Here is a 144,179-nt window from a genome sequence, read left to right as displayed (position 1 = left end):
GCTCAACCTCAGACCTTGAAGTCAAGGGTCAGTGACCAGGACCTCTGATTCTTCAGTGAGTCCTGCCAAAGCTGCCCAAAGCTATTGTTAGAACTCACAGACCTGTTAAACTTGCTGTTCTGGGAGGCAAGGTGTGAGAAGGTGAAGTTTACTGAGCAGAAATCTAACGAAGGTGTAGTGTAGGAACAGGATGTGGATTAGAGCCTTAAAGTAAGACTAATTGTTAATTACAATCTATACTGGCAGCCTTATTTCCATGGGAAACCTATGGTAGAAATGTGAGGGGTATTGATGGGGCTTCCTAAGAGGAGAAAAGACGAACTTGGCGTGGAGTTCGTGAGAGCTCCTGGGACTGAAGTTCTGGGAAGTTGAAAAAGTTTTCAGGAAGGGATATGTACATTTCCAGGCTAAGAGAGGAGCCCTCCCCTAGGTTTCTTTTGTGTGTGTGAGGAGGAGAAGGGTTTGGCTCACGTGTATTCTTGAGCTTTGTTGATCCCCAGCTGCAGACAGAGAACCAGGATCAGGGCGGCAGGGCTGGCCCGGAACAGGAGCTGGAAAGAGCGCATGCTGGAAGCAACAGATGTGACGTCCTCGAGAAGTAGGGTCCTGGGTGCCCAGCACACTCTTTATATGCAGATCAAGGAAGTAGGAGAGCTGCCAGGCAGATCCATGTGGTCAATTACCCAACTGCCCTTCCCACTCATGATCTTTCCTTGTTGAACTAAAGTTTGTTTTTCTATGGAAAAAGTCAACACTCAGCTAGAGTGCTGGAGTCTGGGAGAAGAGTTAGATTATCCCTCCTCATTTCCTCAGTGTCAAAGTTTTTCAGACTGGGCAGGCCCTCAAAAGATACAACAGCTCTTTCTTGGCTTACAGAAATGGTTTCTTTCCCCTCATCATCATTATATGCCTGACAGTCCTGCTGTATGTAGCCTTAGCTTCTCTCACTGCTCCCCTAGTCTCCGGAGGCAGAGACCCCAGTTGTGGTATCAGATTTCAGATCACAGCTCTAGGACACATTTGCGTTATCCAATTATAGTAAATTCAAGAGAAGATATGGGGGGCCCGGACCCATGCCAAGTGGTTAAGTTCACGTGCTCCGCTTCGGCCGTCTGGGGTTTCGCAGGTTAGGATCCTGGGCGTGAACATGGCACCGCTCATCAGACACTGCTGAGGAGGTGTCCCACCTGCCACAACTAGAAGGACCTACAAACTAGAATATGCAACTATATACTGGGGGGCTTTGGGGAGAAGAATAAGAGAAAAAAAAGAAGATTGGCAACAGATGTTAGCTCAGGTGCCAATCTCTAGGAAAAAAACAAAAAAGAGGAGATGTTGTTCAAAAAATTTCTTAGGGAGCTAAGGTGATCAGGGCTTCCCCTAGGGGCCACCACCAATCATGCGAGGGGGCAACTAGAGATGGGCTGTTCTGGATGATGGAGAAGTGAGGCCATAGTACTAGATGACATGAAAATGTTTGTGATTGTTGAGTCCTCCTTAACTTCAGTGGCAAGGGTAATGTCCTACAGGTGTCAAAGATCCCCAGCTACTCCACAGTTCCCAGTGTGGGGCAATATTTTAACTCTAGACAATTTCTGTAAATAGCTGGCACTCTCAAATCAGACTTCTTGGCACCAAAGAGTCTGCTTATTTCACTATTGACATGGCCACTTTCTTACACTTGTCTTACAGCACAAGCACATAGGGAGACCCACAATGGGAAGGATTCCCCCCATTAGAACAGAACCCAAACCATGTCTAGGAGATTACTCTGGTTCTGCAATTTCTCTCCTTGGGATGAAAGGAAGACTCACTCTTGCAGACATTGTGATATTTCTCTTTACTCAACTAAATGTATTCCTTAACCTATGATGTATGACATTGTGGAATTTGTTCCTATCCTTCGCATGACAGATGGCAGCCCAGGAAGATCTCATCTGGCATGAAAGTGAAAATCCGGGTTTTGGGAGTTACCTATGTATGTTGCTATAGGCAGGATTCAGAATTAAAGTCTAAATATGTGCTTCTGATTTCTGAATGTATTTTTCTAAATTGCTTTGCTGCTTATTGTACTCCTGTACTTACCTCCTCTTTCCTTTGAACTTGACATTCATATCACTCCTCACTTATAACTTCAGCTGTTATTGTGATCACATGTTTTCTTCTCTGTTTCCATTCTGTGTACTTAAGAACAATGCTTTCATTCCGTCTCACCCTGGTCACAGTAGCCCTCCTTCATAAACATTCTCCCATGTTGTAATTTTCTTTATACCTGCTCTTTCTCTTACTTATTTGCATAATTTTCATTAGAGGGACATGCTACCTGAGATTAATGAAGAAGTAAGGCAAAAGAATCTAGGACGTGTCCACGTGGGAAAAATCCAGGAAGAGCTCTTAGCTGGGGTTTAACTCCCTTTGAAGGCATAGCCCCATCCTTGAGGAGTACCTCCAGCATACTGCCCAAAAGGCAGTGCTCCAAAAGGGGCAGAAGAAAATAGGTTGAGAAAATCTATTGAAGGTAAAGACGCTGTTCTCTCATAGGTCTTCAGGAAACTGCAGTACTCAGAACCTTCAGTGTACGTGACACATTTTAAGTACTATGCTGGTCACGGCTAGTGCAGTGGTTGATTTTATGTGTCAGCTTCGCTAGGCCATGGTACCTGGTTTTTGGTTAAACACTGGTCTAGATGTCACTATGAAGGTATTTTCAAAAATGAGCTTAACATTTAAACCAATAGATGTTGAGTAAAGATTACTCTACATAATGTAGGTGGGCCTCATCCAAAGCCTTAGAGGAAAGAACTGAGGATCCCCAGGAAGAGAAAATTGACTTGAGACCGCCTTCACACTCAAGCTGCAACATCAACTCTCCCCTGGGTCTTCAGATTTTGAACTTGCCAGCCTCCACAATTACGTTAGTGAATTCCTTAAAATAAATCTCTCTCTTTATATATATGTATGTATGTAGATCCTATTGCTTCTGTTTCTCTTTTGAGAACCCTAATACAGCTGGTGTTTAGGAAGGGACAATAAATGTTGAAAGAGTTGGAATTCATATTGGTTGAAAGCACATTTGAAACCTTGGGGTAAACCAGATTCTAAACCCCTAAAATAGCATGAATTTCAGTTGGGAAGGGCAGATGGGGAGTGAAGAAGATATACTTCCTAGGTATGCTGTGATGAGTTCTGAATGACATTTTTGTTGGACTTCAGGATGTTTCTGTGTGACTTCAATAGGCAGTGAAATTCTGGGATACAAGACAGATTATTGCCTATTGAGCATAATTTTGAGAGGCACTACATGATGATATTTACCTATATATTAGTTTAAAAATCATTATTTTTTAAATGATTATCATATATTCTCAAGAATATAAGGAAAACTCATGGCCATGGAATAATAGAATATGGTGAGGATGCCTTAAGGGCCAGTAGGAATGACCATAATTTATCTTTTACTCTATCATATATGTTGGATTATAGGAATCCTGGGTTTTTTAGCCTGATTTCAATGTTTGTAGATGTTGGTTAAATAATTCTGACTTAAATAGCAATGATTCTAGAAAGTGATGTAGTTTTAGGGCCAATAATCTAGTAAATCACTGCAACATAGTTTCTTCAAGTGCTCCCCAAACTGCGTAGAAGAGCTGGAGGGAGATGAACAATGTCAAGCAAACCTTGCAGCAGTGTGTTTTCTTGTATATTTTCACTGAATTTAGCTTAAAATCAGGAACTAGGCAAATCCACCAGGGACAAATCCACGTGTTCCAAATCTGTTTCATAGTTGGCACAGAGACTCAGTCTTCATGGAGCTGACTATATCTGAAAAAATTAATATTTAAGAGGTAAGATAGAATCTAAGTAGCTGCCACACTTTCGTAGATACTATGTAGGAACGTTATCAGTATGTCATTTATGACAAAAGTGAGGATAATGCCACCTTCTTCGCAGTGTTATTGTTCAGAAAACCAATCTAGCAGTTGGCTCATAGGGGGAAAAAGTGAAACCCAAATGTCACATCTTTTAAGTTATGAACAAATCTAGTAGGTTTAAGAAACCAAATAGAGGTTAATAAAATCAGATTGTAAACAACTCAGGAGACTCATAGATGAGAATGTGCACAGGTGCGGGGGAAGGGATTAAGGATAAAATAGGAGCTTGCCACAGGCTATATTTGCAAAGAGCAAGGTGATCTTGGCCTGACAGGGTTCATGAAAGAGGAATATAAAGAATGACCAGAAAGGGGGTTTATAGAAGCTAACACAAATTGAGCACATGTACGTGCATGACACTGTACTAAAGATTTTACATCTGATAACTCAATCTTCAAAACAACCCTATGAAGTAGGTTGCCCAACTTTCTCTCATTTTACAATTGGGGAAATGGGGGCACATAGCACATAAACATATTGAGCCCCGGTCACATAGCCAGTAACTGGTGGAGACAACTTTGGATCCAGGTTTTGTGGAATCTGAAAGTTTTGTTTTACAATTTTGGGAACAGCTTTCAGAAGTAGAATACAAACACTTTCAAATTTGGAATACAGCTACAGGACCTTGGAAGAGGCTGTAAATGAGCAGCCCTGAGGCTTCATGTCAACTTTATGGTGAATACATATTTAGGTGAGCCAGAATTTGAACCAGACATTCTGGTTCTAGAACCTGAGCTTTTAACTCCTCCAGTGCCTACTGGTGAGGACAAGGCTCCAGTGAGGCATGCCCAAACACTGACGGAGAGTCCTAAAGTGGGTAAATACAAGGCCCACTATAAGCATACATTTTATCTTCTATGATTGACCCTTCTAGAGTGTTTTCTCATAAAGTTGATGTGAACAATCTCAACATTCATCCTTTCTTCTATATATTCATTTCTCCACCCTTCATCCACCCAATCCCTTCGGATAATCCATTCTACAAATATTGATTGAGTGTCTACCATGACAGAGAGGTGATGGGTATACAGAGATGAATAAGACAGAGTATAGGGGGGAGGCAGTCAAAGTAAGAAATTTAATAGGCCATGATCAGCCCTGTATCAGAGTTTCTATTTACTGAGGACTACTTAGTACTTTGCAGGTTAAGCTAAATGGAGCTGGCAGCCTTTGGACCTGTTTCTGTTCATCCATACATTCTAAAAAACATCCAAATAAACATACCTAAAAATGATAAAATACAAATTTGATTCAAAAGTTTTGAATGGTGTCATAGATCTTTAGTTATTCTTTTAGGGGAGAGGGAGAAGTTTTACACATTATATTCCACAGACACCTTTCTTAGTGTCTTCCTTGATCCAAATGTTCGTCTCTTAGTGGTAACTGCTGGAAATGCCCCCTTTTCTGTCTCATCAATGTAGTATGCCCACCACCACAGTGTTTCCCCAAGTCTTATCACTTTTTATACACTGAGTCCTTTTGACATATGACCCACTCTCCCACTGTGAAACATCTCAGAAGTAGAGCTCAGCTCTTTTTGCCTGATTTTCTCATGAGAATCACATACCCCAGAATTATTGTGTGGAGCTTCTTCAAATACCAAAAACAACAATAAAGAAGAAATGCTTATAGAGTGCTTACAATGTCAGACTGTATTCTAAGTGCTTAACATATTATTCACTTATTCCTTAAAATGATCCTATAACTTAAGTATTGTCCCCATTTTACAGATGGAGAATTTGAGGCCTAGAGAGAGAAAGTACTTGCTTAAGATTGCAAAGTTAGTAACTGGCAGAGTTGGGGTTCAAAACCAAATAGTCTGATACCAGAGTCTAAGCCTTTAAGCACATTCACTATCTCTTCACGTAACTTTTTACATTTGAGGAAAGGAAGCTCACAGACTTTTAATAACTTGTTCAAATCATACAGCCAACAAATAGCAAAAGTGATATTCAAATCCAGATAGAAGTGAACCTCAGGTTGGCACTCATAATGACTACTTTATATTGCCTCCTAATTAATAAAATGGTGGTCTAGTGGTTAAGATTTGGTGCTCTCACCGCCATGAGAGCACAGGTTCGTTTCCTGGTCAGGGAATCACACCACCCGTCTGTCTGTTTGTTGTCATACTGTGGCAGCTGCACTTTGCTCTGATGCTGAAAGCCATGCCACCAGTATTTCAAATACCAGCAGAGTCACGCATGGTGGACAGTTTTCAGCAGAGCTTCCAGACTAAGACAGACTGGGAAGAAGGACCTGGCCACCTACTTCCAAAAAATTGGCCATGAAAACCCTAGGAATACCAACAGAGCATTGTCCGATACAGCGCTGGAGGGTGAGAAGATGGCACAAAAAGATCCAGCCAGGGTTCTGCTCTGCTGTACACAGGGTCACTAGGAGTCAGAATTGACTTCACAGCACTAACAACAACAATTAATAAAAGCATGAGTGCTTCAGGATTTGCACAAAAGGCATTTAACTCATAGTGAGTATGTTATCAATTACGAAGAGGAAGTTGCCTCCAAGTTGAGTTCAGAAGTATTTCATTACGAATCAAACCCAGCCTGAGATAAGCATGAGTGTGTGTGTGTGTGTGTGTATGTGCGTGTGTGCATTAGCAACAAGAATGCTAGCTGCCTTAATAGCTTAATCCTAAAATCTTAGTGGCTTAACACAATAGAAGTTTATTTGTAGCTCACATAAAATCTATTGGAGATGACAGAGGGCAGGAGTACGACCCTGCTATTAGAAGCTCTGTCATCTTTAATGTCATTTCTAAGGTCATCCTGGCTTTTTTTTTAAATGTTCTTTTTTTTTGAGGAAGACTAGCCCTGAGCAAACATCCATGCCCATCTTCCTCTACTTTCTATGTGGGACACCTGCTGCAGCATAGCTTGACAAGCAGTGCATAGGTCCACACCTGGGATGTGAACTGACAAACCCCGGACCACTGAAGTGGAACATGGAAACTTACCCGCTTCACCACCAGGCCAGCCCCGCATCCTGGATTTAATATCCAGCTGGTAAAAGGTGACAGAGAGAACGGAGGGTTATGGAGAGTCTTTTAATGGGCCAGATTTGGAAGTGGCTTATATCATTCATCCTGCATTCCCATGGTGACAGCTTAGTCATATGGTCATGTCAAACTGCAAAGGAGACTGGGAAATGTAGACTAGCTGTGTGCCTAGGAGGGAAAAAAATGGTTTTGGTGAAATTGCTTTGTGTATTGTATGTGTATCTTCTTTATTAGTAGATAATACAAAAATGTTTTCCAAAGGTGTTGTACCAATTTGCACACCAGCAAGGTGTAAGAATTCCCATTTCACTACAACCTCAACAATGTTTGGGATTGTCAGTCCTTTTAATCTTGGCTATCCTGATGGATGTGTAGGGGAGCTCATTGTGGTTTTACTTTGAATTTTGGTGATTATCATATGTTTTCTAAATATCTTATATTCCCTTTTGTGAAGTGGCAGTTCGAGGCTCTTGCCCATTTTTCAATTGGGTTACTTGTCTTTTTTTTTATTGAATGTAGGATTTCTGTATATATTGCCTTTCACTCTTTTAATCATATCTTTTTATGAACACAAGTTCTTAATTTTAATATTTACCTGTCTCAATATTTTCCTTTATGGTTAATGTTTTGTCTACTCCAAGTTCATGAAAATACTCATTTTTATTATCTTCTAGAAGGTTATTTTTGTTTCTTTAGACATTTAGATCTACTATCCATGTGTATATGACTTTCATATTTGATGTGAGAAGGGATCAAGATTAATTTTTTCCCATATGGATATTCAGGTATATGTTCCATAATGTATTTGTCAGAATTTGTCATAGGGTTAGGTTGGCCTCATAAATTGAGTTGGAAAGTGTTCTTCTAGTTTCTGGAATAATTGTATATAATTGTTATTTCTTCCTGAAATATTTTGTAGAAGTGGTTGGTGAAGCTAATGGGGCTTGGTGTTCTTTTAGCGGGAGGATTTTCAAATATGGTTTCAATATCTTTAATAATTAATTATTGGATTATCCAGCCTATGTCTTTTTCACTTTTTAAAGCTGTATGTTCTTAAGCTGTACCAACAAAAAGAAATTCGTCTATGTGATCTAATTTTTCATATTTTTTGGCATAAAGTTGTACATGATATTCTGATTATATTGTTAATGTCAGTACGATCTGTAATTATATCTCCCACTTGTGCATTTTTTTGTCCTTTTTTATTAGTCTCACCCAGTATTAATCCATTTTATCAGTCTTAAGAAAATACTCCTGACACTGTATATTCTTTTTTTTTTTAGTTTGTGCTTTTATCTTTCTCATTTATTTCTTACTACTTTATATTTAATTTGCTATTATTTTCTAACTTCTTGGGATGGATGCTTAATTGATTTTTGTCTTTTTCTTTTGTAATATATCTATATTTAAAGCTATCAATTTATTTCGAAGCATAGCTTTAGCTGCATCCTATAAGTTGATATGTTGAATTTTAATCATCATTTAGTTTAAAATATTTCCTAATTTCCATTGTAATTTTTTTAGATCTATGTCTTATTTAGAAGTATGCCTTGTTTTCCAAACATAGGATTTTCCTAACAGCTTTATTGAAGTATAGTTGATATACAGAAAACTACACATACTTAATGTATGCAATTTGATGAGCTTGGATATTTGCATATGCCTGTGAAACCATCACCACAATCAAGGTACTAAGTATAGGATTTTATTATTGATTTTAGTTTATTTATATTGAGCTTGGAGGATATAGTATGTGTGGTAGACAGAATAATGGCACTGTCAATTGTCCATGTCCTAATCCTTGGAACCTGTATGTTACCTTATATAGCAAAAAAGACTCTCTAGATATCATTAAGGGTCTTGAGAGGAGAAAATTATTATGGGTGACCTGAGTGGGCCTATCATAATCACAAAAGTTCTTATAAGGGAAAGTGGGAGGCAGGAGAATTAGCGTAAAAGCAGGAGCTATGATGACAGAAGTAGAGGTCAGAGTGATACAAGGAAGGGACCACAAGCCAAGTGATGCAGGTGACTTCTAGAATCTGGAAAAGGAAATAGGCTCTCCCCTAGAACCTCCAGAAGGAACACAGCCCTTCTGGCTCCTTGATTTAGGACTTATGAGCTCTAAAACTATAAGAAAATAAATTTGTGTTGCTTTAATCCACTAAATTTATGGTAATTTGTTACAGCACCAATGGAAACTAATATATGCTGCATAATTTCCATCATTTTATCCATATTGAAATGTAGTTTTTTTTCAGTTTCTATGAAGTTATGTGTGTGCTTGAAAAGAATGTGTATTTTTGACTATCATGTTTTAGATATTATCTAAACTGTATCTATAAATATCTAATAGATCAAGTTTTAAAAAATTGTCATCAAATAGTCTATATTTTACTAAATTTATATTAATTTTTTTCTGTAAATTATTGAGAGTGGTGTGTTGAAATCTGTTTACGATCAAAGCTTTGTAATTTCTCTTATTCTGTAAAAGTTTGCTTTATGTTTTTTGAGCCTGTATTATTAGGTGCAAATAAATTTAAGATTGTTTTATTTTCTATTGAACTGAACTTTTCAATAAAAACTTTGTCTCTTTACTCTAGTATTTCTTTTGGCCATAAAGTCTATTCCGTCTAATAATAGTATAGTGACATTAGCTATATTTTGTTACTTATTATCTGGCAAATCCTCTTGCATGTTTTTGTTTGCAGTATTTTCATACTCTTAAGTTTGAAATGTGCTTTTAATAAACAGCATATAATTGAGTTTTGGAATTTTTATACAGTCTGAAAATACTAACCTTTTAATCTAGGCATTTACTCCATTTATACTTGGCTTAATAATCAATATATTTGGGGTTTAATTACTATAAAACTGTATAATTTATATTTTTCTTGTCTCCTCTATGTTCCTTTTTCTATTCTTTTTGCCTTCTTTAGAATCAATACACTTTTTATTATTAAATTTCTCTTCTATATTAGCTTTTATGTTATATGGTCTATTACTTTTTCTTGGGGTTATGCTAGAAATTTTAATATGTGTATGTCACATGACAGTTAATATTAATTACATCAACTCTCTGAATAATACAAAGTCTTAGGTCATTTTGAGTCCTTTATCCTTACTTCCAACTTTGTATTCCATTATTGCTGTGTATTTCAATTCTCTCTCTATATTTTTAAATGAAATTTTTCTGTATATATTTTTATTGAGTTATAACATACATAAAATGCCAAGATTTTAAGTAGAGCTCAGCAAATTTTTACAAAGAAATATCCCTCTGAAACCACCACTAAAATTAAGATATAGATTATTTCTCTTATACCAGAAACCTCCTTTGTGCCCACTTCATGTCAATATACTCAATGTTAAACTAAAACTCCTTATTTTTATCATCAAAGGTTGTTTTTTTTCATTTTCCTGAGCTTCATATAAGTAGAATCATTACATACACACACACACACACACACACTTTTTGGCTTTGGTTTATTTCTGTCAAAACAATTTATGCAGGATTTATGTAGATTGTTGCACTGAGTAGTAATTAAATCATTTCCATTGTTGTTTAATATTATATTATCTAAATGTACCATTATTTATTTTTCCATTCTACTGTTGATGAACATTTGGAATTTTTTTTTCCATTTGTGCTATTTTGAAGAAAACTGTTATTTTCTTTCCATCCAGGCTTTTAGTACAAATATCCATTCATTGATTTTGGATATATAGTCATGAGCCACATAACGACATTTTGGTCAACAAAGGACTGCATATACAACAGTGGCCCCATGAGATTAATACCATACAGCCTAGGTGTGTAGTAGGCTATACTGTCTAGGTTTGTGTAAGTATTCTGTGATGTCTGCACAATGTCAAAATTGCCTAACAACATTTCTCAGGAGGTATCCCTGTCATTAAGTGATGCATGCCTGTATACATGTCTGCTATAATGTGACATATGTGTTCTTAAAAATCACTGCCCTGTGCACAATGTCACAACAAAACCCACAAGCCTTATGAGAAAAATGGGAGTAAGGGCACAACACTTAACAACATTCTCAGTGATACGTAAAATAAAGAGAGGAATCAATTAAAAAAATATAGTATAATATCACACATGTCAGATGGTTAAGAAATACATAAACATTGCAATAAATATGACACTTTACCTTGAAAAAGACATGATGTTAGCTTGTGGAAGTGGGTATGAGAAGGATGGCAGCCTGTGAGTTATTCTGAAATAGTGGGAGAAGCGTTATCTGAAATCAGACAAAGTTGTGACACCATGGGTAGGTGTGACTCATTCTTTGCTTTTGTTTTGGCTCCTGATCTTTCGCAACCCTTAAATCCTTAGGCATGCTTCTTTTTCCTTTAGATTGTAGGTCCTTCAAGGCTTATGACGGATGCCTGTTTCATCAAAACTGCAATTTTTGATCCGATGTGTAGCCTTCTTCGATTAACTTTAGTCTCACTGCTGAAAATTCTTTTGTGGCTTTCTCATCCGCAGTTGTGCTTCCATCTGAGAGCTGAAGGCTTTGGAAATTGTAGTGATGTTTGAAATCACTAAAGTAGCCACTAAAAGCACTAAAAGGAGCCACTTCTGCAAGATTTGGTGATTTCTGTTTAAAGTCTTCACACATAATAGTACTGTCTTTTTTGTTTGGGTTGCTTGGCATTTTGAACCAGGTCACTTGCATGGGTTTGGGATGTTGAGTGTGTGTTTATTTACACAGAAACATTTTAAAATAGAAAAGGATAATAAAATACAACTTTGTAGGATAACACACTCAGTGAATTAAGGTTGCTGGCAGATGTTTAAGGCATGTGAGTGTGTCTTGTGTATTCCTACATGAACTGGTTCAGCTTGGTACAGTCTCTATTTTTATCTTGTGTTTCTTGCTGGTGAAACTGTCCACAAGGAAACATGAAATTCTCATGATGCTCAAATTGTTCCCCAATAAATCAATCAAACTGAAACAAATTCAAGTTTTCAAAACAAGTGTTAAAGCCGAATTGACTGCATCTGGGAATGGAATTGCCTGGCCATGAAATATCCAGTATTCATTGGTATCTAGTTGTTCAGCTTTAACTATTGCCAAAAATATTTTCCAGTATTGATCCCGCCAACAATGTGTATGAAGTCCAGTTCCTCCACATACTCACCAGCACTCTGTTTGGTCAGTTTTTTTTTTCTTAGCTATTCTGGAATATGTGCAGTTCAATTTCATTGTATTTTTTATTTGTATATACCCAGGGACTAATGATAATGAGGGCATTATCATAAGCTTATTATCCATTTGTATACATCCAATTGTGAAATGCCTATATAAGTCTTTTCCACGTTGTTGCATATCCTTATTCATTTGGGAGTAGGCAAAGTAGCAAAGTAGTCAAGAACACAAGTATAAAATCAGTTTAAAGCCTAGCTCTGCCTCTAACTGGTAGTGTGATTCTGTACTAATTTCTTTGCCTGTCATATTAAAGTACTCAAAAATGGTACTTATTACTATTTTTAGTGGAAGCACATGGTTTCATCATATAGCTTTACCATAATTTTCACAAAGAAAGTATATTGGGGGAATTTATCTCAAGTTTGAAACCAGAATAGTTATAATGGCAAGAAGTCTTTTGGAGTCTGTCTCAGATCTGAGTGTTTGGTCAAATATTTAACAGTGTTTGGTGTTACAGGAGCCCAACTGGGGAGGAGTCTGTAGGCCTGAATAGTGCAGAGATGTCTCTAGGTAACAAATTGGAAGTATTTACTTATTTGTCAGTAGAAATTTGTGCTTCGGTGAATATTTTACTAGAATTTGCAAGATTTTTTCTTGTAGGTTTCCTAGAAGACAATAGGCCATCATTCTCAATGCAACCTGACCCACATGGAATAATACATTCCACACAGCTGTCGACTAAGTCCAGGCACTGTTTTGCTTCAAGGATGTATATTTTCCTGAGTGTGACATTGATATTTCAGGACATTCCATGTCTGGCACTGTGGGAGAAAAGGGTACTGTCCTATTCCACAGATTAAGGATGTCTCCTGTGCCTTCTTCAATTGTTAGGAAGCAATTTAAACTGCCAAATGTTGCATTTCAGTTTGGTGTGATTTTAAGTCCTCCTGAACTGTTCTTGGACTAATGATCCATTCAGATGATGTTCCTATTGGGTTAGTGATGCAAGAGTCAGAAGGATTTAACATAAGCCCAGATGCTACTACTTGCCAGAGATGCCATATTCTTTGGCTGGCTAACATTTTCCTCTCTTTGGGCCATTATGCTCACATATATCATTTTGCAATCTTCAAATTCCTCTTGAATTATTTTTTTTTATCATCACCAAGAGATATGGTACTTCAAAGTTGATGTTATTATAGATGTTCTTATATAGCCATGTATTTAATCAACCAGTCAGCAGAGATTTTAGTGCTTGAGGTTGAGAAAATTGTATTCCTCACATTGAGTTATACAAATGTACCTAGTTCATGGAAGAATGAAAGCTTCAGAGCTACATTCTTGATGTGGCTGGGAACCTCGAGAGTACCCAAGTGAGTGAGACTGGAGCAGAAGGTTGAAGTATAAATAGGACATGAAGGTGGGTGGAGGTCAAATTAGAAGGACTCAGGGTTCAGGGAGCAAGAAGTCTGAATGGCTCAGGTCCAAAAGAACCCAAGTTTGGCAGACTATATTTGTAGCTCAAAGTAGAAGCTGAATACTATGGCCCATAGGCCAGTGTTGGGCAGACTGTATCCAAACCTCTAGTATACCTTTAAAAATAAAACAGATTACTGGACTCCAAGCCCATAGGTTTTGATCAAATAATGTCAGGTTTAGTATTTTTGTAAAGCCTTCTAGGAGATTCTGATGTGCCATCAATGATATAGAGAACCTAATATACATAGATTAGGGTCTAGGGCTATATTCTTAGGGAGCAGCAGTTTGAGTGAAACCTGAAAGCTAAAAAGATAGCCAGGAAGATGGACATTTCACAACATGGTCTAAAATAAGCCTAAAGATATTATGACCCTGAACTGAGATTCAATCCATTCTCCCCTGATGAAGATTTTTAAAGTTTTTAGTTGTGAATTTTAGCTAAAGCTCTAATACGTGTGGAGCTTAGGAATTTAGTAGAGCTTGGGTTCTAAAATCCCCATGTAAACAAGAACTGTTTGAGCAGTTAAAAAACGAAAAGCCAATGGAGTGCATCTTAGAAATTGTTGCTAGTGCCGTTGAATTGAATCCCACTTTGAATCAAAATCTCTGGGTATGCAGGACTCTTGCATTTTAAAATTTAGATGATTTTACTTATATTTAAGATAAGTATGTTGCTTGTTAAGGAAGTAGTTTGACATGATTCTTGCACGATTTGGATGACGTTGGAGGAAGCCATGTGGAAGCAAGACAGAGCGATGTAGAATTTTTACGTGCTTTTCCCACTATCGCACGTATAGACCCCACCCTCAGGCAACTAGCTTGGATGTTAGAAACAGGTTGTGCATGTGCCATATATTGAATCTATGTTCCAAACAAAAAGAACTTCTGTAATGTCCTGAACATTCCCTGGGACTTACTACATCTGAGATGTGTTGCCTACCCTTGGATTATTTACCCCATGCCCATTTCCACCTATGGGACTCCGATGCTCAAATTCCATCTTCTCCAAAGGGTCTTCTCTGCTTATCTTAGCCAGAGTGACCCCTTTTTCTTCTGGGGTCTCATTGTACTTGAAATTCATTGCAAAATTATAAATGCTCACTGTAGAAAAAATGTAAACAAACAGAAGAAAATAAAAATTAATCATAATTTTACCACTCTATATTAATTGTTGTTGTTATTCCAGTACAGGTGCTTTCAACTGTTTCTGTTTCTCTCCCTCATTCTTCATTGACCAAAATATAATTATAAATTTATAATTCTAAGATATATATGTATATATAAATACAAATGAGAGAGAATTATTTTTTTCTGTGAGAAACACCATTTTTTAATTTCTCTAAATCAGATACATCAGGAACGGCCATATCCACTAGATTTGGAAATTCTCCATTTCAGTCATAAACTTAGATTCCTATTATGTAGGCCCCACCCTTACACTAGGCTCCTTCTTTGGGCTTGCATACCCACCCTATGCACTGATCTTCCAAATCTCTGAAAGATAAATTAAGGGACTCAGACTCTGAACACAAAGGCATGTCAGGATGGAAAAGAAATGATATCTCTCACTTATTCCTACAGCAGCAACAGTAACAACAACAATAAAAACCCACAAACCAATATCTCAGTGAGTTGTCCTGGCGTGTGTGTGCTCATGCACACACATACACACATGATTTAATAAGCACATTCATACTACGTATCTTGTTTTTAATATCATTATTTACTGCATGATAGCTTATAAATATTTGCTCCTACAATTAAATTTCTTCTACATATTTTAAAGCCTACATGACATTACATTGTATAAAAACACAAATGATTTATTTAACCAATTCTTTATTTAAACAGTTAGTTGTTTTCAACTCTAACTCTTTCAAAAAATACTGCAATAAGATCCTCACTCGAACATGAGTACCAAGAGGGTGGATTTATATATATACACTTTTTTTTCTGCTACTATATTCTCAGTGTCTAGAACAGTGCTTGGGATGAAGTCTCGATAAATAGTAGGTGAAGGAAGGAATAAGTAAATTCCTGGAATTGGAATTACTAGGTAAAAAGTTCCAGTTCCAAACTGTTTGTTCCAAAATGACACCTCCTCTAGCATTGTGTTGCATTGTCAGTTTCCCCACGTTCCTACCAACATCAAGAGTTTTAACTCAAACAACAAATGACATCTTTCTTCCCCTTACCTTATATGATGTTGCTCTTATGCCATGAATTGTGTTCTGACTTTTAGTATTTGCATGATTGTAGTAACTATGTCTCCTTTGCAGATTTTCCCCGCTGTCTCCTTAACCTCTAAATGTTGGATGACCCTCACGCACTAAGATCTTCTATCATAATGGATTCTAGATGGTAATGATTCCAAATTTTATCCTCAGCCCTGACCTTCCCTCTGAATTCCAGACTTGTTCATTTTAATAGCTTATATAACAGCTTCGCTGGATGTCATAAGGCATCACAGATTTAGCACATTCAAAACTCTTGATTCAGGAATCAAAACTCTTCTTTCCCCACATTCCCAAACAGCCCCTCTCACAGTATTCCACACATTTCAGTAAATGGCATCTCCAAGAACCTAGATGCTCAGGTCAAAACTTTAGAGTCATCATTGATGACATTCTCTCTTGCAACTCACATCCAACCTGCCATGTAGTCTCTACTTTAAATATTGTACTTTAAATCATGTAGTCTCTACTTTGTAAGTATCTAGAATTCTATCATGTTTGCCTTCTCCAGTGCCTCCCCCATAGTCAAACCCAAAGTACCTGTCACCTGTACTACCACAACATTTCCTAACTGCTCCCTTTGCTTCCAATTTTGCTCTAATATATTCTATTCTATGGAGAGGAGCCAGAGTGTCATACTTTAAAAAAAAAAAAATCATATTTTGTACTCCCCTCTCCAAGACCAAAACAAAACAACACCCTTCCTGATGGCTTTCCATTATATGTAGGATAAATTTCAATGCCCCTCCCCTCTCATGGCCTAGAAAGTCCTAGGAGGTGTGGTCACTACAAAATTTTCTCATTTCAGCTCTTATCATTGTTCCTCTTCTTCATTCGACTTCATTTGCCTAGGCCTTCTTGCTCCTCTTTAAACACACTAAAGCAAATTCCTGCCTCAGGGCCTTTGCACTTGTAGTTTCCTCTGCTTGACAGCCTCTACCTTAGGTATATGAATAGCTGGCTCACTCTGTTCAAATATTTCCTTTTCAGGGAGTTCTTCTATCATAACCTTGTTTAAATGATCGCTTCCGGACTCTTCAATTCTTTTCCTTGCTTTATTTTTCTCTGTAACACTTGTTACCTAGCATTTTGCTATGTATTTCTGTACGATGTGTTTGTCCCTCCAATAGAACGTAAGTCTTAGGGGGCAAGGAATTTCTCTCTTTTTCCTGCTTTATGTAGAAGGCATAGAACAGTAATTATCAAATTGTAGGCAATCAATAAATATTTGTTTAATGAATAAATAAGCGAATAAACTCTTTCCAGAATTTAAATTTCTTGAGAACTTGGGAATAATTTTCTCAGTTTGGGAGAAAGAATGGGTAAATCTTGAAAATTCAATGTAACCCAGCAGCTTTTTGGCATTTCCCGGTGGTGTCTGCTCAGAACCCCATACACCCTGCAACTTAGGTCCCTCTGGGCCTACTGTTCCCCCGGATTCATGCTTGGGGGTCAGCAGCCCCCTTCCCCTCAGCCCAAAATAGCTGAGATCCAGTGAGGCATGAGAGGTATCCCTGACTGACTGCTGAGATGATGACATACCACCTTTACGTCTTGAGTTAACTATATGAGTCTTAGCTGAAAAGTTTCCTGAGAGGGCTTTGAAGGGTGGTGTGTATGTGTGTGTGTGCATGTGTGCACATTTTGTGTGAGGATGTAGGGGGACATGGCATTTCAGATGATGGAGCATTGTTTGGCATTTGGGGACCTGACACTTAGGAGGGTAACTCACAGACCTCCCAATAGGCAATCTTCTTTAGCATTTATTCACACTACAGGAGGAGGACAGTGAGAAGACATTGAGGCCTAGGAGAGATGGTCAAATGCAAACATGGAAGAACCAGGAAAGCCTTAATTTTCCTACCTTCCCAGCCAGCCCAGAGAAGGGAACCTCCCATCAATCTTGTTCAAGAGACTGGCTCTCCACCTGTGGTAGCTTTATTTATTTCATGCCCACCTCTCTTCCTCAGGCTTCCCTCCTAGAAGAGACTTTTTCCAGCTTTCGTAGGTCAGCAAACTTGGTTAACTCTCTAGGAACCTGTGAAGCAGGTTGTTTCGTATAACGTCTCTTATTTGTTTCCCCTTTGCCCAACAGCAAAGAAGCCAGAGAACCAAATGGAGAAACATGGTTTTCTAGTTCTAGATTCCTCTTTTTTTGGGAGACCTGAGAATTCCTTCCATTTCATAGATTTATGCTGTAAGCTTACATTTCTAAAGAATTTCTTTAAACTTTCACTTCCAGAAGGGTGCTGGCTCTCTACTATGGGAGTCTTTCCCTGGGGACCTTCATGGTTCATGATGAGTTCCTTACGTATGGAGCAAAGTCAGACGTAAGGATTGAGAGACAGCTGGGAGTGGCTGGAGGATCAAGCAACTTTGGCTCATTTCCATCAAGGGAACTGAGTCCCTGGGATTGGGGAGGGGATCATTTCTGACTTAATTATCCAAACCCAGCAGAGAGAGGATTTTGGAGTGGATATCTCAGAGGTAGAGATAGCTTCATGATCCTCCGGAATTAGAAAGAACAAGCTCCAGCCCCCTTTTTACAATGGGATGGAAACCACCTATTACTTTTGAGCTGGAAGTCTGGAGAGATGGAGAAGTTGAGTGTGTCTGGCCTTGGAATCAGAGCTACAGCACCCAGTTAAAATATAACTACTGAGGAAAGATGGGGAAGAAGAGAGGACTTCTACTCCTGGGGAAGATTCTAAGCCAGAGGGTCATCTGAAGACACACACACACACACAGTTACACATAGTCATCTACATACAGTCACACACACAGTCCACAGTCACACACAGAGTCATAACACATGGTCACACATATAGTCACACACCCACACACTCAGTTACACACCTAGCCACACACGCAGTCATACACAGAGTCACACATGCAGTCACACACAGAGTCACACATAGCCACATACATATAGTCACACATGCACAGGTTGTCAGGCCACTCTGTGGGGGAAGAAGGGAAGTTCCCTTTCTTATATATTGGCATGAGCTTGGTATTTTCATATGAAAATATGCTTGACATTTTCATGAGGTTATGTTGCTATCTCACAAAACCCTCTATGAGATGCATATTATTAAACCAATGTTATAAGTTAATTTACCCAAGATGACACAGGTAGTAGTAGCCAGACTAAATTAAAGTCTAGGTCTCTCTAATTGCAAAAGCCATCCTCTTCTCATTATACCATGCTGCCTCTTTCAATTTAAAATTACAGTTTAATCTTTGTGGCCAGTCTCTGCTCCCAGAATTCAGGATTAATATCTAACCTGGCAGCTCCGCTAAGGACAGGAAGATGAGCAAGCATTGCCCTGTGGGGTTTCTAAAAGGGTAGGAGGAAGAGGTGGTTTGTGAGTCCCTTCAGGCCAGTTGGCAGGGGTTCCCAACACACCCTCTTAACATTTCAGGATGCCCTTTTAGACATATTCTGCTTCTACAGGAGAAGCCAAAAGGTTCTACACAATGGCACATGTCATGAATATATCCCAGGACAGGAGACAGGCTGTTCTTCCTGATTTTATAGAGCAAATAATTTCCTTGTGTCAGAGGTCAATTTAATCTTCCTGTTTCCACCAGCTTGTCACTTCAACCACTTCAATTAGATGAAACAATTGCTGTTGCCTAATTTCCATTTGCCAGCCTGGCACTGCCCTGATCCAAGCGCCTGCCCTCTCCCTCCAAACCTCTCGTCTGTCTTGTGATATCTGCAGTGATTGGACCCAGACACTTTCCCTGGTTAGGTCTTTGGGGCTCTGGTTCTACTGGTGAATGGTTGCTGATAAAATCCCCCAGTGAACCAGGAGCTTCATCCACATGGGTTGTACACACAGAGAGCTTACCCACACCTTCCCTATAAATATCTGCTTCCCAGTCCCAGACACATTTTGAGAGAATTTAGAGAAATGTTCGACAACTATGGCATTTCTGCCTGCTTTCTTCATTCCACCCCTTTGGGGGTGACCACCTCACCCTGGTTTGCCCAGAACTGTTTTAGTTTTAACACTAAAAGTCTTGTGTCTTGGGAAATCCCTCAGTCCTGGGAAAACCAGAGCACACGTTGCTCCCCTTCTGTTTCTGGCTCACCATGTCCTTCAGCATTTCCAGGGTTTCTGGGTTGGCTGGGAATGAGGTGGTACCTTGGAAGTATTAAAATAATCCACTCCATAATTGCTGTCTTCCTTTGGGATACAGTACTTCAAATCTTCATTAGAATCTTTGCTATCATGGACTTTCAGCTCAAGATGGCAAAACTGGTCCATTTGTTTCCTTTCCTTCTCTCTGTGAAACAAATGAATAGAGCAAGAAACAAACAACAAAACATACCACAGCAAAAAGCGAGGGATCACTTTATTATAAGGCCTCTCTCTTCTTTTCTGTCTCTTTTTTTCAACCCCAGAAACAAAGACTTTTAAAAATTATTTATGGATATTATCTCTTCTCCATTTATACTTTCCCCTGCTTCAAATATCACTTTGGTGCTAGGCTATCTCAATGTCCCGCCCTGACTGCGTTTTGAACTCCTGACTCTCATTCCAATTGTCTGTCACTCACTTCCATCTGGATGTGCCATTAACACTTTAACTCAGTGTCCCCAAAACATATTCTACTCAAATGATCTCTTCCTCCTCTTGCTGGCATGTTTCTCCAGTTTGAGACTGGTGGCTCTGAGAGCCTGTGACTAGGGGACGATAATACTTCCAACGATCATTTGAATTTCACAGAATGTCAGTTGGTGGAAGGAAGTAGATAAGAATGTATTAGTGCATTTTAATGTAAAACCAGTGAAAGAATAACTAAACAACAACAACAAAGAGGTATGAAATCTAAAGCCTCTTTTCTGAGTACGAAATCTAGAGCCTCTTCTTCATATGGAGCAAGATAGATAGAAAGATGGGTCAATCAGCCATCAACTCTCTTGGAGGCCTTCCTCCACTCGATCTCCACCTTCTCTTCTTTCCTTTCCTTCCGTTAATTCACATACTTAAAACTTTTTACTACAATTACCAGAATAGCTTTTAACTGCTGTCTCTATATTCTATTTCTTCCAATTCAAATAATCTTAAAAAACGACTGCTAAATTAATCTTTATAAAGGGATGCTCTGATTGGGTCACTTCATTGCTCAGAAATCTACATAACTGTCTTTTCTATTGAGATAAGTAAAAATTTCTCAATCTGGCACTCAGGACCTTCTACCTTGTCACCAACTTGCATTTAAAGGTTCACCCGCTGCACTCCTGGATAGCCCCTATACTGCCCAGCCACAATGGGCTTTTCATTGGTTCCTAAAGAGGCCCTGCTAACAGAGCTTTGCTCATCCTTCCAACTCTCCACAATGCCTCTTCATAGTTCACATTTCCCCCTGCATGTCACCTGCATTCCTCTGAGGTGTGTTTCACATAATCTTTTCTGTCTGAAATATGTTCTAATCCTTCTAAATTGATGTTATAATACACATTTTAAGCACTCAGTATTTTGAGTCTACCTTTCTTATGGAACCTACTTCACTTTACCCTGAGTTATAGTTATCTGTCTATTGTGTTCATGTTCTAATGACACATAAATCTCTTGGAGGCCTAACCTCTGCAGCACCTAGAGGTATGCAATAAGAAGTTGATCTGTTGAGTATGGAAAGACGGGTAGCATTGAGAAAGGTGGAGAAAACAGAAAGGACCTAGAGGGTAAGATGCTTAAAGATGTGACCAAAGGTTGTGGGGACAGACAAAAGGATAGCTTACCTGAATATGGTGAGAAGACCAATGCTAGAGAAAAGAATTTCAGAAAGAAAATATGGGGAGATGAATGTTAAAAAAGTAAATTGGAGCCAGACTGTAAAAGTGGATTTAGGCTCTCACCAGTCATGTAGAGTACAACAATTTACCATGCTGTGTTGCTGGACAACTCATTTAAATTCTATGACAGTTTTCTCTTTGAAATTTGCCAAAACTGGGTTTCTCAAGCCAATATATTAAGTGAGGAATAGACTTATTCTACTGTGGACCATTTTTTTCTGTTCTATCACTTGCAGGAACAGTATATAGTTATCTGCCCTTTCTTTGACCTTGATTCCGTGGTCAGGAACTACTGATTGGCTAAGTTGCCCAAACTTAGTACTGATGGCTAAGTTACTGATGCTTATAAACACCTGCACCTCAGTAGCAGGTCAGAGTCAAGCACAATTAGAACAGTTTTCTGAAAGGAAGACAATTAAAAATATATTTTTAAAGCAAAGTAAAACATACACATGTTTAAAAAAATCAAATAGTACTGAAAGGCCTGTACTGAAAAACAATAGGCCACCACCCTTTTCTCTCTCCTATACCCAGTCCTTTTTCACAGAGAAAAAGCACTTTTAACTTCTCCAGTAATTATTTCCACACCTCTTAACAATAAACTTATCCTGCTATTGACTGATTTATCAATTTCAGATATTTTCTATTCACTTTCTTTTATGATAGATGTGGATTTAACTCTTTGAGACCCCACTTATCTCTCTTATCCTCCCCCAAAGTATTATTATTTTAATTAAATTAGTGACCAGTGACTATATCATTATTATTATGAAAATTTCATTCACTGTAGGGTTAAGTATGATTTTCTTCTTTTTATGGTTTAGATTTTGTATTTTACAAAATAAATATAAAAGCAATGTTTTCCCATTTGCATGCACTTCCATATACCTATTTTAAATTCCTTTCACATATCTTTACATGTCAGGTATCATATCATATCGTCCATGGAAATGTTTTTTTCTGGAGAACTCGGTCCTGGAGTCCTACATCTTCCTGATTTATTCTGAACTGGCTACTCTATCCAAATAGTGAATGTTAGGTTAATTGGGGTGATTAACTGTAAGAACAATTTTCAAGACTAATGAATAGAAGGCAAAGCAGCTGATGATGTTAATATGATTAAGTAAAAGAAGGTGAATATTCCTAATGAAAAGTAATCCAAACTAACTTATCAGAATATGAGCTCAGAACTTCATGTTATACTTGGAATTCCTTGAGGTCAAGGTCTGTGCTATATTCTCCTTTCTATCTCCAGTTTCTGGCATAGAATAGAGCTCAGCATTCTTTGTGGAATAGATGAATATGATTAGGTGATCTGAGAAAACAAAGGGAGCTCTAACATTGAAAGTTTTACAACCTGAGTCATGGAAGACAAAAATCTTTACACTCATCGGGCCACTGTGAAGACTCGTGCTGAGTTCTGAGCCTGGGTTCTCTCTCCCTCCAGCCTGGACCTCAGGATAAACTATAGGTGAGCAGTTGTAGAAGGTGGAAAACAAGAGACAGAGAGAGGGTCCTAACTGCAGGTAGCCCATCTGGAACTACACGACTTACCCAGGCTCTGGGGAAAAAGAAAGGTTATTTCAGGGTGTTGTTCAGTGCAATTCCTGAAATTATCCTAGGTGTGGCCTGGCTGTAGCCTCCAGGCATAGGCATGTGACCGATGTCCTGTCAGGTGAACTTGATCTCTGGGAGACCTTGGAGAGGGGTGCAAGGACAGGGCAGAACAGCATGCCTGTCATCACCGCAGCAACTGCCAATTCTTGGAAGCAGAGAGATGAATGAGATGACCTCTGGTAAGTAGGGTGATATGAGAAGAAGGGTGAAAGGAAGAGGTGTCCTGAATTAGGATTCTCAGCCCTCCATAGTGGCCAATGTTTCTATAGTAGCAGGGATGAGAACTTGAGAAAAGAAGTTCTCATCTTTGAAATGTCTGAACCCTGCTTTCTGCCTTCACTGTGTGGGTTCACCTTCAGCTTCTATGCCAGGAGGGGAGCTCCCTCTCTTCCACTAGGTAGACACAAGAGCAGTAGGACTGACCAGCTCATCTCCTAAAAGAAGAACATTTGCTTCTCCAGAGACAAAGGCACCACATCCCTGAACGTATAAGGCAATATGACCTGGATGTATTAAAAATAGATAGCTTTAGTTGCTCACCATATTCCCTTCTGACACGAATTTATGTGAGTATTGCTAACGAGTCACAGGGCAGGGGCGAGGAATGATGTTCAAGTCTGTGTGCATGTGACCTTACCTGTTAGCTGAGTGCCGTTGACCACAGTTTGATGTGCCTGTGCATGTGTCTGTGTATTGGTATTTCTAATATAAGTCAGCATCTTTACGCACGTGGGTGTGTGAGTTTTAACATATGAGTGATGTACATATACATCCCCAGAACGGTGTGTCCTCTGCTTTGCCTCATTTCCATATGATGTCTCTGGAAGTCCAAGCCCAGGATAAATATCCGGCTCCTGGCCTGTGCCAAGAAAACTTGGGCTAAATCACTTATGACATTGGGCTAATTCCACAGTGTTGTTTTTGGATTATTCAGGAAACACAAATCTTTGGGATGGAAAATTAACCCCATGACTTCTTGTTATGGAATAGCCTAGGCAGGGCTAAGTCACCCACTAGCTATGGAAGAAGGAACTGTTTCTCTACACTCCTGAGAGGGGCGCTCCAGAAACATATCCCTCCTAGTATTTTTCCAACCAGGCAGATGATCCAGACTACCTGTTTTTCTAATCTTATGACCATATTAGGGCCTGGGACAGGGTGAGATAAGAAGATGCCCCTCACTGAGCATTGATGGAACTGACTCTGAGTCAAAGAGGGAGAAATACACATGGAAGTGAGGTGGAAGGGAGGAAGGATGTTGTCTGTCAAGGTCAGCTACACCAGGATCACTGCATAAGCCATATAGTTAATGTCAGCACTGGTTAAGAATCCAGGAATTCCAGTGAGAATTTCGCCTATCATACGCCATCCTACTTTTTCCATTAGGTCATTTCCTATTGTATAATCTGGAGTGTCTGTGTTTCTGAAGGGAGGGATATAGTTAAAAGGAAATAAGCTTCTTCCTTCCTTCAAGGCAATACCGTCTGTTTTTGGCAATATATGCCTAAGGTATGGAGGATCAGCTGAGTGTTAGAGAGGATCTGGGTATGTGGCTGATGCTGTTGACCAAAGCCAGAAGGACTGCATTCGTCACTGGCTCAGGAAGCCGGTCATCTCTTCTTCCGCAATGTACTAAGAGCAAGTCTCCAGCAAACTTGATGTGAGTGCACAATAAAATCTACTGGGAGCCTCACCTCAGACCGATTAATTATATGAGAGCTTCTGAGGATCGTGCCTGGGAATCAGTATTTTTAAATACATCTTAGAAGTGGTTGTAATATGCAGCCAGGGTTGCAAAACACGGAAATTATGGAACCTCTCAGTCTGGAGACATGAATCCAGAATATTCAACCAGGCACCTAGTTATTGAACAAAGAATAGAAGGGGAGACTATGTCTCCCTTGTCCATATGAGATACTGGGTTTACTGCTCACCATGTGACATGTTTATGATGGTCAATGGTCATGTCTGAAAATTCATTTGGGCCAATTGATTTTCTCTCTCAGGAATTTGAAAGGAGATACAAACGCAATGGTGGATGCCTGACCTGAAAGTTCAAGTTAAGTTGGGTCATGGTGGTCATTATGGATCTATGGTCTCACAGATTTATCAGGTAGGAGAGACTCAGAGGAAGTTGGTCAAGAGAGGAAAGAAGATGAAAGAGCAGCTGGAAAAGCAAAAGAGTGACATGGGGGACACAGAAAGAGGAAGATGGCCAGGCCTGAGAGATGCCTCTATTCCTCACCTTGCTGAGGTCTTTTCCTAGACTGCATTGCAACCAGAAGAACCCTAACTAGAACTCTGATTTAGAACCCTAAGTGAGAAAGATGCTGTTTTCTCTCATGTCTTCAAGCCTGGCATATACCTGTCTCCCTGTCTCAAATGCACTTTCTTTTCCTCTCTGCTGCTCAAACATTTTACACCTTTTTAAAGAACAGTTTGAACATCATTCCTACTTGGCTCCCCCAGAGCAAGCTACAACCCACTCTTTGCTCACTCTTTACTCACACGGGATTTTTCTCATATATTTATCTGTTCCTTTCCACTTTAAATTGTAATTTTTTGTTTACTTGTTTCCTGTACTTGATTTTGAGCTCCTCGAGGATAAAGTTTATGTCTGATTTATATTTTTCACCAGTATCTAAGGTAGTTCTTGGCTTACAGCAGTTGCTGAATTGAAACCTGTTAATTGAATACGTTCTTGAAGATCAAATGGGCCTCAGTTTGTTGAACTTGCTGTCTTCCCACACGCTGAGAAAAGGGTTGATAAATATAAAATCTTTCCATGATTGGATCTGAAGCTTGCAAGTTATTTCCCCCAGTAATTTCTTGTCTAAAATGTCTACTAAAAATCTCTAGCAGAAAATTCTCCTCTTCTACCTTTAAACATAATGCTTTCATAGAAAATTTTAAAAAGAACTAAGATGTAAAAAATAAGATTTATTAAACTGAACATGTTTTGTTATTTAATGGCAATTTACCTTTACAAATTAATTATCCAAACAATTAAAATGAGCCACTTAGCATAACTGTCCCAAACATGGGATTTTGAAATGCATATTTAACTGCTACTGTACTGACACAGCTATTTTCATGTCCCATGACTTGAATGGCATCAGCAGTTGTGTAAATACACGACACTGGAGTCAAAACTATATTTTGCATAGCTCCCTGAGCCGATACTGTGATACCTGTCACTATATCTAGAACACCATGGGCATCATATAAACTGCATCTTATAGAGTAATTTTTTGGCTGCAACCCTTGAGTTATGACTGGATGCCTTCAATAGGGAGTAATAGACCCTGTGCCATAATCCATGTCTTGTCAGAGAGCCAGTAATGAGCCAAATGTGAAACAACTGAATTGAAAGAGTTTTCTTTAATTAAATTTGTTTTTCCTCTTGACATAGTATATCCTTTATCCCCGCTCCTCACTCCCATTCTCCTCACCTTCTCTACCAGCCAGCAGTCACTCTAATCTGGTCAGCGTCTATTTTCTTGGAAAACACACTGACATTTTGTGGGCAGGTGCTCTTATTTTATTTATACTTTTAAAAATTTTATTTTAAGAGAATAGCAGATTCGCATGACTTTGTAAGAAACAATAAAGAAAGATCTCATGGACCCTTAACGCAGTTTCTGCCAAGGGTAACATCTTGCAAAACTGTGGTACAATACCGCAACCAGGATATTGACATTGAAAGTTAAGATACAGAGCATTTCCATCACCTCCAGGATCCCTCATGTTGTTTTGGATAGTCGTATCTACTTCTGTCATGCCTCTGCTCCTTCCTTAACCCCTAATCTGTTTTCCATTTCTATAATTTTATCATTTCAAGAATGTTATATAAATGGAATCATATGACATGTAACCTTTTGTGGTTGGCTTTTTTTTTGTTTTTTCACTCAGCTTAATTATCTGGAGATTCATCCCGGTTGTTGTGTGTATTGATTGTTCATTCCTTTTTTAATTGCTGGACTATCTTCCACAGTATTGATGTACCACAGTTTGTCTAACCAGTCACTGCTGAAAGACATCTGGTTTCCACTTTCTAGCTATTCTAAGTTCAACCACTATAAACATTTGTGTGCAGTCTTTTGTTGTACGTAAGTCTTCATCTCTCTAGGTTAAATACCTAGGAGTGAAATTGCTGAGTCATATAGCAGTTGCATGTTTAGTGTTTAAAGAAACTGCTAAACTATTTTCTAGAGTGCCTATACCATTTTACCTTCTCGTCAGCAATGTACGAGTGCACCAGTTTCTCCACATCCTCACCTGCATTTGGTGTTGTCACAATTTTTATTTTAGATGTTCTGATAGGTAACTCTGATAGGTGATATCCCATTGTGATTCCATTTTCCCGATACCTAACGATGTTAAACATCTTTTCACGTGCTCTTTTTCTTCCCATCTGTGTATCCTCTTTGATTAAATGCCTTTTCATGTCTTTTGACCATTTTTCTAATTGGATTGTTTATATTTTTAATGTTTGGTTTTGAGACTTCTTATATATTCTATATAATAGCCTTTTTTGGGTTATGTACCTTGCAAATATATTTTCCTAGTAGCCTGACTTTGACTTTTCATCCTCTTAAAAGAGTCTTTTGCAGAGTAAAAATTTTAAATTTTGATGAAATCCAATTTATCATTTTTTCATTTTATAGATTTTGCTTTTAGTGCAAAGTTTGACTCTTTTTGCCTAGCCCTAGCCCCTGAAGATTTTCTCCTATGCTTTTTTTTCCTATAGATTTTATAGTCTTATGTCTTACATTTAAGTCTATGAAACATTTTGAGTGATTTTTGTATAAGGTATGGGACTTTGGTCAAGATTCCTTTCTTTTTGGTCTGTGAATGTTCAATTGCTCCACCACCATTTGCTGAAAAAATTATTATTCTTTCATTAAATTTCTTCTGCATCTTTGTGAAAAAACCTGTTAGGCATATTTGTGTGGATCTATTTCTGGGTTCTCTGTTCTGTTCCATTGATCTATGTGTCTACCTCAATGTCAATACCACACAGTCCTGATTACTCTAGCTACATAATAAGTCTTGGAATTGGGTAGACCGATTCCTCCCATTTTTTCATTTCCAAAATTGTTTGAGCTATTCTAATTCCTTTGCTTTTCTATAAAAACTTTAGAATGATCCTATAGATATCTACAAAAAGTCATGCTGGAAATTTGATAGGACTTGTGTTAAACCTGTATATCAATTTGGGGAGAATTGACATCTTTGCTGTGTTGATATTTCCTGTCCATGAACATGTTATATCTTTTTATTTGTTTAAATATTTTTTATTCTTTTCATCAGTGTTGTGTAGTTTTCAGCACACAAGTCTTATACATATTTCGTTTATTTACACTTATGTATTTAATTTTTTAAGAAATCGTACATGGTATTGGATTTTTAATTTCAGTATCTGTGTACTCACTGATAGCATATAAAAATATAATTAACTTTTGTATGTTTATCTTGTGTGCTGCAATCTTGTTAAACTCCCTTACTAGTTCTAGGTGGGTTTTTGGGGTAGATTTCTTAGGATTTATACATAGACTATCATGCCATCTGCAAGGAAGGACATTTTTATTGATTCTTTTCTGATATAAATGCCTCTTATTGCCTTTTTGTATTGGGCAGAACTTCTAGTGCTATGTTTAGTAAGAGTGATGAGAATAGACATATTTGCCTTGTTCCCAACCTTAGGAGGAAAGAATTCCATCTCTAACCATTAAATATAATATTAACTGTAGATTTTTTTGAAGTTTCTCTTTATCAAGTTGAGGTAGTTTCCCTCCATTTCTATTTTGCAGCGAGTATTTATTATAAATGAGAGTTGAATTTGTCAAGTGCTTTCTCTACACTGATATGATCATGTGGCTTTTCTTCTTTAGTTTGTTAATGTGGTGGGTTACACTGATTGACTTTCGAATACTGAATCAGCCTAGTATCACTGGAATAATCCCCATTTGGTCATGGTGATGATTATTTTTAGATATTGCTGAATTCTGTTTGGTAAGATTTTGTTAAATATTTTTGAGGATATATTCATGAGGGATATTGCTTTGTAGTTTTCTTTTTTCATTGTCTTTACTTGGTTTTGTTATTAGGATAATATTAACTTCATGGAATGATCAAGACATATCTCTGGTACATCTATTTTCTGAAAGAGGTTGTGTAGATTTAGTGTTAATTCTTTTCTAAGTATTTGGTAGAATTATCCAGTTAAACCATCTGGGCCTGAAGATTTCTTTTTGGAGAGTTTTAAAATTGTGACTTAAATTTCTTTAATAGTAATTGAATATTCAAATTACCTTTTTCATGTTGAGTGAGTTGTGCTGGTTTGTGCTTTTTGAGAAAGTGTTCTATTTTGTATAAGTTGTCAAATTTATGTGTGTAAAGGTGTTCTTAATATTTTCTTTTTATCTTTGTGATATCTTCAGTGTCTAAGTGATATCTCCTGTTTCATTCCTAATGTTAGTAGTTTTTATATTCTTTCTTTTTTGTCCACATTGTTAGAAATTTACCAATTTTATAGATGTTTTCAAAGAACCAGATCTTTGTTTCATTGATTTTCTCTATTGTTTTTTGTTTTCAATTTTATTTGTTTATGTTCTTGGTTTATTATTTTCTTCCTTCTTTTGCTTTTGGCTTATTTTACTTTTCTTTTTCTAGGTTCCTGAGATGGCAGCTTAGATTGTTGATTTGAGACTTTTCTTCTTTTCTGATATATGCATTTTAGTGCTATAAATTTCCCTCTCAGCACTGCTCTAGCTGTGTCTCACAGCTCTGTTCATCTTTTCTTCTCCATTTTCTTTATTGTCCTACCTTTCTAGTTTGCTATTTCTTTCCTCTATCACCTCCATTCTGCTGATGAGCTCATCAGATGAGCCTTTTATTTTGGTTGCTTAATTTTTTTATTTCTAAATAACTGTTTGTTAAATAAATATTACTTAAATAAAAAATTTCAGTGGGAAAACATAATATCTCTAACTACTACTAAATTGTTTAAGCAATATTAGTAATTAAAAGTAATAAATAGAAATAAATAGTATTTTATTTAGAAATAAAATAAAATTTAATTTTATTTCTAAAATACTATATTTCTAAAATGTCCATTTGGTTCTTCTACAGTGTTTTCCAGGTCGAGTTTTTTTGTCAGGAAGCTAGTACCAGTTCTTGTTCTTCTTTGTAGAAAGAAGAAGTTAAATCTAGTTTGTTAATAGAACAGCATGCTGTAACATGGATTTGTTTCTTTCAACATCTCTGGGAGATTTTGAAAAAATAAGATTATATTTAGAGATACAATTGCAATACCATAACTATCAGCAAAGGACACTTCTGATAGCTGTCCTCGAGTAATCATGCTGAAGAAGTAACACAGAGCTGTCTTCTCAAAAGGATATAGGAGCTTTCAGAGAAGGTAAAGTTGTAAAGTATATTAGATATATGCGCTAGGTGATGCTACAGTAACAAACATAATAAAAATATGAGTGGATTAACACACCAAAAATTTCTCACAATGCAGAGTCTACTGCAAGTCCAGGGCAGTTATCTCCTACCTAGATATGGCTTAACATTCTAGGTGCCTTTCTTGTGCATATCCATACAATTACATGTTTTCTTAGTTAGTGTGGTAGGGGAGTAGAACATAGAGTCTCTTAAATGCTACCACTAAGATTGATTCATGACATTTCTATCCATATGTGACTGATCAGAGGAATTCACATGACCATGCCCAAATTCAAGGGTGTGGGAAGAGTATGTATGTGTGTATGTGAGAGAGAGTGAATCGTACTATACATTATGCACTTTGATAGGCAATTGTATAGATATTACAGTGCATATTACTTTTAATTTACACAACATCCTTGTGAGGTGTTTATTATCTCCAATTTTACTGAGAAGAGAATGGGAGATCAAAGAGGTTGCATAAATTGTAAAGATAGGATTTGAACCCATCCAAAGTTTTCTGACTTCAAAACTGACACTTTCTTTTCAACACATATAGTGATAAACACCCTATAAATGCTCAATCCAACATCCTCTCTATTAATTCTGACTTGTTTGAGCATCTGCAATAGTCTAGGGCATGAAAAAAAATCGTGTTAGATGGAGGCAATAGAGTATAGTAGAAGAATTCAGTTTAAAAACTTTTAGTCAGCTCCTTCTATGTACTAGGCACAAGAAAAGCTCATAGTCTAAAAGAGATATTAGCTGATAGATATCACTTAGTAAGTAATATGGTAGAAATTTACAATGGAGTTGAGAAGATCAAGTCATACCAAAGTGTTGAATGGATTATCCACACAGACATAGAAGTTACCTGGAAGGATGGCATAACTTGGAGTGAAAAAGATAATTCTCAGCCAGATGCCAAAGTCCTCAGTGAGTGAGGGGGACTGTTTGGGAGATCAGTAGGTTACAGGGAAGGTTATGAGGAAGTTGAAGAGAAATTTAGTCTATAATCTGTAATAGCTGTGCCAGAGTTTCAACTCCACTTCACTATGCAACATCTTCCAAGTTGCTTTCTTAGTACAACCTTAAATGATTCTTGCTCTAGCTAGGTAAAATGGCAAAGGATTACAGAATAAATTATCAAAGAGTGAGCAATAATAAAGAGGCAGTCCAAATTTTACAAAATAAAAAAGTTTGTTAAAACAAATAAAAAGTGTGTTTGTGTATGTGTGTGCGTTTTAAGTTATACCAGACTTCACTAGAGAAGAATGAGGTGAAGTTTACAAAAATGTCTTAGGGCTACGTAAACCTAAAACTGAACTGAAAACCTATTCTGTTTTTTGATACAACACTTGTAATTAAACAAAAATGAAGAACAATAAATTTAGCCCAGAAAAATAGGGTTCTATATTGAAAGCTGATGCTTTGGAAAAAGTAGATTAATAAATAGAGAATGAGGACAGAGAGGGGAAATTTCCTGATTCTCTGAAAGGATCTTCTGCATATGTCTAATGGGCTATGGGATAATTCCTCAGATTCTTTGTCATTTCCAATTTGATTCAAAAGCTATGAGTTTCCAAATGGTAACTGTCATTTTCTTTGGGCAGATGCATAATAGGTGATTTTTATTTCTACCTTTTGGTAATCAGAAAAAGCCCAAATTATTTCTATAAGAAATTGTTTTTCTTTTTCCTTGTTAGGCTCATTAACTACCACCAGTCTAATAAATCTTGGTCCTGGCTTGGATGGTTTTAGACCAATAGAAAGGCAGTAGAGAGAAGGAGTGTTATTGGAGTCAGAAGTTGGGTCAAATGAACACCCAGATGTGAATGTGAGAAAGAATGTCTAAGGTCTGTAAGAGGTGAGAGAGGGTAGAGAGGTGGGAGGGAATGATTTGTGGTAGCTCCTCTGTAGAGGGAGAAAATAGGTGGCTGGAAAGATGTTTATCAGATAATTTTTATTTTAGCTCCTGCCCAAGGAGAGATGGATGTGTTAGGGAGGGGTAGGGATAAACAGGCTCATGATGTTTATAAGACATTTGTAAATTTGGTTGACAATCACAGTCTTCTTATCTTATGACTCATATTTTTATTATCTGAACTGAAATTTCTTGAACCAAAGCTACTATTGCCTTATGTCATTGAACTTTCCATTTGTATCTAAGTGCATTTCCTGAATAATGCTCAATTATTTGCTAGGAAGCTATAGTCAGACATACATAATTTTGCTGTACTATGTGTTTAGCATCATTTTGGGAAAGCATAACCCCTCCACAGTGAGCTCACTGTTAGGATGTGTAATCTATGGTGATAATGATGCTAAAGTCCTTTAGAAATAGTACCGTGGGCTGAAAACTAAATGCTGAGTGAGGAGCTGCTGAGACCTGCCTCTTCAGGAGGTTCTGCGGGTTGCTTGGGATGAGGAAAATTCTTAGTGAGCACTTTATTCTCATTACAGGGTAATTAAATTTCCTGGATATCTAAGAACAACAGTCTACTAGCTCCTTTATTAATTCTCACCCATTTATAATTTCCTGCTGATTTCATTTTCTTCTTTCATCCCAACATCCATAACATCTTAAAATGGGTTTGAGGCTGGTGTAATCTAAGTCTCTAAGTGCTAAATGGAAGATCAAAATGAAATGACATGGTCACTTAGGATTTTTATGACAATGGAAAGAAACTGTGATTTTTTTACTTTTAAAGATTTTATTTTTCCTTTTTCTCCTCAAAGCCCCCCCTGTACATAGTTGTGTATTTTTAGTTGTGGGTTCATTCTAGTTGTGGTATGTGGGACACCACCTCATCATGGCTTGATGAGCAGTGCCATGTCTGCCCCCAGGATCCAAACTGGCCAAACCCTGGGCCGCCAAAGTGGAGCACGCAAACCCAACCACTCAGCCATGGGGCCGGCCACAACTGGCAAGTTTTTTATGTGTAGGATGTGAGGTGAGGGAGAATGCTGTGATGCAGCATTTCTAGGAGGAGGAAATGACTAAGCAGCAGTTCCAAGGTGAGAGAACCTGTCGTGATAAAGAGGGGAAACTGATTTGCTTGATTAGGGGCAGAGATTTTATTGGTCTGTGGAATGCGAGCACGGATGAGGGATGTTGTTGGATCAGGCGGTGGTAAGGAGACAGTTCTAACAGAGCTTCTGCCAGAGTGAGCCTTTTGAATTTGATTTTAGGATTAATAAGGCACCCAAATCAGTTTTGATGCTGCTGCTATGTACTTGAAGTTACCTAGAGGACTATGGAGGAAGGACATCTGATGTCTCCTCCTTGGGCTCAAACTACCCATTCTGAGAAAAAGATCCAGGGCCCCAGGGAGAAAATGGAATCGTGTGTTGTGTGTGTGTGTGTGTGTGTGTGTGTGTATGTGTGCATGCACTGATGGAAGAGTGCTCACTGGGGGGGATTATTATTTCAGAAAAGGAAGAAATATGCAAAGGATGTTCCATCTCAGATGAGATAATTGCTTCCACATAATTCTTTGGGATGGAAGTCCACTAGAACGTAGTATAGTTAGCCCTATGAAGGGCAGAACACAGAAACTGTACCCACTCATGGCCTCATCTCCACCAGCCCCCAATTGTCCAGAATTGCTGAGATAATTCTCAACCATGACATTGACCCACCTATCATGTATTCCCCTCCAAGGAGGCCAGGGATTGACCAAACCATCCCTAAGCAGCCCCAAACCCAAGATACTCTCCCAGGCAGATTTTTCACCCCCTTGGCTTTGGGACATTTTTCTATTGCCTACACAGTAGGAAGGGGGAAGACATCAGAAGCATGATTTTCTTTTTCTATAGCAATGTCCTGCAATTCCCATCTTTCGCCGTTTCTCTTTTATATGGTTTATCCAACCATGCACCAAGCCATAGGAAGTGTGAAAAGCTCAGAATCTGCTTACAGTCAAAACAGCCTAAGGAAAATGTAGGCAGAGTTTACATCAGTTGAGATAAATTACAGCTACCTCATCTTTACTCAGCAGAACCTGGAAGCAGTAGCCAGTCACTGGTGTACTCCGTGATTTCAGTCTCCCATCAGCGTGATTTGGTGTCCTACTTTTTTCTGCTTAGGACATCTCTATTGCTTTAACTCTCTTTTTCTAGCCTTCTTCTAAATCTGTGAGAAAAATGTTTTTTCTGCCAGAGCTGCAAATCCATCTGTGAACTCTGCCCTTGGACTTTTCCTCAGACTTTTGAGCAGCATCTCTTCAGATTCTGGGCACTCAGAACAGCACTTATGTTCTCTTTGCCAAGCATCCTACCTTGGTCAGCACACACCAGAATCTCTGGTGGGTTTTCTCCCTTTCTTCTCCCATCCTGTCTTCTGTGTTTTTCTTGCAGGAGGATTATCACAGCACCTCTACTTCACTCAGCTATTCTAGTGTTCTTGGTGATTACTTTCTAAATCCAGTTTCTTTAAACAGTCCTCACCCCTCTGACTTCTCCCCCTCAGTCTGTATACCACCATTCCTTCAGTCTCGGATGGGTCACTCATAGCTTCTGGACACACATAACATATGTTACAAAACTGCTTACAAATGATTTGGGGGTTCAAAGCCACCCTCTATTTTTGTTGCACTTTTATTGTTTGAACTTTAAAGTGATGATGGTTGTGCCCATCACTGTATTTAACATGAACTTAACCTAGTATTTGCATTTACAGCAGGAAAAACTTATTTTTCCTATAAATTGGGAAAAAGGATAAGAAGTCTAGAAAAAGAGAGTGGCAAATATCTCACAGAAGCATGACTGTTATATTTCCTTTAAATTCTGCCTTCAGATCTTTTCTTCCAAAGCTTAGAGACATGTTCATGAAACTCCATCCTGGGATCAATCTTTGAGACAGAGGTACTGTGCCTTTTTTTCTCCCAAAATTTTTATGTAAATTCATTATGCAAATAGAAATTCACCCAGTGTGGGATGTTTGCCTCACAGGTATATGGGGAACAAACTCTGTAAACCAGATCTTTGAATGGGAAGATCTATTCCATATCAGATGATGGAGAGTTAAAAAAACAAAAAGATGATTAAGAGATCAAGATAAGAGAAACCAAATGGAAAGTGGGAGAGGTTTGAATAGAGGATGGAGAATGAAGAAGAAAAGTCATGGAGAATGGGAAGCCTGGTAGGGAATTCTAATTATCGACAGTCGATGTCAAAGTATGTTCTAATGAAATGCACTTGTTGTTGTAACACAACAAGTTCACTGTTACAGGCAACTCAAAACCATCTCATTGCCTGTGCATAGGATGTGATATCTAAGTGTAACCATACTGTATCTTCTGGATATGTACACAATCTAACAATGGGAAAGGAGGAGTTTCCTCTTTCATTCCTCCAGGAAGATCCAAGGAATCCTGGAATAAGGGAGGAAATATATCAACAGGGATGTAATTGAGGAAAGTTGGAGAAAGAGAAAATGGAGAAAGAGAATTAAGTAGCATGATGGAAAATACGCTCTGTTTTTGTGATATAATGGAGTTGGACATCCCTACATGACCTCTCAGTGGTTATCCCCAATTCTTGGTGTAGGGCTGAGCGTAGTCTATAATCCTTGTTGGGAGGGTCACAAGCACAGAGCGGCTTTTCTGTGGACATGTCTCAGGTCTTGCCTTCACTCTATACCACAGGTCATCTTTCCGTTATTGCCTTAGCCCTCATGTCTACACATTCCCTTTCAAAAAATGTTATTAAACTCCCCTTTTGTTGCATGAGATTCAGAGAAATGTATTCCTGTCTCTCCTTAGTTATGCTCTGATTTCTAACACTTGGGAAGTTAAGGAATAATTGGGGAATTCCTTTCAAAAGCTGCAACCCTGGGCATCTGTTTCTTCTCCTTGGGCCTTACCTGCGTAGCGGTTAGTCCAAATAATAAAAGTTAACAAACTGCTTCAATGACAGAGGAGTTTAGTTGAATACGAGGAGATCTAGGGACAAAGAATAAGCTCAGCTTAGTCCTTGAATCCAATGAGACTTGCCTCAGAATTCAGTGGTTAAGACTTTTGTGGTTCCAGCCACTCTGCTCTCCCATCTTCCCAAGACAGACAGCCTCCCTTCATTCAGGTCTCTGCTGAATCACTTTCTTCCTGACAACCCACATTACTCTCCATCCCTTAGTTGGCTTTATTTTCACTCTATTTCTTCTTACTATCTGAAATTCTATTATACATTTGATTATTTGCTTGATACCTGTGACCCTCACTAGATTGCTGGCTCTATGCAGGCAGGAATTTGTGTTTTTCACTGACTTGTGTCTGATACCTAAAATAGTACCTGGTTCATGGTCCAGCTCGACAATTCTTTGTTAATTGAAAGAATGCACCTGGCTACCCTTTATAATGATTTTATGAGACTCTTTTTCTGTTTACTATGCTCTAGTTTTAACCTTTGATTTCAGATAAAAATATTTTAAAATTGTATACATAGTATGAAATGAATAAAACTCATAGTTGGGCCTTTTCTTTCCTTTCAGCACACCTTTAATGTGATGTCTTCTTCCTTTTCTACCTCTTTTGATGGATTTTCCTAAAAAAGACCTCTCTACTCTCAAATTATTTCTAGCTTATCTAGTCCTTGTTAGATAATGCAGTTCAGAATTTTAAAAATTGTATTTAATTTTGTCCCTTTTCTCTTATATTTGAAGTTGCAACCAGCCAGCTTAAGTTCAGTGGACTTTGGATTGAGTCTAAAGATGCTCCACTCTTAATACACCTAATGAACCAACTTTGTTTTATTTGATTACATTTATGAGGCATACTGTTTTCTTTATTACAGGAATCATAAATTTTAAGTTTTCCATTTTCACTTTGTAATATTTTCCATTAAAATGCTTAAATAATTATAGAGACAAAACTGATCTGTTAGGTGGCAGGGGATGCTATGTTGGATACTTGAAATGTCCATAGACAAGCAGATATATGCATTTGCCATGTGAAAGGTGAATTAGGTATGTCAGTGTAGAGTATGTAAGGTCAGGTGCTACAAATACCTAAAGTACACAGATCAAAGATCATCTGTACAGGAGTGACATCAGCATCATAGTGGAGTGAGTTTTTCCCTCTCTCTCTCCCCTCTAAATTACAACTAAACAGACATCCATTAATCAACAGAGGATTCCCCCTACAGCACAACAGGATGCATGAGAGATCCATGCAGGTATACATGTGAAGGTGGGTGGACTGCATCTCTGGGAAGCAGTGAAACTAGAGGAGTGGCCCCCTTCCTCTCCCTGGTGGATCCTCCCATTGCAACCAGTGCGACAGTGAGTCGGGGTGGTGGCAGCCCAGCCACCAAGCAAATACTTGCAGAGTGGCAGTAGCCAAGTCCACAGGAGCACCCACCCTGTCTTGGCAGCCTCACCCACAAGAATACTCCCTGCTGAGTAGTTGTGGCTCAGACCACATGAAGGCACCCTGCCCATTTTAGCTGTGGTCTGGCCTGCTTGAATGCAGAATGACAAACAAGCACAACTACAAACAGATTGGGGGCAGTGGGAGAACAAACAGCCCCTGTCCACCTCCCCCACCAGTGACAGCTGGAACTTGCAATGAGAAGCAACAGGAACCACAGCAGAACTGGTGACCCAGCCTGCAGTGTTGGTAACCATGACGTGAGCTCCACCAGCAGTGGGGAATATATATCCCTAAGTGCCCAGGCCCAGACCAGTGAAAGTGACACCAGTGGACCCAGCATCCCTGGCAGGGGTGCAGCCTACACCCAAGACAACCTGGGAAGAGCAGCACATGGGGTGCATGGGACAGCAGTGTCTGCATTTGCAGACAGCCAGTGGAGCACCACAAGACCCAGGTGGCCAGAACCAAAGTAACCAAATCTATACTAAGAAAAAAATCTGTAATAAGAAAAAGTGATTACTACCAAAAATATGCTGACAGAGCACCAATTCATCAAACACCCTGAAGAATTACAGTAACACTGCAGAACAGAAGATAAATGACAACTCTCCAGAAACCAAACCTGAAGTCACAGAATACTACAGTCTAACTGATAGAGAATTCAAAAAAGCTATCATAAAGAAACTCAATGAGTTATAAGAAAACTCAGAAAGACAGTACAATGAGCTCAGGAATGAAATGAGTGAGCAGAAGAAATACTACCCCAATGAGATTGAAGCTCTACCAAAATACCAAAGAGAAATTTCGGATAAGAAAAACACAATTAAGGAGATAAATGATAATGTAGAAAGCATAAAAATTAGAGTAAACCTTATGGAGGAGAGAATCAGTCACCTAAAAGATAGAAACTTACAAATGATTCAGGTGGAAGAGGAGAGAAAACTAAGTTTCAAAAAAAAACGAAGAAATTTTTCAAGAAATATCCAATTCAATTGTGAAAAGTAATGAAGGTTATAGGTATCTCAGAGGGAGAAGAGATGGAGAAAGGAGCAGAGAGCTTGTTCAAAGAAATGATAGCTAAGAACTTACCAAACCTGGGGAAAAAACTGGACATACAAGTACATAAAACTAATAGAACTCTTAATTACATCCATGAAAAAAGACCTTCACCAAGGTTTATAATATGAAAACTATTAAAAGTCAATGACAAAGAAAAAATATTAAGGGCAGTAAGAGAGAAGAAAATAACCTACAATGGAACCCCCATCAGGATTTCAGGGGATTTCTCAGCAGAAACATTACAGGCTAGGAGAGAATGGAGTGATATATCAAATGATATATAAAAATACTGAAAGAAAAAACTATCAGCCAAGAATATTGCATCCCAGTGAAATTATCCTTCAGATATTACAGAGAAGTAAAAACTTTCCTAGACAAATGAGCTTAAAGAGTTCATCACCACTAGATGTGCCTTACAAGAAATGATGAAGAGAGCCCTCTTACCTAAAACAAAAAGGGAAAGGTTTACAAAGCTTTGAGCAAGCAGATACAAAGACAGACAAAATCAGAAAATATCAGCTCTATGTCACAATAGGTTAGCAAAATAAAAAATAAAGGGAAAGAAAGCATCAATAATAAGTATAACTACTTCAGTTTGGTCACAAACTCACAATACATAAGTGAATAATTTGTAACACATGAAAACATAGCAGGGGACAAGGAAAAGGGTGGAATATGCACAGGCTAATGGAGATAAGAGGCTGTCAGAAAAACGGCTTTCTCATCTATGAGATCTTGTATACAAACCTCTTGGTAATCACAAGACAAAAAATCTGAGCAGAGTCACAAATCATAAATAATAGAAAACTGAGAAAGCCAACACAGAAAACCACCAAACTGAAATGGCAGATAGAAATACAAGGAAAAAGAAACAATAGAAATATAGAACAACCAGAAAGCAAAAGATAAAAACTGCAGTATTAAACCCTTATATGTCAAGAATCACTCTAAATGTAAATGAATTGAATTCACCAGTCAAAAGACACAGAGTGGCTGGATGGATAAAAAAAACAAGACCCAACAATATGCTGCCTCCAGGAAACACATCTCAGCTCTAAAGAAAAACATAGGCTCAGAATGAAGGGATGGAAGATGATACTTTAAGCAAAAGGGCAAGCAAAAGAAAGCAGATGTAGCCATACTTGTATCAGGTGAAATAGACTTCAAGATGAAAAAGATAATAAGAAACAAAGATGGGTGTTGCATAATGATAAAAGGACACTTGACCAAGAAGATTTAACACTTACTAATATATATGCACCTAACACAGGAGCACCAAAGTATGTAAAGCAACTCTTAACATAACTAAAGGGAGAATTATCAGAAACACAATAGTAGGAGGGGACCTTTACACCCTACTTACATCAATGGATAGATCATCCAGAGAGAAAGTCTAGAAGGAAACAGTGGCCTTAAAGGAAAACACTAGACTAGATGGACTTAATAGACCTATATAGTAGCTTCCAACCAAAAACAGCAGAATACACATTCTTCTCAAGTGTACATGAAACTTCTCAAAGATAGACCATATGTTGGGAAACAAAACAAGCCTTAATAAATTTAAGAAGATTGATATCATATCAACCATCTTTTCTGACCACAATGCTATGAAACTAGAAATCAGCTACAAGGAAAAAGCTGGGAAAGTCACAAATATTTCAAGACTAAGTAACATGCTACTGAACAAGTGTTTGATCAATGAGAAATAAAAAATATCTAGAGACAAATGAAAATGAAAATACAACTTACCAAAATTTATGGGATGCAGCAAAAGAGATGGTAAGAGGGAAATTTGTAGCAATACAGGCCTATGTCAACAAACAAGAAAAATCTCTAATATGTAAGCTTGTCCTATACATAAAAGAACTGGAAAAAGAAGAACAAACAAAGCCCAAAGTCAGTAGAAAGAAAGAAATAATAAAAATCAAAGCAGAAATAAATGAAATAGAGACTAAAAAAAAATAAAAGGAATCAATGAAACTAAGAGCTGGTTCTTAGAGAAGATAAACAAAATTGACAAACCCTTAGACAGACACCCTAAGAAAAAAAGAAAAAAGATTCAAATAAATAAAATGAGAAATTAAAGAGGAGAAATTACAACAAACACCACAGAACTACAAAGCATTCTAAGAGAATACTATGAACAGCTATATGCCAACAAACTGGATAACTTAGAAGAAATGGATAAAATCTTAGACTCATACAACCTCCCAACACTGAATCAAGAAGAGATAAAGAATGTGAATAGACCAATCACAAGTAAAGAGATTGAAACAGAAATCAACAGCCTCCCAAAAAACAAAAATCCAGGACTAGACAGTGTTTTTGATGAATTCTGCCAAACACTCAAAGAAAATTTAATTCCTATCCTTCTCAAACTTTCCTGAAAAATTGAAGAGGATGAGATGATTCCAATTTCTTTTTATGAAACCAACATTACTCTGATACCAAAACCAGACAAAGACAACACAAAAAAGGAAAATTACAGGCCAATATTGCTGACAACATAGATGAAAAATCTTCAACAAAATATTAGCAAATCGAATACAACAATACATTAAAAGGACCATACACCATGATCAAGTGGGATTTATTCCAGTGATGCAGGGTTGGTTCCACACTCACAAATCAATCAATGTGATACACCACATTGATAAAATGAAGAAAAAAATCACATGATCATCTCAATAGATGCTGAGAAATCATTTGACAGGATCCAACATCTGCTTTTGATAAAAACTCTAAACAAAATGGGTATAGAAGGAGAGTATCTCAACATAATAAAGGCCATATATAACAAACCCAGAACCAGCATCATACTCAATGGCAAAAAACTGAAAGCCCTTCATCTGTGAACAGGAGCAAGACAAGGCTGCCCACTCTTGCCACTCTTATTCAACATAGTACAAGTTTTGGCTATAGCATTTAGGCAAGAAAAAGAGATAACAGTGATCAAAATTAGAAAGAAAGAAGTTAAACTCTCACTGTTTGTGAATGACAGGATTCTATATATAGAATGCCCTAAAGAACACATTAAAAAACTATTAGAGTAGTCAATAACTACAGCAAAGTTTCAAGATGCAACATCAATGTACAAAAATCAGTTGCATTTCTATACACTAATAACAAATTAGCAGAAATAGAAGTCAAGAATACAATACCATTTATAATTGCAAAAAAAAGAATAAAATAGATAGAAATAAAATTAATGAATGAGGTGAAAGACTTATAAACCAAAAACTATGAGACATTATTGGAAGAAATTGAAGAAGACATAAGGAAAAGGAAAGATAGTCCACGGTCATGGATTGGAACAGTAAAAATGGTTAAAATGTCCGTATTACCCAAAGAAATCTACAGATTCAACACAATCCTAATCAGAATCCCAATGACATTCTTCACTGAAATAGAACAAAGAATCCTAAAATTTATATGGAACAACAAAAGATGCTGAACGGCCAAAGCTATGCTGAGAAAAAAGAACAAAGCTGGAAGTCTCACACTCCTTGACTTCAAAATATAGTAGGAAGCTATAGTAATCAAAACAACATAGGACTTGTACAAAAACAAACACATAGATCAATGAAACAGAACTGAGAGCCCAGAAATAAAACCACATGTCTGTGGACAGCTAATCTTTGACAAAGGAGCCAAAAACATACAGTGGAGAAAGGAAAGTCTCTTCAATAAACCGTGTTGGGAAAACTGGACAGCTACATGCAAAAGAATGAAAGTAGGCCATTATCTTACATAATACACCAAAATTAAGGCAAAATGGAGTAAAGACTTGAATTTAAGACCTGAAACCATAAAACTCCTAGAAGAAAATACAGGCAGTACACTCTTTGACATTGGTCTTAGCACTATCTTTTCGAATACCATCTCTTTTCAGACAAAGGAAACAAAAGAAAAAATAAACAAATGGGGCTACATCCGACTAAAAAGCTTCTGTAAGGCAAAGGGAACCAGGAACAAAATGAAAAGACAACTGGGAGTAAATATTTGCAAATCATATATCCTACAAGGGGCTAATTTCCAAACTATACAAAGAACTCACACGACTCAACAACAAAAAAATTGCAACCGTGTCAAAAAATGGGTAGAGGATATGAACAGACATTTTTCCAAACAAGACATATACAGGTGGCCAACAGGCACATGAAAAGATGTTCAATGTCACTAATTATCGGGGAAATGTAAATCAGAACTACAACGAGATAGCACCTTACACCTGTCAGAATAGCTATAATGAACAAGACAATAAGTAGCAAATGTTGGAGAGGATGTGGAGAAAAGGAAACCCTCGTACACTGCAGCTGAGAATGCAAACTGATGCAGCCACTATGGAAAACAGTACGGAGAGTTCTCAAAAAATTAAAAATAGAAATGCCACGTGATCCAGTTACTACTGGGTATTTATCCAAAGAACATGAAATCAACAATTCAAAGAGATTTATGCATCCCTATGTTCATTGCAGCATTATTCACAATAGCCAATACACGGAAGAAACCAAGTGCCTATCAATGGATAATAGATAAAGAGGATGTGATATATATATATATACACAGAAAGTCTCAATGCTAGGTTATTAGTGATTCCTTTTTTTCTAAAAGACATGTTTTTACTACTTTGGCATCTCTCTAATTCCTAGTTTATAGGAATAATAGAGAGTTGGACCCTGTTTTTCCCTCCAGGGGAAACAGAGATAAGGAGAATTTTTAGCTCCTTGTCTTTGCTCCTGCATTGTCTGTGTCTAAAGCAACTGGTGCCAAAGTCCTTGCCCCCACTCTCCTTCTCCTCACGCCAGAGCCCAGATCTCAGGGCTGTGATGGCTACACTGAGCTCCATGCCTACAGGACACCGGAGAGAGTGAAAGAGCAGTCCCAGTTCCCAGGAGGCCCATGTAGACTATGAGTTGCCTGCCTGCTCCCTGGAGCACACATTTCCCAAAATGAAGATGATGCTGGGATGTGCCCAAGTCCCCAGTGGAGGCAACTGCTCCCCAGGAACCACTGTTGTGCTCCTAGTCAGCCCTGCTGGAGCACACTGTCAGTGCTGAGAAGAGCTGGAGGCTTCCAATTTTTCCATGCATTTTGGTTTCAGATCTTCCATCAGGAGGTGCTGAGTAGCAGGCGGAAGGGGATTCAGAGAGAAGGACCAAGGCAGGGTGAAGAGTCTCCTTCCTGGGGTTGTGTTCTGTTTGCTGCAGACTGCCGCAGGGATCCCTGGTTTGGGAACTGTGCCTGCAGGGAGTTTGAAACTGACCACTTTGCTCCATTCAACCCATTGCACTTGCCTGTTGTCCACTGGATGAAGGCTACCATCACTGAGTCCTGCATTTGGACCTGGGTGGCAATTTGGGGGCTAACATCGGTGAGTCCCTTACCTTCCACTCAGTCTCTGTCATGCCCCCTTCATTGCCTGCATAGCACTTATCAGTTTGTCATTTTCAACTTATTTACTGTCTCTTTTTCCAACTTGACTGTAAGGTCTGGGACTATTTTGCTCACTACTGTGTTCCTTGAGCACCAATAGTATCTGGCAATATCAGTCAAATTTTTATGAATGAATGAATGATTCTAGTTGCCTGTGTCCTCTTGCTCACTATGCTATTACTGATTTTGGGGGCAGCAATGAATCACATCATGATAGGATTTCACTCCCTGCATCGGTCTCATCTTGCTTTCCCACTTGGAGAGAAGCTAAGCGTCTTCTGCCCCACCCCACTCCTTTTGCCCCTTCCTCAGAGACCCAGGTTCAGGGGAAGCTCAGCCTAGGTGTCTTCCCGATGTGTCTCTCTCCTCTCTTGGATCCTTCATAGACCCTTGGCTGCCTAGCACCTGGACTTCTTGCCTCATTCCTTGCCTCGAATTCTTGCTGCCGTCTGATCTGCTCAGCTCAGTGTGCTGTTTGCCTCTGTATCTTCCCTCTGTCACTAGCCACTTGCAAAGGTTTGTGGATCATAAGGGGATGTTCAGGTACTTTCCCTGCCCACCCTTCTGTCCCATTCCTCACCCCTGTTCTTTCCTCTACTTGAGAAGCTCTGCATGTCCCGGAACACTGATGATCAAAATCACTGCTACAAACAACCAGGGTGATGGAACGGCTCTCGTAGTTCCCTCCATTTCCATTTAATAATTTCCAGTTCTCAGAAACAGAGTCATTTCTGGTTTAGGAAAGTTGTTCCAAAAGTCAAAAAGCATGAGGATAATTCAGTCAGAAGAATTGAGAGGGTTGATGTGGAGAGAGAAACATGCGTAACAAGGAGGGGGGCTTTCAAATGGGTTCCAAGTCACTGGAGGGTTATTATACAGGGACAGGTGAGCTCTCTGCTAGTTGACATTTTCACAAGAGATCTGAACTGCAAAACCTACAGCATGAAGGATTTGGATAGAGATGAACAGCACCTCTTATCAGCGAGTATCCTTATCATGAATGTGTGAGGGAAACTGAGAACACATCGGGGAGTCCAGATGATCAAGTACAGATAATGTGGGGCCCAGTCCAAAGCATGTGCTAAATGGCCAACCAAAGCCTTGGTCAGTGGACTTCGTGAGAGCTAAGGCTGCACTTGGCCTGTTTTAATGGGGAACTGCATTGTCTCCTGCTTCGAAAAGCTGAGTCTTCCCCGGTTAGGGCCATGCCAGACTCCTGGGCCTGAGAGAGGATCTCTTCTGTAGCAAGGGAGGGGAATTCCTCAAGGCCTGCTGCAGAGGCTGCACTGGGGAAAATCTGGTGTGTAGAAGACCCTGATGCAGAGAAAAGTCAATCCTACATTCAAGTTAAACTTTACCTATTTCAATTTTGCTTGTATTAAACAATCAGTTTTGACAAACAGAAACTTGGAATGTAAAATTATTCAACAAGTATGGCAGGTCCTAAAATGTATTCCAAGGATGTTGTCCTGGGTTGTGGGCTCCAGATTGCTGAGCTATGTCAGGGGAGTGGTGGCTCAGTTTTGAAGTAACAGGCAGGGATGGGCATGCACCACAGACAAAGAGCGGGGCACCAGACATCAGTTCTAAGAGGGGAAGCAACATCTTAAATAGGAGATAAAAATCTAAAAGTGAAAAGTCCAGTAGACTGGAAGCAGGAAGACGAGCTGGGTTGCAGTGAGGGTGTAGTAATGGGGGCTGTGCTGGAGGCCTGTAGAGATTGGCTCCAGCTAGGGTGGGAGAGGCAAGCCTGCTGCACTGCATGGAGGATTCTTGACTCCAGGGTCAGCCCCGGATCAACTCTTTATCCTCTGATTCCAGGACCTCAGATATTTTAGACTGTGGGACCTTAGGATGTGATGTCACAGAAACCTGTCAGGTAAGAAATATATTGCTCTCTGGGTAGCAGCGATGGTAAATAAAACATAAAATAGGTCAATGGGTTGAATTCCTCATTCTTGTTCAGGCGTTTATAACACCTGCAGAATGTGATACACATCAATAGGGGGCCAGGGAGGGTGAGATCACAGTCAAGGAAGTGGTAAGTGGGGGAGCAGCAGCCTCCCAGGGGCCCGACTGTGGTGGATTCCCAATGAGGGATGGAAGACTGAGGGCTGAGCTTGTTTGGGGGACTTGTAACTGGTCCTCCGGTAACGTTAGAGACCCAGGTTAGGTCCTTTCCATGCAGGGAAAGGGACTCCCTCCCTGTCCGCTGGGCATCACTGAGAGTCAATAGCCAAACATGGGAATTCACACTTTAATACATTCCTTAATTTACCATCTATTAAATACTTTCTCTACTTGCAGTCCTAAGCAATAGGCTTTGAATTCTTTGTCTGGAGTTTGAGACGTGTTTGAAAATTATGAAGGTTTCACATATTTGGCATTTTGATTCCTGTAAACAAATAGGAACTAGAGTTGGAAAACCTCGGGCTCAAATCCCAGCTGTACATTTATTAACTCTATGACTCGGGATTGAGATCTTTAACATCCTGAGGTTCAGTTTGTATCACCTGTGATATGGAGATGGTAGCTTTCATGGCTTTGTTGTGACATAAGAACCAGTGCATGGCGGGCCTCGCTGAATAAGGCCTGCCCAGTCAGCACCCTTTATCCACAATTCTGTAATCAAAATGCTTTGACACTAAAAATTCTTTTCTAATTTTGTGTTGGACTAACCAGGCAGTTAAACCTGATCTGAACTTAGCACAATGAGCCTATTTATAGCCTTTATTTATTCCATTTAGTGTGAATATTTATGCATTATGTTGCAGAAATAGTATTGTACTGGTCGCAGGGTGCTGCCCAGACCCTTCTGGGATTGGATTCTGAAACACATCTGGTCTTATCTTATCTTTCTGACAGGAAATTGTCATGGCATTATTTCCACATTACCTTCCATTAAAGCCCACAATGCACACATACAGATAATCTTTAAAGAAAATGTTATTTTCCATTTGGCAAAACTTCTTCTCAGGACTAGGAATGAAAACCCAATTGATGTACTCCTTTATTCACTTAACTAAAATTTACTGAGTCCTTATACTGTGTGAGACATGTTGCTAGGTATCGTGAGGGTTATAAAGATGAAAAGAGAGTCCTACCACTAAGAAAACAGAAATCTAGTGTTGAGGATAAGCTTGGCAGAAGGATAATTATGATGAAAGGCAGAACATGCTAATTTCCGTGGTTCGTAATTCCAGGTAGGATGAGTTCACATCTGGATAGAGGATGCAGCTTCATAAAGAAGGGACACTTGAGACAGTCACTGAAGGGTGGGTAAGAACTTGCCAGGCAAAGATGGCAGGAGAGGGTATTCCAGGCATAAAGAACAGCAAGGAAAAGGATGTGAAAGCAGGGCAGAATTAACAGATTTGTTGACTAGCGAGTGGTCCAGTTTGGTGGTAACACAAAGGATGTGGTAGGAAGGAGGAGAGAGTAAGGCTAGAGGGATAGATAGGCAAAGCTGTGAAAGGCTGGGATTGCCAAGGCAACTTGGTGTTTGATTCAGCAGACAAGGGAAGGAATAGCTGCTGTTGTTTCAATTTTGTTTTTTTTCTGATCGCTAAAATAATACATGTTCAAATGCAAAGAATTTAGAAAACAAAGACATATATATAGGAAAACATTAACATGCCTATAACCTACACCCAGAGAAGCCATTGTTAATACTTTTAAATACATCCTGGTAGTGATTTTCTGTATGAAGATAGCTAGCTAGTTTGATTGATTTTAAGAGTAATGTATAAATTAAATCACATTGCCTCAGATTATTAAAAAAAACAGCTGAAGGACATAATATTTTAGAAAAATAAGTGTAACAGCATATGTGGATAGGCTGGATATAGAGAAATGTAAGAATAAGAAAACCATTAAGAATGCTATTGCAGGGCTGGCCCAGTGGCGCAGCGGTTAAGTGCGCACGTTCCGCTTCTTGGCAGCCCAGGGTTGGCCAGTTCGGATCCCGGGTGCGGACATGGCACCGCTTGGCAAAAGCCATGCTGTGGTAGGCGTCCCAAGTATAAAAGTAGAGGAAGATGGGCATGGATCTCAGCTCAGGGCCAGTCTTCCTCAGCAAAAAGAGAAGGATTGGCAGTAGTTAGCTCAGGTTGGCAGTAGTTAGCTCAGGGCTAATCTTCCTAAAGAAAAAAAAAGAATGCTATTGCAATGATCAAGAGGAAATAAATCCTTGAAACTGGGTTGTGGCTGTGGAAAAAGACAGCGGAATTAGACGAAGAAAAATTCTAAGGATAGCAATTCAAGTGGTTTAGAAGAGAGATAGAAAACTCAGAGATATCTTCCAGAGTTCAAGTCTGGATGACTCAGGGTGAGTCATGAACATGATATTGGCTTTGGGGGAATGGAGGATTATGTGTATTTTTACACATATTGAGTATGTGGTGGTGGTCATCAGGCAGTTAGAGAAATGTGCTGGGAACAAAAATGCAGTTCGAGGTGCATTTACATTTTTAAGAATGCTCTGGTTAAGGGAGATAGTGAGATTTCTGAAGGCGAGAATAGAGAGAAAAAAGAAGAATGAGAAGAGAAATGTGAGGACATCCAGATTTAGAAAGTCCCAGAGCCAGATGAGAAAATCAGAATTGTCAGTGAACTAAGAGTAGACTGTCCTTGCAGTCAAGGGTAGAAGTGGTTTTAAAAATGTGTTTTCAACACAAATGCATAAAGATACATGCACCCCAATGTTCACCGCAGCATTATTCACAATAGCCAAGACTTGGAAGCAACCTAGGTGCCCATCAAGGGACGAATGGATAAAGAAGGTGTGGCATATATACACAGTGGAATACTACTCAGAAATAAGGAAGGGTGAAATGCAGCCATTTGTGACAACATGGATAGACCTTGAGGGAATTACGCTAAGTGAAATAAGTCAGAGGGAGAAAGTCAAATACCTTATGATCTCATAAGAAGAAAATAAAAACAATGACAAACAAAGACATAGCAACAGAGATTGGACTGATGGTTACCAGAGAGGAAGGGGGCAGGGAGAGGGGGGAAAGGGGCGACTAGGCACACATATGTGATGATGGATTATAATTAGTCTTCCGGTGGTGAACATGATGTGGTCTACACAGAATTCGAAATATATTATGATGTACATCTGAAAGTTATAATCTAATGTTACTGCAATAAAAACAAACACTAAAATTTAAAAAAAAAATGTGTTTCGTAGCTGCAGTGTCACAGAGAGGATGAGGATTGAGCACACAAGATGAAAAGAAGTATTGTATAAGGTACCTGGCCCAGTTCCTGGGACATGGAAAGAGCTCAGCTAATAGCAGGTGTTACTATGATTAAAAGACTCTTAAACTAGGCAGTTAGGAAGTGTTTATGGGACATAGTACAGAGTTGAGGCTTAACAAATGTGTTGAATGAAATAATGAATGAGTAGAACACAAAAGGGGAAGAGTTTAGGAGTAGTGATAATGTGGGAGTGGCAACTCCTAATCTGTTCATCAGAACCAGTCGGCTCCTTGCCTCTTGGGAACTTCTGCCCTGTAGGAATGTGCCTCCTGGCCATTGAGATTAACCATGCCTAGAGGCTGGTGTGCTTGGGGAGCATCAGAGAGCAAGATCAAGAGAGAGGTTGATGCCCATTTCCGACTAAGAATTCCTGGTTTGTCACAGGTAGTACAGAGAACTGGTGTCAAGTGCAATGGGTAACTTCAGTGTCGTCAGGGAATTTGTGCTCTGGGATTTTCTCATCTCCATGAATTTCGGATCCTCCTGTTTGCTTTGATCCTATTGATATATGTGCTGACAGTGCTTGGGAACCTGGCCATTATCACCCTCACATGCCTCAACTCCCGTCTCCACTCACCCATGTGCTTTTCCCTCTGCAACTTCTCCCTCATGGAGATGTTGGTCACCTGCACTGTGGTTCCTAGGATGCTGGCAGACCTACTGACCACTCGCAAGACCATGTCTCTGGCAGAATGCCTGACCCAGTCTTTCTTTTACTTTTCCCTGGGCTCTACCAACTTCCTGATCCTCACAGTAATGGCCTTTGATCGCTACATGGCCATCTGCCACCCTCTGCACTACCCAACCATCATGAATGATCCAGTCTGTATGAAGCTGGTGGTGGTCTGCTGGGTGGTCGGGTTCCTCTCCATCATCTCCCCCACCGTGCAGAAAATCCAGCTCTGGTTCTGTGGCCCTAATGTCATTGACCACTATTTCTGTGACTCTGCCCCACTTCTCAAGCTTTCCTGCTCTGACACTCGCCACATTGAGCACATGGACTTCTTCCTGTCCTTGGTCTTTGTGCTGGCCACCATGCTGCTCATTGTGGTCTCCTACATCCTCATCGTGGCTGCAGTGCTGTACATTCCCTCCTCCTCTGGGCGCCAGAAAGCCTTTTCTACTTGTGCTTCACACCTCACTGTGGTGGTACTGGGTTATGGCAGTGCCATCTTCATCTACGTGAGGCCAGGCAAAGGCCACTCCACACACTTGAAGAAGTCAGTGGCCCTGTTGACTGCAGTGGTGACCCCATTCCTCAACCCCTTCATCTTCACCTTCCGGAATGAGAAGGTCAAGGAGGTCATTGAGGATATGACCAAAAGGATCCTCCTCAGAGACCCAGCAGCTCACAGATGAGAAGGCCAGAGAGCATCTGTGAAGCGTGAAGGAGGAAACACCTTTTGCTGCAGGTGGACACCCAGGTGCCCATGCTAGAGCTCCTCAGTCTCCTTCTTCTTCGTCTCCCCTGCGCCTTCACCCCATGGAAGTCTCCGCTCACTCACTACAGAGAGCTAATGAGCTCACAGGCAGGTGTCTGTGTGCCTGAGATAGGGAACAGATGGATGATTTTGGGGGAGCTGTGGAGGGAAAACAGTGTGATAATATCAATTAAAAGAGATAACCCAAGTAAAGACCTTAGTGCCGGATCTGGTACATAGTAAGAGCTCAGGAAATGTGGATATTATTTTATTTACATTATTATTTTTTAATGATATAATAATATTTAACTAAATATTATTATAAATATTATAATAAAAGCGTGCTATTAAAATCGTTCCTCTTTAGTCTGGCGCTATGGTTTTGTTTGCATTCCTTTATGCTTCTTTGTGTGCAACAATTTTTTAGCTATGTTCCTTTCCCAGGAACTGGCTTGGATGGGGTTCTGAAAGTGAGAGGTTCTTTGAGAAGGGCAGAGAAGCCTAGTACCCCCCCAAACAGAAGCAACTATTGGCCTCCCATTCTGACCCCCTTCTGGGACTGCTCCTGGAATAGAAAAACTCCTCACACCCAAGCTGCCCACTTCTCCCTTCTGGGCCCCCAAACATCTTGCCTTTAAACAGAAATAACTCTGGAGGCCACTTTCCCAGCCCTGTTACACAGAAAGTTCATGAGGGCCACATGCCTAGACACGGTTCTTTTCATGCACACAAGAAATAACAGAAAGTTGGATCACTGCTCCTGATCAGGATTATTTTGGGCTGATTACTTTTAAAAGCTGCAGACAGGAGGGAAACTCTGAAAAGTAGAATTTGCTTGCCCTTTGTTAAGAGACAGTTACATTTGTAAAGGAAATCTCCATCTGTGAGGGTATCTCCCTCTCTGCACCAGGAAGAAGGAGGAATGACCTTATCTCTAGAAACTCTTAATGGGGAAGGCAAGGACTTAAGTCTGCATAATAATCTTGCTCTTGTTTGCTGTACTTGTCTGGTAACCTCATGTAACCGACCGCCCCCCACCCCCCAACATCCTCCTTTGTCTTTAGCTGATGATGATATTTAAGGTGTTGGCTTCAGCTTAAATTTAGCCCTACCCTCAACCCATGTTTGCAGCTCTTACTGCCCATGGGTCCTGTCCCTATGCCCACAGCTCTTTACTGCCTATGGGTCCTGTACCCATGCTATTCCATACTATTCTCTGAATAAGAGAGCACTACTGCCAGACCTTGAGAGTCCAAGAAATCTTTCTTTCGACACCTTGACTCACTGAGTCCACATCACTCTCAGACTTGCTGCCTTTTCTTCACATGGGCTAGTAGTTCCATTTTCACAGAACCTTAGATCCATGTCCTAGGGAGAAGGCCCTCTGAGATTGGATTCATGGAAGCAGCTGGGCCTGGACATTCCTGGGGGTCCTGGATAGTAAAGGAAAGTTGGTAGAAGTCAGATGAGAAGGAGGAAATGAAGTGGGACTCGTGTTATGGGTAATGAGGTGGGAGGGTGCATGAGGGAAGGCATTCCTTGGAAATCTGGGAATAGTTTAGAAAGTCATGGGAAGATAGTGGGAGTAGGAATAGCTTTAGTGTGTGATTTCTTGTACTAGACTGAATCTGGCCTGAGTGGGATTAGCAAGCCAGGACAAGGATTAGATGCAAACTTCCTCCTTTTTCTGAAGCTAGCTCCATTCACACGATTTCTGGAGGAGAGGCCATGGTCCTAATTTGCAGTGTGGATATTGATGCGGGCTCAGTGAGCTGAGGAGTTGAGAGAAAGACTGCTTGGACTCTCAACGTCTGGAAATAGTGCTCTTTTATCCAGAGAATAGCATGGGACAGTACCCATGGGCGGTGAAGAGTTGCAATGGGTTGAGGGTAGGGCTAAATTTATAAGCCATAGGTGTATGAGTTATTTCTTTACAAGACAAAGGAAAGATCATGTAAAAAATTGTTAAAATGGTATCAGTGCAGGTGGGGTTTGGTTATCAGGTGCTCATATAACTTTTGATACGAATCAGGTCAGGAAGGTGTATATTTCCCTGAGGATGATATAGATGGGTATGTAGGCCAGGACACCTTGGCTTCTCTCCCTGTGGCAACCAAGATTCACATCACATATCACAGTATAGGGGCCACCTAGTAAAGTCACAGCAGTGAAAGACAGGTGGTGGCAGGAGGGGAGAGCGTCCAGGGTGTGCACCTAGGGGCATGAGTCTCTTATTACCAGGTAGCTTGATCTCCAACTAAGATTTTTTTTTAAAACTACTGCAGGAAATGTTCCTGTTTGTGGGCCTCTTCAAAAAAGTGGGCAGATCCTTTTGATTTTGCAGTAAGAGCCAGCTGGGAAAACATTTGTCTGTCTGAGAACTTTCCTTCCTCTACGCCTCAAGGGACTAATTACTTACCCTCCTTGCAAACTTTATGAAAAACTGAAGAACTAAATGGGAAGCAATTATCTCCTTCTGATATGCAAACACTTTCCTTCAGCTCATCCTGAAATAATCAGCACACAGATCCACTCAGTTTTTCCTCTGGAGAGACTCCCTTCCGCCACTCTCCCATCTCTGCACACATTTGCTTTTAAAACAATTAAAAATAATCAACAGCCTACAGCAGTCTATTGCCTGATTTCACAGTGTTCTCTTAGGAGTGGAATCTCTGCCTGGTCAGTTTGGGGAAGGTATAGCTTGCTTGGGCCTCCACAATAATCACCCATCAGCCAGCATCACAAAGATGCGACATTCTCAACAAACTTGCCTGTGGTCCCTTACTACTCAAAGGGTGATCCTTGGAACACCACTGGCATCTCCTGAAAGCTTGTTAGAAATTCAGAATCTCAGACTCCACCCCAGACCTACTGAATCAGAGTCTTTAACAGGAATCACCCTGGGTGATTCACATGCACATTAATATCTGAGGAGCCCTGATCTGGGCAATCTGCTGGTGGAAGTTTCAGTCAGGAAATTGTGTAAGAAAGTGCTTGTCCCAGTTTCAACAATGTGAAGGGAACTAGAAGAGGGAATTTGAGGATGTGTTTGCGATTATTGGAGCCATCCCTTCTTAATCACTTTCATCCCTGGTCCTATTTCTAAGGACAGTAACCAGAATTTAGGCCCCCCAGATTTTCATCCTAGTTTGACTTTAAGCTTTTTGAGTGACTTTGATGAAATGGTGCACTTCAGACTCACTGTTAGAATCCTGTGTGGACATGACCTAGAGATGTTTTGGTTCCATGCATTTTTCTTGATGTGACAGAGACCCTCGGTGTGCAGAATGTCAAATGAGGCTCCTGCTTAGACATAACCTAGAAAATAATTTTAGCGCACTTTTTCTCCTTGCCAGAAGGAAACTGGGGATTCCAATTCTAAGACAGAGTTGCTGTATAAAAGTGTCCCCACATTTAGAGTCATGATGTCACTAAATTAGAGCCTCATGGAATCGGAAGGGAGTGTGTAGCTCACCCAGATGCACCTCCTCTGAAGGCAGGCACCCCCACTGCAACACACGCCCTTCTCAGGTGAGCATGGAGCCCCTGCCTGCACCAAGTCTAGGGGATGCAGCACTCACAGCTGGGAGGCAGTCCCCTTCTTTGCTGCAGTGTTCTAAATTTTAAGATGAAATCCTTGTGTCTCTCCTCACTGTGGTCTCTCTAACATTCACCCACCGTGCAATTTTGAGTTACACAGGCAGACTCGCAAATAAGCGAGGGCGGCTACATATTCCCCTACAAAATATTCAGATTTACAAGTGGGATGTTGCCGTTGAACAATTTCTAGACCTCTCACCATCTACATTGCTTCTTCTTGTCCCTGTTGTTATGTGGATCTTGGAACTGGTTGTGCTACTAGTTTAGTCAACTAACTAGATAGAGTGCAGTGGGATAACTTCTTCCCATGGTTTGTTTACCACACTTCTACTACTGTCACCTAAGATGACATTCTGTGTTTTAGTTTATAGTGTTTACTCATGTTCCAGATTCATCTACAAACCTTGTCACTAAAGATAGCTGGGGTTTATTGAATATCTACTGTGTTCTAGGCAGAGGAGATACAAAGTCATATAAGGTATACTGCCTAACTTGGGTAGCTGAGAATTTAGTGTGGTTAGAAACTGTGTGTTAGTTTTCCTAATATGCAAAGCACTGTGAGAATACAGGGAGGAAATAGCTTATTCTCTTTAGTTAAATTGAAGGTCTTTCCAAACACACCATCATTTGAGGTGAGTTTTGAAGTCTGAATATCTTGGCCTGACTTCACAGGCCAAGAAGGTGAAAAGCGAATTCCAGGGAGAGGCAATTGCATGCATAAAATAATGTTGATATCAACATGGGATATTATGTAGGCAGTGAAAGCCTGGGGAGATGGAATTAATGAATGCTCTCTGGATAGTGGTCATGGATATCTTCACTAGTCAGATCCAAGTCTCTTGGGGGATTTCTAGGTGTCCTCTGAAAGATGTCCCACTCACTGAAATCACGGGTCATATCTGATTCCAACAAACTTCATAGTGGTTACAGAGGGCATTGGTGTGGAAAACTTTGCATGCTAGGGCAATTATATTGCATTCACAAAGGGTACTATTTACCTTGCATGTTGGAATTTCATTGTCTTAAATTTTGAAAATGACCTAAGTAAGTTTGGCAAGAGCCTAGGAATAGTTCTGTTAAAGGGCAATTCCATGAGGTTTGCTTCCATAGGTCTTGACACATATCTAACTCAAGGGAAGGAGAATGACAAAGATGCTGGGTTGAATGGGGAGCAGGATTTAAGGGAAAATCCACAGGCAGAATGCTTTGGAGAGACGCTCTGGAGGCCTCTTGAGAGCTGATTGTTAAATTTTCAGGAATTAAACATAGCCATTACTAAAAATTAAATAATGGAAATTTACAACCAAATAAATTATGTTAAAAACAAAGGTAATAAAAACTTAAGACTCCTAATTATTTTGTTACATTTTACTTTTATCTATACCATTGAAGTTGTTTGTGTCACTTGTATCTCTTTGGTGAAAATACCGTATAATGGTGGGCTGCTAAGCATGTCTTCCCATCTCTAAGTTCAGTGATGTCATGCTGATAGTTTGAAGTTGTGTATGATGGGAGTGAAACTCACACCATGAAAACTGTCAAATGCTAGAAGGCAGCAAATGCTGCAACTAGACAGCCAGCAGTTAAATATTTACCAGCAGATCACTAGAGCACTATCACTTTTCTTCAGTATCTGTCAGGCATTGTTGCAAGGACCATATTTACATCAGGAAATTCAAAGCTTAAAGAATTGATGAACTAGATTGATATGAACACGGTGCTATATAGGCAACAATAAAATTTTGCAACTTAGCCTTGGAGGGTTTTTCACCTCACCAAACTCTTAAAATCTTATGTACACAGGGCCTTCATGGTACTACTGGTCACTACAGGACCCAGGCCTGACTTTTATTTGAAAAATGATTATATTCTTCTATCTTCTGTCATCACGACTTCCATACCTTAAATTTCTTTCTCCTTAGTCCTCCCAACAGGAAGGAATAAACCTACTTTTCAGATTCTCGCTGAGATTTACATGGGTGGCATTAGATTCTTGTGTTAGCCATTCAGAAACTTGGTATTTCTAATGGTTTATTACCAGAACACAGTATTTCTGGGGCTAGAATACCAGATCAATGGAGGGTGGGTGGATAAGATGGGGCAAACATTTTAGATTCAAGAACTCTCACCATTGATTCTACCTATATTTAAATTCATTCTCGTGTTACAAAGCATCTCATCGCACTCCCCTGCTCCAGTGTAAGCTAGTTCTGTGGAGAGACAAGGCTGTTGCCTTCTGTCAAATAACCTTATATCAAATGACCTTATGTAGACCAACAATCAGATCAAGTGTTTCCATCTCCTGGGAAATATGGTATTTTGACAATGGGAGTGTGGATCCACCATGCACTTAACATTGTGTATGGACCGAATAAAAATATTTCTTGTATATATGTGTTATTTGTTATCTTTCAAATGTTCGTGAGTACTATTGTGATTAGCAAAAGGCAAATCTTTAAAAGTGACACTGAATCGTTAGTTTTTTTCTGACAGTATGTGTTCCTTTCAAGGGAGGATATTAAACATAAAATTACTGTTATGAAGAGGTTCCTAGAATTATTGCAATTACAATTTGATAAACTTGATGGGAACGTAATGGATACACACTAAATAAGGAGCTGGATGAGTCTATATTGAGTGGTTTCAGATCCTGGAGATTCCCACTTTTAATTAATCTAACTTTGATCCAGATGGAAGAATTATTTCCAAAGATAGAGAAATGGAAAGGAAATTTCACGAATCAGATTCTACTTTCAGTTCTGCCATTGCTTTGACCAACTCGTTTTTCCTCACAACCATGGTTCCCTTACCCATTAGTGGGTCAGAAACTGCTTGGCTGCAGCCCAAGAACCAACATTTTCCTTTTGGACTCTCAGGCACTCATTAAACATAGGAAAACCCCCTATCAAAATGTGTTAGAATTAATTGTACTTTTTCCTCTCTCCCACAGATGGAGAAACCTTTGAGGTTAGAATCTGTATTTCTTTGACCTTTAACAGCCAGTGCAGAGAAGACTACATTGCTCATGATGGGTGATCAGTGAATCTTTAATTAATTGAATTACTATGAGGGAAAAACCAAATGTAAAACATATGTAAAAGTGGTTTGTAAAGTGTGAATATATATAGATATGTGTATATATATATACACACACATACCTATACAAAAGTAAGGTATGATCAGTGGAATTATGTTTAATTTCTTCATCATCCTTTCATTTATTCTATAAATATTTACCCTTTGAAGTTGTAAGCAGAGGATAATTAGAGAAAACAAATCAATTTTTGCAATAGCCACAGCAAACACCGACTCATTGCTCTGATGTGTAATTTAGGAGACAAGACTTTTGACCAGAAGCTGAAACTAGGAACCTAAAGACACTCTCTGATTTGGGTGAGGAGCATCTCAACAAGAAAGAAGCGAGCTTTTCAGAAAGTCAGAGAAAGGGGCACTTCAGTAAGGAAGGGGTCAGCCTGGGATGACACTGGAAGTACGAAATGAGAACCGATGGACGACTAGTGAGCCATGTCCCCAAAGCTAGATACTCTGTATTCACCAAATGAGCCTACAATTCCCTGCCTTGTTCACTTCCACATAGTAGGTCTTTAAAAAGCTTGACACTTGCAGTAAATTAGTAGTTTTCATTGACTTAAAGTAAGTGGAGCTAAGAGTACATTTTTGATGAGTGAAGTCACCCCAGCTTACTGGGAAATGTACTTCAGTAAATTAAAGTGTATTTGCAGAAATAGTTTGGCAGAATATTTAAATTGGGGCTGTTTTCAGGATAGGTGAAAGCTAAGAAAGTATGATAATTCTGAGGACAAAGTAACTAGATGGTTTTTTAAATTTAAGATTATAGTTGGGGTAGGGAAGGGCAGTGGAACTGATGTTTAATTCCAAAGGGAACATGGGACCTAATAGACTTTCTGAAATATTACACACACACACAGGCCAAGGCTGGATTACATCTCTCTCTCCTTTTTTTTAGGAATATTAAGTTAACTAAGTTAACTAAGTTAACTGCTGCCACTCCTCCTTTTTTTGCTGAGGAAGACAGGCCCTGAGCTAACATCCATGCCCATCTTCCTCTACTTTATATGTGGGGCGCCTACCACAGCAGGACTTGCCAAGCGGCACCATGTCCGCACCCGGGATCTGAACTGGCAAACCCCAGGCCGCCAAAGCGGAACATGTGCCCTTAACCACTGCACCACTGGGACGGCCCCATACATCTCTTGATCAGAGAATTCTTCCTTCCTGCTGTTCCTTGAATGGAAAGCCCATCTAGTTCCTTTTATTGAAAGCGCACTTCTGGCTCCCAGGTTCTGGGCTACTTTCAGAGTTCTTGTAGCTGTCAGTGGGTATAGGAGCACTTCCATGGTGGCCTTTCAGAGCTTTGGGCCACACAGGGTAAACTGAGGACTTTCTGTGGTTATTACTCAGAGGTAGAGAGGAAAAAAACCTAAGGAAACTCAACAGTGGTCATCTCACCCAGCCTGATACTCTACCTCCTCACAGAACCACTTGACTGAGCCTGGTCAGGTCACTCAGGCTCATCATAGGGCCTTGTGGAGGCCTTTCAACCTCTGTATCTGCCCCCATATCACTGCCTTGACTGCATCATTGCGGAGAGTAAAGATAACGGGACTGAGAACGGGGGTGAAGACTGATGTCACCAAAGCTACAGTCTTGTTGACTTCCACAGAGTGTGCTTTGCCAGGCCTGACATACAGGAAGATATTGCTGCTGTAGCCAAGGAAGACCAGAGTGAGGTGAGACCCACACGTGGAGAAAGCCTTCTGGCGGCCGCTGGCAGAGGGGATCCGCAGCACAGTGCTCACGATGTAGCCATAGGAGATGAGGGTCACCAGGAAGGAGCTGAGGACAAAGGCCAAGGCCATCAGGAAGTCCCAGAATTCTAGCAGGCTGGTGTCTGAACAGGACAGCTGCAGCAGAGGTGCATTGTCACAGAAGAAGTGATTAATGGTGTTGCCATGGCAATAATTGAGATGAGCCCGGGAGAGAACAGTGGGCACCATGGCTAGGAAAGGAGCTGCCCAGGCAGCCCCTGCCAGCCGGGCACACACAGCCCAGCTCATCAGAGTGCCATAGCGCAGAGGGTGGCAGATGGCCACAAAGCGGTCAAGGGCCATGTCGGACAGGATGAGGAAGGAGGTGGAACCCAGGGAAAAGTAGAAGTAGAACTGAACCATACAGCCAGTGAAGGAAATGACTTTGTGGGGGACCAGCAGGCCTGAGAGCATCCTGGGCACTGTAGTCACGGTCACCAAGATCTCCAACAGGGAAAAGTTGCCCAGGAAGAAGTACATGGGAGTATGTAGGTGGCTGTCGGCTATGATCATGACTATGATGACAGTGTTTCCCATGAAGGCGAGAAGATAAAGCAGGAGGAAGGGCCCATACAGCAGAACCTGCAGCTCACCGAAAGAGGAGAAGCCCAAGAGGACAAATTCAGAAGGGTGGCTCAGATTTGCCATGATCCAGGGGCTAGGTGTCTATACATGGAAAGGCAACAAGAAACAGAGTTGGAGAGGCAGAGATAGTGACACAGAGGTAGAGGGAGAGAGAGAACCAGTGGCCATGAAACCAAGATAGAGACAGAGAAAGAGAACAGGGAGAGAAAGACAAATAGGTGGTCAGTGATAAACAGAAGGACAGAGAGAGAGATACAGAGTGATAACAACATGGGGATATGAGAATCATAGAAAAACAGAGTTAGGGAGTCATAGAAGTAAAAGCACAGAAAGCCATTGATAAGGAGAGAGAAAAACAGAGAGGAGCAGATTAAGGGAGACAACACAGCCATAGACATTAATATTTAGGGAGAGGGCAAGAAACAAAAGAGAAATGGAGAGGCAAGAGCAGGAGACCAAATGTGTGAGAGGGAGAAACAGAGAAAGATAGGGAGGGGAGGGAACATGGAAAGAAAGGGTGAGAATTAGAGTAAGTCACCCAGAAGCCCTCGAGTGTTGGTGCTGGGGGGTCTATGTCGTGACCCAGAGGCTGTGCAGCAAAATCCCTTTTAAAGCGTCTGTTCAGGTCTTTCTGGGCTGTCCCTCTGTTGAGAACCCTCCCTCTTTCACATTTCTCCAGTTCTGATCATAAAACTAATGGAAAGTCATAGCTTTGAGTCAATAAATGAGCTTCCTTTAGGGAGGCCCTCTGGTATGTGTTTGCAAAGACAGAGAGCAGAAAGGACACAGAAGGTCATGGAGATAAGCCTGAGAACCAGGTGGCTGCCCTGCCAGCTACTAGAGGGCACTAGTGGTCTACCTAATGGCCCTGCTCTGCCTCCACAGGCCTCCCCTGCCCCTCCCCGACTCTCCTCCCTCGCACCGAAGCCTGGGCCTGAGCTATGGACCTAGGTTTGAATTCTGGTCTGACAATTGCTTATGGAACACACATGTACTCCTCCCTTAACTTAGCATTTCTGAACCTCAGTTTACTCAGCTCTAAAATGAAGATAACAAGAGAACCAGCTTCAAGGGCTGTTACAAAGATTAAAGAGTAAAAAATTTAGTATAGGGAGCAGCACAAAATCTTGTGCTCAACAAACAGCTGTGGTCATTGTCGTCACTGTTTTTATATGGCCACCACCGACCTCAAAGTTTCTTGGCCCATCACCTCTCCACCTTCTTTAGGGCCAACATGTTTGTGAAGGGTGTGTGTGTGTGTGTGTGTGTGTGTGTGTGTGTGTGTGAATCTTTCTACTCTTTATGCTTTTCCTTAGGATTTAAGGTCACTAAAAGGATACTTTAAAAAACTTCCCATTTTTGTTAAAAAAATAAAAATTATAATACAAACTATCAGGAAAGAGCAAAGGTGCATATAGATATACTCTGCTCCTCTCTGGCCCTATAAAAGCTTCATCTGAGGCTGTGTTTTGGCCGTCAGCAAAGGCATTCCAATTGAAGGAAGAGGGTTTGTCCCTCCATCTACTTTGTACCCATCCTACTGAAAAACCTTAACAGTAGGGCTAAACCTACACCCAGTGCTGAGAAATTCAACCTCATTCCTTATGCCTGTGCTGCACAAAGGCCTGACCCATGTACAAACCTAAGCCACTCACCTTAGCCTCTTAGCACAGTGCCTTCTCGAGCTGTTCACATTAAGAAATTCATATCTAGAGATTCCTGCCTATTGGGTCCACTCTGTGACATGAATGAAAAGAGATAGGTGGTCCATTGCCCCTGGTTGTATGTTCCAGCAGAGGAGGACAGGGGCTTCGGCACAGCTAAAATAGGGTGGCACTGCTTAGTGGCTTCACAAACTACAACATCTCCAAACCTTATGCCAATTTCCTAATTAAAGGCTCACCCTGTGTCACCACAAAGCGTGGCAACATTGATGTGGGGCCGGAACACGGGAAAGAAGTCCTTCTGGAGACCAGAGGGGAAAAGGTGCTGTTTGTGTCTCTTCTCTTCCCAAGGATGAGCATTCGTGGTTCTCTCTATTCGCCCTGTCTCCAAGCCCTTGGTTTCTTGAAGTGGTTTAGAGCTGAGCTTCTACTGGATGGAAAACTTAACTCCTGCAGAGCGTTCTCTCTGGGAATAATGGGAAAGCAAGGAGCCTTCTGGGGATTATGAGGCACTGGCGTTACTCCCTAGAATAACACGTCTTATGGGCTGAGGAAGTAACATTTGAGAAAAAGATCTGAATGAAGAAAAAGGTAGAGACTAGATACACCTAAGCAGCTGATTATTTCCATGTCATTGCCTGCCTCCTGGCCCTTTCTTTCTTCCTAGAATTGTTGAAGAAAAATGAGATAATTGAAAAAGCACAAAAGAACTTCTCAGCTGGACTAAGATTGTGCCAGTATGGGTCCACTGCAGAAAATGGGGGATAGAAACAGTAAGCTTAAGAGGAGATATATTCCTCTCAGAGACAAAGCCCCTGAGAGATGCATCTTGGGAGCTGGCCAGACTGAAGGGCTTTTCTCTGACTCCCGTGAGAAGATACACACCTTGGGGATGAAGGTGAAGGCAATATAGCAGAAGATCCAGGTCCCCAGCAAATTCTGAGTCACAGTCCTTCATCTCAGAGTTCAGACTTTATGGATGCCACTCAATTAGCCCCACCCATAGATAGAAATAGTTACAAAAAAGCTTTCCAATGAGGATAGTGTAAATGGGTCCTAATTTTAAGAACCACAAGGGCTGGAAGGGGTTGGCCAAGCAATCTTTCCGTAGGACCTGAATCTGAAACTTTTCTGTTTTCAAGACAGAACCATTGATAGTAAAGAAGATTTTAGGTCATTCTGGACAGACATGGGGAATAATGGTAGAAAGGAGCATATTGCTACTAGGGACCTCAGGCAGGCAGACAGGATGGCTGATCAAAGCAGAGTTGGAGACAGAACATCTTGAGAATTGAGAGGCAACCTGTAGGCTGGGGTCATGTGGGCCTTCATGACTGGATTAGTTTTCTATCACTTTTGTAGCAAATTACCACAAATTTGGTGGCTTTAAGAATACAAATGTATCATCTTACAAACTCTGTAGGTCAGAAATATGACACAAGCCTAACTGGACTAAAATCAAGGTGTCATCAGGGCTGTGCTCCCTATGGAGGATCCCTGCTTTTTCTAGCTTCTGGAGGCTTCCTACATTCCTTGATTCACAGTTCCTTTCCTCCATCTTCTAAGCCAGCAACACTGCATCTCTCTGACCGTTCTTCCACACATCATATCTCCCTCTGACTCTGACCTCAGATGGGAAAGGTTTCCCCTTTTACAGGTCTTTAGGATTAGATTCAGCCACCTAGATCATCCAGGATGATCCACTGTTCAGTCATATCTAGAGATATGACTCCAACTGGGAGTGGCGTGAGAGTTAATGGTTGGGAGGGGCATGGAAGGAGAGAATGAAAATGTTTGGTGGTAGGGACAGAAGTACCTGTGGGCAAATTTTAGGGAATTGCTTAACTCACCTCCCATTTATGCTGTTGGTGATGGAAGGAGGCAAGGAAGGATTAAATGAGCAACTCTGGGTGCCAGATTATTTTTTTTAAATACTGCAGGACTCCTCTGTTTTCATAATGCCTTCTGGCTCGCAAAGCTCCATATTACTTCTCTGATCCCCTGTACCCTCTTGTTTCCCTGACCAATTCAATTGTCTCTTAATACAGCCCTATAGATTTTCAAAGCTATCAGAGGCTAAAGAATGGGACGTTACCTCCTCAACTCTGACTTACCAAGAAGTATGAGGACTGGCTGGCTGCCTGCTAATACTCAGGAATATGTAGCTGCTGGATTTCCAAATTGCAAGAAGGCATTCTGTGACAACACCTGCAGGCTGTAGGATGGAAATGGGCAAGAAATGGTACTTTCCTGAGGGTTGATGTGGGTCACCTGGAGAACCAAAGAGTCTAACAAGAGGGGACTTGCCTGGTGACGGATCGGGGTGGGGCTTAGTACAGTTGTGTGGTTTGTTGATTGTAAAAAGATGCTGACTGAGGGAATGCATGGGGGCTGAAAGCCTGCTGTGACTCCCTAGCCCAACTGTGGGCTCTAATTAGGAGCTGCATCCACTTAATGGAAGGGCAAATATTTTATGCAGAAGTATATACTTTATTTGTCAAGCCTTACTCTTCCCAACTACATCAGCTCAGAGGGGAGCATTTTCCTAATTCACCAAAGGCCTCTTGCTGCAGGAGATCATAGCAGCATTCTTGCTAGGCTTTGAGCCTAGGAAAAATAAATCCCAAATGGGTGACTGGGAGATATGCGATCTGCTGACTCTCATAATTATTATACCAGATTGCTTGTGCTTTGGAATCTCAGGCCAGAGGGGAATATGTTATGGGGCATGAAGGCAAGGGGCTTAGGAACGCTGGGCCCTTGCAAGAACGGACTGCCGCCTGCATACCTTGCTGATTGTTCTTTTTTTTTTTTTTTTTTTTTAAGATTTTATTTTTTCCTTTTTCTCCCCAAAGCCCCCCGGTACATAGTTGTGTATTCTTCGTTGTGGGTTCCTCTCTAGTTGTGGCATGTGGGACGCTGCCTCAGCGTGGTCTGACAAGCAGTGCCATGTCCGCGCCCAGGATTCGAACCGCCGAAACACTGGGCCGCCTGCAGCAGAGCGCGCGAACTTAACCACTCGGCCACGGGGCCAGCCCCCTTGCTGATTGTTCTTAAGATACTCCCAAGAGAATGACCTGGGATAGGGCTGGTGTGCTTCGGGGGGATGAAGACTAGAACCTTTGGACTTTGGCTTGCGTGTCCCTGTAGGCATGAGTTCCTGCTATTGTGCATACTTGTGATTCTTTACCCGCAAATAAATATGTGGTGATCCGAGGGACCTCACCTCAGTCCTTGAGGCTGATGGTCCCCTGTCCCATTGAATAATATAGATTGTGTCCTGTCTCATAATTCCGTCCACCCCTTTGGCTGGCTGCCTACCTGGTCTTGGCAGCAGCCTCTGATGTGGAAGGTGCTGCCCTAGGCTGGTGAGGGAGAGCTGAGAGATCAGAGGAAGAGGCTGAGTGGAATCTTGGCCTGGGTTCCTTCTATGCACTTTCTTCACATTCCCTATCCAGTCCTCCACGTCTCCTGCACATTCTCCATTCCACTTTGGCTCTGTTTTATCTTCTTGCTGATCACTTCCTTTTATGTTTCTGCATTATAACTCCTCCTCCCCCAATTATTGTGGGGGCATTATTATGCTCATTTTTAAGATAAGAATATAGAATCCCACAGAGCTTAAGGAACTTCCAAATGTCTCTAGGTCATCACATGTTGAGGGCCAAGAATAAAATTTGACACAGGCCTAGATGGGTTCTGATTTCATGGACTTCACAGACTAGGATTTTCCTCTATATCACACCAAGAATAGTAATGAAATGACTGTTTTCAAATATCTTATTCTGTAGCTTGGCAATGATAGAAACTACCTAAGTAAAATCAAATTATTTGACAAGCTAAACCTAAAATTCATGAAAGAGAAAAAGTCCAAATTAAAAAAAAACACCTATAATGTACAATTTTTATTTACTCTTATTAGCTGTCCTTCCTGGAGCTGGCTCTCTCAGTGGGAATACTATATGATTTTGCTTAATTGAACTCAGGAGTGGCCAGGTGGCTTACTTGGGCAGTGAGATGTGGGAGCAGGAAACATGAATCACTTCTTAGCAGAAGCCTTAAGAGCCAGCATTCGATTCACCAAACTCTCTTTGCCTGTTACATGATCATAAAAGAATATATTAAAATGGAGCTTCTATTGGTCAGGGCACCTGAGGGAAAATAATGAGCAAGGTCTACTTCCTGGCCAAGGATGGGCTGGTAGCATGAGTGAGAAATAAACCCAGCTGTTATAAGTGATTGAAATATATAGCTGTGAGGAAGTTGCAAGAGAGGCTTCAATCCCACAGGGAACCGATCCCAAAGGGAGCTCTGGAGCTAGGATGGCTCTTGAGAGGTGTCCTGAATTGTGCCCCTAAGTAAAACACAGGGGCTGGGCATTTGCACTTCTGCATCACAGGCTATTGGGTACAGGCTGCCTTAGGGGGAGGACTTTAATCTTGGAGAGTCATTTCTCTTTGACTGAGAGTGGTTTCTGGGGATAGCCTCAGCTGTGGGCTGGAGATTGCATACCTGGGTCCTGAAGGGAGGGTCTGGGCAAGGCACACAGCTTCTATTACAAGGGTGTTTGCAGTACACCTGGGAGGGAACCTGAACAGGTCTAAAGAGGTTGGGGAAAGCCTCTACAAGACAGTGATCATCAACTGATATCTGGCATTAACTAGGCGAAGCTGGGTGACAAATGGAAGGAGCACTCTAAGAGATGGAGCAGCATGTGCTAAAGCCTCTGAAAGAACTTGAAGAATGTCAGCATTTCTGGACAGCATGGGGTGAAGGATGAGTAACACAAGACGACATTAGAGAAGAGCATTTGTAGAAATCATGAAGGGCCTTATAGGACTTGGGGCTTTGACCAAAGGGCAGTGAGAAGGTTTTACTCAGGTAGAAAGAAGAAGGTAGAAAGAGGGAAGTAAGGGCAGACGTGAAGGTGTTAGGAGGCTTTGGTGCAGACAGGTAAGGATTATCCCTTCTTGTTCCCTCTTGTGTGGATAGGGCCTCAACCCTTGGGGCAATAACCCTGTCTATTCGACTAGGTCATCAAAATGACTTTTTCTTTCTCTGGGCTTTCATGACTTCTCCTCTTGCTTGTGTCCCCATGTGCTTATGGGGGAAAGTCAGATATAGACATGAAATGGCCTTCAGCTTTGGCCAAGTTGGAGTTTGGACATTCACTGGTTTTACCCACCTGTAAAATTCACTAGTCTAGGCTAAGTTTAGCTCCTGGGTCTGAAGTGGCCTATAACTGCATCTGATGTTACTTGGAAAAGGTGAGTGTGACAAAAGGTTAGCTTTGCAGAAGGTTTCCATGACAAAAACTCTTGAGAGGAGAGCCTCAATGGGAGGCTGAGAGGCTCAGTGCACCTTTAACAAGGCTCTAAGACCAGCTCCATTTCTGCTCCTTGCTCCTTCACTTTGGGCCAAATAGAGATAAGAGAAAAAATTAGACATCATGTACATCATTTCAGATATTTCAGATGAGAAAACCAAAGCCGAGAGATGAATGATCACACTGATTACAACACAGCTAGTAGGTATGAAAAGGACTTAGCATTCAAGTTTCTGCTTCCAATTTCAATGGTTTATTCATGATCTTAAACTATCTTGAGCTCCTTTCACTTTCACCAAAGACGTATGCTTTAATATTGTGTTCTCAATGTTTTAAGATCCACTTGTAGTAGACATCTGTGCTCCTTTTTACAGAGAAAAGTTTCTATTCCCTTAAGAGGTGTTTGCAGAACGTTGCTCAAGAGCCTTTTGATAGTACTTGGCCAAAGAGAAATCTGCTCGTGAAAGGCCTTGGAGTCACTTGTCACACTGTGACATCCATAGGGTTACTTAAACCCTCTCCTTCTCGTATGCTGTTTTTAGCTCCCCCAACCCCACACCCACCCCACAGCCACATCATACTTACCTATTGATTCTAATAGCCGTCTGATTTACCCCAGTGTCATCTTTAGCCATCACTTGACCTTATCTCATTCCTCTCCCCATCAAGTCACCAATGGTCAGCTATATCCTTGTTATATATTTTGAATTTATCTTTGAAAATATTTTCAACTTTATTAAAATTAATTTTTATAAAATAAATGCATCATTTTAAGTATAAGTTTCAATGAGTTTTAGCAAATTGAAACACTCATCTAATCACCACCACAACCAAATCATAAAACATGTTCATCACCCAAGAGGTTTCTTTGTACCCCTTTCAAGTCAATGTCCACCCCAACCCCAGCCTCAGGCTGCTTTCCATTACTATAGAATAGATTTATCATTTCTTTTTTTTTTTTAAAGATTTTATTTTTTTCCTTTTTATCCCCAAAGACCCCCAGTACATAGTTGTATACTCTTCATTGTGGGTCCTTCTAGTTGTGGCATGTGGGACACTGCCTCAGCATGGTTTGATGAGCAGTGCCATGTCCGCGCCCAGGATTCGAACCAACGAAACACTGGGCCACTTGCAGCAGAGCATGTGAACTTAACCACTCAGCCACGGGGCCAGCCCCTAGATCTATCATTTCTTGAGTTTCTAATATAATAATAAAGTATTGACTTTCTTTCTGGATTCTTTTGCATAACATAACGTTGTAGAGACTTATCCATGATGATGCATCTATCAACAGTTCATTTCTTTTTATTGCTGAGTAGCATTTTGCTGTATGGATGTACCACTACTTATTTATCCATTCACTTATTAATTGTCATTTAGGTCGTTTGTCATTTAGTATGAATAAAACTGTTATCAACATTCAAACAATTCTGGTGAATATATGTTTTCATTTACCTTGAGAAAATATCTAAGGTGGAATTGCAGGTTTGTAGGGTAAGTATATACTTAACTGTTGTTGTTTATGCCATTGTTCATTCCCATCAGCAATGTATGTGAGTTCCAGATGCTCCACTTCTTCACTGGCACTTTGTGTGGTTAAAATCAATCAAAGATATTTGTATCTGTGTCTGAATTCTCTATTCTATTTTATTGGTCTAGTGTCCATGGATCTACATGACAGTATGTCAATAACACACTGTCTTGATTCCCATAGATTTGTAGCAAGTCTTTAAATAAGGTATTGTAGGCACTCCAGCTTTATTGTTTTCAAAATTATTTCAACTATTCTTGGTCCTTCACATTTGCATATAAATCTTAAAATCAGCTTTTCAATGTTAAAAAAAATGCCTCCTGAGATTTTGATTGAAATTGTATTGAATCTATAGACTAATTTGGAGAGAACTGGCATTTAACAAAATTGAGTCTTCTGATTCCTGAAAATAGAATAGTTCTTCATCTATTTAGATATTCATTAATTTGTCTCATCAATGTTTTGTAGTTTTACGTGTATAGGTCTCACACATGGTTTGTTCAATATATCTCTTTTTTTGTCATGTTTTGAGACCTTATTGTAAATTACATTTTTATTTCGATTTCCAATGTTCATTGCTAGTGTGTAGCAATACAATAGATTTTTGTATATTGATCTTTTCCTGTGGCCTTGATAATCATTCATTAGTTCTAGTAGCTTTTTTCTGGACTTCTTATGGTTTCCTACATATAAGATTATGTCATCTATGAATAAATCATTTTATTTCTTTATTTTATAATAATATACATTTAATTTCATTTTCTTGGTTTATTGCACTGGCTGGACTTCCAGTACAATGTTGAATAGAATGACGAGAACAGATATCCTTGCCTTGTTCCCTATCTTAGAGTGAAATAATTGCGTCTCTCATCATTAAGTTTCATGTTAGCACTAAATTTTTTATTAGATGCTATTTATCAGTTTGAGGCAGAGCCTTTTCATTTCTAGTTTGCTCAGTTTTTAAACACTGAATGTTGATTTTTGCCAATGTCTTTTCTGCTCCTATTAAAATTATCATGTGGTTTTTCTCTTTAATTCTGTTAACATGGTGAATTATATTAACTAATCTCCTAATGTTCACCTAAACTTGTATTTCCGAAACAAAATCACCACTTTGTTACAGTGTGTTTTTCTCTTTAGATATTGCTGGATTTGATTTTTCTAATATTTTGTTAGGGATTTTTGCATCACTATCCATGAGTGATATTGGTTTCTAGATATGTTTTCTTGTGATGTCTTGGTATCAAGATAATTCTGGCCTTGTAAGATGAATCAGGCTCTGTTCTCTTCTCCTCAATTTTCCAGAAGATTTTGCATAGATTTAGTAATATTTCTTCCTTAAATATTTGATAAACTATAATGGTAAAGTTAACTGGACCTATAGTTTTCTGTGTGGAAAGGATTTTAATTATGAACTCAATTTATTTAACATACTTAGAAATATTCATTTGTTCAATTTCTTTTTCAGTCAGTTTTGGTGATTTTTATCTTTCAAAAGATTTTCCATTTCACCAGGTTTTTCAATTGATTTCTCTTTTAAGATATCTTATTTTTGTTCTCTTCTAATTTAAAATCAAAATAAAATTTTGGTTACACTGTTGGCTGGCAGTGGATCAGGAAGTCAACTCTCATTTCATACACCCATGGGCCGCGTAATTATTTTTCAGTCAATGACAGACCACATATAGGATGATGTTCCCATAATATTATAATAGAGTTGAAAAGTCCCTATCATCTAGTGAAGTCATCACCATCATAGCACAAAGCATTACTCAAGTGTTTGTGGCGATGCTGGTATAAACAAACTTCCCGTGCTGCCAGTTGTATAAAAGTATAGCACATACAATATGTACAGTACATAATTGTGATAATGATAATAAATGACTATTTTACTGGTTTAGATATTTGCTATACTACAAATACATTGTATTGTTATTTTAGAGTGTACTCTTTGTACTTGTAAAAAAAGTTTGCTGTAAAATAGTATGCTTTATTAGGCTGCAGCAGCCTCATACATCTCATCTTTATCATGTCTCTTGATTGCATCATTTTCTCTTGTGCTTGATTTTATCTTGTGTTGTTTTGTTCATCATGGCCCCTAAGTGTACAAAATCCACTGTTAATATTGCTAGTAAGAGACCATGTCAAATGATTGACCTGGAAACAGAATTAAAAATGATTAAGGACTATAAAAGTATAAAATTAGGATCCAATGTCAAGATGGTGGCATAGGAGGACTCTGAACTCACACAACAAATTTACAACTACTCTCGGAACAATTATCCCTGAGAGATAACTGAAAACTGGATAAAAAGAAAGTTCACAACAAGGGATAGTTCTGACTGAGGTTGAAGAGGGAGAAATTTCTTTCTGGAGAAGAAAAAGCCACCTTCCAGCTGTGGCACTTCATGACTGGCCAGGAGTAATCTTAAGGTATGAAGCTTTTCCCGGAGGAGTTGGGGATCTGAGTGGGAGAGCTTTATCATAAGAAGAAGCCTCTGAACTCAGCACAAGTGAGGTGAATATCATACTATCTGGCTTTGCTGGCTATTAACAGCAATGAAGAATACCCTCAGAAAATCTATCAGACATAAGGGAAGGAAAAAGCATACTCTTAAAGGGCCCACACACAAATTCACCCATTTTGGAAGGCAACCTAAAATCACCAGAAAGAAAAGTGCACAGTCCTTTGGTGAAAAGAGACTCACTTGATAGGCTCTGAGAAGATTTCAGTGAGAGGTGAGACCTCCCCAGCCTGGGACCACCACCTCCCCAGAGGCTGAGACAGTGGCAGCAGCCCTTAGTGTGATCTAGTACAGGCATACTGACACAGATGCTGTCAGATGCCATTGGAGTTCTTCACCTGGCTTGTTAGCACAGGGATCTGTCCCACCCACTGGAGTACCAGTTTAATCCAGCTCAGCCATGGCAGGGAGCCCACACTAGGGACTGGCTCCACCCAACAGCCAGCCCTTGGGCAACTTGTGAGCCTGCATAGGTGAGATATGTGGAATCTCTGCAGTGGGGTGAGTAGGTCCACCTCTGTGAAGCAGTGCAGGCATGAGGCATGGGCCTGCATTGGTGGAGTGTGTGGGGTCTCTGCAGTGGGGTGAGTGAGACAGGACTTTTGTTGATGAGGTATGAGGAGCAAGACTGTGTTGTGAGCCTGCAAATGGTGGGGCTTGTCAGCTGCAACAGACTTATGCTTCTCAAACAGCCACATAGGGGATCAGCCCCACCTTCTAACACCCAAAACAATTTGTGTGCTCCCACACCTGGTGCCTGCCCCTCCAAGCTACACTCCTGAGAGAGCTTACAACAGCCTTTCAGATTAGAGGCCTACAGCAATTGTAAGCCCCTGAGCCTAGAAACCAGCCACACTGGGCGTCTACTCACTTAATAGAAAAATTGCAACAGGAATGTGCTATTAGCCCTTGTAGCCAACTGTGCTGGGGCTGCCCATGCCCAATAAACTGACTGAAGGGACCATAGCAGCCACATGCAGCTGAGCATTATAACTGGTTTGCCAGGGGGCAGCTTAGCCTCCCCATGCACCTGCAGCAAGAGCAATCCTCCCAGAAGGACACACATAGGTTACACAGGGGACACTCATGGAACATTTGGAACTGGTGATGAGAGGTAAGCACATTGCCAGGCCTCATAAAGCATCTCTTATATAAGGCCACCTCTCCAAGATCAGGAGACATAGCTGATCTACCTAATAGATAGATGTAAGGACAGAGAAGTAGGAAAAATGAGGAGACAAATAAATATGTTCCAAATAAGGGAACAAGATAGATCCTCAGAAAAAGAACTAAGTGAAACAGAGATAAACAATCTACCTGATAAAGAGTACAAACTAATAGTCATAAGTATGTTCACTGATCTTGAGAGAAGAATGGATGAATTCAGTGGGAACTTCAACAAAGAATTGGAAAATATTTTAAAAAATCAGAACTAAGGAATACAATAATGGAAATGAAACATTCACTAAAGGGACTCAATAGCAGAGTATGTGATACAGAAGAACGGATTGGTGAGCTGGATGAAAGATGAGGAAATCACCCAAACCGAGCAGATAAAAGAAAAACGAATTAAAAAGAATGAGGACAGTCTAAGAGACCTCTGAGACAACATCAAGAACGCTAATATCCATATTATAGGTGTCCCAGAAATAGAAGAGAAAGACAAAGGGGCAGAGAATCTATTTGAAGAGAGAATGCTGAAAACTTTCCTAACCTAAGGAAGGAAACACACATTCGGGTTCAGGAAGTACAGAGAGCACCAAACAAGATGAATCCAAAGGGGCCAACACCAAGAAACATTATAATTAAAATATCAAGAATTAAGGAGACAGAATCCTAAAAGCTTCAAGAGAAAGGCAACAAGTTACATACAAAGGAAACCCCGCAAGGCTATAGCTTGACTTCTCAGCAGAAACCTTAGAGGCTAGAAGGAGTGGCACAATATATTTAAAGTGCTGAAAGGAAAACACCTACAGCCAAGAATACTCTACCTGGAAAAGTGATTATTCAGAATGGAAGGAAAAAAAGAGTTTCCTAGACAGGCAAAAACTGAAGGTGTTTATAACCAAGAAACCAGCCTTACAAGAAATGCTAAAGGGATTTATTTAAGTGGAAAAGAAAAGATCACAAATAGGAATAAGAAAATTATCCAAAAAACCCACAAAAAAATAAAATCACTGGTAAAGGCAAATATACAGTAAAGATAGCAGATCAACCACCCCTGAAGCTAATATGAAGTTCAAAAGAAAAACACTAAAATTATCTATTTCCATGATAAGAGGGTAATGGATACACATGCACAAAAAAAGAGGTTAGATATAATATAAAAAACATAAAAAGTAGGAGGAGGGGAGTAAAAGAGTAGAGGTTTTAGGAAGAAGTCAAACTTAGACCAACTTAATATAGATTGTTAGAAATGTAAGTCATTATGTACGAACTTTATGGTAATCACAAACCAGAAACCTATAATAAATATGCTAAAAAATTAAGAGAAAGAAACACAAACATAATACTAAAGAAAACCACAGGGGAAGAGAGCAAGAGAAGAAGAAAGGAACAGAGAAGAACTACTAAAACACCCAGAAAAAAGTACCAAAATGGCAATAAATATCATCTTATCAATAGCTACTTTGAATGTTAATGGACTAAATGTTCCAATCAAAAGGCATAGGTGGCTAATTGAATCAAAAAATATGACTCATATATATGCTGCATACAAGAGACAACATTTCAAACCTAAAGACACTTACAAACTGAAAGTGAAGGGGTGGAAAAAGATACTCCATGAAAATGACAATGAAAAGAAAGCTGAAGTAGCAATGCTTATATCAGACAAAATAGACTTTAAAACAACAACTGTAACAAACAAAGAAGGACAATTCATAATGATAAAGGGAACAATCCAACAAGTAAACATCTATGCACCCAACATAGGAGCACCTAAATACATAAATCACTTATTAACAAATATAAAAGGAGAAATAGACAGCAACACAATAATAGTAGAGGACATTAAAACTCCACGTAGACTAATGGATAGATCAACCAAACGGAAGATCAATAACAAAATATTGGCATTAAATGACACATTAAAGCAGATGGACTTATTAGATATATACAGAACATTCTATCCAAAACCCATAGAATACACATTCTTTTCAAATGCACATGGAACATTCTCCATGATAGATCCCATATTAGGCCACAAAACAAGTTTCAATAAATTTAAGGAGATTGAAATAATACCAAGAATCTTTTCTGACCACAACAGTGTGAAACTGGAAATCAACTATAGGAAGAAAATCAGAAAAGGCACAAATATGTGGAGATTAAACAAAATGCTGCTGAATGATGGGATCAATGAAGAAATCAAAAAATACCTAGATGAATGAAAATGAAAATATGACAGGCGAAAATTTATGTGCTACAGCAAATATGGTTCTAAGAGGGAAGTTTATAGCAATACAGGCCTACCTCAACAAACAAGAAAAATCACAAATAAACAACACAACAGTGCACCTAAAGGAACTGGAGAAAGAGCAAACAAAGCCCAATATCAGTAAAAGTGAAGAAATGATAAAAATTAGAGCAGAAATAAATGAAACAGAGACTAAAAAACAGCAGAAAAAAATCAATGAAACCGAGCGCTGGTTCTTTGAAAAGATAAACAAAATTGGTAAACCTTTAGCTAGATTCACTAAGAAAAAAATTGAGAGGGTTCAAATAAATAAAATCAGAAATGAAAAAGGAGAAATTACATTGGACACCTCAATAATACAAGAGATTCTAAGAGAATACTATGAAAAGTTATGTGCCAACAAATTGGATAATCTAGAAGAAATGAATAAATTCTCACAATCATACATCTTTCCAAAACTGAATCAAGAAGAAATAGAGAATTTGAATAGACCAATCACCAGTAAGGGGATCAAAACAGTAATCAAAAACTTCCCCCAAAATAAAAGTCCAGGACCAGACAGCTTCCCAGGTGAATTCTACCGAACAATCAAAGAAGACTTAATATCTATCCTTCTCAAAGTCATCCAAAAAATTGAAGAGCAGGGACAGCTTCCTAACTCATTCTACAAAGCCAACATTTCTCTGATACCAAAACCAAATAAGGACAATGCAAAAAAGGAAAGTTACAGGCAAATATCATTGATAAACATCAACACAAAAATCCTCAACAAAATACTAGCAAATTGAATACAACAGTACATTAAAAAGATCATACACCATGATCGAGGGGAATTCATTCCAGGGATGCAAGGATGGTTCAATATCTGCAAATCAATCAATGTGACTCACCACATTAACAAATTGAAGAATAAAAATCACATGATCATCTCAATAGAGGCGAAGAAAGCATTTGACAAGATACAGCATCCATTTATGATAAAAACTCTGAAAAAAATGGGCATAGAAAAAAAGTACCTCCACATAATAAAGGCCATATATGATAAACCCAAAGCCAATATTATGCTCAGTGGAGGAAAACTGAAAGTTATCCCTCTAAGAAGAGGAATCAGACAAGGATGCCTACTTTTGACACTCTTGTTCAAGATAGTATTGGAAGTCCTAGATGGAGAAATAAGGCAAGAAAAATAAATAAAAGTGATCCAAATTGGAAAGGAGGAAGTGAAAGAAGTGAACTCTCACTATTTGCAGATGACATGATTTTGTATATAAAAAACCCTAAAGAATCCACCAAAAAACTTTTAAAAATAATGAATATGGTAAAGTTGCAGGGCACAAAATCAACATTCAAAAATCAGCTGCATTTCTATACACTAACAACAAAGTAGCAGAAAGAGAAATTAAGAATAGAACCCCATTTGCAATTGCAACAAAAAGGATAAAATACCTGAGTAAATTTAAGCAAAGAAGTGAAAGAACTTTACACTGCAAACTATAAAACATTGTTGAAAAAAATTGAAGAAGACACAAAAAAATGGAAAGGTATTCCGTGCTCTTGGACTGGAAGAATAAACATGATTAAAACATCCATACTTCTTAAAGTAACCTATAGATTCATTGCAATCCCTATCAAAGTCCCAATGATATTTTTCATAGAAATAGCACAAAGAATCCTAAAATTTATATGGAACAACAAAAGACCCAAATAGCCAAAGCTTTGAGGAGAAAAAAGAACAAAGATGGAGGTATCACACTCCTTGAATTCAAAATATACTACAAAGCTATAGTAATCAAAACAGCATGGTACTGGCACAAAAAGAGACACACAGATCAATGGAACAGATTCAAGAGCCCAGAAATAAACCCACACATCTATGGACAGTTAATTTCCAACAAGGGAGCCAAGAACATGCAATGGAGAAACGAAAGTCTCTTCAATAAAGGATGTTGGGAAAACTGGACAGCCACATGCAAAAGAATGAAAAATAGACCATTTTCTTACACTATGCACAAAAGTTCACTCAAAATGGATTAAAGACTTGAATGCAAGACCTGAAATCATAAAACTTGTAGAAGAAAACATAAACAGTACTCTCTTCAACATCGGTCTTAGCAGCATATTTTCAAGTACTGTGTCTGACCAGGCAAGGGAAACAATAGAAAAAATAAACAAATGGGACTACAACAAACTAAAAAGCTTCTGCACAGCCAGGAATCCATCAACAAAATGAAAAGACAGCCTAAAAATAGGCAGAAGATATTTGCAAACCATACGTCTGATAATCAATTCATATCCAAAATATATAAAGAACCCATACAACTCAACGACAAAAAAAACTAACAACCCAATTAACAAATGGGCAAAGGATCTGAACAGACATTTTTCTAAATAAGATATACAGATGGCCAACAGGCACATGAAAAGATCACTAATCTGTTTGGGAAATGCAAATCAAAAGTACAATGAGATATCACCTCATGCCCCGTCAGAATGATTATAATTAACAAGACAAGAAATCAGAAGTGTTGGAGAGGATGTGGAGAAAAGGGAACTCTCATACACTGATGGTGAGAGTGCAAACTGGTGCAGCCACTATGGAAAGCAGCACAGAGATTCCTCAAAAAATTAAGAATAGATCTACCATATGATCCAGCTATTCCACTGCTAGGTATTTATCCAAGAACATGAAAACATGAATGCATAAAGATACATGCACCCCTATATTCATTGCAGCATTATTCACAATAGCCAAGACTTGGAAGCAACCTAGGTGCCCAGCAAGGGACGAATAAAGAAGATGTGGTATATATACATAATGGATCACTACTCAGCCATAAAAAATGATGAAATCTTGCCATTTGTGACAAAATGGGTGGAACTTGAGGGTATTATGCTAAGTGAATTAAGTCAGAGGGACAAAGTCAAATATCATAGGATCTCACTCATAAATAGAAGATAAAAACAATGACAAACTTATAGAGACAGACGTTGGATTGGTGGTTATCAGAGGGAAAGGAGGGAGGGAGGAGGGTGCAAGGGTGATTAGGCTCAGGTATATGGTCACAGATGCATGGTTAGTCTTTGGGTGGTGAACATGATGTACTCTACACAGAAATCGAAATATGATCATGTACACCTGAAATTTGTTAATGTTATAAGCCAATGTTACCTCAATAAAAATATAAATAAATAAAAACAAAATAAAATTAAAAAAATAGAAGCTATAAATTTGAATGTGCTCATCCGCATTAAAATAAATTTTTAGTCCTTTAAGAGATAATTAACTCTAGCCTTATTTTTATTATCAGTAACTGTTTTGAGTTATAAAGGTAATAAAGTTTCATTATAGGTAATTTAAAATATATGGAAATTTGAAAGGAGCAAAGTAAAGGCACCAATAATGCCAACACCAAGAGTAAATCACTGTTAATGTTTTCTTAGTTTCCCCTGATTATTTTTACAACAGTAATAATTCATTGTCTCATTTAATTCTCACAATAACTTTATAGGCAGGTACTATAGCTATTATGTCAATTTTACAGAAGGCAAACAGAAGCTTAGGTAATTAAGTAGTTTGTAGAATCTCATGTCAATATAACCAATAGCTAAATGGTGTAGCCAATATTCAAACCTAGTCCATTTGACTCAGACTCTGTACTCTCAGACGTTAATTAGTTTCCATGTTTTACAAAATTGGAACAATGATAGTATACTATTTTATATTATGCTTTTTAAAAGCATTAATATCTTATGATGAAGTTTTTGTGTAAATAAATCATTCAAAACATGATTTTTACAAGATCTATAATATTCTATCATGACGTATTTAATCATTTCCTTTGATTTCAACTTTTTATTATTGCAAGTAAATCTTTGCATATGATTTTTTGAGCAGAAAAAGAGAAAATTAGTGATGGTTATTGCTTGCCAGCCAGGAATGTCCCATTCTACAATCTTGAAAAACCAGAATGAAGTAGTGAAAGTTGTTAAAGGATCTGCCTCATTGAAGGCAATGAGACAAAAATTTGAAAAGGGCCCATATCAAACATGGAGAAACTTCTAATGACCTGGATTGAAGCCCAGGCATGGAAGTGTATCCCTCTCAACAACGTGGTGATCACAGACAAAGCAAAAACTTTGTTTGTGATGGTGAAAGACAATACTGGACCCGACTGTGATGCTGAATTTACTGCTAGCTCTGGGTGGTTTAAACAATTCAAGAATCGTTATTCATTACATAATGTGAAAGGGAGCGGTGGGTCAGTGAGTGTTGATGCAAAGGCAGCTGAAGAATTTTTGAAAACTCTAGATTAGCTGAATGTGGAGGAAAATTACCTGCCAGGGTAAATATTCAATATTGATAAAACCTCCCTATTCAGGAAAAGGATACCAGGGATAAAGGGGAAAAGGAATAATCTGCTTAGAATTTGAGACGTCTTCTGGAAAGCTAGACTTGGAGCCTGTGGAGAAGGCAGCCTTGGGATTGAAAAGCTACTGATTTGTGAGATTTCAGGTTTTTCAAATTAAACAAAAACTTTAAAAAGTTTTGAAAGTTAATTGACCCAAAAAAGAGTAACTAAAAGTTTGTTCTCGTCTCCCCAGGCTGATTGCTTAGGGAAACTCTGAACCTGGGCTAATTAAGAACAGGTACCTCGGTGATTGAGTCCCCTTGGGAAAAAGGGAAGCAGGATGGAAGGAGAGAGAGAGAGAGACCCTTAGTACCCACAACACTGTTATTTCTACACTGTTTCCTAAGCATGCCCCTGAGAACAGTTTCCTTCTTCACCGTGAGTGGAGACAGGTGCAAGTAGCTCTGGCCGGTGTACAGATAGGAGTTATCCTTGGCTGAGCCCAGGAGAGCATTAGAAGTGGCAGCGAAGCCTCTCCATAAGGTGAGTGTCTTCTCAGCAGTCTCCTCTACAAAGGACAGAGTAGGAGAGGATCAGGATGGGAAGGTTTGGGCTTCGTGCCTTCTAGAACAAGGACCCTTAGAGCCTGAAGAGTGTGCTATGGGAGCAGCAGAGCAGATTGGCTCAGCTCCAAATGCCACACGCACAGCAGAGAGCAAATAGAGTTCTTCTCTGACCCGATGCTAGGGATAGACCCAGCTCCCTGGCATCGGTCAAGAGCCTCTCTTTCATTTTCCTCATCTATTGCTGTTTATGCAGAATTTGTGGAAAGTAGGCCACTGAACTCTCCCAACACATCTGTCCTTGCAGCCTGTTTGCCCATTGGGAAAAGAGCCATGGAGATTGAGACGTTTGCACCAGAACGAAAAAGGAGGAAGGGAAAATGGTACCATGAAGCAGAAAGGGAAACCAAGAAGAGTAAGATTGAGGGCAATATGGCCTAACTAGCCTGGCTAGGATCAAGTACTATGTTATCACATAGCATGCATCCACACATCTATCATTTAACAAAAATTTCCAGCTCTACTTTTTGGGCTCAAGAATATTATAGATCTGGGTATACACACACACACACACACACACACACACACACACACAGAAAAAATATATGTACAATCCATATCTTTGCCCTCGTGAATTTTATGTTTTAATGACGTAGATGAACAATGAATAAACAGAACTAAATTTCCTTTCCCTCTTCCTTGCTTTCTTTTTCCTATGGCATAATTAGTGAACTTACATACTATATATTTTACTTATTAGTCTTCTGTACTGTTCATGGGGATGTTTGTTTCATGTTAAGTGAAGGAGTGAAATAAACAATCATCTATCAGGCAATATAATAGTATCAGGCAATATAAGTTTTGGGAAGAAAACTAAAGTCCAAGAATGATCATGTCTTTCTTGTTTTGGGTTGGGTGATTGGAAAGAGTCCTGTGAGGAGGTGAAATTTGAGTAACAGGATAGAGGAAATGACAGGAAGAGACCCAGGCATTTAATGTAGCTGACAGCCTTGGACCCGACCTTGTCAGTGCCAGGTGCCATCTTTCCTTCCTCCCAAGACTTTGACAGAAAATGGAGTCAGAGAAGAATGAATCTGCTCTGGGAAATTGTCTCAAACTCCAGGGTTCCCCGTTGGATATCTTGCTGCTTTAAATATGGAGGTTTTAAAACCGGCATAAAACAGGGATTTTGGTGTTGACTCCCTGACTCATTTCTGCTGGTGCCATTGTGGGACTATATAGTCCCAGTATGAGTGAGGGCTGGGGTTCAAAGTTCCATGCTTTGAACATCATCTGGAATATCATGATGTCATCTGGTACAGTGAACCTAAGAATAAGTGGGTCAATGCTGGGACTGGAGAGGCTGATGGACCCAGCTTCAAAACTGGCCATTTCAAGAGATCTTAGCCTCTGTCCCCTGTGAGAAGTCACATCCAGTGGGGAACAAAAGACAAGGAAGCTTTTCTTCACACTGATAGATAAGAAGGTGTTATCACTCATCCCCAGCAGCTAGCCTTGAGCTATATTTGAGCTGAGAACATTTATATGTGACTTTGTGCACAGCACGTACTAGGGGCATCTCACTAGATCATCAGGTTGAAAATATTTCCTCATCCTAATCTGTCTTCCTTCTCTCTTGAGAGCAGGATCATGCAGAGAAGTCTTACCTCTCTTTTCATCTCTAGGTTTCACAAGGAGCAGAAAGAAGCACTAAATGATGGGCAATCGCTCTAGTGCCACTGAATTCTGCCTCCTAGGCTTCCCTGGGTCCCAAGAGCTACATCACCTCCTTTTTGCTATATTCTTTTTCTTCTACTCAGTGACATTAATGGGAAACACCATCATCATTGTTATTGTCTGTGTTGATAAACGCCTGCATTCCCCCATGTATTTCTTCCTTGGTCACCTCTCTGCCTTGGAGATCCTGGTGACATCAATTATCGTCCCTGTGATGCTTTGGGGGTTGCTGCTCCCTGGGATGCAGACACTATCTCTGACTGCATGTGTTGCCCAGCTCTTCCTGTACCTTGCTGCGGGGACCACAGAGTTTGTGTTAGTGGGAGCGATGGCTGTGGACCGTTATGTGGCAGTCTGCAACCCTCTGAGGTACAACATCATTATGAACAGCCACACCTGCATCTGGGTGGTAATTGTGTCATGGGTGTTTGGGTTTCTTTCTGAAATTTGGCCAGTCTATGCCACATTTCAGTTTACCTTCTGTAAATCAAATCTGTTAGACCATTATTACTGTGACCGAGGACAACTTCTCAAACTGTCCTGTGATGACACTCTTTTCACAGAGTTTGTTCTGTTTTTAATGGCTGTGGTGATTATCATTGGTTCTCTTGCCCCGACAGTTGTCTCCTACACCTACATCATCTCCACCATCCTCAAGATCCCCTCAGCCTCTGGCCGGAGGAAAGCCTTCTCTACTTGTGCCTCCCACTTCACCTTTGTTGTGATCGGCTATGGCAGCTGCCTGTTCCTCTATGTGAAACCCAAGCAAACGCAGGCAGCTGAGTATAACAAGATAGCTTCCCTGATGATTTCTGTGTTGACCCCTTTCCTGAACCCTTTTGTCTTCACTCTCCGGAATGACAAAGTCAAAGAGGCCCTTCGGGATAGTATGAAACGTTGCTGTTAACTCCTCAAGGAATAACTCTTCTCACAGTCAGTTTTAGGTCGTATGTACCTCATTGTTGGTCATTCAGCAACCTAGCAAACCCTAACTCCTCTCTTACTATGATCATCAATTGTGTGTACCGCTCCTCACCAGGCCATGGAAGTAGACATGGCAGGTAAAAAGTGAAAACCCATTCTCTGCCCTCTAGAACTTCATAGCCTGTTTCTGCTTGCTCCTACTGTTGAAATCAAAGAAGCATATCCTTGTGATGCCGGAGAAACTAGAAGAACCAAATACATTTTTGTAAAACCTCTCTTAGCTCAATTTGCTTGTAATCCATTTCTGAAAATGCATTCTGTGGAGGAGGAAGGAAGTAAGGAGGGTGGTGAGGTGAGATAGATGGCATAATCAGAGTACAAAGGAGAGATGCTCAGTTTGTGTCTTCATCAACTGTTGCTAGATCTTTTCCTATAGTTTTGTGCAATTTCTTCACAAGATGGACATATGCATTTTAAATATCTTATGGTTCTCTTTTTCTCTAATTGCCTATCATGTCATCCTGGCCCCATTTCTACTGCAAATGAAATTTAGTGTATATATACATTTCACCACAGAATGAACCTAGAGTCATGATATAGGATTGGAATGCTTCTCACTTGGCAAATCTTTGTCATATAAAGCAGTTTAAATTTTTGAGAATAAGAATGGCAAAAGATTTTTGCTTAACTTTAGAGTATTGCTGAAACCTCCTCTCTTTGTTGCATATATTGGATAGAGACAAATAAGAACTAGAAAGAGCATGCCATGTGTTACAAGAGCTTAAAGCAACAATTTCTGTTCAGATTGCTCCCAGACCCAGACTTCAGGCCTCATAGTGCCTGTTCCATCTTTGTCTTCCAAATCCAAGTGTCTCAGCACTTTTCCATAGATATTCTCTCTGGGCAGGTATGAAAATGAGAGGTTACCCTCCTAACTGCAAATCCTCAGCAATTCCAGGCCATTGCTGTATGACAATGGCATTGTAGGAATTTCATAATGTTGGAGAAAGGGCTTGAAGGAAGGAGTTTTTTTTAATGATAACACTCTGCACATCCTGCCAGCCCTGAAGTGAGTTGGGAAATTGAGCTGCCCAGCAGTGGGTTGATGGGATTACTTAGAGTTCAAAGGGTACTGTGCAAGGATGCCTTTCTGCCTGGTGAGGAGAAGCAAGACCACCATGTATGACTGAGTTGTTGGCACTGCACATGGGCAGGAGCTGAGGTGATGAGTAGGGCCTTAAATCAAGCCCATGCTCTGCCAGCCAATCAATGAGAACTGATGGGGCTGCATTGGCTGGAGAGAGTTGAAGGCTGACACAAATCTATCTCTGTTTTCCAGGCTCATGACATGAGGTCTGTTCTCACTCGGTGGATACCATTTTTGTAATTCACTAACCCAGAGAGGATGCCTTTTCAACAATGGCTTTGTATGGCCTAAATTGTTCTTGGGCCGGTGGAGACAAATTAGGAGGATGGAGAAGAGTCCCTCATTGCCCTCCACTACAGTTTCTTTAGTTCTTCTCCCTGTCGTCATACAGACCTCTTGCTCTCTGTCTTGCTCACGCTTGTTCACCCACCAACATTCTTGTTCTTCTCTTACAAATTGGTAAGTTCTGGGGCCGGCCTGGTGGTGCAACAGTTAAGTTCGCAGGTTCCTCTTTGGCGGCCCGGGGTTCATCAGTTCGGGTCCCGGGTGCGGACGTGGCACTGTTCATCAAGCCATGCTGTGGCGGGCGTCCCACGTATAAAGTAGAGGAAGACGGGCACAGATGTTATCTCAGGGTCAGTCTTCCTCAGCAAAAAGAGGAGGATTGACAGCAGATGTTAGTTCAGAGCTAATCTTCAAAAGAAAAAAATTGGTAAGTTCGCAAAAGGGAAATGTAAATGGCGTTTAAAACTGTGAGAAGAACTCAAGCTTATTCAGTTAAAGAACAGAAAATTTAACAAGACTGATTTTGAATAATAGCTGTTCTTCAGACAATGTGCTGAAAATATAGCAGTGAACGTAGTGGACATGTTCTCCTCCCTGATAGAGAATATTGGATGAAGACTATTATTAGCATCTATAATAAAAACTTGTCTAGATATACATCCGCTTTCACAAACAAGCACACACACATGTAGTTACAATTAGTGAGTTATTTCAAGACAGAAACTGTGAGGTTGTCTTCAGTCTAGAAGTGATCTTTGGACCAATTCCTGTAAAGGTGTGAGGGAGATGTTTGGGCCGGTGGGAAGCTGAGCTGTGAGGAAGTTGCACCAGAGGCTTCAATCCCACAAGGAATCCATCCCACAGGGAGCTCTGGAGCTAAGATGACTCTTGAGAGGTGTCTTGAATTTTGTCCCTAATTAAAACATAGGGGCTGAGCATTTGCTCCCCTACATCAAAGGGCCATTTGGTACAAACTGCCTCAGGGGAAGGCCTTTAACTGGGGAGGCAGTTCTCTTTGTCTGAGGGTAGTTTCTGCGTATAGCCTCAGATGTGCACTGGAGGAGTGAGTATCTGAGTCTGGGAGGAGAGTCTGAGCAATGCATATAGCGTCTACTACAGGGTTGTTTGGAGAGCACCTGGCAGGGGACCTGAACATGTCTGAGGAGGTGGGAGAAAGTCTCTATAAGAAAGTGATCATTAAGTGATATCTGCTGTTAGCTAGGAGAAGTTAGGTGGGAAGTGGAAGGAGCACTCTAAGAGATGGAGCAGCATGCACTAAAGCCTCTGAAAGAACTGGAATAAAGTCAGCATTTCTGGACAGCATGGGGTGAAGGATGAGGAACACAAGATGACATTAGAGCCTTATAGGACTAGGGGCTATGACCAAAGTGCAGTGAGAAGGTTTTAATCAGGGGAGAGACCTGTGTCTTAAAAGATGACTCAGGCTGCTATTGGGAGGACAGAGTTGAAAGAGGACAGACATGAAGGTAAGTTAGGAGGGTTTGGTGGCAGGTAGGTAAGGATTATCTCTCATTACCTCTTCTGTGCATAGGGCCTAGTCCCTTAGGGTTATTACCTTGCATAGTCTACTAGGTCATCAAAATGGAGTTTTCTTTCTCTGGGCCTTGATAATTTCTCCTCTTTCCTGTATCCCTATGTGCTTATGTGGGAAAGTCAGATATAGACATGGAATGGCCTTGAGCTTTGGCCAAGTTGGAGTTTGGACATTCACCAGTTTTGCCCTCTTGTAAAATTCAGTAGTCTAAGCTGAGTTTAGGCACTGGGTCTGGAGTAGCCTATAATGTTATATGTTTATATGAAATGTATATGTATAATGTTTGTCAGTTGAATCTGACAAAAAGGTTAGCTTTGCAGAAGGGTTCCATGAGAAACAGTCATGAGTGGAGAGCCTCACTGGAAAGCTGAGAGGCTCAGTGCACCTTTAAGAAAACTCTAGGACCAGCTCCATTTCTGCTCCTTGCTCCTTCACTTGGGGCAATGTAGAGATGAAAGAAAAAATTAGACATCGTGTATGTCAGTGTCCTGGTACTCCAGATAAGAAAACCAAACCAGAGAGATGAACACTCACAGTGAATGTAACATAGCCAATGGGCATGAAAAGGAATTAGCATTCAGGTTCCTGCTGGCAATGACAATGGTTCATCCTTGATCCTACACTATCTTGAGCTCCTTTCACTTTCACCAAAGATGTACACTTCAAAATTGTGCTCTCAATTTTATAAGTTCTACTGGTAGGAGATATCTATGTTCCTTTTTACAAAGAAAAGATCCTATTCCCTTAAGATGTGTTTGCAGAAAGTCATTCAGAATATTTTGATAGAACTTGGCAAAAGATACATCTGTTTGGGGGAAGGTCTGTGAGCTACTTTTCACACTGTGACATCTCTTACGGTTACTTAAGGCCCGTCCTTCTCCTGTGTTGTTTTTAGCTCCCCCATCCCCACACCCACCCCAGAGCCACATCCTATTCACTCACTTATTCTAATAGCCTTCTAAGTCAACCCAGTGTCATCTTTAGCCTTCACTTGACCGTACCTCATTCCTCTCCCCATCAAGCCCCTTATGGTTAGCTATATCCTCTTTTATATTTTGAATTTCTTTTTAAAAATATTTTCAACTTTATTAAAATTAATTTTTATACAATAAATGCAGCATTTTAAGCGTGAGTTTCAATGAGTTTTAAGAAATTTGACCACTCATCTAATCACCACCACAACAAAATTCTGAAACATGTTCATCACCCAGGAGGTATCTTTGTGCCTCTTTCTAGTCACTGTCCTCCCCAACAGGAGCCTCAGGCTGATTTCTGTTACAATAGAGTAGGTTTTCCATTTCTTGAGTTTATTAATGGAGTAATAAAATATTGAATTTATATCTGGATACTTTTGTTTAACATAGCCTTGTAGAGACTTATCCATGATGGCGCATCTATCAATAGTTCATTCTTTTATTTATTGCTGAGTAGTATGCTGCTGTACGGATGTAACACCATTTCTTTAACCATTCACTTATTGATTGTCATTTAGATTGTTTGCCATTAAGTGTGAATAAAACTATCAACACTTTTAAACACATCTGGTGGATATATGTTTTCATTTACCTTGAGAAAACATCTAGGGTGAAATCGCAGGTTTGTATTGTAAGTGTATGTCTAACTGGTGTTATTCATATCATTGTACATTCCCACCAGCGATGTCTGAGAATTCCAGATGCTCCACTTCGTCACCAACACTTCGTGTAGTTAAAATCAATAGAAGATAAATGTTTGCATCTGTGTCTGAATTCTCTATTATTTTACTGGTCTATATCTCCATTTATTTACATGATACTGTGTCAATAACACACTGTCCTGATTCCTGTAGCTTTGTAGCAAGTGTTTAAATAAGATTTTGTGAGTCCTTCAGGTTGATTCTTCTTCCTCAAAATTAATTTGGCTTTTCTGGGTCCTTCATATTTGCATATAAATCTTAGAGTCAGCTTTTTAATGTTATAAAAAATCTACTGGGATTTTGGTTGAAATTATATTGAATCTATAGCCTAATTTGGAGAGAATTGGCTTTCTAACAAAACTGAGTCTTCCAATTTGTGGAAATAGAATTATTCATCTATTTAGTCTTCTTTAATTTCTCTCAGCAATATTTTATAGTTTTAAGTCTTATGCTTAGTTTGTTCAATATAAACCTTAGTTATTCATGTTTGGGGTATTAATTTAAATGATATTTTTATTTCTAATTCCTATGTCCATTTTAAGTGTATAGTAATCAACTAAGTTTTTGTATATTGAGGTTTTATCCTGTGACTTAGATAATCATTTATTAGTTCTAGCAGTTTCTTTCTGGACTTCTTAGGATTTTCTATTTAGAGAATTATGTCATTAGAGAATAAATTATTTTATTTCTTTATTTTCTAACTGTATACTTCAAATTTCATTTTCTTGCCTTATTGCAATGGCTAGGACTTCCAGTGTAATGCTGAATAGAAGTGGTGAGAACAGATATCCTTGATTTGTTCCCTACATAACAGGGAAAGTATTGAGTGTGCCATCATTAAGTTTCACATTAGCACTAGGTTTTTTGTTAGATGCCATTTATAAGTTTGAGGAAGATCTGTTTTGTTCCTAGTTTGCTCAGGTTTTAATCAATGACTGTTGGTTTTTGCCAAATGCTTTTTCCACTCTTATTGAAATGATCATGTGGTTTTTCTCTTGAATTCTATTAATGTGGTGAGTTATGTTAACTAATCTCCTAATGTTTAGTCTACCTTTTACTTCTGAAATAAAATCACCACTGTGTTATGGCATATCATTCTCTTTAGATATTGCTGAATTTTATTTTCTAATATTTTCTTAAGGTTTTTTGTTTCAATGTACATGAGTGATACTGGTTTTATATTTATTTCTTGTGATGACTTTGGTTTCAAGATAATTTGGCCTTAAAAGATAAACTTGGCAGTGTTCTCTTCTCCTCAATTTTCTAGAAGATTTTGCATGGGAGTCATATTATTTCCTACTTAAATATTTGATAAACTTTAACAGTAAAGCCAACGTGACTGATAGTTTTCTGTGTCAGAAGACGTTCAATTGTGAATTCAATTTATTTAACATCCTTAGAAGTGTTCATTTGTACAATCTCTTTTTCAGCCAGTTTTGGTAATTTTTGTCTTTGAAAAGATTTTCCATTTCGTTAGGTTTTTCAATTGATTTCTCTTTTAAGATATGTTATTTTTGTTCCCTTCAATTTAAAATTAAAATGCAAATTTGATTATGCTGTTGGTTGGTAGTAGATTAGAACGTCAGCAACTCTCACTTCATATGCTCATTGACTGCATAATAATTTTTCAGTCAATCCGCATGTAAAACAATGGTCTCATTAGGTTATAAAGGAGCTGAAAAATTCCTATTGTCTAATGACATCACCATAGTAGTGTTATGTATTACTCATGTGATAGTGGTGATGCTGGTGTAAACAGATCTACTGAGCTGCCCGTCATATAAATGTATAGCACGTACCTTATGTGCAGTACATAATATAGATAATGCTAATAAATTACTATTTTACTTGTTTATGTATTTACTACACTACAATACCTTTTATTGTTATTTTAGAGTGTACTTTTTATACTTGTAAAAATATATATACTGTAAAGCAGTATGCCACGTAGGCCTGCAGAATTCTCATGCATCTCATGTTTACCGTGTCACTCAATGCATCATTTCCTCTTGTGCTTGATTTAATCTTGTGTTGTTTTGTTTTTAATGGCCCCTAAGTCTATAAAATTGGCTCCTAATGTTACCAGTAAGAGGCCATGTTGAGTGATTGACCTGGAAAGAGAATTAAAAATGATTAAGGACTACGAAGATGGAAAATCAGTGATGGTTAGCGCTCGCCAGCCAGGCATGTCCTACTCCTCCATAGCTATGACCTTGAAGAACCAGAACAAAGTGGTGAAAGCTGTTAGAGGATCTGCTTCACTGAAGGCACTAAGCCTGAAAAATCCAAGAAGGGACTATCAAACACGGAGAAACAAGCAATGACCTAGATTGAAAGCCGGACACAGAATTGTATCCCTCTCGGCACCATGATGATCACAGACAAAGCAAAAAGTTTGCTTGTGGTGTTGAGGAAAATACTGGACCAGACTATGATGTTGAATTTACTGCTAGCTCTGGGTGGATTAAATGATTCAAGAAGAGTTGTTCATGACACAACATGAAAGTCAGTGACGAGTCTGTCAGTGCTGATGTGATGGCAGCTGAAGAAGTTTTGGAAACTTTAGATAAGCTGAAGGTTGAGGAAAATTAGTTTCCAGAGCAAATATTCAGTATGGACAAAACCTTCATATTCTAGAAGTGGATGAAAGACATTTCATCCAAAAGGAGGTCAAGTCAATGCCATGTTTCAAAGCTTTTAAGGACAGGATAACAGTCTTGCTTGGGGCTAATGTTGCAGGCTATGAGTTGAACCTTTTTATGATCTGGCCCAGTGAGAACCCCAGGGCCTTCAACCATATCAATAAGCACATACTGTCAGTGTACTACAGGAGCAAGAGGTCATGAGTGACTCAGCTCCTCTTCCAAGGTGTCCTCCTGAATGACTATGCCAGCAAAATGGAGAAGTAGTGTTTGCAGGATAACATCCCTTTCAAGATTGTGCTTATCATTGATAATGCTCCTGGACATCTCCCTTTTATTGGTGATCTTCATCCCAATATTGAAGCAGTATTTCTCCATGCAAATACAACCTCTTTGATCCAACCAGTGGACCAAGGAGTTATATCAGATGGCAAGACCTACTACCTGAGAAGGACCTTTGCCCAGGCTACTGTTGCAACTGAGAAAGACACTGATGCAATTTTGGAAGGATTACAGCATCTATGACTGCATCCTTCATCAAGAACCTTTCTTGGGCTTGAGGTGATGTCACAAAGGAGTGTATGAATGACTTCTGGATGAAGACACTCAAGAAGATCATCCATGACTTCAAAGGATTTGCCGAGGATGAGAAGGCTACAAAAAATCAACAAGACTAGGATTGAGATGGTAAACAACTTTAACCAGGGTTTGGATAAGGATGACATTGAAGAGCTCCCAGAGGTGTTTCCTGAGGAAATTACTAATGAGGAGTTTTTGGAACTAGAACAGGAATTCATAGCTGAAGAATAGGCAAGAGAAAAGGAAACTGCAGGAGAAGAAAAAGAAGAACCCCAAAGAAAATTCACAGTGACAAGTTTAGCAGAAGCTTTTACAATGCCCACAAAACTCCTTAAAAAGTTTGAAAAAGTGGATCCCAACACTGAAAGGTTTTCATGAATAGAGAGGCATGTTCATGGTGCATTATCTGCTTACAAGCAAATATATGATGAAAAAAAAGAAACCACGATGGACATATTTCTGAAGAGAGTGATACCTCAAGAAGAGCATCAGGCAGGTCATTCAGGAGGTATTCCAGAAGAAGGCATTGTTATCATAGAAGGTGACAGCTTCATGCATGTTATCACCCCTGAACACTTTCCAGTAGCACAAGATCTGGAATTTGAAGACAGTGATATGGATGATCCTGATCCTATGTAGGCCGAGGCTAATGTATATATTTGTGTCTTAGTCTCTAACAAAAAAGTTTATAAAAGAAAAATTTAACAATAGGAAAGAGCTTATAGAATAAGGATATTAAAAAAAGAATATTTTTGTATAACTGTACACTGTGTTTTAAGCTAAATGTTATTAAAAGTGAGTCAAGAAAGCTTAAAAATATTAAAAAGTCTATGAAATAAACAAGTGACAGCAAGCTAAGGTTAATTAATTAATGAATAAAGAAAAATATTTTTGTATAAAATTAATGAAGGCTTATACAGTATAAGTGTATACTGTACACTGATTCAGGGCTTACAGAGTGCAGTAGTGTACAATAAATTCCTAGGCCTTCACAGCCACCCACAACTCACCCACTGACTTACCCAGAGCAACTTCCAGTCCTTCAAGCTCCGTTCACAGTAAGTGCCCTATATAGGTTTATCATTTATTATATTTTATATCATATTTTTAACGTACCATTTCTATGTTTCCATAGGTTGAGATACACAGATCTTTACCATATGTCACAATTGCCTATAGGATTCAGTACGGTAACATACTGTATAGGTTTGTAGCCTGGGAGCAATAGACTATACCATATAGCCTAGGCATGTACTAGACTATACCATCTATGCTTGTGTGAGTACACTCTATGATGTTCACACAATGACGATACTGCCTACTGATGCATTTCTCAGAATGTATCCTCATCATTGAGTGACACATGACTATACAGTCATAGTGGTTACGCAAATCAATCCAAAATCTTTGGGGTATAATTTGATGCCAATAAAAAGCAATAGCTTCGATATATCTACCTTCTCAGCAAGAAATTCCAACTCTGGGGATTTATTACAGAAATAGAAATGTGCAATGACATAAATATCTAAGAATATTCATAGCATCATTTTTCATAATACAAAAATGGAAACAAAACCAAACTGATCAATAGAGGGGAAAACTAATAAAGAACGAGCACCTTATAATGTATTACTATGCAACTATATGTGTTGATACGGGAAGGTGTCTTCTTTTGTCTTTATTTTTTTGAGGAAGATTAGCCCTGAACTAACTGCTACCAATCTTCCTCTTTTTGCGGAGGAAGACTGGCCCTGAGCTAAGATCCATGCCTGTCTTCCTCTACTTTATATGTGGGACGCCTATCACAGCGTGGCTTGCCACGCGGTGACATGTCCACACCCAGGATCCAAACTGGCAAATCCCGGGCCGCTGAAGCAGAACGTCCGCACTTAACCACTGAGCCACTAGGCCATCCCCGGAAGGTATCTTATATACATTGTCAAATGAGAGAGAAAAGGTTCTAAAATGAATTTTCACATTATTATCTTTAAACTGCTATGCAGATATCTGCTTATAAAGTATCTCTGAGATTATATGGCAATCTGGTTGGGTTTGGGCAATTTGAGGAACTGGAAGGGAGATTATTCCCATTTTATACCCTGCTCCACCATTTGACGTTCTGAGATTTAACGGGTATACATAAAGTGAAATCTAAAATCCAGATGAATGTTTTGTAACTCTCACATTTCCTGTCTCACTCCAGCACCAAGCAGATTTCCAATTTACATTTTGTCAGTTGTTCCAGGTTGTAAATATAACTGCCTACATTAGGCTGTCCTTATGCTCTCCCCACTTTGAAGTGCCCAGCTGGTAATCAGAGACATGCCGTACATAAATGGCTAGAAGAATCTTGCTTGAATGCATACAGATGCACATGTGTTCAGAAAAGTGGAAACCTGAGACAATACTAGAGGGTGGAGTCGCATGTAGTGTTCTGGAGGGTCCACAGATTAGGAGCAAGAGCCTCTGTAAGATGAGTGAAGGAGAAATCAGGCTTTGTAGGGGATTTTTGGTGAAGTTAAGGCTTTGACTGAGACCAACAGCAGGCATTTTTGGACATTGGTGCATGTTTTATAGGTCTATTGTGGTGTCTCTTATTGGGTGGTGGGGGCTGATTTTGGCTCTGAATAGACAAGAGAATCCTGTTCAGAACCTTGGATAAATGGAAAAAGGAATGATCTTCTTAGAATTTGAGACATCTTCTGGAACGGTAGACTTGGGGCCTTTGGAGAAGGCAGCTTGGGTATTGAGAAGCCTATGATTGGTGAGATTTTAGGTTTTTCAGATTATAAAAAAACTTTAAAAAGTTTTTGAAACTTAATTGACCAAAAATGAGCATAACCAAAAGTTTGTTCTGGTCTCCCCAGACTGATTGTTTAGGGAAACCCTGAAGCTGGGCTAATTAAGAACAGGTACCTCAGTGACTGAACCCCCTTGAGAAAAAAGGAAGCAAGATGGAAGGAGAGAGAGAGAGACCCTCAGCACCCACAATGCTGTTATTTCTAGACTGTTTCCTGAGCATCCCCCTGAGAACAGTTTCACCATGAGTGGAGACAGTAGTAAGTTGCTCTGGCCCGTGTACAGATAGGAGTTATCCTTGGCTGAGCCCTGAAGAGCATTAGAAGTGGCAGTGAAGCTTCTCCATAAGGTGAGTGTCTTCTCAGGGTTCTCCTCTACAAAGGAAAGAGTAGGAGAGGATCAGGATGGGAAGGTCTGGGCTTGGTGCCTTCTAGAACAAGGACACTTAGAGCCTGAACAGTGTGCTATGGGAGTAGCAGAGCAGTGGGGTTCATCTCCAAATACCGCCTGCACAGCAGAGAGCAGATAGAGTTCTTCTCTGACCCAATGCTAGGGATAAGCCTGGCTCTCTGGCATCAGTCAAGAGCCTCTCATTTTCTTCGTCTGGTGCTGCTTGTGCAGAATTTGTGGGAAAGTAGGCCACTGAACTCTCCAACACTTCTGTCCTTGCAGCCTGTTTGCCCATTAGGAAAAAAGCTATGGAGATTGAGAAGGTTGCTTCAAGAAGAGAAGGGAGGAAGGGAAAATGGTACCATGAAGCAGAAAGGGAAACCAAGAAGAGTAAGATTGAGGGGATATGGCCTAACTAGCCTGGCCAGGACCAAGTACCACTTAATCACATATTACACATACACACATCTATCATTTAAGAAAAATTTTCAGCTCTACTTATTGGGCTCAAGTATATTTTATATATATAATATATATAGATGCATATTTATACACTATATATGCATCTATAATACATATATATAGAAAACTTATCCTTTCCCTCATGGAGTTTGTATTCTAGTGTCATAAGTGAACAATGAATAAATAGAATTAAATTTCCTTTCCCTCTTCCTTGCTTTCTTTTTATGATGGCATGATTAATGGACTCACAAGCTATATATTTTACTTATGTATCTTATGTATGTTCTGTTCACAGTGAAATTTGTTTCATGGTAAATGAAAGCTTGAATTAAGCAATTAAACCTATAACAGAGTATCAGGTAATATAAGTGCTCCAGAGAAAACTAAAGTCCATGAATGATCATGTCTTTCCTGTTTTGGGTTGGGTGATTAGAAAGAGTCCTCTGATGAGATGACATTTGCGTAACAGGATAGATGATTTCAGGGCAGAAATCCAGGCATCCTAAGCAGCTGATGGCCTCAGACCTGTCCTTGTCACTGCCAGCTGCCATCTTTCCTTCCTCCCAAGACTTTGAAAGAAAATGGAGTCAGAAAAGAATGAATCTCTGGGAAATTGCCCCAAGCTCCAGAGTTCCCCTTTGGAGATCTTGCTGCTGTGTAATAAAGAGGTTTTAAAACATGGAGAAGGCAGGGATGTTGGTGTTATATCCCCTGCCTCTTTTCTGCTGGCCCCAAGGTGGGTCTATATAGTCCCAGTGTGACTGAGGGCTGGGGTTCAAAGTTCCATGCTTTGAACATCATCTGGAATACCACGATGTCATCTGGTACAGTAAACCTAAGAAGAAGTAGGACAATCCCAGGACTGGAGAGGCTGATGGACTCAGCTTCAAAACTGGCCACTTCAAAAGAGCTCTGTTCCCTTTGAGAAGTCATACCAGTGGGGAACAAAAGACAAGGAAGCTTTTATTCACACCACTAGAGAAGAAGGTGTCATCATCCATTCCCAGCAGCTAGCCTTAAGCTACATTTGAGGTGAGAACATTTAGGTGTGACTTTATGCACAGCATGGTAGTAGGGACATCTGACCTGATCATCACATTGAAAATATTTCCTTATCCTAATTTGTCCTCCTTCTCTCTCTCAAGAGCAGGACCATGCAGAGAAGTCTTACCTCTCTTTTCATCTCTAGGTTTCACAAGGAGCAGAAAGAAGCACTAAATGATGGGCAATCGCTCTAGTGCCACTGAATTCTGCCTCCTAGGCTTCCCTGGGTCCCAAGAGCTACATCACATTCTTTTTGCTATGTTCTTTTTCCTCTACTCAGTGACATTAGCGGGAAACACAGTCATCATCATGATAGTCTGTGTTGATAAACGTCTGCATTCCCCCATGTATTTCTTCCTTGGTCACCTCTCTGCCTTGGAGATCCTGGTGACATCAATTATCGTCCCCGTGATGCTTTGGGGGTTGCTGCTCCCTGGGATGCAGACACTATCTCTGACTGCATGTGTTGCCCAGCTCTTCCTGTACCTTGCTGTGGGGACCACAGAGTTTGCACTACTGGGAGCGATGGCTGTGGACCGTTATGTGGCAGTCTGCAACCCTCTGAGGTACATCATCATTATGAACAGCCGCACCTGCATCTGGGTGGTAATTGTGTCATGGGTGTTTGGGTTTCTTTCTGAAATTTGGCCAGTCTATGCCACATTTCAGTTTACCTTCTGTAAATCAAATCTGTTAGACCATTTTTACTGTGACCGTGGGCAACTGCTCAAACTATCCTGTGATGACACTCTTTTCACAGAGTTTGTTCTGTTTTTAATGGCTGTGGTGATTATCATTGGTTCTCTTGCCCCGACAGTTGTCTCCTACACCTACATCATCTCCACCATCCTCAAGATCCCCTCAGCCTCTGGCCGGAGAAAAGCTTTCTCTACATGTGCCTCCCACTTCACCTTTGTTGTGATCGGCTACGGCAGCTGCCTGTTCCTCTATGTGAAACCCAAGCAAACGCAGGCAGCTGAGTATAACAAGATAGCTTCCCTGCTGATTTCTCTGTTGACCCCTTTCCTGAACCCTTTTATCTTCACTCTCTGGAATGACAAAGTCAAAGAGGCCCTTCGGGATAGTATGAAAGGCTGCTGTCAACTCCTCAAGGAATAACTCCTCTCTTAGTTATAGGTGTTATGGTCTTCTCTATGTATTATTTAGTAACCTAAAAAACTCTAACTCATCTCTTACCGTTATCATTGATACAGAAATCAAATTGTCTGTACTGTTCCTGATCTGGCCTTGGAAGTAGACAAGGAGGGTAAAAATGACACCTACTCTCTGCCCACTAGAACCTCATAGCTTTGGTTTCTTCTTGCTTCCACTGTTGAATTCAAAGAAGCATAACCTTGTGATGTGGGAGAAACTAGAAAGAGAAACATATATTTTTGCAAAAGTTCTATTAGCGCAATTAATTGGTTTGTAATGCTTTTCTGAAAATGTGTTCCATGGGGGAGGAAGGAAGTGGAGAAGGAGGTGAGATGAAGTAGAGGGCATAATCAGAGTACAAAAGCCAAGATGCTCATTTTGTTTCTTCATCAACTGTTTCTACGCCTTTTCCTATGTTTTTGTGAAATTTCTTGACAAGATGACCATATCAATTTTAAATATTCTATGGTTCTCTTTTTCTCTGGTTATCTATCATGTCATCCTGTCCCCATTGCAAGTGCAAAGGTAGCATAGTGTATATACATTTTGCTACAGATTCAATCTAGAATGATGATATGGGATTGGAATGCTTTTCACTTGGCAAATATTTGTGATATAAGGAAGATGAAAATGGGAATAAGAATGGGCAAAAAGTTTTTGCTAAACTTCAGGGTATTGCTGAAACCTACTCTCTTTGTGGCACATATGGGATAGAGACAAATAAGAATTGAATGACTAAACCTAGAATGAGCGCCGTGTATGTTACAGCTGCTTAAAGCAACAATTTCTGTCAGATTGCTCCCAGACGCAGACTTCAGGCCTCATAATGCGTGTCATGTCTTTGTCTCCCAAACCAAGCATCTGAGCACCTTTCCATGGGTCTTCTCTGTGGGCAGATATAAAAAAACACGAGGCTACCCTTTTAATTCTCAGTCCTCAGCAATTCTAGGGCATGGCTCTTTAGCAATGAGATTGTAGGAGTTTCATAATATTGGAGAAAGGGCTTCGAAGGAAGGAATTTAAATGGTAACTTTCAGCACATCCTGGCAGCCCTGAAGTTGGTGGGGAAAATGAGTTGCCCAGCAGAGGGTTGACAGAGTTACTTAGGGTTCAAAGGGTACTGTGTGAAGATGCCTTCCTGCCTGGTGAGGAGAGGCAAGACTACCACATAGGATTTAGTTGTTGGCACTGCACATGGATGGGAGATGTGGTTGTGTGTGAGGCCTTAAATCAAGCCATGCCCTGTCAGCCAATCAATGAGACCTGATAGGACTGCATTGTCTGGAGAGAGTTGAAGGCTGGCACAAATCTACCTCTGTTTTCCAGGCTCATGATATGAGGTCTGTTCTCACTAGATGAATACCATTTTTCTAATTCACTAATGCAGGGAGGATGCCTTTTTCTAATTTGCACAGAGGCTTTCTGTGGCCTAAGTTGTTTCTGGGCTGGTGGAGTAAACTTAGGGGGACAGAGAAGACAGCCTCACTGCCCTCCACTACCGTTTCTTTAGTTCTACCTGTTGTCACCCAGGCCTCTTGCTCTCTGCCTTATTCGCCCTTGTTCACTCACCAACATTCCTGTTCTTTTCTTATAAACTGATAAGTTCACTAAAGAGAAATATAAATGGTTTTTAAAACTATGAGAACTCAATCTCATTCAAAATTAACAGAAAATTTAACAAGACTGATTTTTAATAACAGCTATTTTTCAGACAATGAGCTGGAAATATATCAGTGGACATAGTGGATATGGTCTCCTTCCAGATAGAGTATGTTTGATGAAAACTGATCTTACTTTATGTAATAAAAAAAGTCTATGCATTCTTTCACATTCTCAAAACACATGTAATTACAAATAATGAATCTTTTCAAGAAAGAAACCATGAAGTTATCTTAAGTCTGGGAGCGATGTTTGGACCACTCCCTGTAAAGGTGTGAGGGAGAAGATGTTTGGGCCGGTGGGAAGCTGAGTTGTGAGGAAGCTGCACCAGAGGCTTCAGTCCCACAGGGAATCCATCTCACAGGGAGCTCTGAAGCTAGATGACTCTTGAGAGGTGTCCTGAATTGTGCCCCTAAGTAAAGCACAGGGGCTAGGTACTTGCTCTCCTGCATCAACAGACCATTGAGTACAGACTGCGTCAGGGGAAGGTCTTTAACTAGGGAGGCATTTCTCTTTGTCTGAGGGTAATTTCTGAGGATAGTCTCACCTATGGGCTGGAGGAGTGCATGTCTGAATCCTGGGAGAGTCTGAGCAATGCAGATAGCATCTACTACAAGGGTTTTTGGTGAGCACCTGGCAGGGAACCTGAACATGTCTGAGGAGGATGGGGAAAGTCTCTACAAGACAGTGATCATTAACTGATACACAGCATTAACTAGGAGAAGCTAGGTGGGATGTAGAAGGAGCACTCTAAGAGATGGAGCAGCATGCACTGAAGCCTCTGAAAGAACTGGAATAACATCAGTGTTCCTGGACAGCGTGGGGTGAAGGATGGGTAACACAAGATGACATTAGAGAAAAGCATTTCTAGAAATCATGTGGGGCTTTACAGGACTTTGGGCTATGACCAAAGTGCAGTGAGAAGGTTTTAATCAGGGGAGAGACCTGATCTAATCTGGGTCTTAAACGATGACTCAGGCTGCTATAGGGAGGACAGAGTAGAAAGAGGGCAGACATGAAGGTGAGTTAGGAGGGTTTGGTTGCAGGCAGGTAAGGATTATCTCTCATTACCTCTTCTGCACATAGGATCTTGACCCTTAGGGTTATTACCCTGAATAGTCTACTAGGTCATCAAAATGGATTTTTCTTTCTCTGGGCCTTGACGACTTCTCCTCTTTCCAGTATCCCCAAGTACTTATGTGGGGAAGTCAGATATAGACATGGAATGGCCCTGAGGTTTGGCCAAGTTGGAGTTTGGGCATTCACCAGTTTTACCCTCCCCTAAAATCCTGTAGTGTAGGCTAAGTTTAGGCACTGCATCTGGAGTGGCCTATAATGTTACCTGGAAAGAGTTGAACCTGACAAAAAGGCTAGCTTTGCAGAAGGGTTCCATGAGGAATGGTCATGAGTTGAGAGCCTCAGTGGGAGGCTGAGAGGCTCAGTGTACCTTTAAGAAGACTTTAGGACTGGCTCCATTTCTATTCCTCACTCCCTCTCTTTGTGCCAAGTAGAGACGCAAAAAAATAACACCTTAGATTTTATTTATGTCAATGTCCTGATATTTCAGATGAGAAAACCAAAACCAGAGGGATGAACACTCACAGTGAATGTAACATAGTTAATGAGTATGAAGGAGAATTAGCATTCAGGTTCCTGCTCGCAATGTCAATGGTTTATCCATGATCTTACACTATCTTGAGATCCTTTCACTTTCACCAAAGATGTACACTTTAATATTGTGCTCTCAATGTTTTGAGATCTACTGGTAGGAGATATCTATGTTCCTTTTTACAATAAAATTTTCTATTCCCTTAAGAGGTGTTTGCGGAATGTTATTCAAGAACATTTTGATAGAACTTGGCTAGGGATACATATATTTGGGGAAAGGTCTGAGAGTTACTTGTCACACTGTGATATCTGTTAGGGTTAGATAAGCCCCCTCCTTCTCTTGTGTTGTTTTCAGCTCCTCGCATCCCCACACTCACCCCACAGCCACATCCTACTTACTCAACTTATTCTAATAGCCTTCATATTCACCGGATGTCATCTTGAGCCTTCACCTGTCCTTACTTCATTCCTCTTCCTATCAAGTCCCCAACGGTCACTTATATCCTCTTTTTTATATCTTGAATTTCTTTTTAAAAATATTTTCAACTTTATCAAAATTAATTTTTATACAATAAATGCAGCATGTTAAGTGTAAGTTTCAATGACTTTTAACAGATTTAACCACTCATCTAATCACCACCACAACCAAATTCTGAAACATGTTCATCACCCAAGGTTTCTTTGTGTCCACCCCAACCTCAGTCTCATGTTGATTTCCATTACTATGGAGTAGATTTTCATTTTCATTTATTGAGTTTATTAATGGGATAGTAAATTATTGAATTTATATCTGGATTCTTTTGTTTAACATAGCCTTGTAGAGACTTATCCACGACGGTGCATCTATCAATATTTCATTCCTTTTTATTGCTGAGTAGTATTCTGCTGTATGGATGTCACACCATTTATTTATCCATTCACTTGTTGATTGTCATTTGCCCTGTTGGCTGTTTAACGTGAATGAAACTGCTATCAACATTCAGAAATACATCTGGTGGATATATGTTTTCATTTACCTTGAGAAAATATCTAAGGCGAAATTGCAGGTTTGTATGGTAAATGTATGTTTAACTGCTGTTATTTATATCATTGAACATTCCCACCAGCAATGTATGAGAATTCCAGATGCTCCACTTCTTCACCAACACTTCATGTTGTTCAAATCAATCGAAGATAAATGTTTGGGTCTGTGTCTGAATTCTCTATTATTTTACTGGTCTATATGTCTATTGATCTACATGATACTGTGTCAAAAATACACTGCCCTGATTCCTGTAGCTTTGTAGCAAGTGTTTAAATAAGATATTATGAGTCCCTCAGGTTTATTTTTCTTCCTCAAAATTAATTTGGTTTTTCTAGGTCCTTCACATTTGCATATAAATCTTAGAGTCAGTTTTTCAATGTTATAGAACAGCCTCCTGGGATTTTGATTGCAATTGTATTGCATCTTTAGCCTAATTTGTAGAGAATTGGCATCCTGAAAAAATTGAGTCTTCTGATTCATGAAAATAGAATATTCATTTATTTATATCTTTAATTTCTCTCAGCAATGTTTTATAGTTTTAAGGTTTGTGCTTAGTTTGTTCAACATAACCCATGTTTTTTTATGTTTGGGGTCTTAATTTAAATTATATTTGTATTTCTAATTCCCATGTCCATTTTAAGTGTATAGTAATAAAATGAGTTTTTTTTATATTGAGCTTTTATCCCTGTAACCTCAATAATTCTTTATTAGTTCTAGCAGCTTTCTTTCTGGAATTCTTTTTTATGTAGAGAATTATGTCATTAGAGAATAAATAATTTTATGTCTATTTTCTAAGTGTTTCCTTCTAATTTCATTTTCTTACCTTATTGCAATGACTAGAACTCCCAGTACAATGTTGAATAGAAGTGATGAGAACAGATATCCTTGATTTGTTCTCTATGTTAGAGGGAAATCATTGAATCTATCATCATTAAGTTTCATGTTAGCGCTAGGTTTTTTGTTAGATGCTATTTATCAATTTGAAACAGATCCCTTTTGTTCCTGGTTTGCTCAGTTTTTAATCAATGAATGCTGGTTTTTACCAAATGATTTTCCACTCTTAGTGAAATGATCATTCATTTTTTTCTCTTTAATTCTGTTAACATGGTCAATTATATTGAATAATTTCCTAATATTAATCCAAGCTTCTATTTCTGAAATAAAATCACCACCTTTATATGGTATATCATTCTCTTTAGATATTTCTGGATTTAATTTCCTAGTATTTTGTTGAGGATATTTGCATCAATGTTCATGAGTGACATTGGTTTTTAGATTTATTTTCTTGTGATGTCTTTGGTACTGAGATAATTCTGGCCTTAAAAGGTTAATTGGGCAGTGTTCCCTTCTCTTCAATTTTCCAGAAGATTTTGTGTAGGAGTGGTATTATTTCTTAGTTAAACATTTTATAAACTTTATCAGTAAAGCCAACTGGACTTGTAGTTTTTTGTGTGAAAAGATTTTTAATTATGAATTCAATATATTTAACATACTTAGAAATATTTATTTCTTCAATTTCTTTTTCAGTCAGTTTTGGTAATTTTTACCTTTTGAAACATTTTCCATTTCTTCAGGCTTTTCAATTGATTTCTCTCTAAGATAGTTTATTTTTGTTCTCTTCAATTTAAAATTAAAATTAAATTGTGATTATACTGTTGGTTGGTAGTGGATCAGGAAGTCAATAACTCTCATTTTATACACTCAAGGGCTGCATAATAATTTTTCAGTCAATAACAGACCACGTAAACAATGATGGTCCAATAAGATTATAATGGAGCTGAAAAATTCCTATCATCTAGTGACGTTGTTGCCATCGTGCTATGGATTATTCACGTGTTAGTGGTGATGCTGATGTAAACAAATCTACTGAGCTGACTGTAATATAAACGTCTGGCACATACAATTATGTGTAGTACATAATGCTGATAATTATAACAAATTACTATTTTACTGGCTTATGTATTTATATACTATAATGCTTTGTATTGTTATTTTAGAGTGTACATTTTATACTTGCAAAAAATTACTGTAAAACAGCACACCATATAGCCCAGCAGAAGCCTCAAACATCTCATGTTTACTGTATCTCTTGATTGCATCATTGTCTCCTGTGCTTGATTTAATCTTGCATTGTTTTGTTCATTATGGCCCCTAAGTGTACAAAATCCACTGTTATTATTGCCAGTAAGAGACCATGTCAAATGATTTACCTGGAAATGGAATTAAAAATTATTACAGACTATGACATAGGAGATCAGTGAATGATCACCAGTTGCCAGCCAGGCATGTGCCATTCCTCCATAGCTATGATCTTGAAGAACCAGAACAAAGTGAGGAAAGCTGTTAGAGAGTCTGCTTGATTGAAGGCAGTGAGATTTACAAAAATCCAAGAAGGGTCTATCAGAAATGGAGAAAATTCTAATGATCTGTATTGAAAACCAGACACAGAAATGTAATCCCTCTAGGCACCTTGATGACTACAGCTATAACAAAAAGTTTGCTTGTGATGTTGAAAGAAAATACTGGCCCAGTCTATGATGTTGAATTTACTACTAGCTGTGGATGGATTAAATGATTCAAGAATGGTTGGTCATTATACAATGTGAAAGTTAGTGGCAAGTCTGTGAGTGCTGATGTGCAGGTAGCTGAAGAATTTTTGGAAAGTCTAGGTAAGCTGAATGTTGAGGAAAATTACTTGCCAGAGAAAATATTCAATATGGATGAAACCTCCCTATTCTGGAAATGGATGAAAAAACTTTCATCCAAAAGGAGGCCAAGTCATTGCCAGATTTCAAAGCTTTTAAGGACAGGATAGCAGTCTTGCTTGGAGGCAGTGTTGGGGGCTACAAATTGAAGCTTTTTATGATATGGCCCAGGGAGAACCCCAAGGCCTTCAAGCATATCAATAATCACATACCATCAGTGTACTACAGGAGCAAGAGTTCATGGATGACTCAGCTCCTCTTCCAAGGTGCCCTCCTGAAAGGCTATGCCAGCAAAATGGAGAAGTAGTGTTTGAAGAATAGCATATGTTTAAAGATTCAAGTGCTTTTTGTTGATAACGCTCCTGGACATCTCTCTTTTATGGTGATCTTCATCCCAATATCAAACATGCAAACACCACCTCTTTGATCCAACCAATGGATTGAGGAGTTATAGCAGCTTTTAAGGCGTACTACTGGAGGAGGAACTTTGCTTAAGTAATTGCTGCAACTGAGGGAGACACTGACGCTATTTGGGAAGGATTACAATATCTCTGATTGCATCAAGAGCCTTGCTTGGGCTTGGGGTGATGTCACGAAGGAGGATATGAGCAGCCTCCGGATGAAGACACTCAAGAGGTTCATCCATGACTTCGAAGGATTTGCCAAAGATGAGGAGGTTGTAAACATCAGCAAGACTGGGGTTGAGATAGCAAACAACTTTAACATAAAGGTAGATAAGGGTGACATTTAAGAGCTCCTAGATGTGTCTCCTGAGGAATTTACTAATGAGGAGTTTGGGGAACTGGGACAGGAATTCATAACTGAAGACAAGAAAAGAGAAAAAGAAACTGCAGAAGAAAAAGAAGAACCCTTAAGAAAATTCATAGTGACTAGTTTAGCAAAAGCTTTTACAGACCTCAACAAGCCCCTCAGAAAGTTTGAAAAAGTGGATCCCAACGCTGAAAGGCTTTCATGAATAAAGAGGAATATTCATTGTGCATGATCTGCTTACAAGGAAATCAATGATCAATAAAGGAAACCACCATGGACATTTTTCTGAAAAGAATGATACCTCAAGGAGAGCCTCAGGCAGGTCATTCAGGAGGTATTCCAGAAGAAGGCATTGTTGTTACAGAATAGGACAGCTCCATGCATGCTAGCAGCCCTGAAGACTTTCCAGTAGCACAAGATGTGGAAATTGAAGACAGTGATATGGATGATCTTGACACTGTGTAAGCCTAGGCTAATGTATATGTTTGTGTCTTAGTCTCCAAGAAAAAGCTTATAACAAACAATTAACAACAGAAAATAGCTTATAGAATAAGCATATAAAGAAAAAGAATATTGTTGTATGGCTATACATTGTATTTGTGTTTTAAGCTAAGTTTCATTATAAGGAGTCAAAAAAGTTTAAAAAAATTAAAGAGTCTATGATGGAAACAAATTACAGCAAGCTAAGGTTAATTTATCAACGAAGAAAGAAAAGTGTTTTTGTGTAAAATTAATGTAGCCTTATACAGTATAACTGTATACTGCACACTGATTCAGGGCTTACAGAGTCTGCAGTAGTGTACAATAATGTCCCAGGCCTTCACAGTCACTCACCACTCACTCACTGACCTACCCAGAGCAACTTCCAGTCCTGCAAGCTCCATTCATGGTAAGTGCTCTATACAGGCTTATCATTCTTTATCTTTTGTACAGTATTCTTACTGTACCATTTCTATGTTTAGATAGGTTTAGACACACGAATACTTACCATTGTGTCACAATTGCCTTTAGGATTCAGTATAGTAACATGCTGTATAGGTTTGTAGTCTAGGAGCAATAGACTATACAATATGACCTAGGCGTGTAACAGCCTATACCACCTAGGTTTGTGTGAGTATGCTCTATGATGTTCATACAATGATCAAACTGCCTACTGATGCATTTCACAGAATTTATCTCCATCATTAAGTGACACATGACTATACAGTCATACTACCTATGCGAATGAATCCAAAATCTTTGGAGTATAATTTGATGCCAATAAAAAGCACTAGCATCAATACGTCTACCTTAAAAGCAGAAAATTCCAACTCTAGGAATTTATAACAGAAATAGAAATGACATGAATATCTAAGAATATTCATAGCATCATTTTTCATAGTAAGAGGGAAAAAAACACCAAAATTGATCAATAGAGGGGAAAACTAATAAGAAACGAGTACCTTATAATGTATTACTATGCAACTATATGTTTTGATAAAGGAAGGTATCTTATATATATTGTCAAATGAGAGAGAAAGAGGGTAAAATGAATTTTCACAGCATTATCGTTAAACCACTATGCAGATATCTGCTTAGAAAGTATCTCTGAGATTATATGGCAATCTGGTTGGGTTTGGGCAATTTGAGGAACTGGAAGGGAGATTATTCCCATTTTATACCCTGCTCCACCATTTGACGTTCTGAGATTTAACAGGTATACATAAAATGAAATCTAAAATCCAGATGAATGTTTTGTAAGTCTCACATTTCCTGTCTCACTCCAGCACCAAGCAGATTTCCAATTTACATTTTGTCAGTTGTTCCAGGTTGTAAATATAACTGCCTACATTAGGCTGTCCTTATGTTCTCCCCACTTTGAAGTGCCCAGCTGGTAATCAGAGACATGCCATACATAAAAGGCCAAAAGAATCTTGCTTGAATGCATACAGATGCACATGTGTTCAGAAGAGAGGAAACCTGAGACAATACCAGAGAGTGGAGTCGCATGTAGGTGTTGAACTTTTCCATCGTGTTCTGGAGAGTCCACAGATTAGGAGCAAGATCCCCTGTAAAATGAGTGAAGGAGAAATCAGGCTTTATAGGGGATTTTTCATGAAGTTAAGGCTTTGACTGAGACCAACAGCAGGCTTTTTTAGATACTGGTGCACATTTTAGAGGTAAATGTGGTATTTCTTACTGGGTGGTGGGGGCTGATTTTGGCTCTGAATAGACAAGAGAATCCTGTTCAGAACCTGGAATAAAGGGGAAAAGGCATGATGTGCTTAGAATTTGAGACATCTTCTGGAAAGCTAGGCTTAGGGCCTTTGGAGAAGGCAGCCTTGGTATTGAGAAGTCTCTGATTGGTGAGATTTCAGGTTTTTCCGATTAAACAAAAACCTTAAAAAGTTATGAAACTTAACTTGTCAAAATGGGATCAACTAAAAGTTTTTCTGCTCTCCCCAGGCTGATTGTTTAGGGAAACACTGAAGCTGGGCTAATTAAGAACAGGTACCTCAGTGACTGAACCCCCTTGGGAAAGATGGAGGCGGGATGGAAGGAGAGAGAGACAGAGACCCTCAGCTCCCACAGCACTGTCACTTCTGGAATTTTTCATAAGCATCTCCCTGAGATCAGTTTCCTTCTTCACCATGAATGGAGACAGCAGCAAGTTGCTCCAGCCCCTGGGCAGATGGAGTTATCCTTGGCTGAGCTCTGAAGAGCATTAGAGATGGCAGTGAAGCTTCTCCATAAGGTGAGTGTCTTCTCAGGGTTCTCCTCTACAAAGGAAAGAGAAAGAGAGGATCAGGATGGGAAGTTCTGGGCTTGGTGCCTTCTAGAACAAGGACACTTAGAGCCTAAAGAGTTTGCCATGGGAGCAGCAGAGCAGATGGGCTCATCTCCAAATGCCACATGCACAGCAGAGAGCAGGTAGAGTTCTTCTCTGAGCAGGTATAGTTCTTCTCTGACCCAACGCTAGGGATAGGCTCAACCAGGATCTTTTCTCTCATTTTCTTCATCTAGTGCTGCTTATGCAGAATTTATGAGAAAGAAGACCACTGAACTCTCCCAACATTTCTGTCCTTGAAACCAGTTGGTCCATCAGGAAAAGAGCCACATAGATATTGAGAAAGTTGCATCAGGAAGAGAAAGGAGGAAAGGAAAACGGTACCATGAGGCAGGAGGGGAAGATAAGAAGAGTAAGATTGAGGGGAAATGGCCTAACTATCTTGTCCAGGACCCAGTACTACTTAATCACATATTATACACCCACACCTCTATCATTTAACAAAAGTTTCCAGCTCTACTTATTGGGCTCAAGAATATTATAGATATCAAGATATATATATATATACACATATATATATACATGCACAAAACATATATATACAAATCATATCCTTGCCCTCATGGATTTTGCATTCTATAACATAGATGAACAATGAATAAATAGAATTAAATTTCCTTTTCCTCTTCCTTGCTTTCTTTTTCTTACGGCATGATTAATGAACTCACATACTATATATTTTACTTATTAGTCTTCTGTATGTTCTGTTCACGAGGATATTTGTTTCATGTTAAGTGAAGGAGTGAAATAAACAAACACATAACATAGTATCAGGAATACAAGTGCTACAAAGAAAACTAAAGTCCAAGAATTATCATGTCTTTCCTGTTTTGGGGTGGGCGATTGGAAAGAGTCCTTTGAGGAGATGACATTTGAGTTGGGATAGATGAAGTTAGGGGCAGAGATCCGGGAATCCTATGCAGCTTACAGCCTTGGATCTGTCAGTGCCAGGTGACATCTTCCTTCCTCCTAAGATTTTTAAAGAAAATGGAGTCAGAGAAGAATGAATCTGCTCTGGGAAATTGTCCCAAGCTCCAGAGTTTCCATTTGGAGATCTTGCTGCTCTGTAGTGTGGAGGTTTCAAAAACTGGAGAAAGCAAGGATGTTGGTATTGGACCCCCTGCCTCTTTTCTGCTGGTCCCAAGGTGGGGTCTATATATTTCCAGTATGGGTGAGGGCTGCGGTTCAAAGTTCCATGCTTTGAACATCATCTGGAATACAATGATGTCTTCTGGTACAGTGAACCTAAGAAGAAGTAGGACAGGCCTTGGAGAGGCTGATAATTCAGCTTCAAAACTGGCCACTTCAAGAGATCTTAGCCTCTGTCCCCTGTGAGAAGGCACATCCAGTGGGGAAAAAAAGACAAGGAAGGTTTTCCTTACAGCGATAGAGAAGAAGATATCATCACCCATTCCCAAGAGCTAGCCTTGAGCTACATTTGAGGTGAGAACATTTAGGTGTGACTTTGGCACAGCACGGTACTAGGGGCATCTCACCTGATCATCAAGTTGAAAATATTTTCTCATCCTAATCTGTCTTCCTTCTCTCTCGAGAGCAGAACCATGTGGAGCAGAGTTACCTCTCTTCTCGTCTCCAGGTTCCACAAGGAGCAGAAAGAAGCACTAAATGATGGGCAATCGCTCTAGTGCCACTGAATTCTGCCTTCTAGGCTTCCCTGGGTCCCAAGAGCTACATCGTATTCTTTTTGCTATATTCTTTTTCTTCTACACAGTGACATTAATGGGAAACACAGTCATCATCATGATTGTCTGTGTTGATAAACGCCTGCATTCCCCCATGTGTTTATTCCTTGGTCACTTCTCTGCCTTGGAGATCCTGGTGACATCCATTATCATCCCTGTGATGCTTTGGGAGTTGCTGCTCCCTGGGATGCAGACACTATCTCTGACTGCATGTGTTGCCCAGCTCTTCCTGTACCTTGCTGTGGGGTCCACAGAGTTTGTACTACTGGGAGTGATGGCTGTGGACCGTTATGTGGCAGTCTGCAACCCTCTGAGGTACATCATCATTATGAACAGCCACACCTGCGTCTGGGTGGTAATTGTGTCATGGGTGTTTGGGTTTCTTTCTGAAATCTGGCCAGCCTATGCTACATTTAAGTTTACCTTCTGTAAATCAAATCTGTTAGACCATTATTTCTGTGACCAAGGACAACTGCTCAAACTATCCTGTGATGACACTCTTTTCACAGAGTTTGTTCTGTTTTTAATGGCTGTGGTGATTATCATTGGTTCCCTTGTCCCAACGATTGTCTCCTACACCTACGTCATCTCCACCATCCTCAAGATCCCCTCAGCCTCTGGCCGGAGGAAAGCCTTCTCTACATGTGCCTCCCACTTCACCTTTGTTGTGATCGGCTACGGCAGCTGCCTGTTCCTTTATGTCAAACCCAGCAAACTCAGCAAGCTGAGTATAACAAGATAGTTTCACTACTGCTTTCTGTCTTAGCCCCCTTCCTGAACCCTTTTATCTTCACTCTCTGGAATGACAAAGTCAAAGAGGCCCTTTGGGATAGTTTGAAACACTGCGGTCAACTCATCAAGGAATAACTCTTCTCTCAGTTTTAGATGTTATGATCTTCATTATGGATTATTTAGTAACCTAAAAAACTCTAACTCATCTTTTACCATTATCATTGATACAAAAATCAAACTTTCTGTACTGTTCCTGATCAGGCCTCGGAAGTAGACAAGGCAGGGAGAAATGAAACCCATTCTCTGCCCATTAGAACCTTATAGCTTTAGTTTCTGCTTACTTCCGCTGTTGAATTCAAAGAAGCATAACCTTGTAATGCAGGAGAAACTGGAAGAAGGAACGTATATATTTTTCTATTAACTCAATTAATTTGTTTGTAATCTATTTCAGAAAGTGCATTCCATGGAGGAGGAAGGAAATGGAGAAGGAGGTGAGATGAGGTCGAGGGCATAATCATGGTACAAGGGAGAGATGCTCATTTTATTTTTTCATCAACTGTTTCCCCCTCTTTTCCCATATATTTGTGCAATTTCTTGACAAGATAGACATATGCATTTTAAATACCCAAGGATTCTCCTTTTCTCTGGTTGTCTGTCTTGTCACCCTGTCCCCATCGCAAGTGCAAAGGTAATGTAGTGTCTGTACATTTTGCCACAGAAGCAATCTAGAGTGATGATATAGGAATTAGAATGCTTCTCATTCAGCAAACATTTGTGATATAAAGAACATGGAAATATTTGGGAATAAAAATGTACAAACAGTCCCTTTTGATAAAGTTCAGTGTGTTGCTGAAACCTCTTCTCTTGGTAGTGTGTATGGGATAGATACAAATAAGAATTGAATGACGAAATCGAGAGAGAGCATCCAGTGTGTTCCAGCTGCTTAAAGCAACAATTTCTGTTCAGATTCCTCCCAGACCCAGACTTCAGGTCTCATAACACGTGTTAAGCCTTTGTCTCCCAAAAACAAGTGTCTCAGTACCTTTCCATAGATCTCTTCTGTGGGCAGAGTTAAAAAAAAAAGAGGCTACCCTCTTAACTCCAAGTCCTCAGTAATTCCAGGGCATGGATGTTTGACAATGGAATTGTAAGAATTTCATAGTGTTGCAGAAAGGGCTTTGAAGGAAGGAATTTACTTAAATGATAACACTCAGCACATCCTGGCAGCCCTGAAGTGAGTTGGGAAATTGAGCTGCCCAGCAGTGGGTTGATGGGATTACTTACAGTTCAAAGGGTGTTGTGTGAGGATGCCTTCCTTCCTGGTGAGGAGATGCAAGACCACCATGTGTGGTTGAGTTGTTGGCACTGAATATGGGCAGGAGCTGAGGTGATGAGTAGGGCCTTAAATCAAGCCCATGCTCTGCCAGCCAATCAATGAGAACTGGTGGGGCTGCATTGGCTGGAGAGAGTTGAAGGCTGACACAAATCTACCTCTGTTTTCCAGGCTCATGACATGAGGTCTGTTCTCACTCGGTGGATACCATTTTTGTAATTCACTAACCCAGAGAGGATGCCTTTTCAACAAAGGCTTTGTGTGGCCTAAGTTGTTCCTGGGCTGGTGGAGACAAATTAGGAGGATGGAGAAGAGTCCCTCATTGCCATCCACTACAGTTTCTTTAGTTCTTCTACCTGTCACCACCCAGGCCTCTTGCTCTCTGTCTTGCTCACCCTTGTTAACCCACCAACATTCATGTTCTTCTCTTATAAATTGGTAAGTTCACAAAAGGTAAATATAAATGGCTTTTGAAAATAGGAGAAGAACTCAACCCTATTCAAAGTTAAAGAACAGAAGATTTAACAGGACTATTTTTTGAATAGCAGCTATTTTTCACACAATGGGCTGAAAATATAGCAGTGAACATAATGGACAGGGTTCCTTCCCTGATAGAGTATATTTGATGAAGACTGCTATTACCATATGTAATAAAACCCTGTCTACAATAGCGAATCATTTCAAAAAAGAAACCGTGAGATTTTCTTAAGTCTAGGAGTGATCTTTGGAACAGTTCCTGTAAGTTGTGAGGGAGAAGTTGTTTGGGCAGAGGGTGAAGCTGAGCTGTACGGAAGTTGCAACAGAGGCTTCAATCCTACAGGCAACTGATCCCAAAGGGAGCTCTAAGCTAGGATGGCTCTTGAGAGGTGTCCTGAATTGTGCCCCTGATTAAAACACAGGAGCTAGGCATTTACCCTTCTGCATCAGCAGGCCATTGAGTATGGACTGCCTTAGGGGGAGGACTCTAATCTTGAGGAGGTATTTCTCTTTGACTAAGGGCAATTTCTGGAGATAGCTGTGGGCTGGAGGAGTGGGCACCTGGGTCCTGAAGGGGGATCTGGACAAGGCACACAGCTTCTACTACAAGGGTATTTGCAGTACACCTGACAAGGAAACTGAACATGTCTGAGGAGGTTGGGGAAAGCCTCTACAAGACAGTGATCTTCAACTGATATCTGGCATTAACTAGGTCAAGCTGGGTGGGAAATGGGAGGAGCACTCTAAGAGATGGAGAAGCATGTGCTAAAGCCCCTTAAAGAACTTGACTTATTAGTCAATTAGTCATTAGCATTTCTGGACACCACAGGGTGAAGAACCAGGAACACAAGACGACATTAGAGAAAAGCATTTGTAGAAATCATGAAGGGCCTTACAGGACTTGGGGCTTTGATAAAGGGCAGTGAGAAGGTTTTAATCAGAGGAGAGACCTGATCCAATCTGTGTCTTAAAAGATGACTTAGTGTGCTACAGGGAGAACTGAGTAGAAAGAGGGAAGCAAGGAGTGACGTCAGCATCATGGCAGAGTGAGGTCTCTCAGAAATCTTCCCCCTCCAATATACAATGAAAAAAATAGATACTCCAAGAGAGGACATCCAAACTCAACACAAAAAAACATCAGAGAGAGCCATGCAGATGGAAGGTGGAGAGGCTGGAGTCCCTCCAGGAGGAGCTGGAATGGGGTAAGAGAAATATTCACTCCCTCCCCTAAAGACTGAGATCAGGACCGTGGGAGGCCTTGGAGAGAGAAGGATCAGGGGAGGGGACAGTTGTCCACAGGAACTTCAAGGAATCCTAGGGCCCCTGCAGCCTAGAGGGAAGCTGTCTACCAGAGAGAAAGCTTTCATGGGGGGAGAGAAGTGACCTCATCAAGTCAACACCCCAGGAGAGCAGAGGGAGAAAGCCCCAAGAATACACAGGAGAAAACGCCTCTTCCCCCACCTGCTCAGCGTGGCTCCAGCCCCTAGGATTTCTGCTGAAGGCGGAAGGCTCAGAAAACGGAGCTCTTGATCCCCACCCAGTGGCGATAGGTGGTAACTGCAACCTAATAATGCCAGGATGCAAAAAAGACAGACCCTCTAGCAACAGCAAACACTGTATTAGATCTCCAGACCAGAAAGAAAATGACAAGTATCCAGAAATCAGTCCTGAGGATGCAGAAATACGTAATCTAAATGACAAAGAATTCAAAACAGCTATCATCAAAAAAATCAATGAGTTAAAAGAGAATGTAGAGAAACAATTCAATGAGTTCAGGAACTACTTCACAAAAGAGCTTGAAACTATAAAGAAGAATCAAGCAGAAATATTAGAGATGAAAGACACAATGGAAGAAATAAAACAAAATATGGATTCCCTGAACACTTGAGCAGACACTATAGAGGAACATATCAACATAATAGAAGATAGACATGTTGAAATGCTCCAGACAGAGGAAGAGAGAACTAAGACTAAAAAGAAATGAAGAAAGTCTCCGAGAAATATCTGACTCAATTAGGAAATGCAACATAAGAATTATAGATATTAAAGAAGGAGAAGAGAAGGAGAATGGAGTAGAAAGCTTCTTCAAAGAAATGATAGCAGAGAACTTCCCAAACCTAGGGAAGGAAATCCATGTGGAAGAGGCTAGCAGATCTCCTAAATGTGTCAATGTAAAAAGACCTACTGTCAGGCATATAGTAGTAAAACTGTCAAAACTGAATCATAAAGAAAGAGTACAAAGGGCAGGAAGGCAGAAGAAAATAACCTATGGAGGAATCCGCATCAGGCTTTCAGCAGATTTCTCTGCAGAAAACTTACAGGCTAGGAGAGGCTGGAATGACATATTCAAATCATTGAAGGACAAAAACTTTCAGCCAAGAATACTCTAATCAGTGAAAATATCCTACAGATATAATGGAGAAATAAAAACTTTCCCAGACAAACATAAGCTAAGGGAGTTTAATGATCAAAGGGACATTTCACCAACAAGAAACAACACTTATAAATATCTATGCACCCAACACAGGAGCACCAAATTACATAAAGCAACTATTAGCAAACCTAAAAGAAGACATTAATAATAACACAATAATAGTAGGGGACCTCAACACTCCACTCACATCAATGGATAGATTACCCAGGCAGAAAACCAACAAGGAAACAGTAGAATTAATGAAAAGCTAGGTCAGATGGACTTAATAGACATGTATAGAACACTCCATCCAAAAACAGAAGAATACACATTCTTCTCAAGTGCACACAGAACATTCTCAAGAATAGATCATATGTTGGGAAACAAGGCAAGCTTCAATAAAGTTAAGAAGATTGAAATAATAACAAGCATCTTTTCTGATCACAATGCTATAAAACTAGAAATTAATTACAAGAAAAGAGCTGAGAAAAGGATAAAGATGTGGAGACTAAACAACATACTGTTGAATGAGCAATGGATGGTTGAAGAAATTAAAGCAAAAATCAAAAAATATCTGGAGACAAATGAAAATGAAAACATACCATACCAACTCATATGGGATGCAGCAAAAGCCATATTAAGAGGGAAATTCATTGCAATACAGGTAGACTTTAACAAACAAGAAAAAAACCAAATAAGCAATCTCAAAATACACCTAATTGAATTAGAAAAAAGACTAACAAACAAAGCTCAAAGTCAGTAAAAGGAGAGAAATAATAAAAACCAGAGCATAAATTAATGCTATTGAAACAAAAAAGGCACTAGAAAGGATCAATGAAACAAGGAGCTGGTTCTTTGAGAAGATAAATAAAATTAACAAACTCCTAGCCAGACTTACAAAAAGAAAAAGCTCAGATAAATAAAATTAGAAATGAAAGAGGAGGAATGATAATGGATATCACATAAATACAATGGATTATAAGAGAATACTACAAAGAACTATTTAGCAAGAAAATAGACAATCTAGAGGAAATGGATAAATTCTTAGATTCTTACCACCTCCCAAAGTTGAATCAAGAAAAAATAGAGAATCTGAATAGACCAATCACAAGGAAACAGATTGAAACAGCAATCAAAATCTTCCCAAAGAATGAAATCCCAGGACCAGATGGATTCCCTGAGAAGTTCTACCAAACTTCCAGAGAGGATTTAACACCTATCCTTCTCAAGCTATTCCAAAAAGTTAGGGATGATGGAACGCTTCCTAGCACATTCTAAGAGGCCAACATCATGCTGATAACAAAGCCTCACAAGGACAACACAAAAAAGGAAAGCTACAGGCCAATATCGCTGATGAACATAGATGCAAAAATCCTCAACAAAATATTGGCAACTCAAATACAGCAATACATCAAAAAGATCATACATCTTGATCAAGTCGGATTTATACCAGGGACACAGGGATGATTCAACATCCACAAATCAATCAATGTGATACACCACATTAACAAAATGAGGAATAAAAACCACATCATCATTTCAATAGATGCAGAGAAAGCATTTGACAAGATCCAATAGCCATTTATAATAAAAATTCTTAACAAAATGGGGATAGAAGGAAATTACCTCAACATAATAAAGGTCATATATGACAAACCCACAGCCAATATCATACTCAATGGGCAAAAACTGAACACCATCCCTCTGAGAATAGGAACAAGACAAAGGTGCCCACTCTCACCACTCTTATTCAACAAAGTACTGGAGTTTTTGGTCACAGCAATTAGGCAAGAGAAAGGAATAAAGGGAATCCAAATACGGAGTGAAGAAGTGAAATTCTCACTGTTTGCAGATGACATGATCTTTTTATTTATTTATTTATTTATTTTTTTATTAATGTTATGATAGATTACAAGCTTGTGAGATTTCAGTTGTACATTTTTGTTAGTCATGTTGTGGGTACACCACTTCCCCCTCCGTACCCTCCCCCCACCCCCCCTTTTCCCTGGTAACCACCGATCAGATCTTCTCAATATACTAATTTCCACCTATGAGTGGAGTCATATAGAGATCGTCTTTCTCTGACTGACTTATTTCGCTTAACATAATGCCCTCGAGGTCCATCCACGTTGTTGTGAATGGGCCAATTTCGTCTTTTTTTATGGCTGAGTAGTATTCCATTGTGTATATATACCACATCTTCTTTATCCAATCATCAGTTTCTGGGCATGTAGGCTGGTTCCATGTCTTGGCTATTGTAAATAATGCTGCGATGAACATAGGGGTGCAACGGACTCTTGAGATATCTGTTATCAGGTTCTTAGGATAGATACCCAGTAATGGGATGGCTGGGTCATAGGGTATTTCTATTTTTAACTTTTTGAGAAATCTCCATACTGTTTTCCATAGTGGCTGTACCAGTTTGCATTCCCACCAACAGTGTATGAGGGTTCCTCTTTCTCCACAACCTCTCCAACATTTGTCGTTCTTGGTTTTGGATGTTTTTGCCAATCTAACGGGGGTAAGGTGATATCTTAGTGTAGTTTTGATTTGCATTTCCCTGATGATTAGCGATGATGAACATCTTTTCATGTGTCTATTGGCCATATTCATATCTTCTTTTGAGAAATGTCTGTTCATGTCCTCTGCCCATTTTTTGATCGGGTTGTTTGTTTTTTTGTTGTTAAGCAGTGTGAGTTCTTTGTATATTATGGAGATTAACCCTTTGTCGGATAAGTGGCTTGTAAATATTTTTTCCCAATTAGTGAGCTGTTTTTTTGTTTCAATTCTGTTTTCCCTTGCCTTGAAGAAGCTCTTTAGTCTGATGAAGTCCCATTTGTTTATTCTTTCTATTGTTTCCCTCAACTGAGGAGTTACAGTGTCCGAAAAGATTCTTTTGAAACTGATGTCAAAGAGTGTACTGCCTATATTCTCTTCCAAAAGACTTATTGTCTCAGGCCTAATCTTTAGGTCTTTGATCCATTTTGAGTTTATTTTGGTGTGTGGTGAAAAAGAATGGTCAATTTTCAATCTTTTGCATGTGGCTGTCCAGTTTTCCCAGCACCATTTGTTGAAGAGACTTTCTTTTCTCCATTGTAGGCCCTCTGCTCCTTTGTCGAAGATTAGCTGTCCATAGATGTGTGGTTTTATCTCTGGGCTTTCAATTCTGTTCCATTGATCTGTGGACCTGTTTTTGTACCAGTACCATGCTCTTTTGATCACTGTAGCTTTGTAGTATGTTTTGAAATCGGGGATTGTGATTCCGCCGGCTTTGTTTTTCTTGCTCAGGATTGCTTTAGCAATTCGCGGTCTTTTGTTCCCCCATATGAATTTTAGGATTGTTTGTTCAATTTCTGTGAAGAATGTTCTTGGGATTCTGATTGGGATAGCATTGAATCTGTATATTGCTTTAGGTAGTATGGACATTTTAACTATGTTTATTCTTCCAATCCATGTACAAGGAATGTTTTTCCCTCTCTTTATGTCATCGCCTATTTCTTTCAAGAAAGTCTTGTAGTTTTCATTGTATAGATCCTTCACTTCCTTGGTTAAGTTTATCCCAAGGTATTTTATTCTTTTCGTTGCGATTGTGAATGGGATAGAGTTCTTGAGTTCTTTTTCTGTTAGTTTATTGTTAGTGTATAGAAATGCTACTGATTTATGCACGTTAATTTTATACCCTGCTACTTTGCTGTAGTTGTTGATTATTTCTAATAGTTTTTCTGTGGATTCTTTGGGGTTTTCTATGTATAAGATCATGTCGTCTGCAAACAACGAGAGTTTTACTTCTTCGTTACCTATTTGGATTCCTTTTATTTCTTTTTCCTTCCGAATTGCTCTGGCCAGCACCTCCAGTACTATGTTGAATAGGAGTGGTGAAAGTGGGCACCCTTGTCTTGTTCCTGTCCTCAGAGGGATGGCTTTCAGCTTTTGTCCATTGAGTATGATGTTGGCTGTGGGTCTATCATATATGGCCTTTATTATGTTGAGGTACTTTCCTTCTATACCCATTTTACTGAGGGTTTTTATCATAAATGGGTGTTTGATCTTGTCGAATGCTTTCTCTGCATCTATTGAGATGATCATGTGGTTTTTGTTTTTCATTTTGTTGATGTAGTGTATCACGTTGATTGACTTGCGGATGTTGAACCATCCCTGTGTCCCTGGTATAAATCCCACTTGATCATGGTGTATAATCTTTTTGATGTATTGCTGTAATCGGTTTGCCAAAATTTTGTTGAGGATTTTTGCATCTATGTTCATCAGTGATATCGGCCTGTAGTTCTCCTTCTTTGTGTTGTCCTTGTCAGGTTTGGGGATCAGAGTGATGTTGGCTTCATAGAATGTGTTAGGGAGTTCTCCATCTTTCTCAATTTTCTGGAACAGTTTGAGGAGAATAGGTATTAAGTCTTCTTTGAATGTTTGGTAGAATTCTCCAGAGAAGCCGTCTGGTCCTGGACTCTTGTTTTTGGGGAGGTTTTTGATTACCGTTTCTATTTCCTTACTTGTGATTGGTCTATTCAGATTCTCCATTTCTTCCTGATTCAGTTTGGGGAGATTGTAGGAGTCTAGGAATTTGTCCATTTCTTCCAGGTTGTTCAATTTGTTGGCATATAGTTTTTCATAGTATTCTCTTATGATCTCTTGTATTTCATTGGTATCTGTTGTGATTTCTCCTCTGTCATTCCTGATTTTATTAATTTGCGATTTCTCTCTTCTTTTCTTGGTGAGTCTGGCTAGGGGTTTGTCAATTTTGTTAATTCTTTCGAAGAACCAACTCTTTGTTTCATTGATCCTTTCTATTGTCTTTTTTGTTTCAATATCGTTTATTTCTGCTCTTATTTTTATTATTTCCCTCCTTCTACTGACTCTGGGCTTTGTTTGTTCTTCTTTTTCTAGTTCTGTTAGGTGTCGTTTGAGGTTGCTTACGTGAGCTTTTTCTTGTTTAGTGAGGTGAGCCTGTATTGCAATGAATTTCCCTCTTAGGACTGCTTTTGCTGCATCCCAAATGATTTGGTATGTCGTGTTCTCATTTTCATTTGTCTCCAGATAATATTTGATTTCTTCTTTAATTTCTTCAATGATCCATTGTTTGTTGAGAAGCGTGTTGTTTAGTCTCCACATTTTTGCACCTTTCTCTGCTTTTTTCTTGTAGTTGATTTCTAGTTTAATAGCGTTATGATCAGAAAAGATGCTTGATATTATTTCAACTCTCTTGTATTTATTGATGTTTGCTTTGGTTCCCAAAATATGGTCAATCCTTGAGAATGTTCCATGTGCACTTGAGAAGAATGTGTAACCTGCTGTTTTTGGATGAAGTGTTCTATATATATCTATTAAGTCCATCTGGTCTAATTTTTCATTTAATTCTATTATTTCCTTGTTGATTTTCTGTCTGGATGTTCTGTCCATTGGTGTTAATGGTGTGTTGAGGTCCCCTACTATTATTGTATTGTTGTTGATGTCTTCTTTTAGTTCTATTGAGAGTTGCTTTACAAATTTTGGTGCTCCTGTGTTGGGTGCGTATACATTTATAAGTGTTATGTCTTCTTGGTGGAGAGTCCCTTTTATCATTATATACTGTCCCTCTTTATCTTTCTTTATCTGTTTTGCTTTGAAATCTACCTTGTCTGATATTAGTATAGCGACACCTGCTTTCTTTTGTTCATTATTAGCTTGGAGTATTGTTCTCCATCCCTTCACTCTGAGTCTGTGTTTGTCTTTGGGGCTGAGGTGTGTTTCCTGGAGGCAGCATATTGTTGGATCTTGTTCTTTGATCCATCCTGCCACTCTGTGTCTTTTGATTGGGGAGTTCAATCCATTTACATTTAGAGTGATTATTGAGACGTGGGGGCCTACCACTACCATTTTGTGTCTTGTTTTCCGGTTTTCTTCAGTTTCCTTTGTTTCTCGTCCCATGGTTTAATCTGTTCTGATGTAGAGCTGCTACTCTCTGTTGTTGTCCTTCTACTTATCTCCTCTGCTCTTGGTTTTGTAGCCCCTTTCCTTTTTTGGATTTTTCAGGAATGAGGGTTTTCCTGAAGAGGAGGTTTTGTGGCAATGAACTCCCTTAATTTTTGTTTATCTGGGAAAGTTTTTATTTCTCCATCGTATTTGAAGGATATTTTCGCTGGGTAGAGAATTCTCGGCTGTAGATTTTTGTCCTTCAGATTTTTGAATATATCATTCCACTCTCTTCTAGCCTGTAAAGTTTCTGCTGAGAAATCTGCTGATAGCCTGATGGGGGTTCCTTTGTAGGTTAGTTTCTTTTGCCTGGCTGTCCTTAATATTTTCTCCTTGTCGTTGACTTTTGCTAGCTTCACTACTATATGCCGTGGAGTTGGTCTTCTTGCATTGATAAAGTTTGGAGATCTATTGGCTTCTGTCACCTGAAGATCCATCTCCCTCACCAGATTTGGGAAGTTCTCAGCCATTATTTCTTTGAATAGGTTTTCTGCCCCTTTCTCCTGCTCTTCTCCCTCTGGTATACCTATAATCCTTACGTTGCATCTCCTAATTGTGTCTGATAATTCTCGGAGAGTTTCTTCATTTCTTTTAAGTCTTGCTTCTCTCTCCTCCTCTGCCTGCAACAATTCTATATTGCCATCTTCCAAATTGCTAATTCTTTCCTCCATATTATCGGCCCTACTGTTCAGAGCATCTAGATTTTTCTTAAACTCCTCTATTGTGTTCTTCATTTCCAATATTTCTGTTTGGTTCTTCTTTATCGTATCAAACTCTTTTGTGACATAGCTCCTGAACTCGTTGAGTTGTCGGTCAGAATTCTCTCTTAACTCATTGAGAATCTTAATGATGGCTGTTTTGAAGTCATCATCATTTAGGTTATATATCTCATTTTCTTTGGGATTGTTTTCTGTGTATTTGTTACTTTCTTTCTGTTCTGGAGATTTAATGTATTTTTTCATATTGCTTGATGTTGTTGATTTGTGCCTCCGCATGGAGATAGAGTTTAGTTGCTCCTTTCACTTGTTTCAGCTGCTGCGGTGGGGGGAGCAGCTGTTTATACTTCACCAACCAGGAACCCTGTCCGTAGTTGCTAACTGGGCCTGGGCCCCTCTTCGTAGCCACAGTGGCCCTTTGGATTCCCTCCTCTGCCGTGGGGGCCGTCACAGGGGGGCTTCAGGCTGCAGGTGCCTACTGTTGTTGCCCACCTAGATGCACTCTCTCCTTGGGGTCTGCAACGGTGTTATGGGCTTTTCCAGCGGCCAGGGGTGGGATCACTTATATTTGTCGCTCCGTTGCTGTCGGCACCCACCAAATCTCACTTGTCCTCTATGGGTCGCAGGAGAGCTATTGGCATCTTCTACAGTCTGTGGTTAGTACACCTAGCTATGCTGCTTTTGCCCTGGGGTCTTCCAGCCTTGTGGCTGGCGGCTGGGTGCCTTCTACTGGTGCTGTGCAGAGGCTTTCCCTAAGGCTGCTGTGAGCCTATAGGGTTTCCCCCTAGGCTACTAAGCTGGGTCTCTGGAACTCTCTCCAGCCCCAGTCCTCTCCGAGATCTCCGGCAATCCCTAGTCCCACGGGGCGGGCAACGGCAGCTGGGGTTCGCCCCGCCCTCTGGGCTTCTCTCCGGGCCTCTCCCGGGAGCCCTGAATGCTGGGCGTGGCCCCTCTGCTAATGGCAGACAGAGAGTTTTGTCTGCTGCCTGGCGGAGCTCCGGCGCTTCCCCTCCGGGTCGCAGAACCGGCCTTTGAAAGTTCCCCCCGCCCCGGTCCTCTCCGAGATCTCTGGCAATCCCTAGTCCCACGGGGCGGGCAATGACAGCTGGGAGACCTCCGTGCCCTCCGTGTCTCTCTCTGGGACCCTCCGGGCGCCCTGAGCACCAGGCTGGGTCTCCCCGCCAATGGCGGGGGGAGACTCTCCCCGCGGGCTCAGGTGTGCAACTCCAAAGTTTCCCTCTGCATTTAGGAGTAATTGCGGGGGTTTAGGTAGGGTTCTGGTCACCTGTTTCCACCGTCGCTCCTCTGTTGTGTTCTCGCTCCTGCCCTAGATGTGTGTGGATCCTCTGGGGGCGTCCGTTGGAAGAAAGCCGCTTGCGGGTACTAGGCTGCCCCTCGGGGTCGGAGAGTTTTCACCTATTTCCACATCCTCCCGGAGGAAAGTCCATCCGCCTTCCGATGTATAGTCGCGTGGGTGTCTCAGACGTCCTGAGATGCTGTCTGGATATCCTTTGTCAAGCGATAAGTGTCCAAATAATTGTAGACTCGAAGGGCGAGAGACAAAGAGGACTACTCATACTCACGGCGCCATCTTGGCTCTCCTCCGATGACATGATCTTTATATAGAAAATTCTAAAGAATCCATCAGAAAACTATTAGAAATAATTAACAACTACATTAAAGTTGTGGGGTACAAAGTCAACTTACAAAAATCAGTTGCATTTCTGTACTCTAATAACGAACTTACAGAAAGAGAACTCAAGAATACAATTCCATTTACAATCGCAAAAAAAGAATAAAGTACCTAGGAATAAATTTAACTCCGCAGGTGAAGGGCTTATACAATGAAAATTGTAAGACATTATTGAAAGAAATAGATAATGACATAAAGAGATGGAAAGAGATTCCATGCACGTGGAATGGAAGAATAAACAGTTAAAATGCCCATACTACCCAAAGCAATCTACAGCTTCAATGCAATCCCAATCAGAATCCCAATGACATTCTTCATGGAAATAGATCAAAGAATCCTAAAATTCATATAGAGCAACCAAAGACCCTGAATTGCTAAAGCAATACTGAGAAAAAAGAACAAAGCTGGAGGCATCACAATCCCTGACATCAAAATGTACTACAAAGCCATAGTGATCAAAATGGCATGGTACTGGTACAAACACAGGCACACAGACCAATGGAACAGAACTGAATGCCCAGAAATAAAACCATACATATATGGACAGCTAATCTTCAACAAAGGAGCCGAGAACATACAATGGAAAAAAGACAGTCTCTTCAATAAATGATATCGGGAAAACTGGACAGCCACATGCTAAAGAATGAAAGTAGACCATTATCTCATGCCATACACAAAAATTAACTCAACATGGATCAAAGACTTGAAGACAAGCCCTGAAACCATAAAACTCCTGGAAGATAATACAGGTAGTACACTCTTTGACGTTAAACTTACAAGGATCTTTTCGAATACCATGTCTTCTCAGACAAGGGAAACAGAAGAAAAAATAAACAAATGAGAGTTCATCAGACTAATGAGCTTCTGCAAGGCAAAAGAAACTAGGATCAAAACCAAAAGACAGGGCCCGGGCCTATGGCCAAGTGATTGGTTTCGTGAGCTCCGCTTTGGTAGCCCAGGGTTTTGCTGGTTAGGATCCTGGGTGCGGACATGGCACCACTCATCAAGCCATGCTGAGGCAGCATCCCACATGCCACAATTAGAAGGACCCACAACTAAAAATATACAGCTATATACCGAGGGGCTTTGGAGAGAAAAAGGAAAAAAATAAAACCTTTAAAAAAAGAAACAAAAGACAACCTATCAATTGGGAGAAAATATTGCTATCATATATCCAACAAGTGGTTAATATCCATAATACATAAGGAACTCACACAGCTGAACAACAAAAAACAAACAGCCCAATCAAAAAATGGGCAGAGGATATGAACAGACATTTTTCCAAAGAAGATATACAGATGGCCAATAAACACATGAAAAGATGTTCAACATCACTAATCATCAGGGAAATGCAAATCAAAACTACACTGATACCATCTTATGCCTGTGAAAATGGCTGTAATCACAAAGACTAAAAATAATAAATGTTGAAGAGGGTGTGGAGAGAAGGGAACCCTCATACACTGCTGGTGGGAATGCAAACTGGAGCAGCCACTATGGAAAACAGTATGGAGATTCCTCAAAAAACTAAAAATAGAACTACCATATGACCCAGCTATCCACTACTGGGATCTACCCAAACAATTTGAAATCAACAATCCAAAGTAACATATGTACCCCTATGTTCACTGCAGCACTATTCACAATAGCTGTGACATGGAAACAATCCAAGTGCCCATTGACTGATGATTGGATAAAGAAGATGCAGTATATATATATACAATGGAATACCCAGCCATAAAAAAAGACAAATTCATCCCATTTGCAATAACATGGAAAGACCTGGAGGGAATTTATGCTTAGCAAAATAAGCCAGACTGAGAAAGACAAACACCAGATGACTTCACTCATATGTGGAATATAAACAAGCACATGAGCAAAGAAAACAGTTCCATGGTTACCAGGGGAAGGGGGGTGGGTACAGGGATTGAAGGGGAGCACCTATATGGTGACAGACAAGAAATAACGTACAACTGATATTTCACAATGATGTAAATTATTATGAACTCAAATTAAAAAAAAAAAAAGAGGGAAGCAAGGGCAGACATGAAGGTGAGTTAAGAGGCTTTGCTGGCAGGCAGGTAAGGGTTATCCTGTCTCGTTCCCTCCTGTGCGGATAGGGCCTTGACCCTTGGGGCAATAACCCTGTCTGTTCCACTAGATCATCAAAATGAATTTTTCTTTCTCTGGGCCTTGATGACTTCTCCTCTTGCCTGTGTCCCCATGTGCTTGTGGGGGAAACTCAAACATAGACATGGAATGGCCTTGAGCTTTGGCCAAGTTGGAGTTTGGACATTTACCAGTTTTACCCACCTGTAAATTCCAGTAGTCTAGAATAAGTTTAAGTACTGGGTCTGAGTGACCTATAATGTTGCCTGGGAAGAGTTCAGTCTGACAAAAAGATTAGCTTTGCAGAGGGGTTCTATGACAAAAGGTCGTGAGTGGAGAGCCTCAGTGGGAGGCTGAGAGGCTCAGTGCACCTTTAAGACGACTCTAGGACCAGCTCCATTTCTCCTCCTCACTCTTTCTCTTTGAGCAATGTAGAGATGAAAGTAAAAATTAGACATCATGTACATCAATGCCCAGATATTTCAAGTGAGAAAATCAAAGCTAGAGGGATGAAGACTCACACTGAATGTACCATAGCTAATGGGTATGAAAAGGAACTAGCATTCAGGTTCCTGCTTGCAATGACAATGGTTTATCCACGATCTTACACTATCTTGAGATCCTTTCACTTTCACCAAAGATGTGCACTTTAAAATTGTGCTCTCAATGTTTTAAGATCTACTGGTAGGAGACATCTATGTTCCTTTTTACAAAGAGAAATTTCTATTCCCTTAAGACGTGTTTGCAGAATGTTGCTCAAGAACATTTTGGTAGAACTTGGCAAAAGATACATCTGTCTGGGGAAAGGTCTTGGAGTTACATGGCCGAGATGTAACGGATGTGACATTGTCACATCCATTAGGGTTACTTAAGCCCTCTCCTCTTATGTTGTTTTCAACTCCCCCCATCCCTACACCCACTCCATAACCACATCCTACTCACGCACTTATTCTAATAGCCTCTTGATTCACCCCAATGTCACCTTAGCCATCACTTGACCTTACCTCATTCCTCGCCCCATCAAGACCCTAATGGTCAGCTACATCCTCTGTTATCTATTTTGAATTTATTTTTAAAAATCTTTTAAGCTTTTTAAAATTAACTTTTATACAACAAATGCAGCATTTTAAGTATAGGTTTCAATGAGTTTAACAAATTTCACTCATCTAATCACTACCACAACCAGATCATAAAATGTGTTCATCACTCAAAAGGTTTCTTTGTGCCCTTTTCAAGTCAATGTCCTCCCCAACCCTAGTCTCAGGCTGTTTTTTGTTACTATAGAGTAGATTTCTCATTTCTAAGTGTTGTTTTTTATTTATTTGTTTGTTTGTTTATTTATGTATTTTCTGAGGAAGATTTGCCGAGCTAATGTCCAATGCCAAGCCTCCTCCTTTTGCTTGAGGAAGATTCTCCTTGAGCCAACATCTGTGTCAGATCTTCCTCTATTTTGTGTGTGGTTGCCACCACAGCATGGTCACTGACCAGGAGTGTAGGTCTGCATCTGGGAACTGAATCCAGGCTGCTGAAGTGGAGTGTGCCAAACTTAACCATTAGACCACTGGGGCTGGTCCTCTTGAGTTTATCAATGGAGAAATAAAGAATTGATGGTATGTCTGGATTCTTTTGCTTAATATAGCCTTGTAGAGTCTTACCCAAGATGATGTATCCATCAGTAGTTCATTCCTTTTTATTGCAGAGTAGTATTCCACTGCCTAGATATACCACAATTTTAAATTATCCATTCACCTGTTGATTGTCAATAGGTGGTGGTTTGCCATTTATTGTGAATAAAGCTGCTATCAACTGTCATAAACACGTCTGGTGGATATATGTCTTCATTTACCTTGAGAAAATATCTAAGGTGGAATTGCAGGTTTGTGTGGTAAGTGTGTGTTTAACTGTTGCTGCTTATGCCACTGTACATTCCTGCCAGCAATATGTGAGAGTTCCAGCTGCTCCCCTTCTTCACCAACATTTAGTGCCGTTAAAATCAATTGACGATTGGGGCTGGCCCCGTGGCCGAGTGGTTAAGCTCGCGCGCTCCGCTGCAGGCGGCCCAGTGTTTCGTTGGTTCGAATCCTGGGCGTGGACATGGCACTGCTCATCAAACCACGCTGAGGCAGCGTCCCACATGCCACAACTAGAAGAACCCACAATGAAGAATATACAGCTGTGTACCGGGGGGCTTTGGGGAGAAAAAGGAAATAATAAAATCTTTAAAAAAAAAAAAAACAGACATGATGGAAATTTAAAAAAAAAAAAAAATCAATTGACGATGTACAATTGGGTCTGCGTCTGAATCCTTTATTCTATTTTATTGCTCTATATGTCCCTTGATCTATATGATACTGTGTCAATAACATGCTGTCTTGATTCCTGTAGCTCTTAATAAGTCTTTAAATAAGGTATTGTGAGTCCCCCACTTTGTACTTGTTTCTCAAAATTGTTTTGGCTATTTTAGGTCCTTCATATTTGCAAATAAATCTTAGAGTCAACTTTTCAATGTCCAGGAAAACAAAGCCTCCTGAGATTTTGACTGAAATTGTATTGAATCTATAGACTAATTTGGAGAGAACTGGCATTCTAACAAAACTGAGTCTTCTGATTCATGAGAATAGAATATTTCTTCATCTGTTTATGTCTTCTTTAATTTGTCTCAGCAATGTTTTATAGTTTTACATGTATAGGTCTTGAACATGGTTTGTTCATTATATTTCTTTTTTGTCATGTTTTTGGACCTTATTGTAAATAATGTTATTTTGTCCATTTCCAAGCTTCATTGCTAGTGTATAGCAATGCAATTGATTTTTGTATATTGAACTTTTATCCAGTGACCTTGATAATCACTCATTAGTGCTAGCTTTTTTGTGGGCTTCTTAAGATTTTCTAGCTATAGGATTATGTCATCTGTGAGTAAATTATTTTATTTCTTTATTTTCTAATGGTATGCTTTTAATTTCATTTTCCTGATTTATTACATTGGCTAGAACTTCCAGAACAATGTTGAATAGACGTGGTAAGAACAGAAATCCTTGCTTTGTTCTCCATGTTATAGGGAAATTGTTGAAACTTTCATCATAAAGTTTCACGTTAGCACTAGGTTTTTTGTTAGATGCTGTTTGTCAGTTTGAGGAAAATCTCTTTCATTTCTAATTTGCTCAGAGTTTTTAATCAGTGGATGTTGATTTTTGTCAAATGCCTTTTCTCCTCCTATTGAAATGATTATGTGGTTTTTCTCTTTGTCAACATCGTGAATTATGTTGATTAATCTCCTAATGTTAAACCAATCTTTTACTTCTGAAACAAAATCATCACTTTTTATGGTATATTATTCTATTTAGATATTGCTGCATTTGATTTTCTAATATTTTGTTAAGGACTTTTGTATCAGTATTCATGAGTAATATTTGTTTTTAGACTTATTTTCTGGTGATGTCTTGGTTTCAAGATAATTCTAGCCTTATAAGATGAATTGGGCAGTATTCTCTTCTCCTCAATTTTCTAGAAGATTTTGTGTAGGACTGGTATTATTTCATCCTTAAATATTTGATAGATTATACCAGTAAAGCCATCTGAACCTGTAATTTTCTGTATGGTAAGGTTTTTAATTATGAATTCAATTTATTTAACATACTTAGATATATTCAACTGTTTGAATTCCTTTTGAGCCAGTTTTGGTAATTTTATCTCTGAAAAGATTTTCCCTTTCATCAGGTTTTTCAACTGATTTCTCTTTAAGATATCTTATTTTTGTTCTCTTCAATTTAAATTAAAATAAAATTTTGATTATACTGTTAGTTCGTAGTGGATCAGAAAATCAAGAGGTCTCCTATAATACAGTCTTAGTGGTTATGCAAATCAATCCAAAATCTTTGGAGTATAAGTTGATATCAAAAAAAGCAATAGCTTCAACATATGTACCTTTTAACCTAGAAATTACAGCTCTAGAGATTTATTCCAGAAACATAAACACATAATGACCTATAAAAGTCTGAGACTATTTCTAGCATCATTTTTCACAATAAAAATTAAAAGAACAACAAAAATGGATAAATACAGGACAAGCTAATAAAGAACAGGACATCCATGTAATGGAATCTATGCAAGAAAAAAGAAGTGGAGCAACATGTATTGATACAGGAAGGTCGTTTATATATTGTTAAATGAGAGATAAAAGGTCATAAATGAGATTTTCACAGCATTTTCTTTAAAAAAATATGCAGATACATGCTTAGGAAATTCCTCTAAGATTATACGGCAGTCTGGTTGGGTTTGGGCAATTTGAGGAATTGGAAGGAAGTTTAATCCCAATTTATATCCTTCTGCACCAACTGACATTCTTAGATTTAACAGGTATACGTAAAATGAAATCCAAAATCCAGATGAATGTTTTGTAACTCTCACATTTCCTGTCTCACTCCAGCACCAAGCAGATTTCCAATTTACATTTTGTCAGTTGTTCCAGGTTGTAAATTTAACTGCCTACATTAGGCTGTCCTTATGCTCTCCCTACTTTGAAGTGCCCAGCTGGTAATAAATGACATGTCATACATAAAAGGCCAAAAGAATCTTGCTTGAATGCATTCAGATGCACATGTGTTCAGAAGAGAGGAAACCTGAGACAATACCAGAGAGTGGAGTCGCATGTAGGTGTTGAACTTTTCCATCGTGTTCTGGAGAGTCCACAGATTAGGAGCAAGAGCCTCTGTAAGATGAGTGATGGAGAAATCAGGTGTTGTAGAGGATTTTTGATGAAGTTAGGGCTTTGACTCAGACCGACAGCAGGCTTTTTTGGATATCGTGCATGTTTTAGAGGTCAATTGTGGTGTCTCCATTGGGGGGATGGGGGCTAATTTTGTCTCCAAATGGCTAGGAGAATCCTGTTCAGAGCCTGGGATAAAGGGGAAAAGGAATTATCTGCTTAGAATTTGAGACATCTTCTGGAAAGATAGGCTTGGGGCCTTTGGAGAAGGTAGCTTTGTTACTGAGAAGCCTCTGATTGGTGAGATTTCAAGTTTTCCCGTTAAACAAAATCTTTAAAAAATTCTGAAACTTAATTGGCCCCAAATGAGAATGTCTAAAAGTTTGTTCTGCTCTCCCCAAACTGATTGTTTAGGGAAACCGTGAGCCTGGGCTAATTAAGAACAGGTACTTGAGTAACTGAGTCCCGTTGGAAAGGAGGGAAGCAAGAAAACACCTAACGTCCAAGAATGAGCCAGTCTTTCCTGTTTTGGGTCATAGTGTTGGAAGAAGGGCTGTGAAGGAAGGAGTTTATTTAGACAATATCACTCAGCACATCCTGCCCACCATGAAGTGGGTGGGGAAACTGAGCTGCCCAGCAGTGTGTTGATGGGGTTACTTAGGGTTCAAAGGGTAATGTGTGAGGATGACTTCCTGCCTCGTGAGGAGAGGCAAGACCATCATGTATGACTGAGTTGTTGGCACTGCATATGGTCGGGAGCTGAGGTGGTGAAGAGGGTCTTAAATCAAGCCCATGCTCTGCCAGCCAAGCAGTGAGACTGTTGCGACTGCATTGGCTGGAGAGCGTTGAAGGCTGACACAAAGTTACCTCCACTTTCCAAGCTCACTTCAGGACGTCTCTTCTCACTCGAGGAATATCATTTTTCTAATTCACTATCCCAGACAGCATGTTTTTTTTTCAATTTGCACAAAAGCTTTGTATGGCCTTAGTTGTTCCTGGGCTGGTGGAGGCAAATTAGGAGGACGGAGAAGAGAGCCTCACTGCCATCCTCTACAGTTTCTTTGGTCCTTCTACCTGTCATCACCCAGTGACCAATGTCCAAACTGCGTCCCTGAATGCTCTAGGATATCAGAGGAGAAGGAGAGTTCCAGGTTAAGGGGCAATGAAGGGGCATTAAACATCTCTTGTACCGAAGCCCAGGTTTTCTGTTTGGACTTTGATTCCAAATGAAGGAAGGTTACTATTATATAAGTCTACTTGGGCTGCCATCACAGTACCCCATAGACCGGATGGTTTAAACAACAGAAATTTATTTCTGACAGTTCTAGAGGCTGAGAAGTCCAAAAGAAAGCTTGTGACTAGTCAATGAGGGCTCTCTTCGTGACTTCTAGACAGCCATCTCCTCTCTATGTCATCACGTGGCCTTTCCTCACTTCGTGTGTGTGGAGACAGAGAGAGAGAGAGAAAGGGAGAGAGAGAGAGATAGCGAGCTCTGGTGCCTCTTCTTATAAGGATACTAATCTTATCTAATCAGGATCAAACCTCACTTTTAACCCTAATTACTTCCTTAAAGGCCCCATCTCCAAATATAGCCACACTGGGAACTAGGTCATCGACATGTGAATTTTGAGGGGACACATTCAGTGCATGACACCATCACTTTGCCCCTGCCAGGCAAGCCAAGTTTATTCTCAACCAGAGAGCCTACTCCGTCCTCACCCTGGAGGCTGGGACACAGCTCTGTCTGTCACTGGGGACTCTAATTTCCCAAGCTGCAGGTGTCTCCTCTAGAAAACTGGAATAAGATGCCTCACACCCTCCCCCCAATACTATATACACACCATGAAACCTCAGTAGCTTCTTCCTCTATTTTTTCTCTCTGCTCCTCACAGCTGAGCACAAACATAATCAATACAGATACCTAAAAAAGAAATACCAGTTAAAGACCTTTATTTGAACTCCTTATTCACATATAATTACCACACTAGAAAGTAAGCCTTATGTATACTTTAAGAGATGTCAGATTGAATGTGTTGCAATTTTTACTTAATTTAAACATTGACCTCTGTTAACATTTATTCTGTATTCTTAGTTATATACTCGTAATAAAAACAAAAACCAAACTAGAGAGAAGGTTATTTCCAACCAAGAAAATTTTTAATAGCCTCTCTTCTGGAAAAGCTCCTTGGTGAAAGTTAAATGTTTACCCAGATAGTATCTGTTACCTATCTCTGACAAGACAGTCATTTTTTCTGTATAATTTTCTATAGGTATTACTCTATATCCATACTTAATGATGTATAGATATGGGTGTATATGATACAAATTAAAATATTAAATTTTCCCTGTTGTCCTAATGTTCCTTATTAGGAGATAAGGAATAAGAAATGAGTCATATGTAATTAAAACTTCTATACCTTCTGGATAGCCACCACAAACATTTGTTTTCTTTATGCCTAATTGAAATATCTTTCATGTTTTATTAATATTGATAATAATTCTCAAAACTGAACAGAACTATAATTTGACTCAGGTTCATCTGACTCCAAAGTTTGCTCTTAATCTTTGTTATTTTGTTCCGTGAACATTAGCACATTTTTTTCGGTAAAGACATTGAATATAACTCTTATGTTATCTAACTAATTTTTATATCTTAGATACTTACTGACTGTAAGAAACTTTGATAACGCTTTGTAACCATGTAGAGGGAAGGGAACAAGTATTTATTGTAGGTACTTAGTAGTACTTAGTAATTTCTATATATTTTTATTCAATCCTGGCAATAAGCTGAGGTAAGTAGCATTATGTTCATTTAACAGACGAGAAAGTAGGTTAAATAATTTGTCAAAATTTACTTTGCCAGCAACCATAGTGTATCCATCAGATTAGAAAACAGTGAAATGCTAGGAATACTAAGTCTTGATGTGAATGCTGGAGAATAAGAGCTTTCATCTATTTCTGATGGGAATATAAAATATTATGGCCCAAATAATTAGATTGTAGAAAAATTAGTAAACATGAACCGCAAGATATTCTATGGCCTGTTTTCAAGCTTGCTAATCCTTTCTTCTGTGTTGAGTCTACCGATGAGCCCATGAAAGGAATTCTTCACGCTTCACACAAGATCTTTTTATTTGTAACATTTTCATTTGATTCTCTCTTACAGTTTTTAATCTCTCTGTTGAAATTCTTCCTTGTTTATGCATGTCGTCTACCTTTTCCATTGCATCACTTAATATATTAACCATATTATTATGATTATATTATATGATTATATTATAATATAATCTCATATATGGTTATTATATGATTATAATATTAATCATATTACTTTTGCATTAGGTGAATATTTTCTAGTATAACATTTTGAAACTTTTATTGATTTTTCCACTTTTTTAAGTAATTTGTTTTAGTGGATGCTCTAGGGCTTACCATATGCATCCTAACTCAGAATTGACTTCAGATTTATACCAACGATGCCAGTTAGATATTAATCCTGCATAGCTCTATTCATTTATTCCCTTTTGTGCTATTATTATACATATTATACATATGACATCAATATAGTTATAATTATTGTTACAATTTTTGTTACAATTATTACTTTATAATTTTTAAAGAAGCTGGGAGAAGAAAGGAGAGCAAGTGTATATTTATAGCATTTCTTATATTAACCTTATTTACCCTTTCTTGTTCTCTTCATTCGTTTCTCAGATTCCAGTTGCCACTTGGTGTCACTTCGTACTCCAATGTGTACCTACCCACATCATTTGTGCTATTATTAGCAGACATATTACACATACGTTATCCACTCAACAGTTCAATTATATACTTACTGTTTTATACAGTTGTTTTTTAAATCAGTTAATGGAAGGCAGGAGAATAAATATGCATTTATACTGTCTTTTATAATTACAGAATTACCTTTGTAAATTACCTTTGCAATTCTGTACAATCATTAACACTTTGTGTGTGTGTGTGCACGTGTGGATGCTAATTACTGTCTGGAATCACTTGCTTCCAGTAAGAAGAACTTCCTTTAGTATTTCTTGTAAGGAGGATCTACTAGCAGCAAATTACCTGTTTTAGTTTACCTGGGAATGTCTTTCTTTTGCCGTGATTTTTGAACTTTAGTTCTTCTGGATATGTAATTCTTGATTGATCATGTTTTTTCTTTCATTATCTTGAAGATATCATCCCACTGTCTTCTAGTCTTAATTGTTTCCATGAGACATCAGCTGCTCATTTATTAACATCCCCTTGTACATGAGAAGTCGTTTTTCTCCTGCTGCTTTAAAGATCTTTTCTTTGTCTTTCACCAATTTCAATATTTACTATTTGCTGTGTGTTTGTGTGTGGATCTGCATTTGTACTCCTTGGAATTTATTGACCTTCTTAGTGTAAATTAATGTTTTTCATCAAATTTGGAAAGTTTTCAACCATCACTTCTTTGAATATTTTTTATGCTCCTTTGTATCTCTCCTATTCTTCTGGTGTTCCTGTTACATGTATGTTGCTGCATTAACGGAGTCTCATATTTCTCTGAGGCCCTGTTCATTTTTCTTTGTTGATTTTTCTCTCTCTGTTCTTTGGACTGTGTAATTCCTATTGATCTATCTTCAAGTTTACTAATTCATTCTTCTCTCAATTAAAAATCAACTGTTGAGCTCCTCTACTGAATTTTTATTTTACTCATTATACTTTCAACTCTGGAATTTCCATTTGTTCCTTCTTATAATTTTGATCTCTGTTGACGTTCTTGATGTGGAGAAACATTGTCATCATACCTTTCTTTACTTCTTTAATCATTGTTTCCTTTGGTTCTTTGCACATATTTACAGTGGCTACTTTGAAGTCCACGGCTGTTAAATGTGAAGTCTGCTCCCTCTCACAGGCAGTTTCTGTTGTGTGCTTGTCCTCTTTTGCATAGGTCATACTTTCTTGTTCCTTTTCATGTCTTGCAATTTTTCATTGAAAAGTTGACATTTTAGATGTTATATGGTAACACTCTGATACTGGTACTTCATCCCAAGGGCTTGTTATTGTAGTTTGCTTGCTGATTTGCTTAGTGGACTGTTTTGGTGAAGTCAATTTTTGTTGGACTGGACTATCTTAGTGAAGCCAATTTCCCTGTCAGTGTTCACCTCTGGTGTCACTCCTCAGAGGCCACGGTCTTAGTACACATTCACCCTAAAGTGGCAGTGGTTTTAACAGGGCTCTCTTTGATTGTCTCTTTCCCTGATCACACTCAGTGGTTAGGCTCCACTGATTGCTGGATTATTGTTCTATTGTTTTTGACAATGTTCTGGGGCATAAATTGCTCACTTCCTGATCCAATTAAGTTTGCCTTTACAGAGGTAGTTTTTGAGGTCAGAGTTTGAGTGTTATTCTGACCCCAGGAAGGCATTTCCTAGCTCTCTCTTTCTCTGGTTCACTATGTTAAACTAGCTGGCCTATGGTTTGCCTTGTATCCCTCATGAAATTACCAGCCTCCTCCTTTGCTTACCACCAAAACCTCCGTTGATTTTCAGAGTGCCCTTAGGCTGGAACTTCCTCACATTCTGTTTCGAATAAATCAGCTCCTTCAGAGTTGGCTCTCCCATGAGCAAATTATCTGAGCCATCACCCTGGAGCCAGGGGTGGGGACAGTGGTGCAGTTCTCTTTCAGTGATACCCTTGCTTTAGTTGCCAGGTGCTGGACAGTAGCAGTAGCCTTTGAACTTCTGGGCTTACCTCTCCTGGTGTGGAACCTCTACCCTGTGAGTGAGCTTGAGGGGGGATGGGTTATTGGGGTCCTAGTATTCTCATTGTGCTGCTCCTAAGGTGGAGCCTCTGCTCTATGAATGAAAACTAAGTAGAAGTACGAAGTCCCAGACCCCTTGTCTGTACTCTCTTGGAAATTATCTTCTGCAATATATAGTTGCAGGGGAGGAAGGAAGAGAAATGCTGACAACCTCCCCCATTTGGGAAGATATCATAGCACTTAACTTAGAGATCAGTGGAAAGGAAGCTCATTCTTGGCTATACCTGCCTGGAGTTGAGTTTCCATCACACTGAGCTGAGAGTGGGTCATGATTCAAGTGCCACACACTCTTGCTGTTCTTATCAAATTTTAGTAGATTTTTCTTGAATAAATCTCTCTTCATTTGCTAAATGCCTTTAATATGATTTCCAGACTGTAAGTGTTTTTGTTTTGTTTTTTGGGGGTTTTTGGTGAGGAAGATTGGCCCTGAGCTAACATCTGTTCCCAATTTTCCTCTTTTTGTTTTCTCCCCAAAGCCCCAGTACCTAGTTGTATATCCTAGTTATAGGTCATTCTAGTTCTTCTATGTGGGATGCTGCTACAGCATGGTTTGATGAACAGTGTGTAGGTCTGTGCCCAAGATCTGAACTGGTGAACCGTGGGCAGCCGAAGCAGACCACTCAAACTTAACCACTTGGCCATGGGGCTGGCACCGTATAAACACTTTTTAAAATTATAACTTCCACAAATTATGCTTGTTTAACTAGCCAGCCAGTCTGCAGAACTCCCCTATCAATCATAATTGTTCCAAAGTCCTTCACTGATAGTTCTAATATGAGGATCTGTTCTGGGTTTAGGTCCATTGCTTTTTCTCTTGAAAATGGGTTGTTTTTCCTGTTTTGTGTGTGGATGTCTCATAAGTTGTAAATTAAATGCTGTACATTGCATGTAGAACAGTTGAGTTTAGGTAAATAGTATTTATGCCTGGAAATGGAAAAACCTCTTCTTTGGTCCAGTTGTAAATTTGAGGGGTTCATTCAATCTGATGAAGAAGTTGGGCTAGATTGGGGTTATTTTGTTGCGTTTATTGAACTGTATGCTTCACATTTCTTTGGTGGTGGGCTGCTGTTATCTGGGCCTTAGAGTTTCTAGACTGGTACACACATTGTCGGATTTAACATAAAACAATAATCACCTTAACGTTTTACACCTGTGAAGTGTTTTAAAATCTTCCCAGTGTTATCACAACTGTTTTTGACATTACTGGTCTTTCTTTGCCATAGCCAGATAGCTATATTTGTAGGAGAGATAATCCCCTATCTCCTGGTCATTGTTCTCAGTGTGCTGAGACAGTCTGGTCTTGGTGAAACAACTTTTTCACTACCTTTTCTCTCAAATTTATATTCTCTTGTTCTCAAGGCAGTGAATTGCACAGTTTAAAACAGAGTTTTCCACAAAGTCACCCATGTATATAAATGCTTTCTTCATTTCCCTAGATTCCGGGCATTTTCTTGCACGTCCTTAGCCCCAGATACCATTCTTTGAGAAATGACCAAGTTTTAGATCTGTTTTCTTTTCTTCATTACTACATAAAGACTTCTCTTCTCTAGAACTAAGGGAGAGAGGACTAAACTTTTTCTTAAACTTTCACTTTTACCTCCTATTCATTATTTTAGAACAGGATGTTAGCAGCTGCGCTGAGGACAGAAGAACTGTTCTAATTTTATGAAGATTGATCAGGGCTCTAGCTCTACACACATGAGCAGTTAAATAATTTATCTATAGCTCCTTTGAAATTTGCTTGATGTTGGAATCTTATGTCTAGTTACTCAAGCCAATTCGATTTGTGTATGAGCTCTGTCTCTCACCAAACATCAAAAACATCTGTCTTCTCTTAGGTGACTTTTTGGAAGTTGTGGAAGCGGAAGGTGTTGGTACCCCTATTCAGCATCCCTTCTACCAAGTCACTGCAAGCACTCCCCAGCTATGTGAGAGTTGGCTGCTATGGGCTTACAACTGCTCTTTCTTCAGAGAATGGTTCTGACTGAACAGGAGCCACCTCCTGCAGGAGGTTTTACAATCTACTCTCCTCCAGAGAAAGGCTGACTGAGAGAGAGATGCAAAAAGCCATTCCATTTGTCTCAACATGAGTCCAACTCTATGGAGCAGTTCTTTCATCAGAGGTCCCATGGGACCACGCTGAACTAGTCTCCAGCTGAGACCACATCCTTGATTGGCTTTCTTCCCTTGACTTATTCTGCTTCCTTCACTCTTCCTTTCCAGAGAGGACTCTCACATAAATCACTTCCTCAGCAATTCCTGTCTTAGTCTCTGTTTCTAAGGAACCCACTCCAAATCAACTGGTATTGGAAGTGGTCCCGAAAGCAGACACAAATGAAGGCAGTCTGGAGGTGGACCACTTGCTGGTGAAATGTCAATAGGAACTCTACCACTAGCAGTTTAAACAGACCCTAGAATGATTAGAATGATATAACAAATGCAGTTGTTAAGATTTTTCGCTCTGGTGGACTAGAGTTTGAAACATTCAAAGAAAATAGTAACTGTAAGGACTATCGAACTTGGTCGCTTTTGTGAAGTGCCCTTGTCGAGGGGAGACAAGGACAGGCTCAGCTCTCTTTAAAGCACAGTGTGAGAGTCAGCAGCCTCTTTGGTAACATTTAAGGAGACCTTCACTCTCTGTAGTCAGAGGATGGACAAAGCATAGAGCAGACATAGAATTTAATTACAAAAGTAACAGAATTTCAAAGAAGGTTCATTCAGCCGAACAAGTCTCCTATTTCAAAGATGGGGCCCTGATAGGGAAAGCGTGGGACCCTTAGTCTTGGTATGATGAATTCCTGAACAGATACAGTTGAGAACCTTGAACACCCAGATGCCTCTGAACTCTCTTAACCTGCAGAAATGACACAATCTCATGTTGAAGACATGCCTCCCCCTCTTACTTTAGGAACACACAGAAAGCTCAGATAAGGGACGAGCCTTATAAGACAAGGCTTGTCTTCCTCAGGATATGCCTCCATTTCTTTTTCTTCCACCAGATTTAAATTAGGTTAAATCTCCACATAAACTAAGGAAGAGCTAAGGCTGCTAACAGAAAAGAGATATTATACATCAAAGCTGCTGCAAGAACTAGCTAACATGCACGAGCAGGCACTGGGAGAGCGTGCCCAGGAGTGAATCTAGCAGGCGGGAGACCAAGGGTGGTTGGAACATAAAGCTGAATAGGGGAGAGTTTGCTGATAGGGAGCCACCACCCCTCAGGCAGGATTAACGTCCTGGCAAGGGTCCTGGGAAATGGCTGTAATATATGCTATCTGCTGACTCATGGAATTTTTGAAAAAGTGACAGCCTTCATTAAATTACATAGATATACTAAAAATACCCTTAGAAGACTCTGAAGGAAGGGATCAAAGGGCTCATAAAAGTGGAGATGCTATAATGGAGCTGTTATATAAGACTGAAAAATCCAATGGCTGACCGTGTTCCTTTGGAGGGAGGCCTGGAGGACATTTTTCTTAGCAAGGGGATAAAAGTGGACATCAGCTGAGGCTGTTGTTAGAAGATGCTGTGACAGAACCAGGCTTCCTAGTGGCAAGAGGGTAGAGGTCACCAGAATAGCACTTAACTGTCAGATGCAAAGTGCTCAGACTTGCCCTATTAGGCAGCAAGGTTGAAATAGCAAACAGAAGGAGGCTGAACTGCGTGGCTCTTTGGATAAGGCAAACGGAACAAGATATATTGGCAACCAACAAGAGGACTGCTTAGTATACATAAAGGAAAGCAATCAAGAATGAATGAGAAGGCTCAGACCAGCTACCCCGATGAACGCATGATCCCTTTGCCCAGTCTCCAGATTTGAACCAGTTTTCAGGCTCAGTATTATCAAGCGAAGAAGAGTCTGAGGCACAAGAAGTAGGACCTATAATACCATGATGAGGCTATCCACTGTGATTTCCCTAGACTTGCCCTCAAACCCTATAGTCATTTATCTGGGTGTCCATCACTGGAGAAAGGGGCATACTCAGATATTTTAAGAGCTATGGCATATAGCATGTGAGTTGAAGCTCATACTTAAGGATTTAAAGCACCATCACTGCCCCCCTTATTAGGGAAACATGTGGGTAACTAATGGAACATGGATCCAGATCCATCTCATAGTGGTTCCACTGGATCCGTCTATTTTCACCTCTTTTTCTCTCTTTTGTCTCCTCTCTTTCCTTCTCCATTTTCCCTCTTTCTCACTTCTCCTTTCCTCTCCTCTTCCACCTCTCCAAATGCCCCCCCCACACACACCCTTTGACATATACACAATACAAACGAACACTCATTCTGCATCAGGACCTGTGCTAGGCACTGATAACTCAGAGATAAAATCCAGGCTCTTCCATCAAAGTGCTCACAGAGCAGAGTGGGAGAAGGGTGAGTCGGTGAGCAGCAATTCTAACAGGGTCTGCCACAGCGTCCTGCACAGGGTAGTATGGCAGCACAGAGGGGAAACCGCCAACCCAACCAGGAGGGGGTGAAATAAAGAGGTGCTTCTCAGAATCAATCATGTTTGACTTCATGTTTGAAAGAAGAATGAGGATTATCAGGCAGAAAATGGCGGATCCCCTGTGTTCTTGTGCTCATTTTCAACTGAGTCCTGACATCCTTCAAAGGTTAGTTTCCTGGCACGTATTTCTAACCACGTTAAGTAGGCATTTCCCTAGACTTGCTGGGGCTCAACTTACCACGGGAACGTGCAGAAAGCTATCTTGTAAGCAAAGACTTTTCCTCTCGGGAGTCTAGATTCTGGAAAACAATGACTTTTACCAGATTATTTTATTTTTCTTTCACAGATGAGCTATCTTTCTGAAGCCTCCCGTAATACTCCAAGCTTTGAGGAGATAACACTCTAGTTAGAGAAGCTATAAATAAAGAAAAGTAGCTTTCCCAGCAGCTCAGATTCTTTCTCCTGAGTCCTATCTTGCCCTTGGAAGATGACTAATGGAAAGACATGAAATTTATAACCAGACTTAGGCTTAAGTCTCTGCTCTACCAGTTCTGAGCTGTGTGACCCTAGGACAGATATCCAACCTCTCTGAGTATTATTGGTCTACCTCTTAGGAGACTGGAGGAAATTAAAAATACAATCTTTAAAGGAATATGCACATATTAGATCCTCAATAAATGTCAGAGAGGGGACAGATGTCTGAGATCATCTACACTTTCCTTTTACACAAATCATTGTCCAAATTCACATGCTTAGTCGTCCATGCTAGAAATCACACTTGGGTCTGCTGAATTACAAGGCAGAAGGTGGACAGGGGAGCAAAAGGTGCAAGGGAGAGAAAGTAGATACTTAACAGGCAAGTTCACAGAAACAAACTCTGCAAACCGACTTGATTGCTTAGGGAACCAGTGGGAATTGGGAGGGATTGGTGGTCAAATCCTGGAAAGAATTTTCTGGGGAGCAGAAGTGTAGGTAAAATAGGAAAGAAAGGAAATCAAATAGATGAATGGTGATAGATGAAGGGGTGTGTCGATTAATCTATAGACCGGACTACAGACTCGAAGTAAGACAACCCTGTCTCAGAGCACAGGCCACATGTGACGGGAGCAGAAGTGTTGGGGAGGCTGGGGCCCACAGTGTGGAGACAATGTCTGCCGGACAAGCCTGGAGACGGCTGTTCTGTTCTAAGTGAGCCGAGATCTGTTTCTTTCTAAGTGGGAAGTTCAAGGGCCAACCTATGTTAAGAGAAAAGGGGACCAGACTAAAAATGTTATCTCAGTGATTTGGGGGCCTCTCAAAAGAGGGAGGCAGTGTTGATGGTAAGCGATGCTTCCAGAATGTTGTGTGTGAGAGAGGCAGACGGAGTGTAAGCTGTCAGGTAGACCTGGTTAAATTATGGGATGAGTTATCCAAGTGCACACTTCGAAAGGAGCCAGCATGCAGGAGTAAGTGTTAGAAGTTGAGAGAGATTTAAAAGAAGGAAATAAGACAACGACTGACTACATCCAATGACATGATGAGTTGGCCATTCTTTTATTTATATGTGGGTTATAATGCTAATTTTTTCCCTTGAGCTAAAATAAAAGTATGATGGGTTGGTGTCAATTTGAACAGGAAATTGGAGAGACCAGGAAGATGGAGAGAGAGTCGATGGTGAATAGATAATGACATAACTTAAGATACTGAAACGTATAGAGGAAAAGAGACAGATAGAGGAAGACTGGGAGACCGAGTAAAGAGGAGAGTGTGTGATATTGGAAAGGATGGTTCCTTTTAGCACAGAATGAGAGAGGACTTGGGGAAATGAAGGGAAGACTCATGGAGGCAGAACCTGGGAGAGAGGAGCAGAGGCTGGGGCTGGTGCAGCTGGGGAGTCTATGCAGACAAAATCCAGGGACAAGTAGCTCAGCTGGCTGACCACAGGACAGAGAATCTGGAGCCCAATACGAAAGGATAAAAATTGTCTCTAATTATTGCAGATATAGCAAAACTGCTTAAGAGTGAAACTTATCTTTTAACAATCAATACTGCAGTTACTGACCACACACCTGCAGGCTTCATGCTGATGATAGTTCCTACATTATTTCTAATCCTCATAGCAACCTTCCTAAGAAAAGGTTATTATGCCCATTTTACAGATGAAAAGTATGAGGCCAACAGAGTTTAAGAAGCACAGACTGAAACTGACAGTTACATTTGAACTTGAGTCTATCTGATGCCAAAGCACCACCTTGGTGGTTCCCAAACATTGTTACTGGAAGGTGCTCACAAAGATGTGGGCAAACCAAGCATTGCCAACCACCAAATAAATAATATGGCTGTGTTTAAATGTATTTAGTTGATGCACTGATAAATGAAAGCCTATTCATTGAAAAACATTGCTGATTTTGCAGTTTTGTATGAATTTCCTCAACTAAGGTTTTCTTTTTTTTTTTTTGGTGAGGAAGATTGGCCCTGAGCTAACATCTGTGCTGATCTTCCCCTACTTTATGTGGGAAACCACCACAGCATGGCTTGACTAGCAGTGTTAGGTCCCTGCCCAGGGATCTGAACCCATGAACCCCAGGCTGCCGAAACACAGCACATGAACTTAACCACTATGCCACCAGGTGGCCTCTCGACCAGGGTATATTAAAATGATCCATTTTATAAACTTATAGTGTCAGAGGATTTTCATAATTTATTTTTTAAAAGGAAGTCCTGCAACTGAACAAGTTTGGCAACCACTGCCACCAGTCATGTCCCACATCAGATTAGCACTGGTAGTGTAAAACCTGCAGACCAATAACATGCACAAAGTATGCACCCCTAAGTCCTTCACGGTGTACAAAAAGGCGTTGTGCACTTTATACAGGTATGTGAATATGAGGTGCACAGAGGAACATATTATGGAATAAAGGAGAAGAAGGAAACGCAACGAGCTGGGCTTGGGGTGCTTATCTAGAATCTGATTGCTATTAACTTCAGTAACCAGAGGTGACATGAGAAGCCTTTTGCTTGAGATAGCTTCTGCTTGATTATAAGTATTTTCATTATACTTATCTCATTTTTCCAAGTTACTTAATGTTAATAAATAATTGTTGTTATCGCTTACCCTCCAAAGACGCAGAACCTTCAGAGACCGCGGTTGCCTAGTCTCGCAGGTGCGTACCTCCTCAGAAGTGTGTATCCACCGCCACCTAGTGGCGGCTCTGAATAATGCACGGTGATGCCTGGGAGCTCCCCGGCAACAAACTGCCGAGCGCGTTCCAGGGACGATGTCATAAGGAAAAGAGAGAACCAGAGCCTACGGTCTTTTCCGGAGTGGAGAAGGAAGTAAAAAAGTGAGAAAACGTGGGGGACAATTTTTATGAAAACTTGGAAATAGTAGACACTTCTGAGGCAAATTGGATTTCCAAAAGTGTTTGAGAGCGATCCATGAACAGCGAGACTCACACCCTGAGAAGAATAACAGAGTTTATTTCCATGAAAGCACAATCGAACTAATTGTTAAAAGCTGGATTGAACTATGGCCTTAAGAAAGTAGAATCACTGGAGGGGATTCAATCTGTATTGATTCCTTCTAGAAAAGCTGAGGAAATGGGGCAAAGGTCGGTGAAATGGTTAGAACTGTAAAACCCAGATCGTTATGTTTGGGAAAACCAAGTTCCCAGATACATTTTTAACTGAGTTTATTATAAACCCGTTTATTGTCTCTGTGGGGATTGTGAGTGGTGTGCCTTAAGCTGTTTTTACTGAATACATTGAATGTTAGTAGGGAAACCACAGTGTGCAGAGTCTGTGCCATGTAGCAGGTGTGTCGTGGGAATTCACCACAGGCAGGTAAATCGAAGTCCCACGTTGAGGACAAGGGAAACAGAGATGCAGAGATGCTGAATAACTTGCCCACATTCTCCTAAGTACTCAAACGCCAAGATGGGATTCAAATTCAGGTGTCTAATTCCACATCCTGTTCTTTCCACATCGTGTTGCTTTTCTTTGAATCACCTGCATTTAAAATTTAATATTAATGTTTATTTTAAATCATTTCTTTGTCGAATTATTAATAAATTCGTATGGTGTAAAGTTCAAAAAGAAAGTATAAGAGCAAGTGAAAAGCAAATGAAAACAAAAAGAGTGAGTGAAAAGCAATGGCCCTCCCGCCCAGCATCTGCTTTCCCCTCCCTAAGGCGGCCCTGTCTTGCCAGCATCTGGTGTATCTTTGCAGAGTATGTTATCCACGTGTGTGATTAAGAAATGTTAACATCAAAAGGATGGCCTCTCCAACATTATAAGAAATTTTATTTTTATGACTAATGCAGAAAGTCACAACAAAGGGTTAATTAACTTAAACATCAAACTACCTTGCTTGCTCCAGTAGAATTTTTAATTTGATCAAAAGTTAAGTATGGAGGATTTTCGAAATAAAATAGAGGTTAATTCACCATTCAGTTATTTGAATACTTTTGAGTGGCTACTAATGGAAGGCTTTGAAATGATTGCTTAAATTTTCTCCAAAGCTTTATATATGATTCCCAAAACCCTCTGGAAAAGCTTCCAAATTACCCAAAGTCTGTCTCCCTTTCCTTTCTTTTATTAAAAGTATTGTTCTTATTCCTAGATCCTTTGCTTGGTTTCTAGACTGACCCTTAGCTGATCAAGTTGATGTTGGCTAGAAACACACTCATCAAAAGAATCTGAACCGAAAATGCCAGTCTGGATTTTATTTCTGGATATATCATAGGCAAGCTAGCTTGTCATTTCTCTAACCAAATGCCTTAAATTTTTCAAAATGCTCCAAAACTCTTTCCTCACATGATATTTTGTCAGTATGAGTCCAGTTTTCACATGCAAAGTGAATCAGATCCACCGCATCCAGTTTTATAGTATATTTTTGCAAGAGATCCCATTTTTAGCCAACTCACAGCTGAGCTTTACTTTCAGCTAATTAGTACTTGTTCTCAAATTAGGCAGTTCTAACCCAAGCTGGGATATGAGATGCAATTTATTTCCTCTTTACTCTTCTAAAATTAACTCAGCTGTAAAATATGAGTGTTCCCTTGTTTTTCTCTTTGTCTGCCCCAGGGTTTGGTTCCATTGTAAAGCATTGAACAGAACTCAGGATATTTCAACAAATCTTGCTGTTCTGATTTGAACAGTAACAGAGTCCTTCCTTTCAAAATCTCAGCTCTTTGGTTGCCAAGCAACCACTAATTTATTGTAACTGGGTAATATTTAAAATTATATGTGATGATTAAATAGAACAGTACGCTTTCCTATTTCTGAATGTACACAGCACTGGCCAGATCAGAATGGTTGGTCTTGCAGTATCAGAGACAAATCACAAGAGATGCTTATTGATAGTAAGAGAAGAGGGAATCCACCGTTCCCTGTGTGAGCCTTGTACGTGTGGTCTTAGAGAATACAGTGATCTGTGGGGGT

The 144,179-nt window shown here is 39.7% G+C and overlaps 2 protein-coding genes, 1 long non-coding RNA gene and 4 pseudogenes across 5 annotated transcripts in view; 4 read left to right on the top strand and 3 right to left on the bottom strand.

The window, feature by feature from the left end:
• PIP (prolactin induced protein) overlaps positions 1-11,200 on the bottom strand; it is a 16,788-nt gene extending 5,588 nt beyond the window's left edge. The window contains exons 1-4 of one of the 3 annotated variants that reach the window (XM_014739254.3): positions 11,118-11,200; positions 6,907-7,116; positions 2,086-3,822; positions 472-736 (exon numbers count right to left, since the gene is read on the bottom strand). In XM_014739254.3, the coding sequence (XP_014594740.1) occupies positions 472-566 (95 nt within the window). In that variant the 5' untranslated portion in view covers positions 567-736; positions 2,086-3,822; positions 6,907-7,116; positions 11,118-11,200. The remainder of the gene's footprint in view (positions 1-471; positions 737-2,085; positions 3,823-6,906; positions 7,117-11,117) is intronic. The other 2 variants (XM_023639866.2, XM_070265118.1) reach the window with 2 other exon arrangements.
• Positions 11,201-49,618: 38,418 nt separating this feature from the next.
• Positions 49,619-51,596, top strand: OR6V1 (olfactory receptor family 6 subfamily V member 1). The gene is given in 2 exon segments (XM_070266152.1): positions 49,619-50,282; positions 50,285-51,596. Coding segments are annotated over 2 exon segments (945 nt in total). The 5' UTR covers positions 49,619-50,249; the 3' UTR covers positions 51,197-51,596.
• OR6V1BP (olfactory receptor family 6 subfamily V member 1B, pseudogene) lies at positions 59,415-60,357 on the bottom strand (annotated as a pseudogene).
• OR9A4DP (olfactory receptor family 9 subfamily A member 4D, pseudogene) lies at positions 81,384-82,313 on the top strand (annotated as a pseudogene).
• On the top strand, positions 95,083-96,027 carry OR9A2P (olfactory receptor family 9 subfamily A member 2, pseudogene; annotated as a pseudogene).
• LOC111773279 (uncharacterized) lies at positions 101,631-141,994 on the bottom strand. Its single transcript, XR_002807649.2, has 4 exons — positions 141,853-141,994; positions 130,344-130,423; positions 106,325-106,589; positions 101,631-105,878 (listed from the first exon to the last, which is right to left on the bottom strand). It is a non-coding gene; the product is annotated as an uncharacterized lncRNA (long non-coding RNA).
• OR9A23P (olfactory receptor family 9 subfamily A member 23, pseudogene) lies at positions 108,284-109,102 on the top strand (annotated as a pseudogene).
• Positions 141,995-144,179: the final 2,185 nt, after the last annotated feature.

The sequence above is a fragment of the Equus caballus genome, chromosome 4 (assembly GCF_041296265.1).
Source record: "Equus caballus isolate H_3958 breed thoroughbred chromosome 4, TB-T2T, whole genome shotgun sequence".
Lineage (NCBI taxonomy): Eukaryota > Metazoa > Chordata > Mammalia > Perissodactyla > Equidae > Equus > Equus caballus.
The sequence above is the reverse complement of the archived record's forward strand: the minus strand, read 5'-3'. Positions and strand labels throughout refer to the sequence as shown.